The sequence below is a fragment of the Nycticebus coucang genome, chromosome 21 (genome assembly GCF_027406575.1).
Source record: "Nycticebus coucang isolate mNycCou1 chromosome 21, mNycCou1.pri, whole genome shotgun sequence".
NCBI lineage: Eukaryota > Metazoa > Chordata > Mammalia > Primates > Lorisidae > Nycticebus > Nycticebus coucang.
The window spans coordinates 33,661,262-33,805,440 of record NC_069800.1 but is presented as its reverse complement, the minus strand read 5'-3'; the positions used below and the strand labels follow the sequence as shown (position 1 = coordinate 33,805,440).

At 42.5% G+C, this 144,179-nt stretch overlaps 2 protein-coding genes, 1 long non-coding RNA gene and 1 other non-coding gene across 6 annotated transcripts; all 4 read left to right on the top strand.

Annotated features, from left to right (window-relative positions):
- The first annotated feature begins 16,618 nt into the window (after nucleotides 1-16,618).
- Nucleotides 16,619-16,725, top strand: LOC128574444 (U6 spliceosomal RNA). The gene has a single exon (XR_008376795.1). It is a non-coding gene; the product is annotated as a U6 spliceosomal RNA (small nuclear RNA).
- A 6,179-nt stretch (nucleotides 16,726-22,904) lies between these two features.
- On the top strand, nucleotides 22,905-28,117 carry LOC128574131 (uncharacterized). Its single transcript, XR_008376636.1, has 3 exons — nucleotides 22,905-22,986; nucleotides 25,994-26,177; nucleotides 27,955-28,117. It is a non-coding gene; the product is annotated as an uncharacterized LOC128574131 (long non-coding RNA).
- Nucleotides 28,118-75,420: 47,303 nt separating this feature from the next.
- Nucleotides 75,421-93,904, top strand: PRNP (prion protein). Of its 3 annotated transcripts, none has more exons than XM_053574815.1 (3): nucleotides 75,455-75,565; nucleotides 90,904-90,980; nucleotides 91,506-93,904. In XM_053574815.1, the coding sequence occupies exon 3, from the start codon at nucleotides 91,516-91,518 to the stop codon at nucleotides 92,275-92,277; it is 762 nt and encodes a 253-aa protein (XP_053430790.1). In that variant the 5' UTR covers nucleotides 75,455-75,565; nucleotides 90,904-90,980; nucleotides 91,506-91,515; the 3' UTR covers nucleotides 92,278-93,904. The 3 variants fall into 3 exon arrangements, with proteins under 3 accessions (XP_053430789.1, XP_053430790.1, XP_053430791.1); XM_053574816.1 differs by having other exon boundaries at nucleotides 75,489-75,565; nucleotides 90,789-90,980; XM_053574814.1 differs by lacking the exon at nucleotides 90,904-90,980 and having other exon boundaries at nucleotides 75,421-75,565.
- A 16,260-nt stretch (nucleotides 93,905-110,164) lies between these two features.
- Nucleotides 110,165-114,015, top strand: PRND (prion like protein doppel). The gene is made up of 2 exons (XM_053574817.1): nucleotides 110,165-110,203; nucleotides 112,418-114,015. Exon 2 carries the CDS (start codon nucleotides 112,429-112,431, stop codon nucleotides 112,966-112,968), a length of 540 nt encoding a protein of 179 aa, XP_053430792.1. The 5' UTR covers nucleotides 110,165-110,203; nucleotides 112,418-112,428; the 3' UTR covers nucleotides 112,969-114,015.
- The last annotated feature ends 30,164 nt before the right edge of the window (nucleotides 114,016-144,179 follow it).

Here is a 144,179-nt window from a genome sequence, read left to right as displayed (position 1 = left end):
TGTGCTCTCCAAGCACACAAGTCCAGGAAGTTCCATGTGTTCAGCTATCCAGAAGTTCTCCAAACCCTGTCCTTCAAGGTTTTATGGATGCTTCATTACGTAGGCATGATTGATTAAATCATTGGCCATTGGCGATCAACTCAATCTTCAAGCTCTCTACCCTTCCCCAAGGAGGGAAGTGGGGCTCTTAGTTCTAACCCCTTTATCATATGTTTGGTTCCCCTGGCCACAAACTCCCCACCCCAACCCCATGCTATGGTTATCTAGGGACTTTCTAAAAATCACATCATTACCAAAGGCCTTATTATGAATAACAAAAGACACATCTCATTCCCTTGTTCACTCTGAAGCTGTTCCAAAACTGCTTCAAGAACCAGGGATGAAAGGCAAAATATTTTAACAAAAGATACCTCTATGGTTCTAGTCACTTAGGGAATTGTGGGGGTTTTTAGGACCTGTGAGCCAGGAACTGTGAACAAAAACCAAAGCATATGTCTTGTAATATGACACCTTGAGACAAATGAAAACATAGAAAATCTCAACCAAAAATACAACCACATAGAAATTATAGAATTTACAAATACAATGATGAAAATTAAAATCTCACTGAATAGGTTCAATAGCAGAGGAGAAATGACAAGGGTAGAATCAATAAACATGAGGACAATCAATAGAATAAGTTCAATCTGAACAGTAAGATAAAATGAACTGGAAAAAAAAAAACAGAGCCTCAGATATCTGGGAGACAATAACAAAGTTTCAACATTCATACTGTCAACCTAAGAGGAAGAAGCTGAGGCAAAATTAATGTAAGTAGAGATTTTATTTGGGCCAACTTTATGGACTGCAACCCAGGAGAATAGATTCAAGTTGCCCTGAATCTATACTCCATTAATAGCGGTTAAAAGTAGATTTTTTAAAGGATAAGAGAAGGTAGTTCCTAAGTTGTTTATTAAGAATTTATATTAAAATAACATAACCTATTGATTGACTATACATTGTTCTTTGTATCACAAATTCCAGCAACATGAAGCTAATGGATGAGGCAGCTAGTCAGGAACAAAATGTCTTTAAACAATTCCCTCTTCCATGGGTGTGGTGCACGTGACTAAAGACCTATACTCAGGTCTCTCTGGGCCTGATACATTTTGCATACCTCACACAGCTTAAACTGTTCTGAGATTTTTATGTTTTTTTCAATTAACATTAAGGTACCAGAAAATAAAAAGAAAGAGCATGGAACTGAAACAGTATTCCAAGAATTTTTCCTGTAGGAGCCACCAAGTTGAGAGGGTCATGACCTTCTCTACCCACCATGGGTTGTGCTCATCCACTGATATCAGTGTATTCCAAAAAGGGGCATCATCTGGCAAAAATGCTAATTTGTTTGCTATCTTCAAGGCTCCCATCTGATGAGATATTGTGAACTTTGTTCACACCAACTTGTGCAAAAACAACAGAGATTCCTGTGCCAACAGTGAGTTAGCAGGTCCTCAGGACCAGTGCCAAGTCTTGTGGGTACTAGCAGAAAAGAATCCTACCAGAGAAGAAAAGAAACCTGCTACATAAACTCTTCAGGTATTTGCTTAGTCCATAAAACTCAAATAAGTTTGGACAGCTTATTTTTTTCTTATCAAGAAACTTGGAAAATGAACAGCTTATTTTGAATAAAGACCTGATCAAGGCTTAGTGACTATAGCTCAAGCGGCTAAGGCACCAGCCACATACACCAGAGCTGGTTGTAATTCAGCCTGGGCTTGCCAAACAACAATGGCAGCTACAATCAAAAAGTGGCTGGGTGTTATGGTGGGCACCTGTAGTCCCAGCTACTTGGGAGGCTGTGGCAAGAGAATCGCTTGAGCCCAGGAAGTGGAGGTTGCTGTGAGCTGTGATGCCACAGTACTCTACCCAGGGCAACAGCTTGAGGCTCTGTCTTAAAAAACAAACAAACAAACAAACAAACAAACCTGATTAAAGAGGTGGTAAGAAACAAACGACAATAACAAAAACAAATTCAAAGAAATAATGCTGAAAATTCCTAAATTTGGCAAAAGGCATAAAATTGCAGATTCAAGAAACGTAGCAAATTCCCAATAGGATAAATCTACCCCCAAAAATCTATACTAAGTTACATCATAATTTAATTTCTGAAAAGTAAGAGAAAGGAAAAGAATCTTAGACACAGCTGGAGAGAAACAACACATGGCCCATACATTGCTTCAACACCAATTGGTTCCAGACCACTTTGAACAAGAACAGGCTTTCCATCAGAAACCATGAGGTCCAGAAGAAAGTGGTTTAATTTTCAAGTGCTGAAAAAAAGACCTGTCAACCACAAATTTTATATAGATAGTAAAATTTTTCTTCAGGAATGAAAGGGCAATTCTCAGGCATAGGAAAATTACAGAACTTATTGCTAACGGGCCTACCCTTGAAGAATGGCTATGGAAGCCCTCAAAACAGAAAGAAAATGATAATAAAGGCTGAGAATTTCAGAAAAGAAAGAACAACAGAATGGGTAAAAGTAAGAGTATACTATCCTTCATGAGCTTTTATGAACATATCTATGGATGAAACAAGAATTACCTCTGATGTTTATATAGAGGTAATACTTAGGACAATTATAATTTTTAATTGTGGAATATAAAGGGATTAAAAGAAAGTAAAATTTCTATACTTTAGTGGAAATGATAAAACACACCAGTAGACAGTGATTAGTTATATAGAGTATGTATACAATAATAGCTAAAACAACCACTAAGAGACCTATGAAAAGTGATATATTAAAAAAATGATAAATAAATCAAAGTGGAGTGATAACAGAGTAATAAAAACACAAACTATCAAAGCTCAGGGAAGATGAAATAGATAACCTGAACAGCCTACCCTCCAAAAAAAACCCAGGTAAAGATAATTTCACTGGAGAGTTTTACCAAACATTTGGAGAAGAATTAACATCAATTGTACATAATAATTTCCAGAAAATAGAAGAAGACTGATTTTATGGGGCCACTAAGACTCTAATACCAAACAAAGAAGAAAGAAAACTAGAAGACCAATATCTCTCATTGGTCTAAAACACAAAATCCTCAATAAAATATTGGCAAATTGAATCCAACAAAGTATATAAAAGTGAATATACCCTGACAAAGTGGGATTTATTTGGGGCGTGCAAGACTGGTTTAATATTTAAAATCAATATTATCCATCATATCAACAGATTAGAGAAGAAAAATTATATAACTTTATTAATGGATACAGAAAAAGCATTGAACAAAATTCAACACCCATTCATGATAGAAAAAAAAAATCTGTCAAGTAGGAATAGAGGGGAAATTCCTCAACCTCACAAAGAGCATTGCAAAAAACATATTGCTTCATGATGAAAGAATGAATGGTTTGCCACTAAGACTGGAAACAAGACACACATGGTCATATACTCACCACTCTTATTCGCCATAGTATTGTGAATTCCAACCACTGAAGTAAGGCAAGATAAAAAAACAAAATGCATACAGATTGAAAAAAAAGAAATAAAATTGTCCTATATGCAGATAATATGATTGCTATGTATAAAATCCCAGGCAATTTACCAACAAACAAAAAGATATCCTAGAACTAATAAGTGAATTCACCAAGGTTGCAAACTGAAAGATAAATATGCAAATATTAATTGTTTTTCTATATGCTAACAATGAATAACTGGAAACCAAAAAAATTTTTAAGAATGTCAAACTGGGGTGGTGCCTGTGGCTCAAGGAGTAGGGTGCTGGCCCCATATGCCGTGGGTAGTTGGTTCAAGCCCAGCCCCGGCCAAAAACCGCAAAAAAAAAGAAAATGTCAAACTGGTGTAACAGTGCATGCCTTAGGCAAGAAGATTGCTTGAACTCAGGAGTTCAAGGCTGCAATGAGCTATGATTGCACCACTGCACTCCAGCCTGCGTAACAGAGCAAGATCCTGTCTCTTACATAAATAAATAAATAAACAAAGTAATATCATTTACCATTGCTTTTCTAAAAAAGGAATAGTTAGGTATAAATTTAATAAAACATGTACAGGATATATATGTGATGAAAATGGTAATATGCTAATGAAAAAAATCAAAGACCTAAATACTTGCAGAAACATACTATATTCATGGACTGGAAGACTCAATATAGTTAAGATGTAAATTCCCTCAATTGGGTATAGAGATCTAACACAGTTCTTATGAAAATCTTAGCAATGTTTTCTGTAGATATAGGCAAGCTTATCCCAGAATTTTTATGAAAAGGGAAAAGTCTTAAAAATAGGCAAAATAATTTTAGAAAGAAGATAAAATGGGAAGAATCATTCTTGTTAATACCAAGGCTCATTATCTAGCTGCAGTAATCAAGACAATGTGGTACTAGTAAAGAGACAGACTATATGGATCAAAGTAACAGAATAAAAAACCCAGATGTAGATCTATATAAATGTGCCCAATTAATTTTTAACAAAATAGCAAAAGCAACCCAATGGAGCAGGGATAGGCCTTTTAATATCTAGTGCTGGTAGACCTGATCATCCATTGGCAAAGAATGAACCTCACTTACACTTCACACCTTGTGTAAAAATTAATTCAAAATGGACTATGGAATTGAAAGTAAAAATAAAATTGGACCTCAACCTTAACCTCACAACTGATACAAAAGTTAATTGAAACTGGATCATGAACTTAAATGTAAAACATTAAAACATAAAACTTTGAGAAAAAATCAGGAGAAAATCTTTGGGACCTGGGACCAAGCAAACAGTTCTTGGACTTGACATCAAAACATGATCCATAAAAGAAAAAAAAAAAATGATAAATTAGACCTCATCAAAATTAAAAACTTCTGTGCAGAAAAGATAAAAAAGAGAGAAAAGTTCTTGTAAACTACATATGCAACAAAACATTAGTACTTTGAAAATATAAACAACTGTCAAAGCTCAACAGTAAAAACAAAAAAATAAAAATAGAAAATGGTCAAAAATATGAATATTTCACTGAATGTTGATGACAAGCAAGTACATGAAAAAATGTTTAACATCATTAGGCATTAAAGAAATGCAAATGCCTAAAGATGGCTAACTAAACCCAGCTTTCCACAGAGGCTCACATCCAGAAGGTGATTTAAAGGACAGAAGTTTAGCAAGTAACCTGGTGGATTAGAGCTGAGCCAAGAGAGAAGGTTGAAGAACGTGCATCAACCCTGCTGAGGCAAGCTGCAACCCCAAGGATACAAACAAAAGGTACAAAATCCGTTGCCAAGCAGATGGGAGTCCACTCCCCCAGAGAATGGCTTGCAGTACTCCATACAAACAAGTGAGCAGAGTTCAAAAGTCCTCCCATTATATCCCACAGGAGAGACCCTCTAAAAACTAGACCTACTTCTCCTACTAGGGTGCCATGGTGCTCTCCTGCCAAGGATAAAACTGTACATAGTCTCTACTTGTAATTCTGAACTCCCAGCATTCCCCTCCACTCTCACTCTGAGATCTGGAAGCCTGTCCCCTAGGAGTCTAGATTCTTGGGTATTTTCTCGAGAGGTGTGGACAAGGCATGGACTGCTGCTGCTCCATGCTGATTCTGCACCAGGAGAGTAAGGAGGGGATAGTCAGCTGAGAGGGAACAATACAAGAGCAGCAGTGCCCCAAGGCACAGAGCAGTAGCCAGAGCAGCAACAATAGGGCTCACCCCTGCATATTCTGGAGTCACACCCTATCTCTCTGGGTAATCAGAGGAGGCCAGGCATATTCTCTGGTGGCAGCCACTGGCGGAAAAGATCTGGGATGGAAACACAGGCCCCATGAGTAAAGGGTTTGCCTGAGGCGATACTGGCTTGGGTGGAGCGCAGGGGCAAGAATACGCAAGCTCAGAACCAGCAGATTCCCAGGATGGGGCTGACCCAGAGGATCGCTTTACTGAGCCTAAGATGCACCTCAGGGGATCATTAGCTGAGAAAAAGGAGGGCAGGCAGAGGCTGGAACTGACAGCTAACCATGCCACTCCAATACAAACTACAGCTGAGACCAGGCAGCAGCACAGACAGGGCCTGAGTCACAGGTTCTGTGAACTCAAATAGCATTTCCTCTGCAGGGCAATATAGCCAGGATAGAAACAAATTCTGCAAGGTTGTTCTATTCTGTCAGTAACATCAATCAGGGGCGGGGCTAGAACTGAGTGAACAGCCCCAACCTCCATTAAGCACCTGAGGTTGTCAGGCCTCACCACCACCTGCCGGATAGTGGCAGAGAGCAGCAGCCTGGCTGAAGAGACATAGATCTCCCTGTGATTCAGGCAGGTGCAAACCCCTGGAGTATCTGTTCATTGGAGGCAACTGGGTCACAGCCCTGTGGGGTTATCAGTAACTGGGTGTGACAGAGGTGCAAGGTGGAGAAGGAGGCATCAACCTTCCCAGATGAATCTATTTGCTGGGTGGGTCCTCCTGACCTCACAGAGCACCAGAGCGAGTCATATTTGAGTTGCCAGCAGACCCCTGCGATCTAGTTGCTAGAGACCTTTTGAACTCTCCCATCTGAGACAGGTGCTGACTGAGACAATTGATTTGGATCTCTTGAACTGGGCCAATCGCCTGAGGACTATCCAAGTGGTACCCTGGGTGTGTGGTTGTGGGAAGGTTTTATTTTCCTTTTCCAATTGCTGCCTGTGGGGGGTGGGGTGACTTAATTGCTGGTATTTCTCCACAGCTGAGACTTCAATCCAGAGTAACTGATTCACTAGGGTAGGACAGAGACCAGCTCAAAACAAGACAGAACCACTTTGCCCCACCACACCAAGCAGGTCCCCAGTTTCTCAGGCCTTAGCACTGCACAGGTCCTTGGCAAAGCTCCAGGGGAAAAGGTACAGACACCAGTCCCAGCTTTTGGGCAAAAGGCTGGTAATCACTACTCCTGGAGCCTCCAACCGAACTTCTCTTTATCTGCTCATCTAGTCAAAAGGTGTAAAATAATCATGGGGTAGAATCAGTGGAAAAACTCCCATAAAATGAATAAGTAGACCAACCCCCCCCCAAACAAGGAAAGATATGGCAGATGCAACTGAAGATCCCATTCATAAACAGATGGCCAAGATGTCAGAAATCGAATTCAGAATTTGGATTGCAAACAAGATTAATAGAATGGAGGAAAAGTTGGAATTAGAAATTCCACAAGCAATTCAAAAGTTGTCTCAAGACTTCAATGAATTTAAAGACAATCACCAAAGATTTTGACACATTGAGACAAGAATTTTGAAGCCCTCAAAGATCTGAAAAATACAGTTGAATCCTTCAGTAACAATGTGAAGCTAGCAGAAGAAAGGATTTCTGACATTGAAGACAAAGCTTTTGAATGCTCACAAACTCTCAAATAGGAAGAGAAATGAAGAGCAAAAATGGTATATTTTCTCAGAGAGCTCTGGGATAATTAGAAGAAAACTAATATTTGCCTCATAGGAATCCCTGAAAGCGATGAAGTGGCTTCGCAAGGCACAGAGGCCGTCTCCATGAAATTATGAAAGAGAATTTTCCAGACATGCCAAGAGATTCTCAAACTCAGATAGCAGAAAGTTTCAGAATCCCAGGACTACTCAACTCAAATAAGACATCCCTTTCACACATCATAATTAACTTCACTAAAGTTAATATGAAGGAGAAAATTCTGAAAGCAGCCAGATGTAAGAAAACCATAACCTACAAAGGGACGAATATTAGAATGACTACAGATCTCTCTACTGACCTGTCAAGCCAGAAGAGGGTGGTCATAGACTTTTAATCTCCTAAAACAAAATAACTTTCAACCAGGATCCTATATCCAGCTAAACTGAGTTTCATTTATGATGGAGAAATTAAATACTTTAAATACATTCACATGTTGAAGAAATTTGCCATAACTAAACCAGCTCTTCAGGATATTCTCTAACCTATCCTCCATAATGACCAGCACAATTCTCTACCACAAATGTAAACTCACTCAGAAACTTTTGATCAAACTCAACTTCCACAGTGGTGAAAGGATTAAAAATGTCCACTGGACTTTTGAAAAACTCGAAAACCAAAATTTTACCAGGCTTGTCAATATTCTCCATTAATGTGAATGGCTTAAGTTGTCCACTAAAGAGGCACAGGTTGGCTGATTGGATACAAAAACAAAGGCCAGATATATGCTGCATACAAGAATCTCATCTTACCTTAAAAGATAAATATAGACTCAGGGTAAAGGGATGGTCGTCCGTATTTCAGGCAAATGGAAATCAGAAAAAAGCAGGTGTTGCAATTCTATTAGCAGATACAATAGGCTTTAAACCAACAAAAGTAGAGGAAGGATAAGAATGGTCACTTCATATTTGTTAAGGGTAATACTCAATATGATTAGATTTCAATTATTAATATTTATACACCCAATTAGAATGTGCCTCAATCTATAAGAGAAACTCTAACAGACAGGAGCAACATGATTTCCTCTAGCTCCACGATAGTCAGAGATTTTAAGACTCATTTGGCAGTGTTGGATAGATCCTCCAATAAGAAGCTGAGCAAAGAAATTTTAGATTTAAACTTAACCAGTCAACATTTGGATTTAGCAGACATCTACAGAACATTTCATCCCAACAAAACTGAATAAACATTCTTCTCATCAGCCCACAGAACATACTCCAAAATCAATCACATCTTAGGTCACAAGTCTAACCTCAGTAAATTTAAAGGAATAGAAATTATTCCTTGCATCTTCTCAGACCTCCATGGAATAAAAGTTGAACTCACTAACAACAGGAATATGCATACTCATACAAAAACATGGAAGTTAAATAACCTTATGCTGAATGATAGCTAGGTCATAGACAAGATAAAAAAGGAAATTACCAAATTTTTGGAACAAAATGACAATGAAGACACAAATTATCAGAACCTCTGGGAGACTGCAAAGGCAGACCTAAGAGGGAAATTTATAGCACTGCAAGCCTTCCTCAAGAGAATGGAAACAGAGGAAATTAACAACTTAATGGGTCATCTCAAGCAATTGGAATAATCAACGTTCATAAATTGGTAGCCTTTATATATACCAACAATAATCAAATTGAAAAACAGTCAAGATGGGAGGAGAGCAAGATGGCGGCCGAGTAACAGCTTCCTTGCATCTGGGCACCATAAGTCCAGGGAGATAGGCCTCCAGGCATCTCTGGCTGGTGGGATCTGCCTATCATCACCCCTGTGAGGACACAGAGAGTCAGCAAGAGACTTCTGGACCCCAAGAGAAGGACTAAAACAGTGGAAAACCGGCAAGTGGTCGCGTGTGTTCAATCCGTCTAAACCCGCCAGCAACTGTAAGTTCAATAGCATCCAGACTGCAAACCGGAAAGGCCTTACCTGTGAACTGTTTTGGTGTCTTTGGACTTGGCACTCAGTTGAACTGCCTTGGGGAGAGCCTGAGTGGGAATGCAGAGAACTTTGGCCATTGTCTAGGGCCCCAGTCTGAGCCGCTGAGCCACACGGAGCTAATAGTGTTTGGCTGTGGGCCACAGGGAGCCACTGTGAGCAATCTGCCCCGGCAAGCTCCACCTTCAGGGTCGCAGAGCCAGAATCGGGTGGGAGCTGGTAACCCAGTGACCAAGTAGGGTAAGGGTGGGGTCTGAGCTGCCTTACAGCCGTAACCGTCAGGGGAAGAGTGAGACTGAGGTTTGGGCACACTGGGTAAGTGGATAGCCACTTCAGCAGTGATTCTAGCGACAAGCACTTTCCTGGGAAGGCTTCTACTCAGCAAGTTTATAAGTTCAAAGTGCCTTTTAAGTGGGCTGAACAGAGATTTAGGGTGTCTACCTGCTGGGGTTTGAGAAATCAGCAGCCTCCAGTCTTATCAGAACTGTGATTAACATCTCATACCCCAGAAGACCACGCGTTGCCCAGACAATATTCGATAACATATACATACTGCTTTGTTTTTGGTTGTTTTTTTGTTTATTTTGATGTCGTTGATGTTGTTTTGTTTTTTAATTTCAACCTTTTCCGTACAGATCTTTTTTCTTTCTCAATTTTGCTAGTTTAATTATAATTTCCCATTGCTGCCTTTTTTAATAACGAGAACTTCATTTTTGCTAGTGTTTCTACCACTATTATTTGGTTTTTCACCCAATTTTATCCCATAAAGCTTTCTGTTTGCTTGTTTTGGTTTGATTTATAGCATTTTTGTCTTTCCTCTCTACTTGGTGGAGGTGGGGTACTGTGTCTGATCAGGTTAGCAAAGAGCTGCTGCCCTAAAGGGACCCTCCAAACTGGGCACACACGGAAGGTGGTTTTTTTAAAGGTTGTGTCAAAGTACCCTACTGTACACCTATATTGCTCTGTCTCCCTCTTTCTGTGCCTTCTTCTTTTTGTCAATATTCCTTTTACCCACCCCCTCTCCTTTCTCTATTTTTTTTTCTTTTCACTCAGTCCTCCTTTCTTTCATCCCTTTCTTGCTCTTCAACCTTCCCATCCTTCTGGTCCTGTACCAAAAGGACTCATCTAACCCTTAGTCCATAGGCAAGAGAACTTAAAGAGCAAAAGGAAGTGAAAGGAAAATTAGGGCAAGGAAACAGATAAAAGAAATCACTCATGAGGAAGAATCAGCAGAAAACTCCAGGCAACATGAAGAACCCGTCCAGAACAACCCCGCCAAGGGAACATGAGGTAGCTACTGCAGAGGATTCTACCTATAAAGAAATGTTAGGAATGACAGAAAGGGAATTTAGAATACACATGATGAAAACAATGAAAGAAACGATGGAAACAATGACGGAAAATGCTAATAAAGTGGAAAATAACCAAAAGGAAATCCAAAAACAGAATCAAATAAGAGATGAACGATATGAAGAATATAAAAAGGATATAGCAGAGCTGAAGGAACTGAAACAGTCAATAGGGAACTTAAAGATGCAATGGAAAGTATCAGCAACAGGCTACACCATGCAGAAGAAAGAATTTCAGAGGTAGAAGACAAAGTTCTTGAGATAACTCACATAGTAAAAGAGGCAGAAAAGAAGAGAGAGAAAGCAGAACATTCACTGTCAGAATTATGGGACTTTATGAAGCATTCCAACATACGAGTTATAGGAATCCCAGAAGGGGAAGAAGAATGCCCCAGAGGAATGGAAGCCATACTAGAGAATATTATAAAACAAAATTTCCCGGGTGGCGCCTGTGGCTCAAGGAGTAGGGCACTGTCCCATATGCCGGAGGTGGCAGGTTCAAACCCAGCCCCAGCCAAAAACCACAAAAAAAAAAAGAAGAAAAGAAAAGAAAAGAAAATTTCCAAAATATCACCAAAGATTCTGACACACTGCTTTCAGAGGGATATCGGACCCCAGGTCACATCCACTCTAACCGAGCTTCTCCAAGACACATTGTGATGAACCTGTCCAAAGTCAAGACAAAAGAAAAGATTCTGCAAGCTGCCAGGAGTAAGCGCCAGTTGACCTACAGGGGCTAATCCATCAGAGTGACCGCAGACTTCTCTAAGGAAACTTTCCAAGCAAGAAGACAATGGTCATCTACCCTTAATCTACTTAAACAGAACAATTTCCAGCCCAGAATTCTGTACCCTGCTAAGCTAAGCTTCAAAATTGATGGAGAAATCAAATCATTTACGGATATACAAACATTGAGGAAACTCGCCACAACAAGATCAGCTCTACAGGAAATATTTCAACCTGTTCTGCACACTGACCACCACAATGGATCAGTAGCAAAGTAAGAACTCAGAAATTAAAGGACAGAACCTAACCTCCACACTGATGCAAAAGATAAAACTAAGCAATGGACTCTCACAAAATAAGATGAATAGAATACTACCACACTTATCAATTATCTCCATAAATGTTAATGGCTTGAATTCCCCACTGAAGAGACATAGATTGGCAGACAGGATTAAAAAACACAACACAAGCCATGCATTTGCTGTCTGCAAGAAACACACCTGGCTTCAAAAGACAAATTAAAGCTCCGAGTCAAGGGTTGGAAGACAATTTTTCAGGCAAATGGAATTCAGAAGAAAAGAGGAGTTGCAATCTTATTTTCAGATACATGTGGATTTAAAGCAACTAAAGTAAAAAAAGACAAAGATGGTCACTTTATATTGGTCAAGGGAAAAGTACAGCAAGAAGATGTTTCAATTCTAAGTATGTATGCACCCAATTTAAATGCTCCCAGATTCTTGAAACAGACCTTACTCAGTCTGAGCAATATGATATCTGATAATACCATCATAACAGGGGACTTTAACACTCCTCTTACAGAGCTGGACAGATCCTCTAAACAGAAAATTAAACAAAGATATAAGAGATTTAAATGAGACCCTAGAACAACTGTGCTTGATAGACGCATATAGAACACTCCATCCCAAAGATAAAGAATATACATTCTTCTCATCACCACATAGATCATTCTCCAAAATTGATCATACCCTGGGACACAAAACAAATATCAACAGAATCAAAAGAATTGAAATTTTACCTTGTATCTTCTCTGACCATAAGGCACTAAAGGTAGAACTCAACTCTAACAAAAACGCTCGACCCCACACAAAGACATGGAAATTAAACAATCTTCTGTTGAATAACAGATGGGTGCAGGAAGAAATAAAACAGGAAATCATTAACTTCCTTGAGCATAACAACAATGAAGACACAAGCTACCAAAACCTGTGGGATACTGCAAAAGCAGTTTTGAGAGGAAAATTCATCGCTTTAGATGCCTACATTCGAGAAACAGAAAGAGAGCACATCAACAATCTCGCAAGCCATCTTATGGAATTGGAAAAAGAAGAACAATCTAAGCCTAAACTCACTAGAAGAAAAGAAATATCCAAAATCAAATCAGAGATCAATGAAATTAAAAACAAAAGAATCATTCAGAAAATTAATGAAACAAGGAGTTGGTTTTTTGAAAAAATAAATAAAATAGATAAACCATTGGCCAGACTAACTAGAAATAGAAAAGTAAAATCTCTAGTAACCTCAATCAGAAATGATAAAGGGGAAATAACAACTGATCCCACAGACAGACAAGAGATCATCTCTGAATACTACCAGAAACTCTATGCCCAGAAATTTGACAATGTGAAGGAAATGGATCAATATTGGGAATCACACCCTCTCCCTAGACTCAGCCAGGAAGAAATAGAGCTCCTGAACAGACCAATTTCAAGCACTGAGATCAAAGAAACAATAAAAAATCTTCCAACCAAATAATGCCCTGGTCCAGATGGCTTCACTCCAGAATTCTATCAAACCTTCAAGGAAAAGCTTATTCCTTTACTGCAGAAAATATTCCAAAAAAATTGAGGAAGAAAGAATCCTCCCCAGCACATTCAATGAAGCAAATATCACCCTGATAGCAAAACCAGGAAAAGACCCAAACAAAAAGGAGAATTTCAGACCAATCTCACTCATGAATATAGATGCAAAAATTCTCAACAAAATCCTAGCCAATAGATTACAACTTATCATCAAAAAAGTCATTCATCATGATCACGTAGGCTTCATCCCAGGGATGCAAGGCTGGTTTAACATACGCAATTCCATAAACGTAATCCACCATATCAACAGAGGCAAAATAAAGATAACATGATCCTCTCAATAGATGCAGAAAAAGCATTGATAAAATCCAGCATCCTTTTCTAATTAGAACACTGAAGAGTATAGGCATACGTGGCACATTTCTAAAACTGATTGAAGCTATCTATGACAAACCCACAGCCAATATTTTACTGAATAGAGTAAAACTGAAAGCTTTTCCTCTTAGAACTGGAACCAGACAAGGTTGTCCTCTGTCACCTTTACTATTCGACATGGTGCTGGAAGTTCTAGCCAATACAATTAGGCAAGACAAGGAAATAAAGGGAATCCAAATGGGAGCAGAGGAGGTCAAACTCTCCCTCTTTGCTGATGACATGATCTTATACTTAGAGAACCCCAAAGACTCAACCACAAGACTCCTACAAGTCATCAAAAAATACAGTAATGTTTCAGGATATAAAATCAATTTCCACAAGTCAGTAGCCTTTGTATACACCAATAACAGTCAAGATGAGAAGCTAATTAAGGACACAACTCCCTTCACCATAGTTTCAAAGAAAATGAAATACCTAGGAATATACCTAACGAAGGAGGTGAAGGACCTCTATAAAGAAAACTATGAACTCCTCAGAAAGGAAATAGCAGAGGATATTAACAAATGGAAGAACATACCATGCTCATGGATGGGAAGAATCAACATTGTTAAAATGTCTATACTTCCCAAAGCAATCTACCTATTCAATGCCATTCCTATCAAAATACCAACATCGGACTTTCAAGATTTGGAGAAAATGATTCTGTGTTTTGTATGGAACCGGAAAAAACCCCGTATAGCTAAGGCAGTTCTTAGTAATAAAAATAAAGCTGGGGGCATCAGCATACCAGATTTTAGTCTGTACTACAAAGCCATAGTGCTCAAGACAGCATGGTACTGGCACAAAAACAGAGACATAGACAGTTGGAATCGAATTGAAAACCAAAAAATTAAACTAACATCTTACAACCACCTAATCTTCGATAAACCAAACAAGAACATACCTTGGGGGAAAGACTCCCTATTCAATAAATGGTGTTGGGAGAACTGGATGTTTACATGTAAAAGACTGAAACTGGACCCACACCTTTCCCCACTCACAAAAATTGATTCGAAATGGATAAAGGACTTAAATTTAAGGCATGAAACAATAAAAATCCTCCAAGAAAGCATAGGAAAAACACTGGAAGATATTGGCCTGGGGAAAGACTTCATGAAGAAGACTACTATGGCAATTGCAACAACAACAAAAATAAACAAATAGGGCTTCATTAAACTGAAAAGCTTCTGTACAGATAAGGAGACAATAACCAAAGCAAAGAGACAACCTACACAATGGGAAAGGATATTTGCATATTTTCAATCAGACAAAAGCTTGATAACTAGGATCTATAGAGAACTCAAATTAATCCACATGAAAAAAGCCAACAATCCCATATATCAATGGGCAAGAGAAATGAATAGAACCTTCTCTAAAGATGACAGACGAATGGCTAACAAAAACATGAAAAAATGTTCATCATCTCTTTATATTAGAGAAATGCAGATCAGAACAACCCTGAGATATCATCTAACCCCAGTGAGAATGGCCCACATCACAAAATCTCAAAAGTGCAGATGCTGGCGTGGATGTGGAGAGAAGGGAACACTTTTACACTGCTGGTGGGACTGCAAACTAGTACAGCCTTTCTGGAAGGAAGTATGGAGAAACCTCAAAGCACTCAAGCTAGACCTCCCATTTGATCCTGCAATCCCATTACTGGGCATCTACCCAGAAGGAAAAAAATCCTTTTATCATAAGGACACTTGTAGTAGACTGTTTATTGCAGCTCAATTTACAATCGCCAAAATGTGGAAACAGCCTAAATGCCCACCAACCCAGGAATGGATTAACAAGCTGTGGTATATGTATACCGTGGAATACTATTCAGCTATTAAAAAAAAATGGAGACTTCACATCCTTCGTATTAACCTGGATGGAAGTGGAAGACATTATTCTTAGTAAAGCATCACAAGAATGGAGAAGCATGAATCCTATGTACTCAATTTTGATATGAGGACAATTAATGTCAATTAAGGTTATGGGGGGGAGGAAAAGCAGAAAGAGTGACGGAGGGAGGGGGGTGGGGCCTTGGTGTGTGTCACACTTTATGGGGGCAAGATATGATTGCAAGAGGGACTTTACCTAACAATTGCAATCAGTGTAACCTGGCTTATTGTACCCTCAATGAATCCCCAACAATAAAAAAAAAAAAAACAGTCAAGGACTCTATTCTTTTCACAGTAGTGCCAAAGAAGATGAAATATTTGGGAGTTTATCTAAAAAAGGATGCGAAAGATCTCTATAAAGACAATTATGAAACTCTAAGAAAAGAAATAGCTGAAAGTGTTAACAAATGGAAAAACATACCGTGCTCATGGCTGGGAAGAACCAACATTGTTAAAACGTCCATACCCAAAGCAATATACAATTTTTATGCAATCTGTATTAAAGCTCCACTGTCATACTTGAAAGATCTCAAAAAAATAATACTTGGTTTTATATGGAATCAGAAAAAACTCAAATAGCCAAGACATTACTCAGAAATAAAAACAAGGCAGGAGGAATCATGCTACTAGACATCAGACAATAATATAAATTGATAGTGATCAAAACAGCATGGTACTGGCACAAAAACAGAGAGATAGGTGTATGGAACAGAATAGAGAACCAAGAGATGAATCCAGCTACTTACCATTATTTGATCTTTGACAAGTCAATTAAAAACATTCAGTGGGGAAAAGATTCCCTATTTAACAAATGGTGCTGGGTGAACTGGCTGGCAACCTGTAGAAGACTGAAACTGGACCCACACCTTTCACCATTAACTAAGATAGACTCTCACTGGATTAAAGATTTAAACTGAAGACATGAAACTATAAGAATACTAGAAGAAAGTGCAGGGGAAACTCCTGAAGAAATCGGCCTGGGCAAATATTTTGAGGAGAATCCCCTGGGCAATTGAAGCAGCATCAAAAATACACTACTGGGGTGCTCGCTTCGGCAGCACATATACTAAAATTGGAACGATACAGAGAAGATTAGCATGGCCCCTGCGCAAGGATGACACGCAAATTCGTGAAGCGTTCCATATTTAAAAAAAAAAAAAAATACACTACTGGGACCTGATAAAACTAAAAAGCTTCTGCACAGCCAAGAACATAGAAAGTAAAGCAAGCAGACAGCCCTCAGAATGGGAGAAGATACTTGCAGGTTATGTCTCCGACAAAGGTTTAATAACCAGAATCCACAGAGAACTCAAACGTATTAGCAAGAAAAGAATAAGTGATCCCATCTCAGGGTGGGCAAGGGACTTGAAGAGAAACTTCTCTGAAGAAGACACGCTCACAGCCTATAGACATATGAAAAAATGCTCATCATCCTTAATCATCAGAGAAATGCAAATCAAAACTACTTTGAGACATCATCTAACTGCAGTAAGATTAGCACATATCACAAAATCCCAAGGCCAGAGATGTTGGTGTGGATGTGGAGAAAAGGGAACACTGCTACACTGCTGGTGGGAATGCAAATTAATATATTCCTTTTGGAAAGATGTTTGGAGAACACTTAGAGGTCTAAAAATAGACCTGGCATTTGATCCTACAATTCCTCTACTTGATATATATATCCAGAAGACCAAAAATCACATTATAACAAAGATATTTGTACCAGAATGTTTATTGAAGCCCAATTCCTAATTGCTAAATCATGGAAGAAGCCCAAGTGCTCATCGATCCACGAATGGATTAATAAATTGTGGTATATGTACACCATGGAATATTATGCAGCCTTAAGAAAGATGGAGACTTTACCTCTTTTATGTTTACATGGCTGGAGCTGGAACATATTCTTCTTTGTAAAGTATCTCAAGAATGGAAGAAAAAGTATCCAATGTATTCAGCCCTAATATGAAACTAATTTATAGCTTTCATATGAAAGCTATAACCCAATTATAACCTAAGAATATGGGGAACAGGAAAGGGACGGGAGGGGAGGGAGGAGGATGGGCAGAGGTTAGGGTAATTGGTAGGACCACACCTATCGTGCACCTTACAAGGGTACATGTGAAACTTACTAAATGTAAAATATAAGTGTCTTAACACAATATCTAAGAAAATGCCAGGAAGGCTATGTTAACCAGTGTGATGAAAATATGTCAAATGGTATATAAAACCAGTGTATGGTGACCCATGATTGCATTAATGTACACAACTATGATTTAATAATAAATAAACAAATAATAAATAAATAAAAAAGAAATGCAAATACCTCTCAGAATGGCTAAAGTGAAAAAATAGTGATACAAAATGGTGGAATTGGGCTTACAAAATGACCAGCAATTACATTCAGAGGGGGAAAAACAACTATTTTCATGTAGAAACCTCCAAACAAAGGCTTGTAGCAGTTTTATTTGTACTATCTTCAAACTATACAAACATCCTTCAAAGGGTTAACAGTTAATGAAGCTTTGAGATATTCATACCACGGACTACTACCAAGCAATAAGTAGGAAGGCTATTGATACCTATAAGAACTTGGATGAACCCCAAGGAAGTTTTGCTGAATGAAGAAAGCCAGTTCCAAAGGAAACATACTGCATAGCTCCATTTATATAGCATTTGGGAAATAAAGTAATTATAGAGATGGAGAACAGATTAGTGGTTGCCAGGAGATTGAGATGGGGATTAGGGAGGTGGTATGGGTACATTTGAATATCTTGAGTGTGCATATGTGTAATAAAATTTCATAGAGATATACACATATGCACGCTCAAATGAGTGTATGTGTACCTGGCAAAGTCTGAATAAGTTCTGTGGTTTGCCCCAATGTCAATTTCCTCATTTTAATATTATACTAGAGGTATGCAAGCTGTTAACAGTGGAGAGGCTATGTAAAGAGATCATGAAAACTCCCTAAAATTTCTTCGAACCTTCTAGTGAATCTATAATTAATTCCAAATAAAAATAATTTTGAAACTTTTTAAACTTCTGGTCTACCTCTTGGACATAATGAATTGAAACAATTTTAATCAAAGTGAGAACATTTGGCAATGGGGGTGGGGGTGGGAGTCATCTTAGCTTCATATTTTTAAGAATCTTGGATCCTGGTGATCCAATGTATTACTTCAGTGGTTCTCAAAATGTAGTCTCAAAATGCGAGGATTTTTTATAATAAATATGCCAGCATCACCCAGGAACTTGATAGAAATGCAACTTCTCATTCCTCAACCCAGATTTATTAAGTCAGAAACTCAGCACTGGGGCCCCACAGTCCTGCTTTTAACAATTCCCTCAGCTGATATGCACTTGGATTTGAAAACCACCACTCTAAGTACTCAATAAATTCTGGTGATAACTGGTGACACACTTTGAATCACTTTTTCTAGCAGAGACTCCCCCTGGCAAAACCACAGCCCAGGCTTTCTAATTACTGCCCTTTTTCGCAAGCTACCTGTGATTCTCACCATATGTTCCCCATACTTAAGCTTTGAATAGGGGAGAATGATTGAAATTGCTCAAAAACTCCCATCCTAAGTCCTTGAGGCATGTGAGCTTCTACTAAAGGCATGATTTTTCTTAAAAGCCAAACTATAAAGGGATATATGTTGCCGTTAGACCTGGATTAATGTGTACTCTAACTTGGAGAAGAGTGCCTCTAACCTTCATCCTCTTCCCAGAAGTGCTGCTGTGAGAAGTGAAATTACACATAAATCAGTAGTGCCCTAAGCACATTACAGAAGAGGCCGCGAATGTAAGTTCCATTAAGTATAAATAATAACACTAATAACACCTCCCTGGCTCACCTCTATCTCTGGAGCTTGGGAGGATCAAAGCCATCTGATAGGTATAGCTTCAAAGGTGTCTCTGTCCCAGATCTAGGGACAGACACACTCCAACAGGCCTCTCTATCCTCAGTTCCCACATTTGCAACCGTTAGAAGCTCCAAAGCATCTGAGGTTGTTGTTAGAGCCTTCCTGCCTGTTAATACCTCTTTTATAAAATTAATGGCACTAAGTTCAAGAGTGATGTCAGCAAAGAAACCCCTTTTCCAGGGCAATGTGTCTCCCAGTTTGATTTCCTCCATCCCTAGAAGTGCCCCAGTGGAACCCTTTTATGAATTCAATTAACTGCCAACAAATTTTGCTTTGAATGTCTTTTACATACCAAGCCCTGAAAATAATCAGATGCTATGGGAGATGTGGATTGGGAATCACAGAGCTGTTGGTAAAGAGGAAAATAGCTAAAGTGAAAAAATAGTGAGCTTGGGATCTGGGGGTAGAAGGGCTTCATTATTCAATGACAGGGAGGAGGGGAGAGTCTGGGCCTGAGGGGTTACCCTGAGGAGCCAGACTGGCTCTGGAGTCACTGACCAAGGCAGGAACCAGGTGACTAAAGAAGTGTGATTCTCAGAGTCTAAAACTCTGAGGTCCAAAAAAAAAGAAGTGTGGTTCAAGGTTAGACTACCATGGGGGCGGGCTCTTAGAGAGTATTTTGCTGAGAGTATGGAAGCCTGGAGCCAGTGCTACTTAGCTTTATGCCATTTGGTCCAGCTGTTAGGATAGGGCTTGGGGCCCAAAAGGAGGGCAGGAAAAAAAGGCCCCTGCACTGTTGCAGGTGGGGAGGAAGCAAAAGGCTGGCCCCACGATGGACTGTGGCCCATGTTGGGGAGCTTTGAAAAACACTGACTCCCAGATCCTAGTCTGATGTAATTGGCCTTGGTGTGGATTTGGCACTGGGATATTTAAAAGTTCTCCAGGGGGCACCAAATGCAGCCAAGACTGAGAACTGTTGGCTGATAGGCAAGGATGCCCCCTCTATCTTCAGTGCATGCAGCTGTGATTATAATGCCCTAATTCCATTTTGTACATACAGCCAGACTTACTCCATTTTGCTAAGGGCTTTCAATACACTCCCTTTCAGCTCAGCTGATAGCTGCAGAGTTTAGCAAAAACTGCAAAATCCTGTGGAACTACAGCTCTCCCTTGTAAACACCCCCACCCCCACACTCCCCTTAACCTATAGATCTAACCTTGCAGGTGTTGGCTTTCGTGAAACTCGGCTTGTGTTAAGGACTCCTCCTCTCCTACCGAAAGCACCTTATAAAAAGTTTTTACCCTTTCCTCTGGGGGTCGAGAGACTTTGAACCTAAGTCTGCTCTTGACTCTTGACCGTGGCCAATAAAGGACCCCTGCTTAATTTGGACTCAGGGTGCTGGCGTTTCTCTATTCTCTATTATGTTGTTATTATTATAACATAACGAGGATTGGGCATTGACAGCCCAGCCCCGCTAAATCCTGACTTAGCAGCTACGTCGGGAGGAGGAGGAGAAGGAGGGAAAGATGGACCAGACCAGTGCCTGCAGCCGGGCCGGGCTGGAGATCATCTGACGCATCAGTGAGTGACCTGGGTACAGAGGTAGCCCGCAGAAGCGAAGCTGCTTAGAGCAGGGACTTATTTTCGCGTCATCCTTCAGACCCCTCAGTAGCTCACAGTTGACTTGAAAGGAGGACCTTTCCAAGGAGCTCCCAGGAGAGACGATGCTGCTGCTCCTCTGACCTCACGGTGCTGGCGGGGCTGGGAGGTTAAAGGGCACAGTCCCGCACCCCTAACGGCTACTAACGCAACTAGCGCAAATCCGCTGCTGGGGCCAGTGCCGATTGCGAATGGGGACTCTCTGGGGGGCAATGCTGAATTTACCTGAGCCCTAAGGTCCTGGAAAACAGAGGTTAGCTACAAACCCCCACCCCTACCCTTTTGTGTCCCTGGAAATGGCCTACTGCAACCCCCTCCTTCCCAATACTACTTATGGACAAGGCCAGACACGGACCCTCTCAACTCCCCTTCTTTGACTCATGAGTGATTAGCTGAGCAGCTTGTCCCCACTGATCATCAGAACTAAATGCTTGTTAACCAAACTCTTTCCCTGAATGTTGGCCCAACCTCTGCAGCCTGTCCTTAGAATAGGCTGAACTGGGGGAAAACCTTTTCCAACCTGCTGGGGGTCATGGCCCTTTCTTTGTTCACTTCCCCACTCCCACCTTTTTCCAGCCCTCTTTACTCCTCCCTATAAGAGAAAACATCTTGTTGCCTAAGCCTGGAGCGGGTCTCCACCATGGCCCCCCAGCCCAGCCCAGCCCAACCCTGCCCTGGCGGCAGTCCTTCCCCTCCCTCCAGTAATCCTTTGGAATGGAGTCTGTCCTTACCAATCGAGATTTGACAGGGAAGCGGAGAGAAAGAATCTGGAGGAGCTGTTTTGGATAAAGTTATCCTAACGATGACAGAGGGAGGGTTGAGGAGGTGGGACCTGGGGCCAGGGGAGGTGCAGAAGAAGGGGAGCAGGGTTCTGAGAGTGCGACCCAGCCGGCACCTCTGACCAGGGGGAGGGCAGGACTCAGTATGGAGCTGGTGAGGAGGTGAGATGCTTCCCTCCCTTCTCTGCTGCCACCTCCCTAGGCTGGGACCCTGATAATGGGGATAGTGGTCTGTCACCCACCTGTTCTCACTTCTTTCCATAAACCAGCTCCTTCCAGCATCTTCCCATCCTGGCCCAGGGGGGCTCCCCTGTGGAAGCCAGCATGCCCCAGGGCTGACCACCCTCCTCCCTGAGGTGTCCAGTACTGGTTTCATTTCTGCCATGTTTTGCGTCTCTCCTGCCTGTCTGGTTTCTCCCTCAGATACTTGGCCACTTCCCCCTCTTCTCTGTGCTTTGGTCATGCTCTTTTCTTTTCCTCCTCCACTAAACTTTCTCCCTGGGTCTCAATTATCACCTATATGCTGACGACCCTGGACTTAAATTTCCAGTGTGAGCAGTGCCCTGAGCTCTGAACACATCCCCTACATGCTTGCTAGTCACCTCCCCCTCAGGAAATATCACCTGGGAGTGGACCTGCACCCTGCCTTCTCAACCCTCCCCCCCCACCCAATCTCCCATTAACACCGAGCTGCTACCTCTGAAATCCCCTCCTTGACTGCCTCTTCTCCCAGCCACAGCCAAAACTCTGTCCAGACCATGGGCATCTCTCCCCAGACCTCTATGTGCCCCCTCAAGCTTCCCTTCCTGCCTTCTCCAAACCAGGCATTTCTTTGAGCCACTGTAATGATGTCCCTTCCCTGCCCAAAGCCTTCAATGGACAGCACTAAATATTTTGCAATGATAGATAACACTCCCATGGACAATTATTAAACACACGAGAGTGACAGCCTATTTTAGTCGTTGGTGTCCCGTTCAATCTCCTAATCTTCTGGAGTCTCCATCCCCCACAACTGCTGTGCGTATTATAGGAACCGCTAACAGTGTCTCAAACTGCCCTCCATGGAGGAGAGCTGTGGATGGCAGGCCTGCTCCCTCATCTGCAGGTAAGGACAGCAGGCAAGGGAAGGGGACAGCAGCAGTACAATGCTGGTCCACCTCCAGCAGTCCCAGCGGCACTGGGCAGAGACTAGATGTAGTCTAAGCCCACTTCTTCCTTAGCACCTGCATCTCCTGCTCCCTAACCTGTGTTTCCAAGAGTTCTCTCCACAGCAAGCCACTTGAACAAAAACTTTTGTCTCAGGCCCTGCAGATTCTAGGAAATCCAGTGTAAAACTCCTACCACAGGGAGGAAAATAAGTGTGGAATAAGGGATGAGAAGGAGAAATGAAATGCAATATGAAATGAAATGAAACAAGACAGCTTATATGGACAAGTGCACATCCCTAGGAATTAAGACAAATGAATCAACACTCTGCATCTTTGGTCCCTTCCAAAAATTTTTGAGTGAATGAATGGAAAAGGGGAAAGACTAGGATGAAAAAAGAGCAGAGGATTTCTCTTTTAGTGTCACGTGGAGGACATAATGTGTCCCACAGGCCAGGAGGGGTCTGCTGGTTTCCACTCCTCTAATGGAAACTCAGCCCCTTGAAAAAGAGGAGAAATGACCATCGGTTTCCTAAGCCTTCTTTGCCCTGCAACTGACCAGCCTGCCCCATGTTTTACAACATAATCCTTGGTTAATCACTAGCCAGGGCTCTGGGTAAAGCAGTTTTCCAAATCCTAACCCCCTGAGCTTATGGCATTTGAGACACATAAATATGTTGCTATAGCGACACAGCGACAGATTAATTGCCAAATCCTCCTGGAGAAAAGCTGCTTTAAGAAGGTGGAACTCTGGGGTATGGGAAAGATCCTCATCTCTTTCAGCCCCAAGTGGGGACCGGGGATCTGGGGGGGGTGAAATGGAGCAGCCACAGCCCCTATCTCAGGCTAACATTTTCTGGGATCCCAGGCTTCCTAAATCTGTCCTTCCTCTAGAAATGGAGTCTCTAACCCCACAGCTTGTCCCTGAAAGATACCTACCCTGTTTCCCCCAAAATAAGACATCCTCCGAAAATAAGACCTACTTACAGGAAAGATAAGACGTCCCCTGAAAATAAGACCTAGCGCATCTTTGGGAGCACACCTTAAAATAAGACACTGTCTTATTTGGGGGAAAACAGGGTATGTCCTCCTTGTATCCAAGACTTTACCAGTCTCTGAACAACCTTCATCTCCATGTAATTATGAGCCAGTCCTCCCAGCACCCCTCAACCATCACAAAGCTCTTCCTAGCTGGAAGATCCTCTGAAACAACTGGTTAACAGGGCTCTGCCTAACAAAAGTAACATTGTCAGACACATAATTTTTCAAAGGAAGAGAGGAGGGAATACTCTGGGATCAAATGCTATTGGTACAATCTAATCAGGGCACTCTAGATAGAACTGAGCCCAGACTTTTAAATAAACAAGATTGGAAAGTTATGTAATCTTCATTAATCAGCCTGTCCCTTCTAATCCAGAGCAGAGTTTTGCAATTTGAGGTGGGATCTTGGATTAACCGTGGTGACTCTCACTTCTCCCAGATGATTAGCTGAGATTGAAGGCGTGTTTAAGAAATCCAGAGAGGCTGGATGTGTTGTTCTGGAGGCAGTCCCTGGTGGCCTGTATCCTTGCTGTGCAAAGCATGGCCACAGACAAGTGATATCAGCATCAGCTTGTGAGCATGTTAGAACTAAAGATTATCTCGGGCAATACATGGTGGTGGTGTCCCCTGAAGTCCCAGCTACTCAGGAGGCTAAGGCACGAGGATAAGAAAAGGTGGAGACTTTACATCTTCTGCGTTTACCTGTGTGGAGTTGAAACACATTCTTGTTAGTAAAGTATCTCAAGAATGGGGAAAAAAAAGTATCCAATGCACTCAATACTAATATGAAACCAACATATAAAGAACTACAAACCAGCTCAGTGGCTAGCACGCTGGCCACTTCCCCTGGGGCTGGTGGGTTCGAACCTGGCCTGGGCCTGCCAAACAACGATAACGACTACAAAAAAAAAAAAATAGCTGGACGTTGTGGCAGGTGTCTGTAGTCCCAGCCACTTGGGAGGTTCAGGCAAGAGAATCGCGTAAGCCCAAGAGTTTGAGGTTGCTGTGAGCTGTGACACCACAGCACTCTACCCAGGGTGACATAATGAGACTCTGTCTCAAAAAAAAAAAAAACTACGAACCCACATGAAAGAAAAAACACACACATAATCTAGCAAGAGGGAGGGGAGAAGAGAGAGGGGAGGAAGGAAGGGGGAGGGTATTGGCGGGATCTCGCCTGGTGTGCACAGTGTGAGGCTGTTCAGTATGCCCCCTGGGTGAAGGGCTCAAATGGAACTTGAATTTTACCTTAGAAATCAAAACAATGTAACCTAAACATCTGAAGTCTCATATTAATCTGAAGTTCAAGAAAAAAAGAAAACAAAGAAGGGCTGCTAAGTAATGGGAGAAGTCCTTGCCACTGCTGTCTACCTTATGACCCCGATGGTGCCTGTACCAGATCTGACACTGAGTTAGCACCTCCTCTTTATCCAGGGTGATCAGAAGTCAGACACCTGCCCGTGTATTGGGGAAAAGTAATGGCAGTGCAATGAGATGATTGGTCACATTTGAGAGTGAGATCATCTTCTACAAAACCCAATCAAATTTGAGATTTTTCTTCAATTCACAATAGCAGGGTTAATAGAAGGAGATTTTTTTTTTTTTTGAGACAGAGTCTCACTATGTTGTCCTCCGTAGAGTGCTGTCATGTCACAGCTCACAGCAATCTCTAACTCTTGGGCTTAAATGATTCTCTTGCCTCAGCCTCCCAAGTAGCTGGGACTGAAGGCACCTGCCACAACTCCTGGTTATTTTGTTGTTCTTGTTGTTTAGCAGGCCCAGGCCAGGTTAAAACCCACCAACCCCAGTGCATGTGGCCAGCACTGTAATCACTGAGCTGTGGGTGCTGAGTCAGAAGCTATGGGCACTGCAGAACCATACTCAAGTGGATAATGTACTAAGCCCAATTCTCACTTTTCTCTCCAGATACACAGGACAACTGTTCTTTGGGGGAAGATGGCATATCTTGTAGAGTCACTGACGCCAGCACATGATTGAAAGAAAATATCATCAGCACTTAGCTTTCACCAAGGAAGTCTCCAGAAATGGTTCACAAGTAACATGAAATCCATACAGCAAAAGGCTGCAGGCCCTACTTCCTCAGACTTGAGTAAGTTGCTAAAAGATTTTGAGATTGGGGCAATGCCTGGGGCTCAAAGGAGTAGGGTGCCAGCCCCATATACTAGAGGTGTTCAAATCCAGCCCTGGCCAAAAAAAAAAAGCTGTAAAAGATTTTGAGATTCTATTTCACTTCCTTTCATATGAGTGTAATGGTACTGACCTTGGTGGATTTTGTATGAGTTTAAATGTAAAAGAGTACGTGCACACAGTGGGCACTCAGTAGATGCTACTGACCCCCTGCCTCTAGTCAGTTTGCCTTACTTACAGTTCACAGGATTAACACATTAACAGCTCAAATCCACACCATGAACAAATAACTTTTCTGATTCTTAGTGCTAGTGATGAGTTACAAAAAACACCAGTAATTTAACTAAGGTGACTACCCCACCAGGCCTCACCTTTCTCTTTCCCAAACTTCACATCCACCTTAGCCTTCTAGGAACCTTCTTCCTCCAAGAAGAATAGTGTAACTAAGCAGTTAAAAATAAAAATAAGTTAGAACTCTGGGCTCTAGGTCCAGCATCTGTCTGACAGTCACCTTCCCGAAGAGCTCCCACACAGGGAGAGACCCTGACATCTTGGCATCAGTAAGTCCACTTAGAATTTATAGTGTGTGGTAGCAGAAGAAAAATGCAAACTATGAATGGGAAATAATAAATAGAAACCTTTAAACTGGGACAGAAAGGGAGGAAAGAAAGCAATTATTAATAAGCATCTTAGAGCTCACATTCTAATGGGGAAGCCAATAATCAATATAGCAAAAAATAAATAAGCAAGGGTAAAGTGAAGGGTCTCTTAGGACAAGCAGGTTGTCTTGCCACCCATGGGCTCTGGGGGATCATCAGCACCTTCCTCAGCAGGCAGGAATCAATGGGCACTGAGCCCTTAGGAGTTGGCAGATGACAGTTTCCCATAGGAAAACACCTTGTGCAAAGAGGTAAAGGTGGTTTGTTTCATGTTTTGCTATCTCTGGATTAAAGAAAGTTAAACTTTATTGCAAGACTTCTTAGATAACTTTGTAAATCTCTAAGAGGGGAAGAGAGTGCATAGCCTTTCACAAATTCAGTTTCTCACTGAATTCTCCCTCTTATCTAGGTTGTTTTGGGGGAGAGTTTAGTATCTTTTCATTTCTCACAGGACTATAGCTTGGAATTAATAGCTAAATAGTAGTTAATTAGATGGTAAGGATAAAGTTGGGATGAAAGGAGGGCATGCGATAGAATAGCAATATATCAGAGGTGAAACCCAAAGGCTAGGATACTTCACATTAGGGTCAACCATAGGAGGAAAAGCAAATAATTTAAATAAAATCAAAGCTAATCTTTAAAAAATATATAAAGAAATAAATAAATGAGATACTCAAAGACAATATTAGGCAAGGCCTTACTAGATATGAAAGGCCTTGCCCACCCACCTCAACACTCTCTCCTTCCATCATACCCTCTACACACACACACCTCTAAACACAACTTTAATGGGAATCAGAGTGAAGGTCTCAGCAAGATGGACATACATGCAGTCAGAAGTATAGGTTAGAACTACTTCCATCACTTAGCATCTATGTATCCATGGGCAAGTCATTTAAGTTTCATAATTCTCCAAGGCTCTGATTTTTGTAGGTAAAGCAGGTGTGTTAATAGACAATTTATATCTGTAGGAATTAAATGCAATCATGCATATGAATTGCAATTACAGTGCCTGGCCCACAGCAAGTGCTTAATAAATGTTCATTGTCATCATCTTTATCTTTGTTATTGTGGTTGTAGGTTAAGTGATACCAGTCTGCCTTCTTAAACTAAGATCTTCGGAGACATGATTCAAGAGGAGCTCATATTAGTGACTGCTGTCACACCACACAGGCAAAAAACTAAGGGCTCATTCTTCCTTCCCTTATGATTGAATAAAATAAAATAAAATGTATGCCCATGCTCTGGGAACAAATTCAAGTGAATTTGGTTAGCAATAAATACCTGTTCTCCTTCTTGCCTATTTCTATAATGGAGCATGAAGTCACATGTGGCTTATACGATTGGTGACAGGGACACCTTCCGTTGTGCTCTGTCTATCAAGGAGGTGCCCTTTGGCAAGATATGAAGTGATGGTGCCCTCTCCCTTGGATCTGAGACCTGTGAGGGCCCAGCAGGATCCCTTTGCCTCCATGTGGGGTGGGGGCTGCTATTTTTCATGTTCTAGTTCTCTGCCTAGAAATTCAGGCCAGATGTGGGGCCCACTGACCTGCCACACTTTCCAGGCTGACATTGTGAGTACATACAGCTGACCCTACATGGTGCCTTACATGGATTGGAGCCCACAGGAAGCTGGGAGAGGAAATTGTTCATTTTCCCCAAGTCCCTCCTATAGATAGGGTAGAACATTACACTCCATGCTGGTAGCGGTGTGCTGATAAATGTTTAACAAACAGCTTTTCAGGGAACAAAGTCCTGATTTGTGGCAGTTGCCAATCTCTGGGGTATAAATTATTCTAGCAGTGGCCGATTTCAACATGACTTCAAATGGCTTCCAAAATTCCTGCAAATCTAAAAATCAGCTCTAGAGAGCCTGTGCTTCTGTCTCTACCACACCATTGCATGCACCCCTTCCTTTCCCTTTTCCGTGTGTCTGTGTGTGTGTGCACAAATAATTTTGATTCTTCTGAGACAGAGGCCTCAGGACATTTGAGTGGCTTTAGAAGTGGTTTGAGCACCTGCTTCTTTCCTCAACCTTGAGTCAACGGGGATCTTTCACTGACAGGAAGCACCCCACCCAACCCTCACTCATCTCTACATAGACTGGTGATGTCAACTTTGGTCTAACCCTTTGATGTTGGGCTTTTATGCTCTTGGGGGTAAAGAGTTACCTATGCATAAGAAATTTCAGATGCACTGGGCACAGTGGCTCATGCCCATAATCCTAGCACTCTGGGAGGCCAAGGCGGGCAGATTGCTTGAGCTCAGGAGTAGACCAGCCTGGGCAAAAGCAAGACCCTGTCCCTACTAAAAATAGAAAAACTAAGGCAAGACGATGTCTTGAACCCATGAGTTTGAGGTTGCTGTGAGCTACGATGACATCATGGCACTCTACCCAGGGCACCAGAGTGAGACTGTATCTTCAAAAAAAAAAAAAAGATAATTTCAGATATAAAAATTATCTCTTCTTCATCCTTCAGAGTTCAGGTTTGTGGCAAACAGAAAAGCTCTAAAACAGCATCTTTTCGCTTCTTATAGCTTCCAATGGTCACACTATCTTCCCATTGCACTGACTATTAATGACATCTGTACCTCCCTTAGAATTAAATTGGTGATGTTTCGCCCACTTTAAAGATGGAAAATAATAGTTTTAAAATGCCGGTGACTTTTGATGGTTGTGACAACTTGGATGACTGTTCAACAAATAGTCTCACACATATATTCTTTCCCATTGTGTGAGGAGCAGACTTCCCCACTGGCTGACTTTGGGCTTGGCCACGTGACTTGCATTTGCCAACGAAGCATGGGTAAATGTGACATTGTGGATAGGGAAGAGAAGAAGGTGGAGAAAGAAGAAGAGAAGCTAGGAGGTGTTAGAGAAAGTGATTCTTCTTTTTTTTTTGAGACAGAGTGTCACTATGTTGCCCTAGGTAGGGTGCTATGGCGTCACAGCTCACAGCAACCTCAAACTCTTGGGCATAAGCGATTCTCTTGCCTCAGCCTCCCACGTAGCTGGAACTACAGGCGCCCGCCACAACGCCCAGCTGTTTTGTTGTTGTTGTTTTCATTGTTGTTTAGCAGGCCTGGGCCAGGTTCAAATCCTCCAGCTCTAGTGTGTGTGACTGGCACTCAAACCACTGAGCTACAGGTGCTGAACCAGAGAAAGCAATTTTTTATTGAGGAATGCCAGCTAAGTAATAGAGAATATCAAGGGGATGAAAACATTTGAAAAATTGCCATTTTTAACTACCAAAGTAATGACCCATACAAGCTTGAACAGTCCATGAAATAGCCAGCCCAGACCCTCCAAAACTGTTCACATTTTTAACAAAGACCAAACCAACAAAGTGAAAGGAACTGGTCTAGAGCAACAGAGAGTAAGTAGATATGACAACTAAATCAAATACATGATCCTTTATTAGATTTTGAGCTAAAACACACACACACACACACACACACACCCCACCAGAAAAACAATGCTATAAAAGTCATTGTTGGAACAAACAGAGAAATTCAAATATGAAAGCATGTTAGATTTTGGTATCAATGTTAAATATTTTAGCTGTGATAACAGTAATACAGTTACACAGAAAAATGTTTTTTTTCTTAGGAGATACATGGTAAAATATTTAGGGGTAAAATATCATGGCATCTATAACTTATTTTTCAATTGGTTCATGAAAAGAAAGAAAATGCACACCTGTATCAAGGGGAGAATTATAAAGCAAATTGACAAATGTTGGTAATTAGTGATTCTAGGTGAAGGGTATTCACAGTCCTATTCTTTCCAATTTTCTATAGGTTTGAAATTTTTCATAATAAAAAGTCAGGGAAATAAAACATCCCAATTCTTAAAGAATATACCTTGTTATAATAATCAATGTTTGTTCTCGAAATTGGAAATGACCTAAAGTTTGGAGAAACTTGGCTAAGAAGGTCACGTGAACTCACAACGAGGTATCCCGATGTCAGTGGGCAGACATTGGGTTGATGGCCTTGAAGGTTGAGGGTGAGAAGTGAAGAAAGGGCTTAGGAAGAACACTTCCTGCTACAGCCACTGAGTGGGAGTTTCCAAAACATCCTTTTCGAAAACAAGTAACAGTTCATATGGTCTAGTGTTTGTTTCTGTGTTTGTACAACATGGGCCTCCTTTGTTAATTGTCCTCTCATTCATTCAACGTTTAACAAATATTTATTGAGCACCTACTCCAGGACAAGCATTGTGCCAGTAACAAGGGATGCAAGATGAGCAAATCCCAGCAATATCTCTGCCTTTGTGGAGCTCATAAGCTAGTGCAGGAACCAGGGTATTAATAAAAGTAAATGACTATATGTAAAATGATAGCCCCCAGGAAATGACACTTGTGCTGAGATCAGAGACATGGGTAGGTATTAACTAAGACAAGAGCAGAAGGAAAAAGTTTGATCATGGCTACGTTTAAATTCCATTATGTGGCTCAGCGCCTGTAGCACAGTGGCTACAGAGACTGCCACATACACCCAGGCTGGTGGGTTTGAACCAGCTAAACAACGACAATTGCAAAAAAACAATAGCCAGGTGTTGTAGCAAGTGCCTGTAGTCCCAGCTACTTTGGAGATTAAGGCAAGAGAATCGCTTAAGCCCAAGAGTTTGAGGTTACTGTGACCTATGACTCCATGGCACTCTACTGAGGTCGACGTAGTGAGGCTCTGTCTCTACATAAATAAATAAATTCCATTATGTGTTGACTATGGCTCAAAGTCTATTATTGCTTAGAGATTCTCAGTCCTAAAAAAATACCTAATTCAAACTTTCTGTGTTACGTATTAGAAAAAATGAGGCCCAGCTGTATAAAGTCTTTCAGCGTGCTTTCTTGAAGAAATGTCAGTTACTACGAAGATAAATATTAAGTTCTTTCTTTGATCAGTTTTCTGAAACAGCTCTATGGCCGAACAAAAACCAAGGAACTAGCTATAATCCCTCAAACTCCTCTCAACTCTGCTTGTCTCTAGGAAGAATGCATTAAATATCTGTCAGTGTCTACAGAGTGGGAATGTTCACAGTAGAGTGGCACAATCGCTCAAGTGACTAGACCCACACCTGCATGGAAACAAGGTTTTCCAAAAAGCCACAATTTCAGATAAACCAGACTGAAAGCAGGGAAGGAAATAAGAAATTAAAGGAAATATTTTTAAGCCTTAGGTGTTTAAAAGCTATTTGATCCCATCCAACAGTTATCTCTGTGTGTTCTGTCTCCTTTCTCTAACACTTAAATGTAATTTCGATGTCTGCCAGATTAAATTACCCACTTGGCTAATTTATGCCCTTAAGCTTATACGCCGTAATTATCCATAATAAATATAAGTACCAGGCTGTTTTGCTTAATGGTTATAAAGTTGTATGCCTTTTAATAATCCTCCTATGGGTGGAACATCAGTTTTTTCAGACAGCTGAAATTCTGCTCTGCAGAAAGTGTCAAATCAGATCAAAAGAGTCTTGTTTTTGTTCACCAGAACAACTTGAGCTTGAAAATGCGGGGTTGGAAAAAAAAAAAAACATAAAAAATAATGTTCTTTCAAGAAAAACTGGCAAACCAAAGAAATCCTACACAGATTTTACAAAAACAAGGCTAATCTTCTAGAACACTTTTTTCTTCTATGTGTGTAGTTTCAATGTGATAAAGAAAAAAAATTTTCCAGGTTTAGGTTTATATGAAACAGGCCCTCGTTTTATTTTGTGTGCTTAAATCTGCTTTTCCAGGAATATTTAGAGCTGGGGTTTAGCAGAAGATATAACCTGCTGTCCTTACACGCACATTTCATTCCTCATTTTACCTCTGTCCTCTCTGGGTAGTTGTTGCTTTGGTTGGATCCATGGTTGTGCCCTATTTTCAACTAAGTATTGTGTTCAGGAATCATTTCTGTGGATAGATGTCTGTACTGACTCCCATCCTTATTCTAGACTGAAATTCAGAGATTTTATTTTTTGGTTTTTTGTTTTGTTTTTCTAGAGTTCCATCCCATTAGCCTAACTCACAGCAATCTCAAATTGCTGGGCTCAAGCAATCCTCCTTTCTCAGCCTCCCGAGTAGCTGGGACTACAGATGCCCACCACCACACCCAGGCAATTTTTCTGTTTTTAGTAGAAACAGGCCTGGCTCTGTTGGTCTCCAACTCCTGAGTTCAAGTGATCCTCCTGCCTTAACCTCCCAGAATACTAGGATTACAGGCATCAGCCACCATGCCCAGCCCAGAGGTTTTGTTTTCTTCCTTACATGTATGGTGTCAAAAACAAAAGCATTATAAAATCTTGACTTAGTATGGAGAGATTTGATTCAAAAATTTATTGTGAAGGTAGGGAATGTGGCTACTTCAATAGGGAGAATTCTGACCAAAAGAGGTGCAAGCGTCTCAAGGGTTAGGAGGAGAAAAGGTTTTCCTTTTATGGAGAGGAGAAAACAAGGCTAACAAGTGGGATGGATGGGAAGGGTAACATGAGAAAGTAGATCAGAGAATGTTTCACCCACGTTCATCAGGAGGGGCTGCCAAGGAGGAGTTTGTGCTGGCTCAGACTGAGGTTGGGCCTAAGTTCAGGGCCTTGGGAGAAGGATAGTTTATTTAACAGGCATTTGTTTTGCTAGATGAGTGGGGACAAGTTGCTCAGCTTATCATTAATGAGGCAAAGAATTGGAATTTGGAGTCTGCGTCCGGACTCGTTCAGGTAAACAAGGAAGCATCTGAGAGTTTTGTCTAAGTCTTACGGGAAGTAGAAAGTCTTCGTGGTAAGTACCTCTTATTTCCCAGAACACGAGGTAGGGGGATTTCTTAGCCCTCACTGTTTTCCAGGAGGACGGAACCTGAGTAAATTTCTGTGTTGTCAATGGCCACACCAGACTTCAAGAGGCCTAAACATACAATGCGATGCTTTTCTGGTCTAAATACAAAAAAGAGCTTCTATGTTGGCAGAGAGAGTGAGCAGGAGTGTCTCCGCTGGGACATCACATTTTACTAGTGTCCTCTTCTGCCTCCTCTCTAGTTCTAGCGTTTGGAAGCAGGAATGAGGTGCCTGTGAACTGAGGACTCTGTAAAAAGCTGGATTCTTTCCGTTCTAGAGCCTACTTTCCATAACCTTGTTAGTTCATAACACAATGATCTCATTTAGAATTTCAACTATCTCTCATTAGTCACTGCTTTCAGAAAATAACAATTTGGCTGGAAATAAAAATAATGCAGGTCGGCTCAGTGCCCATAGCTCAGTGAGTAGGGCGCCAACCACATACACCAAGGCTGGTGGGTTTGAGCCCAGCCTGGGCCTGTTAAAGAACAATGACAACTGCAACCAAAAAATAGCCAGGCATTGTGGCAGGTGCCTGTAGTCCCAACTACTTGGGAGGCTGAGGCAAGAGAATCGCTTAAGCCCAAGAGTTTGAGGTTGTCTTGAGCTATGACACCACCGCACTCTACCAAGAGCGACATAATGAGACTATCTCAAAAAGAAAAAAAAATACAGGTTCATTTGGGAAAGAAATGCAGGTTAATTGAAAATATAGACATCATGGGAAGGGTGACATCAGCAAGATGGCAGAATAGGAAGCCCTGGACCCTCCTTCTCCCCGTGCACATACCAACTCAACAACAGTATACAGGCAAGTTCCTTTTTTGAGAAATCTAGCAATTAATTGAGAAGTTCCTGTGCCCTGAAACCAGCTACACTGAAGCCAGTAGGAAAATATGAGACACACTCTCACCATGATAAAGACAACCTACATGATAGAGGAAATATTTTCAAACCACACACATATATCTGGTAAGACTTTAATGTCTATAATACAGTTTACTCTTTTTTTTTTTTTATTAAATCATAACTGTATACAATGATATGATTATGGGGCATTATACACTCACTTCATAAACCATTTGACACATTTTTATCACAGTGGTTAACATAGCCTATCTGGCGTTATCTCAGTTACTGTGCCAAAACATTTACATTCTACATTTACCAAGTTTCGCAAATACCCCTGTAATATGCACCACAGGTGTGATCCCACCGATTCCCCTCCCTCTACCCACCCCCCCCTTTCCCACTTCCCCCTATTGTTAAGTTGTAGCTGGGTTATAGCTTTCATGTGAGAGCCCCAAATTAGTTTCATAGTAGGGCTGTGTACATTGGGTATTTTTTCTTCCATTCTTGGGATACTTTACTAAGAAGAATATGTTCCAGCTCCATCCATGTAAACATGAAAGAGGTAAAGTCTCCATCTTTCTTTAAGGCTGCATAGTATTCCATGGTATACATATACCACAATTTATTAATCCATTCGTGGATCGATGGGCACTTGGGCTTTTTCCATGACTTAGCTATTATGAATTGGGCTGCAATAAACATTCTGGTACAAATATCTTTGTTATGTTGTGATTTTTGGTCTTCTGGGTATATGCCCAGCAGAGGAATTACAGGATTGAATGGCAGATCTATTTTTAGATCTCTGAGTGTTCTCCATATATCTTTCCAAAAGGAATGTATTAATTTGCATTCCCACCAGCAGTGCAGAAGTGTTCCCTTTTCTCCGCATCCACGCCAACATCTCTGGTCTTGAGATTTTGTGATATAGGCTAGTCTCATTGGAGTTAGATGATATCTCAGAGTAGTTTTGATTTGCATTTCTCTGATGATTAAAGATGATGAGCATTTTTTCATATGTCTGAAGGCCGTGCGCCTGTCTTCTTCAGAGAAGTTTCTCTTCAAATCCCTTGCCCAGCCTGCGATGGGATCCCTTGTTTTTTTCTTGCTGATGCGTTTGAGTTCTCTGTGGATTCTGGTTATTAAACCTTTGTCAGAGTTATACCCTGCAAATATCTTCTCCCATTCTGAGGGCTGTCTGCTTGCTCTGCTTACTGTGTTCTTAGCTGTGCAGAAGCTTTTTAGTTTGATCAAGTCCCAGTAGTGTATTTTTGAAGCTGCTTCAATTGCCCGGGGGGTTCTCCTCATGAAATACTCACCCAGACCAATTTCTTCAAGGGTTTTCCCTGCATTCTCCTCTAGTATTTTTATAGTTTCATGTCTTAAGTTTAAATCTTTAATCCAATGAGAGTCAATCTTCGTTAATGGTGAAAGGTGTGGGTCCAATTTCAGTCTTCTGCAGATTGCCAGCCAGTTCACCCAGCACCATTTGTTAAATAGGGAATCTTTTCCCCACTGAATGTTTTTAATTGGCTTGTCAAAAATCAAATAGCGGTAAGTAGCTGGATTCATCTCTTGGTTCTCTATTCTATTCCAGATATCTACTTCTCTGTTTTTGTGCCAATACCATGCTGTTTTGATCACTATCGATTTGTAGTAAAGTCTGAGGTCTGGTAGTGTGATTCCTCCTGTTTTGTTTTTATTTCTGAGTAATGTCTTGGCTATTCGAGGTTTTTTCTGATTCCATATAAAATGAAGTAATGTTTTTTCAAGATCTTTAAAATATGACAGTGGAGCTTTAATAGGGAGTGCGTTGAAATTATATATTGCTTTGGGTAGTATGGACATTTTGATAATGTTCATTCTTCCTAGCCATGAGCATGGTATGTTTTTCCATTTGTTAACATTTTCAGCTATTTCTTTTCTTAGAGTTTCATAGTTCTCTTTATAGAGATCTTTCACGTCTTTTGTTAGGTAAATTCCCAAATATTTCATCTTCTTTGGCACTACTGTGAATGGGATAGAGTCCTTAACTGTTTTTTCAATTTGACTGTTGTTGGTGTATATAAAGGCTACCGATTTATGAATGTTGATTTTGTAACCTGAGACGCTGCTGTATTCCTTGATCACTTCTAGGAGTTTTGTAGTAGAGTCCCTAGTGTTTTCCAGATACACAATCATATCATCTGCGAAGAGCGAGAGTTTGATCTCTTCTGACCCTATATGGATACCCTTGATCGCCTTTTCTTCCCTAATTGCGGTGGCTAAAACTTCCATTACAATGTTGAAAAGCAATGGAGACAATGGGCAGCCTTGTCTGGTTCCTGATCTGAGTGGAAATGATTCCAATTTAACTCCATTCAATATGATATTGGCTGTGGGTTTGCTGTAGATAGCCTCTATCAGTTTAAGAAAAGTCCCTTCTAGACCAATTTTCTTGAGTGTTCTGATCATGAAGGGATGCTGGATATTATCAAAAGCTTTTTCTGCATCAATTGAGAGAATCATATGGTCTTTGTTTTTTAATTTGTTTATGTGCTGAATTACATTTATAGATTTACGTATATTGAACCAGCCTTGAGACCCTGGGATAAAACCAACTTGGTCATGATGTATAATTTGTTTGATGTGTTGCTGGATTCTGTTTGTTAGGATCTTGTTGAATATTTTTGCATTTATATTCATTAGTGATATTGGTCTATAATTTTCTTTTCTTGTTGGGTCTTTTCCTGGTTTGGGGATCAGGGTGATATTTGCTTCATAGAACGTGTTGGGTAGTCTTCCTTCTTTTTCTACATTTTGGAACAGGTTGAGTAATATAGGTACTAATTCCTCTTTAAAGGTTTGGTAGAATTCTGACGTGAAACCATCTGGTCCCGGGCTTTTCTTTTTTGGGAGGTTTTGTATAGTTGATGCTATTTCTGAACTTGATATGGGTCTGTTCAACATTTCCACTTGATTCTGGTTAAGTCTTGGAAGGTGGCGTGCTTCCAAGTATCGGTCTATTTCCTTCAGATTTTCATATTTCTGAGAATAAAGTTTCTTGTAATATTCATTAAGGATTTTTTGGATTTCTGATGAGTCTGTGGTTATTTCGTCTTTGTTGTTTCTGATTGATGATATTAGAGAGTTTACTCTTTTTTTCCTGATTAGGTTGGCCAGAGGTTTATCTATTTTATTGATCTTTTCAAAAAACCAGCTTTTTGATTTATTGATCTGTTGTATTATTCTTTTGTTTTCAATTTCATTTAATTATGCTCTAATTTTGGTTATTTCTTTTCTTCTACTGGGTTTGGGGTTGGAATGTTCTTACTTTTCCAGTTGCTTGAGATGACCCATTAAGTTGTTAACTTCCTCTCTTTCCGTTCTCTTGAGGAAGGCTTGCAGTGCTATAAATTTCCCTCTTAGAACTGCCTTTGCAGTGTCCCAGAGGTTCTGATAGTTTGTGTCTTCATTGTCATTTTGTTCCAAAAAATTGGTGATTTCTTTCTTAATCTCATCTCTGACCCAGCTATCATTCAGCATAAGGTTATTTAACTTCCATGTTTTTGTATGGGTATGCAGATTCCTGTTGTTACTCAATTCAAGTTTTATTCCATGATGGTCCGAGAAGATGCATGGAATAATTTCTATTCCTTTAAATTTACTGAGGTTAGACTTGTGACCTAAAATGTGATCAATTTTGGAGTAAGTTCCGTGGGCTGATGAGAAGTATGTGTATTCAGTTTTGTTGGGATGAAATGTTCTGTAGATGTCTGCTAAATCTAAATATTGGATGGTTAGGTTTAAATCTAAGATTTCTTTGCTCAGCTTCTTTCTGGAGGATCGATCCAACACTGCCAAGGGAGTGTTGAAATCTCCAACGATTATGGAACTGGAGGAAATCAAGTTACTCATGTCTGTTAGAGTTTCTCTTATAAATTGAGGTGCATTCTGGTTGGGTGCATAGATATTAATAATTGAGATCTCGTCATATTGAGTATTACCCTTAACAAATATGAAGTGACCATTCTTGTCCTTCCTTACTTTTGATGGTTTAAAGCCTACTGTATCTGCAAATAAAATTGCAACACCTGCTTTTTTCTGATTACCATTTGCCTGAAATATGGATGACCATCCTTTCACCCTGAGTCTGTATTTGTCTTTTAAGTTGAGATGTGACTCTTGTATGCAACAAATATCTGGCTTAAGTTTTTGTATCCAGTCAGCTAACCTATGCCTCTTTAGCGGACAGTTTAAGCCATTCACATTGATGGAGAGTAAGGATAAGTCTGGTGGAATTTTGGGTATCGAGTTTTTCAAAGGTCCAGTGGACATTTTTAATCCTTTCGCCAGTGTGGAAGTTGGAGTTTGATCCGAAGTTTCTGAGTGAGTTTACTTTTGTGGTATAGGATTGGGTTGGTCATTGTGGAGGATAGGTCTGAGAACATCCTGAAGAGCTGGTTTACTTATGGCAAATTTTTTCAACATATGAATGTCATTGAAGTATTTAATTTCTCCATCATAGATGAAACTCAGTTTAGCTGGATACAAGATCCTGGGTTGAAAGTTTTTTTGCTTTAGGAGATTAAAAGTTGATGACCAGCCTCTTCTTGCTTGAAAAGTTTCAGCAGAGAGATCTGCAGTTATTCTAATATTCTTACCTTTGTACGTTATAGTTTTCTTTCGCCGGGCTGCTTTGAGAATCTTCTCTTTCATGTTAACTTTAGTGAAGCTAATTATGATATGTCTGGGAGATGGCTTATTGGGGTTGAATCGTGCTGGGGTTCTGAAGCTGTCTGCTATCTGAATTTCAGATTCTCTAGGCATGTCTGGAAAATTTTCTTTCATAATTTCATGTAGAAGGGCCTCTGTGCCCTTGGCTGCCACTTCATCAGTCTCCGAAATTCCTATAACCCTTATGTTATTTTTTTTCGAATTATCTGAGAGCTCTCTGAGTGAGTGATCCGTTTTTGCTCTCCATTTCTCTTCCTCTTTGAGAGATTGGGAGCGTTCGAAGACTTTATCTTCAATGTCAGAAATCCTTTCTTCTGCTTGCTCCATTCTGTTACTGAGGGATTCTACTGTATTTTTCATATCTTTGAGGGCTGTAAGTTCTTGTTTCAGTGTGTCTAAGTCTTTGGTGGTTTTGTCTTAAATTCGTTAAATTCTTGAGACAGTTTTTGAATTTCTCCTCGAATTCCTAATTCCATTTTATTAATCTTGTCTGCAAACCAAATTCTGAATTTGACTTCTGACATCTCAGCCAGTTGTTTATGAATGGGATCTTCAATCACATCTGCCGTATCTTTTCTTGGGGGGGGTTGATCTATTCTGGTTATTCATGTTACCAGAGTTTTTCCGCTGATTCCGCCCCATGGTTTACTCCCTTTGGTTTTTCCCCTGGGGTTTTATCAAGGGCCCGTACAGTGTTGTGGCCTGAGAAACTGGGGCCCTGTCTGGTGTGGTGGAGCAAAGTGGTTCTGTCTTGTTTCAGCTGGTTTCTGTTCGATCCTATTGCAACTTCTACTCTGGCTTGAAGTCTCAGCTGTGTGGAAAAATCAGCAATTAAGTCACCCCGCCTGCCCACCTCTGGCCCCAGTTGGAAAAGGAGAATCAAACCTTCCTACAATCGCACACCCAGGGCACCACCTGAAAAGTCCTCAGTCTATTAGCCCAGTTCAAAAGGTCCGAATCAACTGTCTCAATCGGCACTTGTCTCAGGTGGAAGGGTTCAAGAGGTCTCTGGGAACTGGATCACAGGGGCCTGGTGACTCCTCTGAGACAGCTCACCCCAGTGCAGCGTGGAGTCAGGAGGAGCCACCCCGCAAACAGAGCAGTCTGGGAAGGTTGACGTCTCCTTCCCCACTTTGCCCCTCCGTCGGACCCAGTCACTGGTATCTCTGCAGATGGCTAACCCAGTTGCCTGCAGTGAACAGACACTCCAGGGGTTTGCACCTGCCTGAATCGCAAGGAAGTCTGCCAGGCCCCCGCAGACTGCCGCTATCTAGCAGGAGGAGATGGGGCCTGACATCTTTGAGTGTTTGATGCAGGTGATGGGAAGGAGGTGTTCACTCAGGCTTAGCCCCGTCCCTGATGGATGCTGCTAACAGAACAGAACAGAACAGAACAGAACAGACAACTTTGTGAGGTTCTGTCTCTGTTCCTGTCGTCGCCTACAGGAGACGGGCTGTTTTGAGTTCAAACGTCTTTGCTGCTGGAGAATTGCGTCTGAACACCTCTCTGGGTCGGCCCCGCCCTGGAGGCTTCTGGGTTTGTGAGCCGTGTCACCGGTGGCCTCCTCTGGTTGCCCAGGGAGACAGGGGGTGTGGCCTCAGAATATCCAGAAGTGAGCGTTCTGCCATTAAAGAAAAAACGGCTGTTGATCTACCTCCAGGGAACTGCTGCTCTGGTGTGGGCACTCAGGCGACCCTTTTCTCCTCTGTCCCGCGCCCCAGAGTCAGCACTGAGCAGCCGCAGTTTGTGCTGGGTCCACACCCCTTAAGAGATCCCCCAAGAATCAGAACTCTTGGGGGATGGGTCCCCAGACCCGGATTGGGAGTGGGGCGGGGGGAAGCTAGAGTTTCATTCAGTTTCACGCAATACTACGGTCCGGGGAGGGCTCCTGCACTGCACCGCAGGGAAGTGCCGCCAAGGCTTGATTTCCCCTCAGCAGAGTGCCCTCTCCTCGCTCACGTATCCCGGAGTCAGCGCTGACCTGACGCAGCTCAGGCACTGTGCACTCCCCTCGAGAAATCACCGAAGGAGCCGAACTCCGGGGGGATAGGCCCTCAGACCCCAAGTGAGAGTAGGGGTTCTCAGCTCTCAGCGGGGAGGCCAGAGTCTGATTCAGTCTTGGGCCCCCTATGCCCGGGGAGGGTTGGTGCACTGCACCGCAGGGAAGTGCCGCGAGGCGTGACTCCCCCTCAGCCCGGTGCCCTCTCCTCACTCGGTGCGCCTCAGAGTCAATGCTGACCAGTCGCAACTCGGGGACTGTCCACTCCCCTTGAGAAATCACCCAAGGATCCGAAGTTCTGGGGGACAGGCCTCCAGACCTCAGTGGGCGGGAGCGGAGCCCCGGGGATTCAGGGTTGCCGGCAAAGGATTCCCAAAGTTTTATTCAGCCCTATGTCCAGCAGGAGAACGCCACGGCACCCCAGTAGGGGAGGTAGGTCCAGTTTTTAGAAGGTCTCTCCCGTGGAGTGTAGTGGGAGGGGCTTTAATTTCTGCCTGCTTGTTCAATTGTGGGGCTCTTGAGCCGGTCTCATGGGGGAGGGGGACTCCCGTCCGCTTGGTGGTGGATTTTGTACCTTTTGTTTGCGTCCTTGTGATCACAACTTGCCTCAGCGGTGTTGATGTGCGTTCTTCAGCCTTCTCTCTTGGTGAGGCTCAAGTCCACCAGGATACTTACTAAATTCCTGTCCCTTAACTCTCCTTCTGGACGGGAGCCTTTGTTGAAAGCTGGCTTCAGTCCGCCATCTTGTCTCCCCCCTACAGTTTACTCTTAAACAACACAGCACAGCATCATATAATCAGAAGAAAGAAACCACTAGCTCCCAGGTTCTCCCTGGGGAGGGAAAGAATTGAACCATGTTGTCAACATTCCAAATATTTCAGGGCCTGCTAAGGAACTGACTTTGATCTCATCTGTTATAGTACACTCATAGGAACTAGCATGATCAAGATGGCCTGGGGGCCACTGGGAACAAAGATAGCATGAAGGTTTGAGAATCCATGGGATGAAGACAACAGAAGCTTCACATTTGAACTTCTCCAAGACTTGTATCTCTTCCTTTGGCTAATTTTAGCCAGTGATCTTTTCTGTAATAAACCATACCTATGAGTATAACAGCTTTCAGTGAGTCATAGGAGGCTCTCTAGTGAATTATCAAATCTAAGGGTGATTTTGGGGAGGCCTTCAAACTTATAGTTGGCATCAGAACAGAAAATAATTTTGTGTGGAAACTGTGTCTTTAAACTTTAGCCAACTCCAAGTAGTGGACTGTGCCAGGTTCTAGCCAGGACACACATGACCTTTCTCCTAAGCCTGCTGTTTTATGTTGCCCAAAGCCAACCCTATAAAAGGTGCTTGAAAGGTAGTCCAAGTATGGAAGTCCCTTGTGTGTCCCAACCACCCCTGCTTCTGTCATTCATCACTTGAGCTGGGGATGGGTGGGTGCCATCTGGGTTTCATCCACTTACCAAGAGAAAGGCCACAGACCCTACCCTCAATCTCATCCTCAATATTGTCCTGTACCACTTCCAGCACACATGCCTTGAAATCTCTAGCACAGGATTCTATCCTCTTACTGCTGAGGTTATTTTTCTTCACCTTTCTACTCCATTGGTATTTTTAGGAGATATCATAGATTTAGGGTGGTAAAGAGGGACTAGGAGGGATTATATCCTAGTCTTAACAAGAATAAATGGAATAGATCCCAAACGAGGTTTAACCTGGCTTAAAATGTAATATTTATTGGGGAAAGGAAGCCATTGAAAAGCCATGCATTTATTTTAGTCTTTTTCCCATTTAACTGTCCTCCCCATTGCTGCCTGCTATGGTTTAAGTGTGTCCCCCAAATTTTCATGTGTTGAAATCCTAATTCCTCAATGCAGCAGTGTTGGGAGATGGGGCCTAGTGGGAGGTATTTAGTTCATGAGGCTCCACCCTCATGAAGGCATTAATGCAGTTCTTGGGAGACTGGGCCAGTTCATGTGAGAGCAGATTATTATAAAGCAGGTCTACTTGCTTCGTATCCCTTCTTTTCACTGACATTGGCTTCCCCTTTCTCTTTTCCACCATGCTACAAAGCAGCAAGAAACTCATACCAGCTACAGCTGCCTGATCTTGGACTTCCCAGCCTCTACAACCATGATTAAATAAACCTCTTTCCTTTATAAATTACCTAGTCTCAGGTATTCTGTTATAATAACCTACTACTTCCATTGAAATATTAAGTAAGCCACACCCAATCCTGTTTCTTGCCTTTCTTTTTCTAAGTGTGTGCTCACCATAGAGACCAAAGTTACCAATAATAGAAAATATTGTGTCCATGACAACCAGAAAACCCAAAGCAGTAGCTGATTTTAGTCATCTGATTCTAACCTCATCCTTTATATTCTCTTTTCTTTGTGGGCTTTACTTAATCATTTATATAAAAGGCAGAGATGGGCAGCGCCTGTGGCTCAAGGAGTAGGGCGCCGGTCCCATATGCCGGAGGTGGCGGGTTCAAACCTAGCCCCGGCCAAAAAAAAAAAAAAACCCACACACACACAAAAAAAAAGGCAGAGATACTGCTACCCAGATAGACAGACAGGAAAATGTCCATCCATGCTGTCTGCTGGCAGAGGGAGCACAAGAATCTGTGTGGTAGATGCAATGTGAAGAGTTGAGAGTAACAGCTTCTACTAAAGCAGTGGTTCTCAACCTTCCTAATGCTGCAATGTATTTTCATTGTTACAAAGGGGTTGCAACCCACAGGTTGAGAACTGCTATACTAAAGATGTCAGGAAGGCTTCCTGGATTCCTCAGACTTCAGGAAGGAGAGTGAGTTTTGCAGGGAGGTCACACAAGTAACCATTCCAGGAAGAGCGGGGAAGTGCATGCCCCCTCATGCAAAGTGTGCAGAGGAGGAAGAAAGGGAAAGTATGTGTATGGAATGATGATGGACACCACTGGATTTGTTTAAGGAATTGGAGAAGATAAGAACAAACAGTAGCTTAGCATCACATTTTGGATATTTTTGAATGGTCAACTGGAGAGCATGGATTCATTTCAGAATCAATTTTTCTTTTAGTATCATATTTGGAATACATTGTCTCCTTGAGTGGCTGGCCTTCCTCTCCTGGATGGTACAGATTTTCTTTTTTTGTGCCACATCATTTAACACAGTGCCTTGCCTAGTGATAGCCCCAAAATAGTTGTTGATTTTTATTTAAAGTATTAAACAGGTAATGAGAGGTCATGACCACATAACTGCACAAGAGAAACCAGGTGCTACAGCAGGTCTTGTCGCCTTTTCACTATCCCTAACTCCCCTACAGCGAGCTTGGACTTCACGATTCACCTTTATAATCACTCCCTTTCATATGCCCTCAACTCTGTGACACTAAGTAGAAACATAAGACACCATGTTTGATCATTTCTGCTTGCCAGAATAAGTTTCACAAAGCCTCTGTGATGATATGCAGCTCTCTAGGGAGATGCTTTGAAGACAAAACAAGGTGGAGTACATAACCCCTCTTGTTTTTTGCCTGAGTAACCATACTCCTTAAAAATAAAAGAGCCTTTCTTACACATAAAATAACACCTGCCAAGGTTAGTGATTATGCCCCAGCAAACTATAACAGATGTCCTCTTACACCCAAACTCTGACATGATTGTGCACATACTGATGAATCTTTACCACCTGTATACAGTCAACTGAAACACTGTACAGCAGCAGCCTAAAGGACCACACCCAGGCTCTAGGCCTGGGCCTATCATCCTCAATAAGAGTTCTGAATAAAACTAACTTTAATTCTTCAAAAACTTGACTTTTTTTTCTTCAGTTGACAACTCTCTGCCCCTTGCTTAGCTGGCAAAATCCCAGCCATGGCTTAATTTAACTCTCACCTGTTGATTTACATGTCAGTATTTACATGAGGAGTACTAACGACTCACTATCCAGGAGGGTTTGACTTGAGGAACACGCACAGAAAGCTCTCTGCCTCATGGTAAATGATATTCATCCACTCAAGCACCTTTAAGAAAAACAAATAGAAGCTGAAGGTTGTGGGGCAGGCCTGTGCTCTCAGCCACTTGGGAGGCTGAGGTGGAAGCATTGCTTGAGCCAGTTCAAGACCAGCTTGAGCAACATAGTGATACTCTTGTCTCAAAAATAGAGAAAAAAAAAGAAAGAAAGGAAGGAAGGAAGAAAGAGAAAGGGAGAGAGGAAGGAAGGAAGGAAAGAAGGAAGAAAAGGAGGAAGGGAGGGGCTCATGCCTATAATCCTAACACTCTGGGAAGCTGAGGCAGGTGGATTACTTGACCTCAGGATTTAAAGAACAGCCTGAGCAAGAGCGAGACCCCCATCTCCACTAAAAAATAGAAAAACTAGCTGGGTATTGTGGCAGACACCTATAGTCCCAGCTACGCAGGAGGCTGAGGCAAGAAGATTGCTTGAGCCCAAGAGTTTCAGGTTGCTGTGAGCTATGATGCCACAGCACTCTACCCAGGATGACAGAGTGAGACTCTGTCTCAAAAAAAAAAAAAAGAAAGAAAGAAAGCTCTGATATTTAAAGAGCTTATAAATCATTATAGCCATCTGTACAAGAAAAAGCTGAACAAACTGAAGATAATTGATTCTTCTTGGGACCATCAGAAAACTGAGGTCACAGGGAAAACCACTATTCTGAACTCTGCATCCATAGAGCTAAAGCTCCTGAGGTTTGCTTGCCAGGAATAAAAGCTATTAGAATCAATAAACCTGAAATGGCACATAAGTTATGATTCTGGTGAATTGCAGGAGGCTGAGTACAGACTTGTAGGAGGGTAAGAAACTATCATGGGGGCCTGCAGTCACTGGGGGGGTGGTCTCCACACTTACATGGGCTGACATTCCAGGAACCCCTCAGGTTCCCATGAGGATGACTTGAGAAAGATCCCCTCCTGGTCAGGAAAGGAGAAGAGAGTGGTAGACATCTCTCAGTCCTAACAAAGGGTTAGGCCCCAGGTGGAAAGAAAGCCTGGCCCAAAGAGACACAAGAAATATGGTGAACTTCTTATCAGAAACTGTGTATGCAAGAAGAAAGCAGAACAAGACCTTTAGAGTATTGCAAGAAAGAAACTGCCAATCTAGAATTTGATTTTCAGAGAAATTATCCTTTAAAAATGAAAGAGAAATAAACATTTCTCAGACAAACAAAAACTGAGAGAATTCATTGCTGGCAAGAAATGTTTAAAAAAAAAAAGTCTTCAGGCAAAAAGAAATTGATTTAGGTCAGAAACCTGTATCTACATAAAGGAAAAAAGACTACCAGAGAAGGAATACATGAAGGTAAGGTAGAATGTATTTTTTCCTAATTGTTCTAAAAGAAAACTGTTTAAAATGATAATAGTATCAGTGTATTAATGTATTGTGTGCTCAGAAGAAAATGGCCAATAAACAAATGAAAAGATACTCAGCATCTTCAGCCACTAGGAAATTGTAAATATAAACCATAATGATATGGCACTTCACACCCACCAGGAGGACTGAAATAAATAACAGAAAGTAACAAGTGCTTGTGACAATGTAGATAAATCGGAGCCTTCATGAGTCGCTGAACCTAATATAAAATGGTGCAGTCACTTTGAAAAAGTCTGGCAGTTCCTCTAAATGTTAAATATGAAATTACCATATGACCCAGCAATTCCACTTTTAAGGTATCATATGATGACAGAAAAATGAAAACATATGAATGCTATCTCGAAAGTATCTAGTCACGTGCTATGAAAAATAGAGACATGCATGGTTAGATACTTTCCAGAAAGCCTTTGTATACCCATACAAAAACTTGTAGATGAATATTCATAACCACCTTATTCGCATTAGCCAAGAAGTGAAAACCTAAATGTCCACAAGTTGGACAAATAAGATATGAGGATCCATATAAGGGAATATTATTTAGCAACAGTAAAGAATGAAGCACTGATACATACCAGAACATGGATGAACCTTGAATACATTATGCCAAGTGAAAGTAGACAGTTACCAACCATTGGATGATTCGATTTACATTAAATGTCTAAAATAGACAAGTCCACAGAGACAGAAAGCAGGTTAGCGCATGCCTGGAGAAAGGACGGAGCAGAGATAATATGGACAAAAGGGTATAATATGATACTAATAGACCTAGTGGAGAAAATCAGCAAGTCCTGTCCAGATTCTTCCTGGCCTCCCTGTGCAGCATTCCTTCCTCCCTAGGAGGAGGCAGGACCTCTTCTGAGGTGGGGGTACCATGACCTACAATCTGATAAGGTAGATCAGAGAATTTCTTTATGGCCATCTCCAAGCTAGAAAGGTGGGGGAAGATTCCTGCCTTAGGGAGAAGAAGCAGCTAGTGAAAGGGAGGCAGGAGAAGATCAGAAAGAGACGGAGGTTCTGTTTTTTGAGTCCTGCTTTTGAGGCCTAAATTGCCTCAACATTATAACAAAAGACTGTAAGAAGGGCTATAGCCAGGAACTATGGATGAAAAAATATATAAATGTGTGTGTGTGTGTGTGTGTTTGGAGATATATATATATATATACCACAATGTAAATTACAAATAAAAATAATTAATAGATAGAGAAAAAAGATAAATACAGAAAAAAGAACACTTCCCAACTCATTATGAGGCCAGCATTACCCTAATATCAAAACCAGATAAAAAAGATTATAAGAAAATGAAACTACAGAACAATATCTCTTATGACCATAGACACAAAAATCCATAAAAAAATATTAGCAAATTAAGCCCAGATATATATAAAAATGATAATACTTCATGACCAAATGAGATTCATTCTAGTAATGCAAGACTGGTTCGGCATTTGTGAATCAATGTCATCCATCATATTAACTAACACTCTAAATAAAATATAAGATAAGGAAGACCTCAAGGTCATATCAATAGATTCAGAAGAAGCATTGAACAATACTTACCAGCATTTCATGATTAATAACTCTCAAAAAACAGAAGTAGGAGGGAACTTCTTTTTTTTTTTTTTTTTTTTTTTTGCAGTTTTTGGCCGGGGCTGGGTTTGAACCCGCCACCTCCAGCATATGGGACCAGTGCCCTACTCTGTTGAGCCACAGGCACCACCCTGGGAGGGAACTTCTTTATCTAGTAAAGATATATATGTAAAACACTTACAGCTAACATTATACTTAATTGTGAGAGACAGAACACTTTCTCCCTAAAATTGAGAAAAAGACCAAGTTGTCCTCTCTCACCATTCCTAATCAACATCATACTAGAAGTCCTAGCTAGTGCAATAACACAAGATAAAGAAATAAATAAATAAACCTGTCTTGAAGGTGACATAATTGTCTATGTTGAAAATCTCAAAGAAGGGCAGTGCCTGTGGCTCAGTGAGTAGGGTGCCGGTCCCATATGCCGGAGGTGGTGGGTTCAAACCCAGCCCCGGCCAAAAACCACAAAACAAAAAAAAAAAAAAAAAAAAAGAAAATCTCAAAGAAAATCCCAGATAATCCACAAAAATCTCCTGGAATTAATAAGTGAGTATAGCAAGGACTTGGGCTCAAGGGACAATATTCAGTTGCTTTCCTAATATATCAGATCAACAATTAATAATTGGAATATGAAATGTCAAAAAAAATACCACTTACAATAGCACCATAAAGGAAAGAAAGACTTAGGTATACTGCATAACTCTAACAAAATATGTACAAAATCCATATTCAAAAAATTTCAAAGCACTGATAAAGGAAAACTTAAGAGATCTGATAAATAGATATTTCATGTTCATAGACTGGAATACATAATATTGTTAAGATATTGGTTCTTCCCAAGTTAATGTACAGATTTAACAATATCCCAATCAAAATCCCAGGATGATAGTTACAAAAAATGTATAAGGATTCTGAAATGTATAAGGGAAGGCAAAGGATTTAGAAAGGTCAACTCAATACTGGAAAAAAACATTAAAAGACTCAATATTACCAGACTTCAGATTTACTTTAGTGCTACTTTAATCAAGACAGCATGATACTGGTGAAAGATTAGACACATTCATCAGTGGACTAGAACAGAAAGCTTAGACTCTCAGAAACATAGTCAACTGATTTTTTACAAAGGTGGAAAGGCAATACATAAAGAAAGTATAATCTTTTCAACAAAATGGTGTAGAAACAATTGGACATTCACACGTAAACAACTGGAACTGAAAGCACATGTATTGAGAATATTCAGTTCTAACTTAAAAGTGTGTATCTTGAGTAGTTTAGGGCACCTGATTTAGGAGATTAACTTTTGAATTACAAATGTTGTTTTGGGTTATGGATTATGTCAATTATTGTTTATTATAGGTCATGGGTTATGATGATTACTGTTGTTTAATTGACTTTGGACCTGCACCTTCCTCCCAGAGGGGGCTCTCAGAGCTCAATTGGGTGGGGGTGGTGCCCAGGATTTAAGCGATGTTTGACTGAATTTTGGACCTGCATCCTCAGCCAGTCATCGGCTCTCTGAGTTCGATTGGGTGGGTGTGCCCCATGCCTGAGTGACTCTTGACTAAACTTTAGACTTGTGCCTCCCACAGGGTGGCAGCCCCCTGAGCTTGATTAAGTGGGTGGTGCCTGGTATCTGAGAGACCTTGTCTGAGGTTTGGGCATATACTCTCCACACAGCAGTGACCCTTTGACCTCATTTGGGTGAATGGTGCCCAGCACATGAGTGTCTCTCCTGAACTCTGGGCCAGTGCTGTCAGCTGGGCAGTCCCTTGAGCTTGATTGGGTGGGCAGATCCAGTGCTGCCAAAAGGACTTTGACTAGATCCAGTGCTGCCAAAAGAATCAGAGCTGTCTACTGATTCTTGTTACCCTGGAGATACTATCTGAACCTACTGATTCACCACTTGTCTGCCTTTCTTAGTGTGGGGGTGGCACTGTAGCAGTGAGGAGTGGACTCAACAGGGACAACCTATGAATTCAACTAAAAAAGCATAATTAACATATTAAAAGAAAGAGAAAAAGAAGCTGAATTCATGGGGAGGAATCAGCAGAACTCTGACAACATGAAAAGTTAGAGCAGATCAATTCCCCTTGGGGATGTCAAAGAAAATACAACAGAAAGTTCCATCCACAGAGAAATTGCTAAAATGTCAGAAATAGAATTCAGAATATGGATGGCAAATAGGATAATTGGAATGGAGGAAAAGATGAAAACTGAGAACCAAAAAATACTTCAGAAGTTGTATTAAGAAATTAATGAATTCAAACACAAAGTCACCAAGGATATGGACATAATGAGGAAAGATATAACAGGCCTGAAGGAATTGAAAACGGTATTCGAGGAGCTTTGAAATGCAGTAGAGTCCCTCAGAAATAGAGTTTAACGGTATGGAGAAAAAAATTCAGATAAAGAAGATAAGACTTTTCAACTATCTCAAATATTCAAAGAGGCGGAAAAAAGGAGAACAAGAACAGAATATTCCCTAGAGAGTTATGGAATCATTCCAAGAAATCAAAGATACTAATTATAGGGATTCTTGAAAAAGAGGATGGTCTCAAAGGCACAAATTCTCTGCTCCAAGATATTATGGTGGAGAACTTCCCAAGTATCACAAGAGACACAGAAATTCAAATGGTAGATAGTTTCAGAACCCCAGCACAACTCAATCTAAACTAAGTCTCTCCTAGACACATTGTAATTAATTTTGCCAATATTAATATGAAGGAGAAAATTCTGCAACCAGCCAGGTGTAAGAAAAGTGTTACTTACAAAGGGAAAAGTATTAAGATGACTGCAGATCTTTCAGCTGAAACTTTCCAAGCCAGAAGAGAATGGTTATCGACCTTCAACCTTCTTAAACAAAACAATTTCCAGCCCAGGATCCTATATCCTACTAAATAGAGTTTCATTTGTGATGGAGAAATCAAATACTTCACTAACATCCACATGTTGAGGAAATTTGCCATGACTAGATCAGCTCCACAGGAAATACTCAGACCCATTCTTCATAATAATCCAACAGGATGGTATCCCACCAAAGTAAAGCTACCCAGAAATTTAAGAACAAAGCCTAGCTTCCACACTGGTGAAAGGGATGAAAATAAGCTCTGGAATTCTGAAAAACAATATGACTAAAATTCCACCATATCTATCAATTCTCTCAATTAATGTGAATGGTTTGAATTCTTTAAAGAGGCATAGGCTGGCTGACTGGATACAAAAACCCAGGCCAGATATCTGTTGTCTACAAGAAACTCACCTTACTTCAAAGGATAAGCAAAGACTCAGGGTCAAGGGATAGGCAATGGTTTTTCAGGCAAATGAAAAGCAGAAAAAGGCTGGTGTTGCAATCGTAAGTGCAGATACAATTGGATTCAAACCAAAAAATAAGGAAAGACAAAAATCGACACTACCTACTTGCCAAGGGAAATACACTATGAAGAGATTTCAATAATTAACATCCGTGCACCCTATCTGAATGCTCTTTGATATATAAATTGATTCTCACTGGATAAAAGATTTAAATTTAAGATACAAAACAATAAAAATTCTAGAAGATAGTGTGGGGAAAGATGTGAAGATACTGAAGATATTTGAAGATACTGGCCTGGGAAAAAACTTTATGAGAAAGACCCCCCCCCCCCAGCAATTGCAGCAATACCAAAAATAAATAATTGGGATTTGAAAAAGCTAAAAAGCTTTTGCATAGCTAAGGGTACCACAAACAAAACAGACAGCCTTCAGAATGGGAGAAGATTATGAATCTGACAAAGACCTGGTAACTAGAATCTACAGAGAACTCAAATCCCAAACAATGAAAAAAGTGGAAACAACCTGCTCTATAAGTGGGCAAGAGACTTGAACAGAAACCTCTCCAAGAATGACAGACAAATGGCCAACAAACACACAAAAATATGCTCATCATCTTTAATCATCAGAGGAATGCAAGTCAAAACCACTCTAAGATATCACCCAACCCCACCAAGATTAGCCCATATCACAAAGTCCCAAAACACCAGATACGGGTGTGGATGTGGAGAGAAGGGAACACTTCCATACTGCTGATGAGATTGCAAACTAATACAGCCTTTTTGGAGAGAAGTATTGAAAATCTGTGGAGAGATCTGTAAGACGACGACGGCGGCTGGCCTAAAAAGGCGGAGGGATGGGAAAAACCTAACCTGTAGAGATAGCTGCTCCCCAGAAACAGATGACGCGCTAACTGCTTGTACTACATTAGGCAGCCCCTTCCCTAAGCCCGGGAGCCCCCTCCTCAGCCGGTGAGACTCAGTACAGAGGCGTCCCTCCAGGAGGGTTTTAGACTCTGTAGGGAAGATGAGACAATTAGGCTTTCTCGCCTGAGGGCCACGAGGAGCCAGATTATTTTGAGTAAGGATGATTAGTCAGGCAGGTGTCCGTGCTTTCTTAAGTAATGATCATTAGGCATGATTCAGAGCCACTGTTGTTCTGGCCACTACTTAAGGCTTTCCACCCGGGGGGGGGGGGACGCTTCTGCGCTTGCTCACCTGTCCTCCGCAAGCTGCCTGCAGGGCGCCCCACGGGTCTGTCCGAATCCCGTGTGAACTTTCCTGCCCCAAACCCTGGCAGTACAGATTCCATTTCAGGAGAAAGAAGAAGAAGGAAGAGGAGAGCTTTCTTTTTTCCGAGCTGTATCATTTCTACAATAAAGTGCCCTTGATCCTTCCGTTGGTGTCCTCGTCCCTGCTGGTCAGCGGCCCTGCGACACCGACAAAATCTTCAAAGATCTAAAAGTAGACCTTCCATTTGATCCTGCAATCCCATTACTAGGCATCTACCCAGAAGAACAAAAATCATTTTATCACAAAGACATTTGCATTAGCATGTTTATTGCAGCTCAAGTCATAATTGCCAAGTCATGGAAGCAACCTAAGTGCCCATCAACCCATGAATGGATCAACAAACTGTGGTATATGTATGCATGGATGTATGCCATTAGAAACGATGGAGAATTTACAGCTTTTACATTTACCTGGATGGAAATACATCCTTCTTAGTAAAGTATTGCAAGAATAGAAAAATAAATATCCAATCTACTCTATACTAATATAAAATCAATATATAAACAATTTCATGCTCATATGAACAATAAAACACAAATATAGTCTAATACAGGGGTAGAGAGAGGTGGAGAGGAGAGGATGATTGGCAGAAGGAGGGAAAGCATGAGGCAGGATCTCACCTAATGTGAACATAGTGAGAGTGTATAACATGACCCCTGGAAGAGGGGCTCTTTTATAATTGGAACTTTACCTTGGAAGTGAGAACAATGTAACCTAAAAATTGTACCTTCATAATAATTTGAAATAAAAAAACGTTAAAAAAGTTTTAAAAGGTAAGTGTTAATTACTGTTGTTTAAGATAAGAGTTAGTACGGTTCTTACTTTTAACTTTTGTGCATAAGACTATGGTTTTTGGAAATGGAAGAACAGAACAGTCATAGAAAAGCTACTCTCACTGTTCTACAGAATGGCTGGCCTTCTGACAAATAAAATTTGGTGGACATATCCCCATCTCTGCATATTGGCTGACAGCAACAGCCAGCCAGAACCTCTTCTTCTGGTAACAAAACCCAGGCACAGATCTCACCTGGTACGCAAAAGTTAACTCAAAATGGATCACAGACCTAATGCAAGATGCAAAATTAACTTCTAGGAGAAAATCTATGTAATCTTGGGTTTGATGATAAGTTTTTAGATATAATACCAGAAGCACAATCTATACACTCTTGGTGGGAATATAGATTAACAGAGCCTTTTGAGGTAGAAAAGAAGGAAGTGTTTAAAAAAAAAAAAAAAAAACTATGTAATGTATAATACTCTTTAATCAAACAATCCCATTTCAAAAAGCATATTCTCACAGAAATATCAGCACAGGGCAAGACATTTCAGTGACTGGATGATCTCGTCTATTGCTGTTATCTAAAACTGTAGTGGTAAAACTAGACACCCCTAGACTTCTGTGGATTGCAAGACTCCATGGTGATGACCTGAATTTAGAGTTCAACTGGCATCAGGAGGGATGAAGCTAGGAATCAGGGAGGTGCAACAGGCCCTAAGTGACAGCTCAGCCTGATGAGGTCAAGACAAGAATTGTCCACCTGTGTACTGGAGGGAGAGAACTGTGGCTCTTGTCAATGTCATGCTGTACTGCAAAAGCCTCTCCAAATCAACCCTGGGTCGCCACACCCTGGGTAAGACACTCATCTCCTAAAACTAAAGGGTTGTACCCCCAAGACCCCAGCCTTACAGTGCTCCTGGAAGGCTGGCTGACAAAACCAAAAGAACAGAATAGAAGTCCAGTTGGCTCTACAGAGCTGGTGACAAGAAGAGAATGATGATTCTGACAGTTGGGAGATTGGAGCACAAGCTATCCAGAGGCAGTGACTGGGAAGCTCAGAGAAGACAGGTACCTCCAGGACGCTGGGAGGAGAAGCAGAGGTGCTTGGATTCTGGGGAAACAATGCTTTCAGTTTGCATTAGCATCTGTCTCAGCAGAGCTGTCCCCCGAATGTCTCTTCCCCTTGTGGGCTCCCCCACAAAGCTCCTGGATCCTTGCCCAAGGGCACTTGTGTTGGCCTGTCCCACCCTGAGTATCCAGACCCATGGTTGAGCCAAGCAGTGTTCCAGATACCCAAATGTAACATGCTATCAAGATTTTGGACGTCATCAAAAGCCCTCACTTATCTTACATCATTCACAGTCTGTTTCTTTATGGGGTGTGATTTTTTTCAGAATTCCATTTCCAAGATGACAGCAGCTCTTCTTTGGGTACTGACACGGAGGACAAACTTAAAATGAGGGGGAAGATGACAGAAGGTGGCTGGGGCAACATGCTCCAGCTGCTGGAATTGTCATTCTCATCTCACCTGCTCCTCAGAGCCACCTGGACCTCTAATGATTCTGTTCTTTTGGTTTCTACTGTAGAGGAGCACTACCAGGCTGGGGGCTTGGGAATGCAACCCTTTAGTTTTATAAGACGAATCTCTTCCTCAGGATGTGTGGTGCCCCGGGCTCTCCAGAGCACAGGACTTGGGGTATTCCTGAATATGAAGCAAGAACAATTAGACTAGAACTAGTGATGTAAGGATAATTGAAGAGCACTGTCCCAAGATGGAAAAAAAGAAATGTAAATACTTAGGTTCAAAGAAATCTCTTCATCACAGGAAACATTGGTGAAAAAAGAGCTCCATGCCTAGGGCATTCTGGCAGAATTCTGTTTACTTTACTGAAAAGAAAATTAAAGTTTTTATTAAAAAAATAAATAATATGTAAATATATTCTCAGAAAATACAGATTAACAAAAGGAAGAGAATAAAAATCATCTCTTGTATCTCCACCCAGAGAAAAACCCTGTTAATGTTTTCATGCATTTCTTTCATTCCTATTAATATACTTATTTTTTGTGTGTAATTGTGATTTATATGGTACATGCAAATTTAAATTTTCCATCCTTTTAAAACAAGTTTTAAAATTATAAAATTAACACACGTTAAAAATGATAGAAAAGTTGAAAAGTGGAGGGAAAATCTGAAGAAAATGTTACCCAGAATCCACAGTTAATTTTGGGTGCATTTCCTCCTGGCCTTCTGGTGTAGTTGTAATGACACTGTGCAATCTAACCTAATTCTTAAATACAATTACCATGGAACATTTCAGTCAGAGAATCCAGCTGGTAAATGATAAACAAGTTTATGGATGAAATAGAAGTTTCACCACAAGGTGATTTAATACTCTCTCCTGATTAATAAAACCCAGTTATTCAGATCATTCAGGATGAGTTCTAAAGATGCAAAAGCCCATAAGAAAAATGTAGAAACTCTTGTATTAGTCGCCAGGGTTTAAATAGCTTAGTCACTACATGCAACGCTGGCATGTAACACTACTTTGTTTTGAATTCCGAGAAGTAGTGAAGCTTGCGTGACAAGCACATTTTCCAGTTCTAGGAAAGCCAAGGAAACAGAAAAAGAGGAAGCAGAGCTCCAGGCCTCATTATTGTAAGAGATTCCACAGCATTCGATTAGCATGCAGACTCTGGGGTCCAGGCTGAATACGTTCTTTTGTACGCCAATGTGTCACGAGTGGGGGAAGAGAGGCAGGGTAAGAGAGTCCTGCTCAAAGGAATCTGTCACCTTAAATGCTCTCATTGTTAATGAGAAGAAATGTAAAAATTAACCAAGCACTCAACACAGTAACATAAAAGAGATAGAAGTGAGAATGTAATAAAAATAAAAGTAGCAACTGGTGACTAATAAAATGAAAAATCTGTGAACCAGTAAGTCTACCCAAGAGCTGGTTTTCAGGCTGTGGGTCGATTCACCAGAAACCAACTTACTGAGCATCAAATCCTCTCTCTGCCCTTGGAGCCGGGAAGCTTGTCACTCATGTCAGGAAGAAAATAGAAGCAAATGGAAGAGTTGTTCCAATGTTCCCATCCCATCTTCCAGCCTGCTCTCACCTTGGCCTGTCCTGTGCTCCCCTGTTACTTGGGATCCATTGTCCACAGTCCTGGCAAAAAGCAGCCTCCCTATCTGCACCCTCTGTCCCACCCCCTCTCAGTTACACAGGGACATCCCTTCCTCTCTGCATTACCACCATTCCCATCAGCATAAAATGTGCTGTTGAAAGATACCCTCTAGACCCCACGTCCCCTTCCCCAGCTGCTGCCCACTCCTCTGCTCTCTGCTCATCCACAGGAGACACCACAGCGCCATCTTCTCCCATCTGCCCATCTGCTCTTGAACCTATTGCAGTTGGGGTGGGTCTCACCGCTCCTCCTACAGGAAAGACCTCTCCCTCATTGATTATGTTTCAATTCTGCACAAGTGGAGAAACTTTATCCTTTTTTTTTTTTCATTGCTGTAGCCTTAGAACCAAGAATACTGATCAAAAAATATTTGTTGAATTAGCATGATCTAACAAATACAGAAAAAAGCAGAAATATATTCTTACCTGCCAAATATATTTTAAAAGAATGTGCTCTTTAAAACAAGGTTTTAACAAATAGATACTGTCATAGCTGGATCTGCTGTGACAAAATGCTATAGACTGGGGTGGCTCAAACAATCGACCTTCATTTTCTCACAATTCTGGCAGCTCCAAGGTCAGGGTGCCAATGTGGTCAGGTTGTGATGAGGGCCACCTTCTCTCTCTGTGCTTCTCCCTTGACCCTTCCTCAGTGTGTGCATAGGGAGAGAAAGCTACATGCTTTGTCTTCCTCTTCTTACAAGAGAACTTACCTCTTTAGGAGGGTCCTCATCTAAACCTAATTACCTCCCAAAGTCCTCACCCTCAAATACCATCACACTGGGGGTTATGGCTTCAACATACGAAGGGAGTAGAAGGTGAAGGGAGGGACATTCAGGCAATGGCAGATACATTTTCAAAAGACTAAATTTCTCATTTGGTGAATTGACCCTTCAGTAAATTAATTGGCCTCAGGTAAATTGGCTGCTTCCTGTTGATGGAGGTTGGAAATGTATAAGCAAATCTCAGAGCACTCTCATCAAGAAAAATAATTTTAAAAAGACAAATACATGAAGTTAGGTATAAGAAAGGGATAGAATTGTGGTAATTTGAAAATATAAAAAAGAGAGAAAGAAAGAACTTTCAGAAAGATGGCAGAAGGAATGCACACCTAATTCCCCTTCCTAAATCCCAAGAAACTGAACAAAGAAAACAAAAAGCAGAGGAGGAAACCATCAAAGAGAAACCAAGGAATGTTCCTAACCCTGCCACAGAGGTCACAGAGAATGTGTGCTATGCAGAGTGAGTAGGACATCTAGGGTGGAGGCCAATCTTCTGTCCCTTCCAAGGTGTGACAACACTTAGAAGGGAAGAGAGAAGATTCAAGGGTATATTCATCTGAAAGATGTCTATTAAATGTTCCCACTGCTTCTCAGCAGAGAGACGTGATTGACATGGAGAGCTTGTTTCAGAGAGCGAGGCTGGTGGTACAGATCCCCTCCTGCTTTCTTCTTTCTTTCTAAGAAATATGTTTTTGCACTTCAGTCCCCAATCCCTGGGCCTAGGACTGGTACTGTTTGTGGCCTGTTAGAAACCAGGTTGGATAGCAGGAGGTAAGTGGAAGTAAGCAAGTGAAGCTTCATCTGCATTTACAGCCATTCCCATCACTGTCACTGCCTGAGCTCCATCTCCTGACAGATCGGCAAGGCATTAGATTCCCACAGGAGCAAGAACCTTGTTGTAAAGGGTGCATGTGGGAGATCTAGGCTGCATGCTCCTTATGAGAATCTAATGCCTGATGATCTGAGGCGGGGATACTAGCACTGGGACCATCTAGTGGCAGAGAAACAAGCTTAGGGCACCCATTGATTCTGCATTACAGTGAGTTGTATAATTATTTCATTACATATTACAATGTAATAATAATAGAAACAAGGTGAATCATCCTAAAACCATCCCACTCCACCCCTGGCCCATGGAAATACTATCTTCCATGAAACTGATCCAGATTAGGGTCTGCTGTTCTTTCATACACCACTTATTAGAAAACTGTGGAGACTTCCCTAATCCCCATAATCTATCTTATTAGCAGGCAGTGCCTGTGGCTCAGTGGGTAGGGCTCCGGCCCCATATACCTAGGGTGGTGGGTTCAAACCTGGCCCCAGTCAAACTGCAACAACAACAAAAAATAGTTGGGCATTGTGGCAGGTGCCTATAGTCCTGGCTACTCAGGAGGCTGAGGCAAGAGAATTGCATAAGCCCAGGAATTGGAGGTTGCTGTGAGCTCTGACACCACAGCACTCTACCAAGGGCGATAAAGAAAAAAAAAATCTATCTTGTTACCAATGCTAGGTTTCGACTGACCATACAGGGGCTTCAGCCCCAACCTAACTAAAGTCCTGGGTTACTCTAGGAGGCTGAGGTGGGCAGATTGCCTGGAGCTCACAAGTTCGAGACCAGCCTGAGTCAGAGCGAGACCTTGTCTCTAAAAGTAACCAGACATTGCGGTGAGCACCTGTAGTCCCAGCTACTTGGGAGGCTGAGGCAAGAGAATCTTTTGAGCCCAAGAGTTTGAGGTTACTGTGAGCCATGACGCCAGGGTACTCTACCGAGGGTGATAAAGTGAGACTCTGTCTCAACAAACAAACAAAGTCCTGGGTTTAGAGCATTGCAGGAAAAAAAAAAAGATGTGATCAAGAATCCTCTATCCTGCTAAGATTCTGCTGGCACATAAAAGCAGCAGAATGCCATCTTTAAACATAGAAGAACTTAGAAATTCTACTACCCTCAATACATCCCAAAAATGTTTACTTAAGGATATAATAATGATGAATTAAATAACTCACAAAAAGGAACAAGCTGGCAGTTAAACAAAAAGTCTCTTGACATCTCTTCTTTCTCAGCAAACAATAAAATTGTAACCATTTCACAAAATGTCAAAATAAGAAGTAACCTATAATAATATTTTGGTGCCAAAGTCCAATGTTTTTTGTGGCAGCAAAAAATATGTAAGGTAGAAGGGACCAGGGGCATACAGGAAGCTTTGGTATGGATACCTTTGCTCATGTCATTATTTCTTATTTGTTGCTGAGGATGTCAATGTGTGCTCTTTCATTTCGAGGCTTGTTAAACTGAAAGAAATTGAAGATGTTATTCTAAATTATATAAACCACCATCAGTGGAGCTAAAATCAAGCTTCTATGTTCCACAATAATGAGGAGGGAGAGGACAAGGGGTGAAAGAAAGAAAAGGTAAACCACAGAGCAAAATGTGAAAAACAAAGGAAAGAGCTGGGGTGCTGGCTACAGCCCAGGGCCCCTCTGCTCGTGCCCATGTCAAAGTCAGGCTCAGTACCTTGTTGGCTCAGGGAAAAGCAAGTGTTCTCTGCCGAGCTCTGGCAAGTCGCAGACTGCAGAGATTTTGTGGGGAGATGGAGGAGTGGGTTTGCTCTGCACCCCGCACAGCCAATAACCCAGTGCAAATCCTTTCATGTTCAAAATCCCTCTTGGGCTCCCAGCCACCAGGCTTTACACTATCTTGATGTTACTTAGCAAAAGGAATGAAATATTAACCTGGAACAACAACATGAATGAACTGCAAAGACATTATGGTAAGTGAAAGAAGTAACAAACCAAAGGGTGAACTGTATGACTCCATTTATTAAAAAAGTCTAGCAAAGGCCCAATGCAGTGATAGAAAGCAGATCAGTAGTTGCCTGGGGCAGAGTAAAAGCAGGGGACCAAGTGCATGAGGCAACTTTTTAGAGTGAAGGTCTGTGCTATATCCTGATTGTGGTGGTGTTGATACTGTTATATACAATTACCAAAGTTCATCAAAACCCTACAATTAAAATGGGCAGATTTTATTTATTTATGTGTTTATTTTTAATTCTTAGACAGGTCCCTTAAGCTCAGGAGTTCGATATCAGCCTGAACAACAGTGACACTCCATCTCTACTAAAAATAGAAAAATTAGCCAAGTAATATAATGAGTGCCTGTAGTCCCAGCTACTCGGGAGGCTGAGGCATGACAATCACTTACGCCTATGAGTTAGAGGTTGCTGTGACCTGTGGCACCACAACACTCTAAGCTGGGCAACAGAGTGAGACTCTGTCTTTAAAGAAAAAAAAAAAGACATACCAATACCAAAAAAGAAATGCCAGCTCTGACAGCCACAGGAGTGAATTTGTTCTTTTCTCACACTAATTAGCCAAATCCCTACTCTGAAACCAGCTAAAGACAGCACAGAAAAAGAAACCTGCAACTCAGGCACTCTTAGGAATATTAAAACACATATCCAAGTTCAATATTAGCAAATATAATCTAGCAGTATTAAAATAAGAACACATTTGCTAATTGGCTTGCTATTTGGAAATTATTGTAATTCACATGCTAGTAAATTGGTAAACAACAAAACAGTATTGGATAAACTCCAATATCCATTCCTGAGTTTTTTAAATTTTTAGCAAAATGTTTCGAGATGGATATTTTTCGCAATATAATCCATAGCACCATGGTTAATTGTGCAACCCTAGAAGCAACCCTATTTAAAATAAGAACAAGCCAGGTGTTCATTTACACCACTTTTTCATCACTGCTCTGAAAGTCTTACTCAACCCAGTTAGAGAAGAGAATAAACATCAAACATAATGCACAGAGGCCCCCTTATCATAATTTGTGGATGTTAGCATTATATTCTTGGAATTTGAAAGGGTTAACTGAAAACATTTTTAGAAGCTAGAGAATTAAATAACTCAGTAAGGTGACAGGTTATGAAATTAACACAAAAAGCAAAAGCTTTTCTATAATCAAATGGAAACTACTTGAAAATCCAATGAAAGAAAATACCTCACAATAAGCAAGAAAAAAAAAGATAACTTATATGGATATTCTTTTTATTTTTTTGAGACAAGGTCTCCTACTGGTCCAGACTAGATGACTAGAGGACATTATGTGATCATAGCTCACCGCAACCTCAAATTCAGCCTCCCAAGTAGCTAGGGATATTTAGGAATACTACATAATCTGACTAATTTTTTTTTTACTTTTTTTATAGAGAAGGAGGTCTCACTATGCTGCCGAGGCTATTCTCAAATTTCTGGCCTCAAGCGATCTTCCCGCCTTGGTCTCCCAAAGTTCTAGGATTATGGGCATGAGTCACCACACCAAGTCATATGGACACCTTCTTAATAAGAAATGTGCATGATCCACAGAAAAGAAACCAGAAAAATCTGAGAAACATAAAAAAATTGAAAAAAGTAATAGTTTAATAATAACAATAATAGCCAACACTTCTTTTTGTAATTATGGTCCAGGGACTTGCTAAACTCTTTGAGGAGTGGTTCTCAAGTAATCTTCCCATTAACCCAGTGAAGCAGGCTGGGCACGGTGGCTCCCACCTGTAATGCCAGCACTCTGGGAGGCCAAGGTTGGTGGATTGCCTGAGCTCAGGAGTTGGAGATCAGCCTGAGCAAGAGCAAAACCACATCTCTATTAAAAATAGAAAAACTAGCAGGTGTAGTGGGACATACTTGTAGGCCTAGCTACTCAGGAGGCTGAGGCAAGAAGATTGCTCAAGCCCAAGAGTTTGAGGTTGCTGTGAGCTGTGATCCCATAGCACTCTACCCAGGGCAACTGAATAAGACTCTGTCTAAACAAACAAACAAAAAAACAAACCAATGAAGCAAGTGTTATTATTACCCGGCTCATCATGGGAAGACATAATATTGTAACAAAGGCAACTTCTAATACGAGCTGTCTTAATGAAGCCAAATCAAAATAGCAAAAGAATAATCCTCAGCTTCACTGTGCAAACTTGGTAAGGTGATTCACATCTTTGTGCCTATTTTTTCCCTCATAAAATGCAAATAATGAAAGTTTCCATAATAAAAGATTAAACTAGTTAACACATATAAAGTGTTTACAACAGCATCTGGAGTGTAATAGGTGTATGAATGTTAGCTCTATTATTATCATTTCCTACAAGAATAAATACATGAGAAAAGTTGAAAGAAAATCTGGTGACAGGAGTGGGAGAATAGCAATAGAGGTGGGCCAGCCTGCCAGATATTAACATATGCAGTAAAGCTATAATAACATTTATTTAAAAGAAAACTGCATCAAATTGGCAGACAGATAAATAGAATAAAAGAAAGTACAGAAATAAACTCAAGTACGTATGAAAATCTAGTACATTATTTTAAAGGTGGCATTTCAAAGCAATGCAGAAAATCTGTGTTATATGAGCAAAATCTGCAGGAACAATCTGTTAACCTTTCAGGGAAAGCAGGGGGAATGCTTGACTTTTTTCTTTTAATCAAAACTTATTTCATATGAAGAAAAGATTTAGATGTTTAAAAATGCAAACAGAAAGCATTGTTTTATGGGTACATTGTTTTTAATAAGTTACAAACAGGGAAAGCTTTCTTAAGCGTCTTTGTGACTTTGGAAGTCACAAAGAACATGAGAAATAAATGTGACTACCAATTAGTTTTAAGTTTCTACACTATAAGGGTGTGTGTGTCTTAAATGAAATCAAAAGAAAATATATGTGATATATATATAAGAGAGAACAAATTAATTTATAATTATACCAAAAGTTGATACAAATCAGTAATGGGAAAAACCATCTCATTGAAAAATTAGAGAAATATGTGAACAGACCAATTATTGTGCAAAAATATTCACTATGATTAATAGGAAAAGAAGTTCAACCTTCCAATAATGTAAGTTTGGATCACCAAATATAAGTTTTTGTGCATATCCAAATGCCAAACTTTAAAAGATTAATAGATAATAATTAATTTTGGCTAGAACGTGGAGAGCATGTGGTCCCAACCCAGTCAGGAGGAATACAAATGGGTGTGCTTTTCTGTTGGGAAATCTGGCAACAGCTACTGAAATTTTAGGTGTGCCCACTTGCGGGAATTTGTCCAACAGAAATCACTTGCTGAGGTAGGCAAGGATATGCATACAGGAAGCTGGTTGTATAGACACATAAAACCCCGGTGTTGGAAAGGGACCTGCAGGTGACTGATCCAAGCCTTGAGGTCCACCCAGTCCAGGGATGCCCAGAGCCACCCCTTGCTTGGGGTTCCCTAGATCTTCATGGTCAGTTACTATATACTCTGGGAACATGGAGGCTCTTTCAAACCACAAGCAGAGCATCCTCAGGAACTTGTGTAAGCATCAGACATCCACTCTCCTCTGAAGGAGACACCCAACAGTTCTTCCCTTGGGACACATAACACAGCGTTTTTTTAATTAAGTCTTTTGTACATAGATCATAAATACATTTATGCCATTTTCAATGTGTTGATTATTTGTACAAATTGGAGTGCGTACATCATACTAATCAACACAGCTTTCACCTCATTTACCCAATTATAGCATTAGAACATTTGTGTTCTACACATGATAGATCCAACTAACACAGCGTTTCTCAAACTTCAATGTGTGCACAGATCTTCAGGGGATCATGTTAAAATGCAAACACTGATTTGGTCTGGGATAGACCTGTAATTCTGCCTTTCTAACCAGCGCCCCTATGATGCTGATGCTGGTAGCTCATGGACCCCAGTCTGAGTAGCAAAGGGATGAGGCCCATCCTGCTTTGTACCTTAGTCTCACTATTTGCAGACATGGCTTCTCCACTGAACCTGCGGGCATCACTCCCTTGACTCTCATTTCCTAAAGACAGGCCCAAGGCTTTGCCCCTCCCCTAGCAAGGACCTCATATACCTTGATTTCACTGTTGTCACCATCCCGTCTCCCATAGCAGGTGTTGGCTGTGGCTGCTGCAGATTCCCCTCTGATTTGGAAACAGACACCAGACCTTATGTCCACCCTGCACTAGTCATCCTAGCTGCACCTCAGAGAGCTGAGTAGACCCCACCTCTGATGCCAGCACCTGTTGCTCTCTGTCCCCAGAACGGCACTTTCCCAGATGTCCACAGGGCGTGCCTCTCATTTCCTTTTGGTATCTATTCAAACAGGAAGAAAGCAGGGCTTGAGATGTAAATTTGGGTGTCATCAGCAAACAGATACTATTTAAAAATGGGAGACCAGATGTGATCACTTGAAGAGTGGAGACAGAAGCAAATAGGGAGCCTTGGCTGAAATCCAGGGGCACGTGCCCATGTACAGCAGAGAGGAGAAGGAGGAGGCAGCAGAGAGAGGGGTGCCAATGGAAGACCAGAGAAATAGAACGGGGCTCGTCACTCAGGAGAGAGCAGGGCTGAAGGACAAAGTGACTGGCGCTCCTGGGTAAATGCAGTGATTTGAACAAGCCTTAAAGCCCAAGCGGCAAGCTCAGGGGAATTGCAGGGGAGACAGCAGCAACAACAGTTGGAAACCATTACAGAAAGCAGAAGGATGGGAGGTCAGTAATGTAAATAAAAACACTGATCCCTGGAGTTGAACCCTGGATGAAAGAGCAGTGGGACAACCAGAAAGTCTATTTATACTGTTGAATCCCCAAAAGGCTGCTTGGTGACAAAGGGTCCCCCCTGGACAAGGAGATGAAGGAAAAGGCTCAATTAAGGAGGACTGGCCAAAACACAGTCTAAGAAGTGGTCAGATCCCCAGGTGTCCCCAGCTCTGCTCAGCCAGATCATGGCCTTCCCCTGACTCTACCCCACCCCCTGCAGAAGCCAGAGATTTAGCCCCTCAGTAGAGTGAACAGAGGGCCTGGTTAGGAAACACCAAACTCTATGGAAAGCAGGCTTGCCACACTAAAAGCAGGATTATGTGAACGAGAGTGCTCTGGAGGCTGAGGCAACCCTTCCCCAGCCTCATTCCTCATTCGGTTCCCGGAACCCCAGCCATCACCCCAACAGGAAATGGAGAGATTTCCAGTAACAGGGCCCAGAAGGCTGAGGCTGCCAAGTCCCACTTGTGCATTCAGAGCATCCCGCCAGCTGCGAAGGGCTCGCCCTTCAGCTTGAGCAAGGCAGCCAGACAGCTGAAGGAAACAAGCATTGTGCAGGATAAATCCAACAGACACAAAATAATCAACCAGGAGAAACTGAAACTAATTTTTTAAAATTGTTACTATCCTTAGAGAGATACAAGAAGAAATATTATCTGTGGAATGAAGCAATGGCACAATGCTTAACCAAACTCTGAGTTCATTTGGAGGACCCCTAGTTGATGTCCAACAGAGAACTGGTTGTTAATTGGGCTTTAACAAGAAGAAATTTCCCACACATTTTGGTGACCACAGGTGACGTATTCTGTGGTGAGTGTGAGTAGGAAATAGAAAAGCTGTTTGGGGTGGGTTTTTTTTTTTTTAATCTCTTACAATTCTATTTATATGGCAGAATAAAACAAGTCCCGGAAAACTTAACAGCATGAGTGATATTTGAATGTGCAGCTGGAAGTATACCAAAGATTTCTCCCACATAGACAAAGATCGGAGAATATTCAAAGCTGATAGAATGCTTTATTCAGTGATGAAAGGGTAGTGTGGGATCAGGTAGCACATGAACTCCAAACTGACTGGCATGCAACGGAAAACAATTGTTTTTCTTTCCTACATCTGCAAGTTGGCTGGGATTGGGCTAATGTTGGAGGAGTGAGTGGTTTGGAGGGTTTAGATCTGAACTGCAGGCTGGATCCAGGTACATTTCATCCTCTTTGAACCAAAAGCTATCTGAGGCAGGCTCTTTCCACAATGAAGACAGAAGAGCAAGAAGGCAATTACATTTTAAACCTCTGGGCATGTCACTTCCACTAATGTGCCACTGACCAGAGTAATTTAGACAGCCCAATGCCAATAGGTGGGGGAAGTGCATTCCCTCACTGCAGCTAAACCTTATACCTAAACAATAGCCTGAACTCTCTCAAGCATTATTTGGGGAAGAGCATGAACACGTGTAACTTCTGGACACTTTCTAGTAATATGTACTTTTCTCTTGGTTCTTTTATAATGAGATGGTCAGTCAGGTGTAGTCACAAGAGGAAATACAGGAGAGGCTCAGGAAAAGTCAAAGTTTCTTACGCTCACAGGTCCTACAACAGGCGTCATGGCATACCACAAAGGGCCAGACCTGAGCGAGGAGAGAACATGAGGTCAGAGCTTCCACTGGGGTTTGGAAGGAAAGGCAAGGCAGGGTCAGGGTGAACGTTTAAGGACTGGAATACTTTCTTTGGGCTTTGGGCTATAAGGGTTGTCTCTAGTTGTCTAGCACCTGGCCATGGTTAAGGCAGAGGAATATTATCTCCTGGTTGCAAAGGCCAGATGGGATTGATTAGTTTCCCCATCAAAGGCACGTTCCAGGCTGAGTCTTTAGCTATCTCTAAGATTGGCTAGCCCAGAGAAGGACAGTATCTCCCAAGCAGGAAAAGGTTTTTGTTTTTTTGTTTGTTTCTTTGTTTCATTTTGGTTTTTTTGAGAGTCTCACTCTTCTGCCCAGGCTAGAGCACCAAGGCATCAGCCTAACTCACAGCAACCTCAAACTCTTGAGCTCAAGCAATTCTCTTGCCTCAGCCTCGCAAGGAGCTGGAACTTCAGGTGCCCGCCTCCATGCCTGGCTAATTTCTCTATTTTTTGTAGAGACGGGGTCCCACTCTTGCTCAGGCTGCTCTCAAACTCCTGAGCTCAAGAGATCCTCCCACCTCGACCTCCCAGAATGCTGAGGCTACAGGTGTGAGCCACCACACCTGCCCTAGAAAGGTCATGTAAGATGTCAAAACATCATAATATACAGAAAATTTGAAAATATTTACAACAGTAAAAATTATTCAACCAGTACCCAGTACTGGTTGGTGTGGCAGGTGTGACTAAAGAACTGAAATTTTGTTAGTTTCAATAGCACATGTGTCTTATAGCTGCTGTGTGAAAGATACAGCTGTGAACACTCCAGTTAAAGCTGATATTTTGATCTGAGGATTCCTTTTACAAAATCAGTTCCAAAAATGTAATTTTCTACATTTATGTGTTTGCTCTATCATGAATTTTAGGAATTATTTTTGTGATGTTCTTGTTCTATATAAAGCTTAGAAGTGGCCATGAGGACCATGTGGGCCAAGTTAACTCAACATGTGGACAAAAACTCCTTCTGTGACCCCAACCTCCTTGACAGTGTGCATCCCTAGGACAAGAAAAGCTAGAAGCTGAGGACAAATTAAAATAAATCAATTCAAAGTGAACCCCTCTTTTGATGATCAACATCAGATAGGCACACAGATTTTCCTGTTTTGAATAATCTTGCATTATTGTTACATACACTAACATTCCACAAATATTAAGCATTTGCCTCTCTAATGGGAAGGAGTATAACAATTTTGACAAAAAGTGGCACACACATAAGAATGCTTCTGTTCAATTTTTCTGAGCACCAAAAATCCAAGAAAGTTGAAAAATGCCAATAAAACATGAAATTCTTTTTCTTTCCAATTTCTTAATGTCTATCCATTTGAGAAAAATTAAAAAAAAAGATGGCACAGGAAAAAAAAGTACTGCCCTACAGAATTGCTGCAACTGACATAGCTTCTTATAAATAATGCATTGAAAGAGAAAACACTGCCTCTGTGAAGTATATTACACAATTAGGGAGGGGAATTTCAAAGACAATGAAGATAATTTCTCATAGATATTTGACCAGAAAAACATTTTCAGCTTTCTACACTTTTTTTGTTGTTGTTGAGATAGTCTCCCTACGTCACCCTAGGGAGAGTGCCACATGGCGTCACAGCTCACAGCAACCTCAAACTCTTGGGGTTAACCGAGTCTCTTACCTCAGCCTCCTAGTAGATGGGACTACAGGCACCCGCTATGATGCCCGGCTATTTTTTTGTTGCTGCAGTTGTCACTGTTGTTTTAACAGGCCCAGGCCAGTTTCGAACCCGCCAGGCTCAGTGTATGTGGCCGGCGCCCTATCCACTGAGCTACAGGCACCACCTATACTTTCTATCATAATTCCATATATTTCTCTGGCTCATTATAAAGGAGAAATACCTTTAGAATATTCTAGACTGAATACAACAGCATGCACAAAGGTAACCAGAAACACAGGGTACTCAATAATAGGAGTAGCTGGGTTCCTTATCCAAATAAGAAAGAGAAAAGAGAACAAGAAACCAACAGCCAGTTACTTAAAAGACTGCTAGGAAATGCTTCCTTCTCACTTCGTCTCTTGAGGTTCTTTGCAAGAGCCAGAATTTCACAATTAATTTTGCAGCAATCAAAAAGCTTTAATCATTCATTAAAACAAATACCACTTTCATTTATCAAATTGGCAATGATTAGGAAAAAAATGATAATACTCTACCGGGAGATTCAGAGCATTTTTTTGTGTGTGTGCGTATAAATTGGACAATCATTTTGGCTTCATGTTTAAAAATGTGCCCATCCTTTCTGGATACTCTATGCCTAGCAGTTTATTAAGCTGCAGGGATGTTCTTCCTCACCTCGAAAATGGAATAGTATACAGCCATTAAAATGATGTTACAGAATGTATTGTGATATGGGAGACTAGTTCAAAAATTATGATTATATTTGGCTAAGGAGAAATTGTATGTGCACATAAAAATAACATGAAAGGGGTAGAATTATAAATAGTTTAAAATTCTTTATTTTTCTCTATGTTTTCTAATGTGCCTATTGAACATGTATCACTTTTGCAAGGAAAAAAGTCAGTAATCATTAAAAAAAAGGGGAAAGGGAGGGAGCAATTGTTTTAAATGCTGGCACATGATGCCGAGAACGTCAGAATCAAAATGGATTCACCTGTGTTAAAAACACTAACAATTAGAGCCAGGCAATGCTATGAAAAGAGGTTTCTCATACACAAATGCCTGGTATCACAAAAGTATCACAAAAGACTACAAAAACTATAACCTTGCATAAAGGCCAATTGCAACCTTATATACACAAAAATACCTCTGCAAAGACATCTGCTTAGGAACTCCCTGTCTAACCTTGAACTGATGCCACCCTTGTAGTCAAGGATAATTTCCTCAAAACAATTACATAATCCTCCTCATTTTTCCTTTAAAAACCTTTGCCTTTCATTACCTCCCTGAACATGCTTATAGTTTACTATAGCACTCATATTCCCACTCCAAGCCTATAATCCTGGATAAAACATTATCTTCTTTTAGAAAGATTCCCTCTGTTATTTCGGTTGACAAGACCTGGCTGTCCCCTGTTTGGTAGATGTCATCTATTGTTTCATTTTAACAAACTGCCTTTGTTTAACAAACCCACAGGCCAGGCTGAGTGGGTTTCTTTTCCTTGCCATCAGTGCTGTCTGATATTCTAACTCAAATTTTGTATCATTCGAAGGTACTGACCAAAGAATAAACCCATCCATTAATTTGTGGTATTCTAGTACCACCCACTCCACCACCAAAGGCTTTAAGACTTTCAGAAATAAATTCAAATTTTCAACATCCAGAATGTTTGAGACCATCTGTCTTAGCCCATTTATGCTACTATAAAAGAATACCACAGACTGGGTAATTTAGAAAGAACAGAAATTTATTTCTCATGGTTCTGGAGGCTGGGAAGTCCAAGATCAAGGCATCAATATGTCTGGTGTCTGGTGAGGGCTGTTCTCTGCTTCCAAGATGGTACCTTGATGCTACATCGTGGAGGGGAAGACACTGTGTCTTCAAATGGCAGAAGGCAGAAGGGAAAGAAGACCAAATGCTGCTGTGTGAAGCCTCTTTTTTAAGGACTTGAATTCTATTCCTGAAAGAGGTGCCTAATAACCTAAAACCTCTTAAAGGCAGCACCTCTTAATACTATTATGTTGGCCATTAAGTTTCAACACCTGAATTTTGGAGGGACACATTTGAACCACAGCATCATCTCATGTTATTTGTGCATTAGGATTAAATATTTCAGACTATTTCTAAGAAGGCAGCAGTTTGCATTTGAGTTGTGAGCAACACGTACGACACTCCACTCTTATGTGGAAGATGTGATCCAAACAGGTCTGGAGGTCTGAATGTGATTGGCACAAATGAGGGCGTCAGACTCTTTCCAACCCATCTGAGATTCCAGGTTCCTCCAACCCGGTGTTCACTGTACCCTCTTCAGTCTCAAGGTGCTTCTCCCTGGCAGAAAACTCAGAAGCAAAATATGAACAAACATGGAAGCCAAAGTTTTCAGAGTAATTTTTCAGATGGTTTCAAGTGGCAGCATTCCCAATCCTGGTTTGTCTCATTTTCTTGATTCAATATGAGAAAGAAAGAAAAGGAAGGAAGGAAGAGAGGGAGGAAGGGACAGAGGGACGGCGCCTGTGGCTCAGTGAGTAGGGCACTGGCCCAATTTATCAAGGGTGGCGGGTTCAAGCCCGGCCCCAGCCAAACTGCAACAAAAAATAGTCGGTTGTTGTGGCAGGCTCCTGTAGTCCCAGCTCCTCGGGAGGCTGAGGCAAGAGAATTGCCTAAGCCTAAGAGCTGAAAGGTTGCTGTGAGTGCCACAGCACTCTATCAGGTGACAAAGTGAGAGTCTGTCTCTAAAAAGAAAAGAAAGAACTGCCCATGAGCTCTGACGTGACCTCCAACCACTTTTACTTTCATATTATTGATTTTGACATTCAATTTCACTTCCACTATATTCTATTAACTTATTCTGATGTCACATATTTCAAATCTTTTGGGTATCTTCCATTGTTGTCCCAGTCAAGCAATTATGACTTACATAAAGCCAGCACAGCTCTCTGTCCAATCTTGGCATAAAGTCTCATTCAAAGAAATAAAGGTCCATCAGAAAATTAAAACAATTAAAATTGGGTGTGCCTCTCAAGAAAATGCCACAGGACAAGAAAACAAAGCTTCTGAAAACAAGATCCAGCATATAAGTTGATGCAGAGTTAGAATTTTCGTGTATGACAAACCGACTGTAAGTATTGTACACACCAAAGGTTTTGAGCAAAAAAGCAAAGTGGTCAGGGCAGCAGGCCTAGAAGCTGACCCTGGCTGGCAACACTCAAAGCAAAAAGACGAAGATCCAGCTGAGGAAAAAGGCCCAGATGGCAGCTGTCCTGGTAAAGAACAGCCCAGCACTGGACGGAGGCAAGGGCCGGGAGATGTGCTGTGGTGGGAGTTGCAGGGAGGCTGCGTGGAGATAGGCCCTGCAAATCAAGCGTCTGAGAATGTGAACTTGCAGAATACATTCTGCAGTCTAAAAAGTGGTCCAATCTACAAAATGATTATTTACAAAGTTATTACATCTTTGACAGATTTTCACACTCTTACTCCAAAAAAATCTTAAATTTTGCCAGGCCCTCCCATCTCCAAGGGCCACAGTCACCACTGCTGAGATTCTAGAAGCTTCAGGATATCTCAGGGACACTCCACACACTCTTCTCAGCTGCCCTCGCCTCTGCTCCCTTCAGGGTAAAACTCCTCAAAAGCAGCATCTCCCTCGCCTTCCATTCCCACTTCAATTCACTTCTGACTCCTCTCTGCATCCAGAACCCTCTTTAGTTTCCCTCCTGTCTCACTAGCTGCCCCTTCTCTTTCTCAAATTCAAAGTGTAGTCATTGGCTCAAAAGCATTGGCACCACCCAGAACCTTGTCAGAGACCCCATCTCAGACCTACTGCACCTCTAGGATAGGGCCCAGAAATCTGTGTTGTATCCCGACCCACAGGTGCTGTGCAGTGAAGATTGAGAACAACTAGTCTATCACTGTCAGTGATCCTCAGGATTAAGTCCTAATTCCTTTCTTTTCTTTAGCTATATTTTCTCTCTTGGTGGCATCATCTAAGGCCATGACTTTGAAAATCATCTATATGCTGAAAACTTTTAAACTTACATCTTCAATAGCCATCCAGAGGCTACACAGATATCATATATTCGACGTGTCCAAATAGAAGGAATTCCTGAGGTGCTCTCCAAAATTTCATTGCTCTCCATTTTTTATCATTTAAGAAAACAGCTCCACCATCACTGGTTGCTCATTAAAAAACCTAAGAGTTATCCATGATTCCCCTTTCCCTGGACTCCTTACCTCATTGGCAGTAGCAATGAGTGGGTCCACCTCTATATTCTGTCTTGAGTCCGTCCTCTGCCACCACTGTAGATCAAGCCACCATTTTCTCTCCCCTGGACCACTGCAAAAGCCACAGCCCAGGCCCCGATTTATGCCTTGCACACCAGCCAGAGCAGTGGTTCTCAACCTTCCTAATGCAACAGCCCTTTAATACAGTTCCTGTGGGTCGCAACCCGCAGGTTGAGAACTGCTGAGACAGCGCAATCATTTGAGAAGGCCATGTCATTCCCTTACTTAATCTACTTAATCTTCAGGGACTTTTCTATCACATTTAGTTAAAATCCCAAACCCATCATGGGCTATTAGGCTATTAGAGACTATAATTCTCTAATTCGCACTGGGTGCTCAAAATAAGTCATTTGTTGAATGAAATAATTCTCCTTTCATGAATAAGATAAATTTAGAACATGACTTTGTTAGCTTCTTATTCACTGAGGAGGATCTACATAGTGTTGACAAATAATTTTGAGCCAGGACACAGATGTGAAGGGAGATGTCCAAAGAATTACTGGATGGTGAAATTCAGTGGGGGCTATTGGGCTATCAGGTGAAACCCCAGAGGACAAATCCTAAACCCCACTCTCCACCCAGTCCAGTACATGACCTTCACTGTTTATAGTGGGTTATGGGTGGTTGTGGTGATAGGTGAGGCAACTGGAGTACGGTTGGGGTGCCACTTGCAGAAGCCACGTCCTATGACCTGCCCACCTCAGGTGCTGTCCCTGAGGTCAATGAAAAGACCTAAGAATCTACAGGCCAAGCTCCCAACCCCATTGTGGCATTTTTTTTTAATGGCTGCAGATTCTTTGATACTGCTCTCTTTGAGGAGTGGGGTCCATGTCCCCTTCCCTTGAATCTGAGTGTTCAAGAGTATACAGTGGAAGTGATGCTATGTGACTTCTGAGGCTGGGTGGCAATGCAACTTCCTCCTTTGCTGAAACTCTCATGCTTGGAGCCCTGGGCCATCATGTAAGAAGTCCCTCTAAGCTGAGAGGAAGCCACAGACAAACACCCACGTCAGCACACCTGAGGTTCAAGTCCTCCCAGCCCAGGTGCCACTCATACCAGTGAACCTGCCCTCAGATCATTCCAACTCTCAGCTATCTAGGCACCTGCAGACTTACTCACGCCCCAAACATCAGGGGGCAGAGTCAAACCCCTACCGTGCCTGCCCAACTCCCAGGTCTACACAATCCATCTCCACAATAAAATAAATGGTGGTTGTTTTCAACTAGTAAGCTCTGGGCAACTTGCAACATAATAAAGAGAATAGGGAGACATAGGCGATCCCCGTTTGTTCCTTAATCCCCGCCCCGCTCCACCCCCATTCCCCCAAAAATGCCGTCTGCCTTTTTGAGCCTTTCTGAGCCTTTTTTTAGCTGGGGACAGAGCAGTAGCCCAGCACACACAATTCTTTTGAGGAAAAACTGGGAGTACAGAGTCTTCTCTGCCAAGAGGGTAGCCAGCCCCTTACTGGGCTGATCTGGCCACCCACTTCCGGCCCCAACCTGGCTCAGTCCTCTCAGCCGTGCACCAAACTCTAGAAACCAAAGAGATGTTTTGCTGCCCGATTTTACCTCCCAACGAGCCATCTCTGAGGAAAGGAGGGGACGTTCGGAAAGCGCTGTCAACCTAAGCATTATGTAAGGCTGACAGGAGGCAAATCAGCATCGCTGGCTGGTGCTGTTTTCCAACTGGACGCAGGCCAGCCCTCCCCGCCTTACTGAACAAGCTGCATGCAAAGGCCACGCTTTCCGACCCTCTCCCTGCCCTTCCCCGCGGACCTTTCCAGTCTGGCCTGCATCCAGGCAAACACTGCACCCCGGGCTCTGTGGCCCCCAGCTCTGAAAGATACGCCCTCCTGGCTCCTCCCTCGCTCACAGCTTGTCCGCCTCCACTTGGGTGATCCGTCCTGAGATTTAACCCAAATCCTGTTTCCAATCGGATCGTCAGCATCCTCAACCTTTTCCTTTACATACTGCATAAGCCTTTCAGAGCCCACACCGAGAACAATATATGTCTCGTTTCCCCTGAGATAGTCCTGGTTTATGCCCCTTAAACTCTGAAAAGGGCCCGGTTTGGGTAAAATTTACACGGTCGCCCTAACTCTACTTCCTGTCCTCCCAGCGCTACATCCCTGGCCCTCCTTTAAACGAAACAAGCCCCTACCTAACGTCTCAGCAGAGATTCTGAGCGAAAACACAACTGCTTCGTACCCGGTGCCTCATTTGTTAGTATCACAGTCCACATCATCTCTTTTGCGTAAAATAAGGAGCACAGAGTGAAGAAGTGAAGGACTAGGTGATTGTCAATGCCCTTTCTGAGCCTCCAATTCATAATTATTTGGCTCATTCCAGGGTGACCAATTTTTTTCCCCTTTAGAAATTTCTGGTTATCGAAGTTCCGGAAACTGCTTTCTCATTCCCTAACCTGTCACTTTTCTTGAGTTCTCCATTATGTAACGGGGATCTGAGGCTTTGGGCCGAATATTCCAATTAAAAAGATTTTTATAGTCAATGAGCAACGTCAGGGAGCGATGACACTCGTAGGAGGTATCAACTGATGGCGGTGTTTAAGCGAATCTCAACTTGTTTTTCCAGTGACTCATTCCCAGCGCTGCGCCCTTTAACTTAAACCTCGGCCGGCTGCTGGCCGGGCGCGCCCGGGAGGGGGCGAGGCTGCGCGTAATTGGTCCGCGCGCCAACCTCCGCCCGCCAGCGCCGCCACTCCCCGCCCCGCGCCCGGTCGCTCCTGGGTGGCGCGCGTGGCCTGCCCTCGGCACCAGTCGCTGACAGCCGCGGCGCCGCGAGCCGCTTCTCCTGTGCCGGCGACCGAGGCAGGTAAACACAGCGAGGGACGTGGGTTGGGACAGGAGTCTGGAGAACCGGGGTGCGGCGGGGATAAGCTAAGTCCCAGGGAGAACCGGGGGTGTGGAGGCTGAGGGGGCGCGCGGCCGGGCGAGGCAGGGAGCTTGGCCGTAAGGAAGGGCTGGGGCTTCCCCGCGGGCTCATGGCGCTGCTCTGGCCTACCGTGTGTGCTGGTGTCTTTCGGATGACGCTGCTTGGCTTGGATTTTCGGATTATGAAAGCCCGCATTTATTCGGAGTGGGGGTTGGGGGAAGCTGGTGCAGCCCCTCCGAGGGACGTCGGTGGTGGTGAGGTGTCTAATCGCCCCCCACCCAGCGTGGGTGCGAGAAGGGGAAGTCGAGCGTCCCCACGGACCGCAGGTCTGGGAAAGTAGGGGCGACAGCCGGCGGCTGGACTCAAGGAGGGCCGCCGACGAGCTTGGCTTGGAGCGCTCAGCCAGGAGAGCAGAGAAGGAAATCCTGGGGGTCACAGGACTCCGGCTCCCCACCAGTTGGCTGCCCCTCGGAGCCGGCGTACAGAAGCCAAGGTCAGGGGCCGGGACGACCCTTGGCAAAGTCCAGCGCCTCCTGATGCCCGAGGGTGCGTTGGGGTTTGAAGAGGCAGGCGACAGCCTCGGGGTCCGGGTCGCAGCGGGAGAGGAGTTCTGAGACCCCAGAGGGCTTTCAGCCGCAGGCGCCGAGCTGCTCCCGGGAGGCGGCCCCGCCCTGTGTCCGCGCCGCGGTGGCGGTCCCGGGGGAGGCTGCCGGGCCCCTTGCTCAACCCGCAGGGGGCGCGGAGGGAGCCAGCGGGCGTGGGCGGGTCCTCCGGCCTCGCGGGGTGGAGTCTCGGGGATGCAGGCGGTCCGTGCGGCAGCCCTGGCGGTTGTACCCGGGAATGGGACCAGGGTGTGACCGCCGACCCTCAGCTTCCCTTTGCACACGCTTTCCTGCCCCAGTGGAGGGACAGAATCTGGTCATCAGGGCCCTCGGGAAACCAGCCTCTCCACCTGTACTGCAGGCGCCGTCACGGTTCATTATTAAACAATAGAGATAAATCCATTTTTACTGTCCCTTTTTTTTCTTTTCTCTTTGTAATACCTGTTAGAAATATCTTTCGCCTCGTAATTCCACCACCGCAAAGCCAGCCTTCTGTTTTTGTTTCCTTACCTCCAGATGCAAGCACAGTGCAAGGCAACTTCACGGCCGTAATCAAGATTCATTGCTGCGCTATTGTCTTGTCCTTACGATTTAATAAGCAGGTCCCCACATGGAGAAACTGGAGATGTTTTCCTTTTCATTACGAAAAACTCTGGGTAGAACAGGATTAAAGATTTTACAAATCTTATTATCAGAAAAATAGGAACAGATTGCAAGAGGGACTTTACCTAACAATTGCAATCAGTGTAACTGGCTTATTGTACCCTCAATGAATCCCCAACAATAAAAAAAAATAAATAAATAAATAAATAAAATAAAAATAGAAAAAAAAAGAAAAATAGGAACAAAAATTTGAATAAAAATGTGAGATCTCTGGGAAGAATAACAGCTCTCTTAGATTTGAAGAAGAAAAAAGAACCCATGAAAGGAAACAGTTTTACCTACACAAATACTGAGACGCTCTTACAATGAACAAGAGCTAACATGAAAAGAAAAGAAAGCAGAGAGCTAGGGTGTGATTAGTGCTAATGTATTATTTGTACCTGACACAAGTTTTTCATACTAGTGAAAGGAAATCATTAATAGATAAATGGCAAAATGATGACTCATTTACAGAATAAAATGTAAATTATTTTGGTTATCATTTTATGTCTATTAACAAAAACAACATACTAACAGCAACCCCTATTGGAAGGTTGCCCAAGACTTGGCATATTTAGGTTTCCAGGGAGGTGGTACTTTGGATTAATAAAGATGGTTCTGCAGTCAATTTCCTAACCCACCTTTTGTCCACTCATAAAATGGAGGAAATGATACCTACTTCCAGGATTTGTTGCAAAGATTAACTTTAACCACCTATGTAAAACTGGCCTTTGGTGTGTATGCTTTATCTTTTTTCATATTTCCCTCCCCACTCGGGACATTTTCAAGTAGTATAAACCTTTTCTAAAGCAATCTGGCAATGCATCTAGAAGTTGGAAATTGTGACCCAGAAACCCCACTCCTCTGGGAATTTACCTGCAATAGATGAAACAAATACCAAAAAAAAAAAGCCAATTGCAGGCACATATTCCAAACAGAATAATCTAAAATGAGAACCAACGGGGAAACAACCCAAATGTATAACAGCAGGGTAGTAGCTAAAAATCACGACACATTAACTGAATGGGACATTGCATAACCATCAAAAATCATGATTTTGGAGCCTGTGATAACACCGGGGAAAGTGCAGGTTACTGAACTGTGTGTACTTACCCAAACATAGATGCATATGTGAAAAATCTGAAAGGAAAAATCTGGAAAATGAAAGCTTTACTAGAAATTATAAGTGGTCTTACTTTTCTTTTTGTGGATGTATTGCCTTCACTAAATAATGGAATTTTTAAAATAGTTCACAGGTTTCCATTTTTAAAATGAAATGGACCCACAATTCTCTGTGTGTAGGAGAAAGAAGAAGGCGAGATCATGTTTGCTTCTTAGAATAGAATATTTTTAGTTGACCTTGTTTCCTTTTTCAAATATTGTTCTATTTTTTTCCTTGAGTAGATTTATGAGTGATTCGGTGATTTGTTGATTAGGTTTTTCTTTTTAAAAATCAGTTCGTAGATTCGTCAATTTAGTTTCTTCTTTTTTTGATGTTTTGAAGGATTCCTGAATATGTGTCAAAACTGAACATTTTCAGCCATGCTGAAGCATTCTGTCTTCCTGGAGGCACAAATCCAACTTAACTGAGCTGCAACAGATTGCATGTACCCTGCAGAACCCCTGTGGTCTTGTGATGGTTAAAAGCCACCAACTGTCACAGAAAATGAGGGTCAGGAAAGGCTGTGATCACAAAGATGGGTCTATCTGGGTAATTCACACCCAATTGCATAGGCAGCAGCTTAATTTTACAGAGAAAGGACAACAGCTTTCTCTAGAATCATGCCAAATTATCTAAGGGAGCAACTATCCTAAAAATAAAATAATAAAACCACAACAATACATAAAAGATGTTTCTGCACATCAACACTGAACATGCCTCTTAATCAACTGACAAAACCGAGGTGAAAGGTTCTCTAAACTGTAGTTTCAATTTACCTGTTCTCCCTTTTCAGATCTTATTTCTTCCACGGCTACTATATCAGATGTGAACTGCTACATATTAAACATTCAAAACATGTCTAGATCTAACCAATGAGGGCTACAGCATTACACGCGTAAAACAACCCTGAAGTGAAGAGGACGTGCAGCAGTCCTCCCCACCAGGAAAACTTTTTCTTAATTTTTTAAACAGTCCTTTTCCTCCTTGTGTGGTCTACTCATTGCACTTACAGTATTGTGTGGTTACTTCAAGGAGGGGATACCCTTTTATGAAAAGCACTGTAAAGGTTAAGGATCATTCTCTTAAGCACCTAACTCCAAAGCCTGGCAACATACAAATGCCAGTTCCCTGGGAAGCATTTATTGCTTTCCAAATCCCATCACTAGGCACTCCTGGGCTGGCCTGGGATAGATTCCAGCAGTGGTGATGTTTTAAAGTTCAGTGGATAATTTTGATGATGGACCATGTTAGGGACCCTCTGCCCTGTTCAACCCAGGGCTGGGCTTCAGGGTGCCAATAGAAAACTACGACCGAAAGTGTGTCAAACTCTTTATAAAACCAATGTATGGTGCCCCATTATCGCATTAATGTACACAGCTATGATTTAATATTAATAAAAAAAGAGAAAAAAACTACAACCTCAAAATTGTTTGCAAAATTTTATATAGCTTATATTAAATTCTTTAAGGGGCAATGACATCAAAAGATTAAAATGTGACAAGTGAGTTTACTTAACTCAAGAAAGACAAGGGACAGTGTGAGGTGAGGGTGGGGGAAATGTTTGATCCTGGCCACTTGCCAACACACTTGCCTTAAGCTGCAAAGTGTTCTGAGTATTCCACCACCTTAATGGGCAGAAAGGCTTTGGTTGCTATATTTGGATCTCAGCTCCATCGCCTTGAGCTGTTAAATCTTGGTAGAAGTTCTTACCAGCTCTGATGCTCATTTATTTATTCTATAAATGGGAATAAAATGAATGAGGTAACTTATGGATCTTGTGTCTTCTCTCTGGTTCCATTGCTCTGACATTCTGCTCTTGCACCAATGCCACGTGATCTTACTTTGCCAGCTTTGTGTCCTAACGCTTGGCAGGCCAAGCAGGAATATCTTCTCGTTCAAACTTTCTTTAGTCCTCTTAATTTTGAATTTCATAATGTTCTTTAAAATCCCCTTTGAAGAGTTTTTTTTCCATTTTATTTATTTTTTAATGGACAGATAAAATTTTATATTTATTTATTGTGTACAACGTGATGTTTTAAGGTATGTATTCATTGTAGAATGATTAAATTTAGCCTGTTAACATATGTATTACCTCATATAGATATTTTTGTGGTGAGAACACTTAACATCTCTCTCTTAGCACTTTTCAAGAATACAATGTGTCATCATTAGCTATAGTCACCATGCTGTATAACACATCTCATGATCATTTTCCTCCCATTTAACTGTAATTATAAATCCTTTCGCTAACATCTCCCAACACCCACCCCAACTGCCTCAGCCTATTCTCCTCTTTATTTCTATGAGATCAACTTTTTTAGATTCCACATTTGCATCATGTGGTATTTGTCTTTTTATGCCTGTGTGACACTTAGGTTGATACTGTATCTTAGCTATTGTGAATAGGGCTGCAATAAACACAGGGGTGTAGGTATCTTTGTAACATACTGATTTCCTTTCCTCTGGATATCTACCCAGTAGTGGGATTGCTGGATCACAGGGTAGTTATCTTCATACTGTTTTCCATGATGGCTATACTAATTTACATTCCCACCAACAATATGCAAAGGTTCCCTATTCTCCACATCCTTATCAACACTTGTTATCTTTTGTCCTTTTGATATCTTGGATGATTAGTGATGTTGAGCATTTTTTCATATACCTGCTGGCAATCCATATATCTTCTGTTGAGAATAGTTTATTTAGGTTTTTTGCCCATTTTTAAAATTTGTTTTCTTGCTATTGAGTTTTTTATCTATTTTGGATATTAACTCCTTATCAGATGGATAGTTTGCAAATATTTTCTCCCATTCTGTAGGTTGTTTCTTCACTTTGTTGATTGTTTCATTTGCTGTGCAAAAGGATTTTAGTTTTATGTAATCTCATTTGTCTATTTTTTGCTATTGTTGCCTATGCCTTTGAGGTCAAATCCAAAAGATCATTGCTCAGAACAATATCATGGAGCTTTTCCCCTGTGTTTTCTTCTAGTATAATCATGGTTTCAAGACTTATATTAAATCTTTAATGCATACTGAATTTATTTATTTATTTATTTATTTTTATTTTTTGTGGAGACAGAGTCTCACTTTACCGCCCTCGGTAGAGTGCCATGACGTCACAGGACTCACAGAAACCTCCAGGTCTTGGGCTTAAGCGATTTTCTTGTCTCAGCCTCCTGAGCAGCTGGGACTACAGGCACCTGCCACAATGCCCGGCTACTTTTTTTTTGTTGTTGCAGTTTGGCCGGGGCCAGGTTTGAACCTGCCACCCTTGGTATATGGGGCTGGCGCCCTACTCACTGAGCCACAGGTGCTGCCCTGAATTTATTTTTGTATACTGGGTGAGATAGAGTCCAATTTCATTCTTTTGCATGTGGATATCCAGTTTTCCTTACAGAATTTTTTGAAGAGACTTTTTTTTCCTGTTGTGTGTTCTTGGCACTTTATTTTCGAGTTGTTTACTCTGTTGCATTGTCATTGGTCTGTGTGTCTGTTTTTATTCCAGTGCCATGCTGTTTTGGTTACTATATCTTTGTAGTATATTTTGAAACCAGGAAGTATAATGTCACCACCTTTGTTCTTTTTGCTCAAGATGGCTTTGGCTATTCGGGGTTTCTTGTGGTTCTATACATATTTTAAGATTGTATTTTCTATTTCTGTGAAGAATAACTTCAGTATTTTCTTTCTTTCTTTTTTTTTTTTTTTTTTGGAGACAGACTCTCATTTTGTTGTTTTGGGTAGAGTGTATGGCATGATGGCTCACAGCAACCTCAAACTCTTGGCCTCAAGCGATCCTCTTGCCTCAACCTCCTGAGTAGCTGGAACTATAGGTGCCCACCATAAAGCCTGGCTATTTTTTTTTTTTTGAGAGGGGGTCTTGCTCTTGTTTAGGCTGGTCTTGAACTCCTGAGCTCAAGCAATCCACCTGCCTTAGCCTCCCAGAGTGCTAGGATTACAGGAGTGAGTCACTAAGCCCAGCCCAACTTTGGTATTTTTTTTATTACATCATAGCTTAATTACATCATACATTAATGCATTTTATGGGGTACAATGTGCTGGTTTTATATACAATTTGAAATGCTTTCATCAAACTGGTTAACATAGCCTTCACTGCACTTTCTTAATTATTGTGTGAAGACATCTATACTCTACACTTAGTAGATTTGACATGTACCCTTGTACAATGCAACATAGGTGTGGTCCCACCAATTACCCTCCCTCCACTCATCCTCTCTCCTCCCCTCCCCCTTCTCTTTCCCCTTCATCTTGGGCTGTAGTTGGGTTATAGCTTTCATATGGGAGTTTGGGTGCTTATATATTGGTTTCATAGTAGAGCTGAATACATTGGATACTTTTTCTTCCATTCTTGAGATACTTTGCTAAGAAGAATATGTTCCAGCTCCATCCTTGTAAACATAAAAAAGGTAAAGTTTCCATCTTTTTTAAGTCTGCATAATATTCCATGGTGTACATATACCACAATTTATTAATCCATTCATGGATTAATAAATCCATGGGCACTTGGGCTTCTTCCATGACTTAGCAATTATGAATTGAGCTGAAATAAACATTCTGGTTCAAATAATTCCTCTACTAGGTATATAACCAAAAATCACTTTATAACCAACTTTGGTATTTTGATAAGGGATTGCATTGAATCTGTAGTTTGCTTTGAGTAGTATGGCCATTTTAACAATATCAATTTTTTCAATCCCTGAACAAGGGATATCTTACCATTTATTTGTATCTTCAATTTCTTTCATCAGTGTTTTTATAGTTTTCAATTAAAAATCTTTCATCTTTTTACTAATTTTTTTGTCGCTATTGTAAATAGGATTGTTTTCTTGACTTATTTTTCATATAGTTTGCTACTAGTCTAGAGAAATATGACTGATTTTTATATATTAATTTTTTTTTTTGTGACAGAGTCTCACTTTGTCACCCTCGGTAGGGTGCCATGGCATCACAGCTCACAGCAACCTCCAACTCCTGGGCTTAGGCAATTCTCTTGCCTCAGCCTCCCGAGTAGCTGGGATTACAGGTGCCTGCTACAACGCCCGGCTATTTTTTGTTGCAGTTTGGCAGTGGCTGGGTTTGAACCCGCCACCCTCTGTATATGGCATTGGTGCCCTACCCACTGAGCCACAGGCACTGCCCTATATATTAATTTTCTAGACTGCAATTTTACTGAATTTGTTTATTCTAACTCTTTTTGGGAGGCATCCTTGGGATTTTTTTATACATAAGATCATGTCATCTACAAACAGGGACAATTTAACTTCTTTCTCTTGCTTAATTCCTCTGGCTAGGACTTCCAGCATATAATAAGTAGAAGTGATGTGAGGGGACATTTTTTTGTCTTGTTCCTGAACTTAGAGGAAAACTGTCTAGCTTTTTCATCATCGAGTATGATGTCAGCTGTGGATTTTTCATAAATGGCTTTTCTTATCTTGAGGTGCATTCCTGCTATTCCTAGTTTGTTGAATGTTATTATCATAAATGGTGTTGAATTTTGTCAAATGCTTTTACTACATCTATTGAGATCATGTGACTTTTTTATCTTTCTTTCTCTTAATGTGATATATCACATTTTTTTTTTTTTTTTTTTTTTTTTTTTGTTTTTGTTTTTGTTTTTGTTTTTGTTTTCTTTTATTGTTGGGGATTCATTGAGGGTACAATAAGCCAGGTTACACTGATTGCATTTGTTAGGTAAAGTCCCTCTTGCAATCATGTCTTGCTCCCAAAAGGTGTGGCACACACCAAGCGCCTTCCCTCCTTCCCTCTCTCTGCTCTTCCTTTCTCTGGGTGAGAGTTTTACTGTGGTGTAAGTGTGGGTTGACTGAGTAGTAAATGGCCAAACAAGTCTTAGAGAGGTGAAGTCTCTCTGAGTTATTTTCATGATAAAGTATTCACAGGAACTGAGAAAAAAATAGGTCACGAATCTACAGATGAGCAAGGCATTTCAAGTCCTGGGTAGTTAAGCCACATTCCTGATACCTTCGGCCCTGGAGCTTATGCGGGGATAGAGAGCAGCCTGTGGTGTGGCACCTGGGTTCCCATCCCCGGCTGCCTTCTCATTCTTTTCTGTTGCATGAGTGAGACTTTAATACCGCATCTCATGACTCTTCATTTTGATAATGTAGCATTGGTTGGGGGAGAGGGGTTGTTTGTTTTGTTCTAGTTTTGGGAGAGACTGGGTAGACTGACGTGGCATCATAGCTCACAGCGACCTCAAAGTCTTTGGCTTGATCAATCATATTGCCTCAACCCCCCGAGGAGCTGGGACTACAGACGCCTGCCACTAGGCCCAGATATTTTTTTAGTAGAGGTGGGGGTCTCGATCTTGCTCAGACTGGTCTCGAACTCCTGAGCTCAACCAATCCACCCTCCTTGGCCTCCCAGAGTACTGGAATTACAGGTGTGAGCCACTGTGCCCTGCTATAGCATTGTTAATATGCAAATCTTGCTGAGATTTCATCCAATGTTTACATTTTTCTCTGTATATATTATGTCAAGGTTTTCTATATCTTGAAGCACGACTTTTAAGTCATGCCAGTTGCGTTTTCTCCAGAAGAACACATTCCTGGTTTTAAAATGAAACTCAGTGAGGAAATGAGATTCATGTAGAAGTCCACTGCCTTGTAGCCACTTTTAATAGGACACACATGCTGCATTAAGTGAGGGGACACTCCATGAGGCTAATTTGATTTACTGCTCATCCATTTCCTAAAGCACATGGTGACAGGCAGAAGATGTGGGCTTTAGGAGGGATGTGTAAAGTCTTCTTAGGAGCCAAAGGCTGTTTAGTTTTCATGGCTCAGTTTGTAGGAGCTGCCTAGCAGATCCCCAGGCAAAGCTCAGCTGCACGGGGCAGGCCTAAAACTTGGACATGTGGAGATCAGAGATCATGCTGGGATAAGCCATACTTGATGATTGAATTCCCCATAGACCACCCTGCCACTTCGTACTTGCCAGCAAGTTTTGTCATCTGTGTCCCCACAGGGACTATCTTGGTCACGGACAGGCTGGTGAGCATAGGAGGTAGCCTGGGTCCTCTGAGACTGTGAATACTCCAGAACTTCTGGAAAGGGGCAAAGATCCTGGACATAGAGCATGCAGAATCTAGGGAGCAGAGGATGCCTACTGAGGATCCAGACACCTAATTGTCCAACACAGTCACCCCCTAGAACCAGCTGTCATTTTCAATTCTATTTTGGTGCTAGGGTGGGGGGAAGGGGTGGCTTTGAAAACAAGGTGGATTTTTTTTTTTAGTCTTCCCTGGTAAGCCGGGTGGGCCCTGTTTTACAGCAAAGAGAAAGGCTAATAATAAATAAATCCTCTCACTCTATGTGTGTGTTAAAATATGGATAAGATTTACCATGTTAACCCTTTATAATGTGCAATTCAGTGGCATTAAGTCTATCCAGAAATTGTGCAACCATCACCACTGTTTCCAGAACTTTTTCAACATGCAGATTTGGAACTCTGTATCCATTAAAAGTAAGTCCTCCCACCCCTGGTAACCTCTGTTCTGTTCTTTGTCTCTGTGAATCTGACCATCCTAGGCACCTTGTATGGTGGAAACACAGCGTTTGTCCTTTTCTGTCTTGCTTACTTCACTTAGCCTACTTTTCCAAAGTTTATCCACACTGTAGCATGTGTCAGAATTTTGTTCTTTCCTAAGGCTGAATGGCGTTCCATTGCATATATGTACCACATTTTGTCCATCCAAATGTGATGGACATTTGGGCTATTTGCACCTTTTGGCTATGACTACTGCAATGAACACGGGGGTACAGTGTCTGATTAAGTCACTACTGTCACTTCTTCTGAGCATATACCGAGGAGTGGACTTGCTGGATCATATGGTTCCACATTTAACTTCTTAGAGTCTGGCCAAACTGTTTTCCACAGTGGCTGTGGCACTCCACATTCCCACTGGCAATTGCACAGGGTTCCAGTTGCTGAATGTTCTTGCCCACACTGGCTATTTCCCATTTATTTGTAGCAGCCACCCCAAGGACTCTGACGTTGAGCATCGCTTCATGTGCTTATTGCCATTTGTATATGTTCTTTAGAGAAATGTCTATTCCAGTCCTTTGACCATTTTTGAATTGGGGTGTTTGTTTTTTGACATTTTTTAATTTGTACATGTTGAACCATCCTTAACCCCCAGTGATAAATATAACTTGATCATGGTGTCTGACATTTTACTTCAGTGCTGCCTTCGGTTTGCTTGTGTTTTGTTAAGGATACTTGCATCTATGTTCATCAGTGATATCGGCCTATAGGTTTTATTTTCTTGTAGTGTTTTGTAATGTATCAAGGTAAAGCTGGCCTCAGAAAATGAATTTAGCTATATTTTTTCCTCTTCAATTTTTTGGAAAACTTTGAAAACAACTGGTATTATTTTAAATGTCTGGTGGATTTTGGCTATGAAGTCATCAGGTCCTGGGCTTTTCAGTGATAGGAGGCTTTTTATTGCCAATTGAATCTCCTTACTCCTTATTTTCCTCTTAGATTTTCTATTTCATCATAATTCGATCCTAATAGGTTGTATGTGTCTGGGAATTTTCTTTAAGGTTATCCAACGAGTTGGCAGGTGATTGTTTATATTACTCTTTTATGATCCTTAAGATCCTTTGTATTTCCTTGGTATCAGTTGCAATGTGTCCTTTTTCATTTCTGATTTTGAGTTTTCTCCCTTTTTTCTATCTATTTCATTTATTTCTGCTCTGATATTTATTATTTCCTTCCTTCTATTAACTTTGGGCTTAGTTCTTGTTTTTCTGGTTTCTAAGATGCAATGCTGGGTTGTTTATTTGAAATCTTTCTTCTTTTTTGATATACATGTTTATTACTATAAACTTCCCTCTTAGGACTGCTTTTGCTGAATCCCATAGGTTTTGGTATGCGATATATTTCCGTTTTTATTTGTCCCAGGAAGTTGTTTTGGTTTTTGCTTGTTTTTTTTTTTTTTTGTTGTTGTTTGTTTGTTTTGTTTTGTTTTTGAAATGTAGTCTCAGGCTGTTGCCCAGGCCAGAGTGCCCTGGTGTCTGTCAGCCTAGCTCACAGCAACCTCAAACTCCTGGGTTCAAGCAATACTCCTGCCTCAGATTCTTGAGTAGCTGGGACAACATGCATGTGCCACCATGCCCAGCTAATTTTTCCATTTGCTCAGGCTGGTTTAGAACTCCTGACCTCAACCAGTCCTCTTGAGTTGGCCTCTCAGAATGCTAGGATTGCAAGTGTGAGCCACTGTGCCCAGGTGTGTCCCAGAAATTTTTAAATTTTAATTTACCCATTTATTATTCAGGAACATGTAGTTTAATTTCCATTAGTTTTTGAATTTTCTGAAGTTCCATAATTGATTTCTAGTTTTATACCATTATGATCACAGAAGACCTTTAAGTTCCCTTTAAGTTGTGACTGAAATTTTATTGACTTTATGTATTATTTGTTGGTGAATTGGTATTCTTTGATATTGGTTTTCCTGACCAAAAATGTTATGTGTCTTCTTTTTCCAATCTGCTTTTATAACTCAGTAAAATTTGATAGCTTTCCTCATATAAATCCTATAGATATTTTGAATTTTTAATGCTATGTGAATGGAATGCTTTTCCCCACTAAATCTAACTTATTACAACTGATTTAGAGACTCAGTGGTTTTTAAAGTTTATTTCAAAAACTGCCACCCTAAAGAGCTCACCAATTTCATCTAAGACATTTTTGGATGATGTTCCTGGATTTTCCAGATAGAATATTATATCTAGATGAACTTCCAGAACAATCTAAAATAATAGCAGCAATAAGTTGTATTGCTGCCTCGTTTACCGGTTTTAACGGGAATGCCTTTCCTCTTAAACTTATGATGGAGTGGGGGCTTTGTTCTTGATGATGGAAAGAGACTATCTTTGTAGTTCTGCAGAAACTTTTAAAACAGCATAAAATTTTTAAAAATCAGAAATGGATATTGATTTTAATTGAAAACTTAACCACGCAGAAAATATTTTTCCTCTTTATCCTACTAAAAGATTTTTCTGATTTTGAGCTATTCTTATATTCCTAAAATAATCCATATTGGTCACTATGTATTTCACTAAGCTGTTAAAATAGGTTGGGAGGCCAAGGCATGAGAATCGCTTAAGGAACACAGGAGTTCAGGACACACCAAACCTCAGCTCTGGAGGAGCCCACACTCCAATGGAAACGATGAACAATAAGCATACAATAAATAACGTAATATATCAAGTAGCCCTAACCTCTCCAAAGAAAAGTGAGGCAGGGCAAGGAAAAAGGAAGGAGGGCAGGGTGCTGTTTTAAGTAGAGCAGTGTGAAAAGTCCCTTGAGATGACATTTGAGCACATGTGGACAGTGTAGGTAGCTGGAGAAGAGCCTTTGAGGCCCAGCAAACAGCAAGTGCAAGGGCCCAGAGACACGGTCACACTTGCCAAGTTTGTGGCACAGCAGAGACCCAGGCCAGGTCACTGAGGCCCAGCCAGCATGTCCAGGACTTGGAGTTTTATCCATAGGACAAAGGAGTGCCACTTCGGGATAAGGAGGTGGCATGATGTGATCTGCATATTAAAAGGACAATACACAAAGGAGGGAAGCAGGGAGGCTGGTTGGAAGGCTGTGCCAGGTGACAAGTGATGGTCATATCTGAAAATGTGGGGCTGAGGGGCTTAAGATGTATTTTCAAGGTAGAGCTGCTAAGATGGATGGATCTTAACTGATGGATCCAATATACATTGCAAGTAAGAAAATTCAAGAATAACTCCATGGCGTTTTCTGGGCTGGACTCAATGGGATTGAAGAAGTTGTTGACACAAAAAACCTTTAAATGGGGAGTTGCTAACTAAGGAGCAGTCCCCTAATTTGTTTCCCTACGGTGCGTGAGTGGCAGGGAGGCCAAGAGCTGGGCTCCACAGGATCATGGGATCACTGGACAAGTCAGGGGAGCAGACCTGCAAAGACTAGGGGCCAGGGAATGTGGGAGCAAGAATGGAGCCAGTCCTCATATCCCTGCCCTTCAAATCCTCACCCAAAAGAGCCTCCAAAATCCTATTTGGCATGATCTGAGTACAGGCAGTCCCCAGATATTTGTATTTGAATATAACACATACCTATGGCTGGGCTCCTGTGGCTCAAGCGGCTAAAGCGCCAGCCACATACACCTGAGCTGGCGGGTTTGAATCTAGCTCAGACACCAAACAACAATGACTGCTGCAACCAAAAAAAAAAAAAAAAAATAGCCAGGCGTTGTGGCGGGCACCTGTATTCCCAGCTACTTGGGAGGTGGAAGCAAGAGAATCACTAGAGCCCATGAGTTGGAAGTTACTGTGAGCTGTGATGCCACAGCACCCTACCCAGGGCAACAGCTTGAGCCTCTTGTCTCAAAAAAAAATAATAAAATGAAATAACACACACCTATGAACAGGAGATATTACAGGTAACAGGTAAATGTACCTATTCCAACTTATGTACAAATTTAGCTTAAGAACAAACCTACAAAACCTATTTCATTTGTAAACCCAGGGACTGCCTGTACTTTAACTCGGCTTGTAACTTTCAGATATGTTCTGATTTGCTTATGACCACCAAGATAATGCTTCTGACCTCAATAATGTTAGTGGAAGCATAAACAGGCTGCTAACTCAGTTCCTTGTTTAGTAATCCTTTCTATGATATTATCCAATTTAGTTGTTAGCTCTGTAGGATGTGAAAAATAATTTTCTAATTTTTAAAAAATACAGATAATGCCAGTCCTGGGAACAAGACAGACTTCACTGTTACAGCATATGCCATCTTGGGTTTTATACAATGATATTTTGGAACATATGATTTGACATAGGGTACTGTGTATACTGTTTTGGGGGGGGTTTGAGACAGAGTCTCACTTTGTCACCCTCGGTAGAGTGCTGTGGCATCATAGCTCACAGCAACCTCAAACTCTTGGGCTCAAGTGATGCTCTTGCCTCAGCCTCTCCAGTAGATGGGACTACAAGTACCAGCCACAACACTCAGCTATTTTTAGAGATGGGCTCTTGCTCTTGCTCAGGCTGGTCTCCAACTCCTGAGCTCAGACCCACCTTGGCTTCCCAGCGTGCTAGGATTACAGGCATGAGCCACCATGCCCGGCCTAAATACTATTTAATAATTGTTCTACTGTGTTTTTGATCTCTGCCCTTAGAACTGAGTGCCCAGGGTGAGGTCATTAATCCGAAAGGAGATTTTTAATATGAATGTACATGTTGGGAAAGAGGATACATTGTCATCCACACTATTTGGGTTGTCTGTCATCTAAACTATGCTAGCCTTTTTATATAAGAAGTGATTCTTTTGCATCAAAAATTGGAAGAAATTCTATATGAAATTATCACGTTGTATCCCATAAATGCATTAATGTATACATGATCTATGATACATGATTTAATAAAAAAATAAAATAAACCAGAATATTTTTAAAAAAAAAAATTGGAAGAAAATAAATCACTCATAAAACATTAAATGTTGAACTGAAACTTAATTCAGCGAGCAAGTAACCACATATCTTGTGTCTCGCATGTTTCCAGTTTCTAGTAGAATTGTATTGAGAATTCCCTTGAGGAAATTCTTTCTGGTATTTGTATGCTCATGGGATATTAATTCCTTCACTTAACAAATATCCATTGTGTCCTGCTGTGTGCCAGACACTGCCCTAGCCCCTGCAGGTATAACCACAAACAAGAGATATTTATTTCCTGCTATTCCTGCAGAGGAAAGAAGATGTTGAGCCAGCTATTTGCAGAGTGTTTAAATTACTGTACTGCCACACCCACCTGGCATTCATCCTAACTAGAAGTTAGACTCACACAAGACCTCCCTCCATAGGCTGCACTTGGCCTCAGGGTCCTCACAGTGGTCCACAGCTACCAGGATTCAGAGATTTATCTTCAGCCCCAGCCTTGGTAAGTGACTGCTCAGGTGCAAGGGAATGAGATCTATGTTGGTGGGTAAAGGTTCTCTTTAGTGTAGAAGCCCACAGGAGTTGATATCCCCTATAATAGCTTGATGGACACAACTTCAAGGGTCTTCATGAGGTCATACAAGAATCTCTGCTTTAAAGAAGCTCAAAGCTATGGCAAACCTACCAGTAGCTTATGGTTCTCCCAGTCTGGATCCAGCTTACCAATCGGAGGTTGTTTTTGCCATAACAATGTTGCCAGCATTCCACCTTTATCAGATTTCCAGGAAACAGAGCTAGACATTATTAACTTACAGCCAAATATGTTCTCAGAGAAGAAGAAAGGGTTGTTTTCACCCTTTATTTACAATTGCTTTGTCCTCAGTGCTGCACAGCAGAAGCACATGACAGGGGGTGGGTCTTCACTGAGGAGCTAAGGGCATCGCTCTGCGTGCATTTATCACACAGCAAACATCAAGTGGTTTCAACGTAAAGACAGGGCACTGACCCTCTTCTCTTCATTTTGCAGGTCAGTGACAATGGCGCGACTTGGCTGCTGGATGCTGGTTCTCTTTGTGGCCACATGGAGTGACATTGGCCTCTGCAAGAAGCGACCGAAGCCTGGAGGCTGGAACACTGGGGGGAGCCGATACCCAGGGCAAGGCAGCCCTGGAGGCAACCGCTACCCACCCCAGGGTGGTGGCGGTTGGGGCCAGCCTCATGGTGGTGGCTGGGGACAGCCCCACGGTGGCGGCTGGGGACAGCCCCATGGTGGCGGCTGGGGACAGCCTCATGGTGGTGGTGGCTGGGGTCAAGGAGGCACCCACAGTCAATGGAACAAGCCCAGTAAGCCCAAAACTAGCATGAAGCACATGGCAGGTGCAGCCGCGGCTGGGGCAGTGGTAGGTGGCCTTGGCGGCTACATGCTGGGGAGTGCTATGAGCAGGCCCCTCATCCACTTCGGCAATGACTATGAGGACCGTTACTATCGTGAAAACATGAACCGTTACCCTAGCCAAGTGTACTACAGGCCAGTGGATCAGTATAGCAACCAGAACAACTTTGTGCATGACTGCGTCAACATCACCATCAAGCAGCACACAGTCACCACGACCACCAAAGGGGAAAACTTCACCGAGACGGATGTGAAGATAATGGAGCGCATGGTTGAGCAGATGTGTGTCACCCAGTACCAGAGGGAGTACCAGGCTGCATACCAGAGAGGCTCGAGCGTGGTCCTCTTCTCTTCCCCACCCGTGATCCTCCTCATCTCCTTCCTCATCTTCCTGATTGTGGGATGAGGAAGGTCTTCCTGTCTTCACCATCTTCATCTTTTTTCCCAGGTTGAGGGAGGGGGTATCCACCTGCAGCCTTTTTAGTGGTGGTGTCTCATTCTTGCTTCTTTGTCCCCCTTAGACTAACAAATCCCCTTGGCACTGACGAGCACTGGAAAATGTTGAGAGGACCCAGGATGCTCTTTATTCCAGCCCCCTTTTGATCGAGTCCTTTGTGGGCCATTGCTAATTCTGGGCCAATAAGAATATAACAGCAAATAACCATTGGTTAATCTAGGCTTATTTTTTGTCTGGTGCACCAGGTTGGGGATAAAATAAATCTCGAAACACTCTTCAAATACCTTTGCCTGAATACCTCAACTCTGGCTCTTTTAGTGATTAGAGCTCAGTACACTAATGCTCCATCTTAGCAGTGATTTCACAGCAGTTTAGAAAAATTATCTCATCCATTTTAAGAAAACTGGACAGCATTTCTGCCAAATTTAGAAAGAGGTCGCATAATACTCATTTAAAAGAAACAGAACTAGAACAACTTAACTCTCAGGCGCAGGCTTAGCCCTCTGGAGCACGTGCTCTGTGTCTGCAGAGAACTACAGTGATGTTTCGACTTTTGTAGTACTTGGGAGTTGTTGCATCAAGGCCACATATACTGGTGCAACTCTAGCCCTCTGGCCAGAGAACACATTCATAGGGACTGAGTAACATGACATGTGAATAGCTGAAACATACATGACAGGCTTCCGGGACCGAAAAAGCCAACCTTTGGGAGTGGTGCGCTTGAAGGAACCCTCTCTTTCTAGAGGTACCTCCACATGGCATTCCTTTCTTTAGTAGCATAAACTATAGATAATTAAGGCAGCAAAAATATTACATCACCTTCTAGACACTGAAGGCAAATCCCCTTTGCTCATTTGCCTGGAAGCCAGAGTGATTTAAACGTGTGGGTGAAACCAGGAGGTTTTAACATAGCAGAAAGCTGCAGTTGTAAGATCACAGTCATCATAGAGGATTGTGTAATGATTGGTGTACAGAGAAAGGAAGTGCTTACCTTTCTGCATCATTGTCAAAAACCAGAGCAAGTCAAGTCCTTAGTTTCTGTAATTGGCTTTTGAATCAAAGGATAGGGAGACAATCTAAAAAATATCTTGGGTTGGAGTGATAGAATTAGGATGTGTTCGAAGTGGAAAATCTGTTAATGTTTTTTAAGTAAGGTAAAATTATTCCCTGAATTGTTTAACGCCGTCACCCAGCAGATACATATTTCGATTCTGTGATGTCATTGGCTTGCACTGTGCGGGTATTCTATGTAAAAAATATATGTATAAAATATATATTGCACATGACAAACTTATGAGTTTTGTTTAGAACAGTTAACATCTTAAAAATCTAATGCATTAACTGTTTTTGTAAGGTACTAAATAATGTGGGAAAAACCCTTTTGCGTGATCCTTAGGCTTACAGTGTGCACTGAATAGTTTTATATAAGAATCCAAATGGTCACATTAACTGGTCTTTGAAGTATGCATGTACTTTATATTTTCTATATTTGTAACTTTGCATGTTCTTGTTTTGTTGTATAAAGAATTTATAAATGTTTAATGTCGACTGAAATTAAACAGAAGCCGAGATGAGCACCATCTGTGGCATTTGTGTCTGTACTCCCTGTGCTCACCTGCATTGGCAGGAGCATTTGGGGATTGACCTGAACCACGTGGCACTTTCAGTCCTCACATGACGGATGGTCCATGTGCCCACTCCTGGCCCTGCCTTATCCTTCCCAGTTACTAGCAGCTTGTGTCTGCTCCCATTTTATTTTTCTCACAAGTTCAGGGGTCCTTAAACTATGGCCCACGGGCCACATGAGGCAGTGTGAGTGTGAGTGTATTTGCTCTCGTTTTGTTTTTTTACTTCAAAATAAGATATGTCCAGTATGCATAGGAATTTGTTTATAGTTTGTTTGTTTGTTTTAACTATAGTCCGGCCCTCCAACAGTCTGAGGGACAGTGAACTGGCCCCCTGTTTAAAAAGTTTGAGGACCCCTGGAAGTGCTCTTAGCACTGAGTCAACAGCAATGGCACTATTGCAGCAGGAGGAACACTTGGGAAGCTTTTTTCTGTTTTGGATTTAGAAATAGCTTTTTTTTTTTTTCTTTTTTTTTTTTGACACAGAGTCTCACTATGTCACCCTAGGTAGAGTGCTGTGGCGTCACAGCTCACAGCAACCTCAAACTCCTGGGCTTAAGTGATTCTCTTGCCTCAGCCTCCCAAGTAGCTAGGACTACAGGTTCCTACCACAATGCCTGTCTATTTCTGGTTGCAGTTGTTGTTTAGCAAGGCCAGGCCATGCTTGAACCTGCTGGCCCCAGTGTATGTGGCTGGCGCCCTAGCTGCTTGAGCTATGGGGGTGCTGAGCAAGATATTATCGGGGTCCCACCCCAAGAGCAGCATTCACTGAAAGCCGTGGAAACTGGCAATGATCAACTGAAGAAATATGAAGTTAGGAGTAACAGTAAAGAAAGACAAGAGACATAGAGTAGAAATAAAAATGGGAGCTCAGGGGTCCATTGCCCGTCATGGGATTCCGGCAATGGCCCAGAGTGTTTGCTCCACTCTGAAGGGTGGCCTTCAATAATCTGAAATCTGAACCTTGTACTGGGAGACCCTCCTGCTTGAGGTCACACACACTGATTTATAGGGAGGTCTCCGCTAGTTCTCTGTGGAGTAAAACACCACCAGTGTTAATCTCTGAGGGATTGGTGGGAGGGAGGCATTTTCCTCCCATCACCACCACAGAGGATTTTCCTCTGCTATAAGGGATATAAGCTTTTCTGCCCATATTTCAGAGCTCGAGAAACTCCCTTTGTCTCTGACCCAGGCAAATACAAATCTTCACAATGACTCTCTGCTTTGCCTGTTTAATGGGCAGGAAATGCCCTAGAAGATGTATCTTCTCTAGGACATTGTCATAACCCCTTGTATGACCATTATTCTCCTCAGAGTGCTCATAGACCCAGCAGGGTGTTTGTAAGCTGCATCCCCAACAAGGTAGAATTTCAGAAAAGGCAAGGAGCTTGCTAGCAATGGTTAGCTTAAATGTAAATAAGCTGACTATTCTTTGTTCTGGCTCAGCTTACTTTTTAGTTTTCCTCTTTTTCTGGGGGTCCTTTCCTTTATCAAGAATGGGGTCTTCAGTCCCCATTCTTCCAGCAAGAAATAGCTTTTCTTGATTAAAATGAAATTTAGCTTTAAAGTACAACTGCCCCTTGAACAAGAGGGTTGGTGCCCCCTGCAGTGTAGTCAGAAATCTGTATAACTTTTGACTCCCCAAAATGATGACTAGTATACTGATAGCCCACGGGTGATGGGAAGCCTTAGCAATGACATACACAGCTGATGACACATATTTTGCAAGTTACATTTATTATATGCTGTATTCTTCCCACAAAGTGAGCTACAGAAAACAAACTGTTACTAAGAAAATCCATGAGGGTCAGGCATGGTGACTCACACCTATAATCCCAGCACTCTAGGAGGCCGAGGCAGGTGGATAGCTTGAGCTCACAGGTTCAGGAACAGCCTGAGCAAAAAGCAAGACCCACTCTCTAGTAAAAATAGAAAAACTGAGGCAAGAGGATCGCTTGAGCCCAAGAGTTAGAGGTTGCTGTGAGCCATGATGCCACTGCACCCTACTGAGGGCAACAGCTCAACGGAGTGGAGTGCCAGCCCCATATGCCGGAGGTGGCGGGTTCAAACCCAGCCCTGGCCAAAAACTGAAAAAAAAAAAAAAAAGTATATATATATACATATATATGGAAGAAAAGGGGAAAAAATATATTTACTGTTCATTAAGTGGAAGTGGGTTGTCACGTAGGGCTTCATCTATGTCTTCACACTGAACCGGCTGAAGAGGAAGAGGAGAGGTTGGTCTTGCAGTATCAGGTGGCAGAGACAGATGAAAATCCTCATAGAAGTGGACCCACACAGTTCAAACCCATGTCCTTGGGTCAACTGTACCTACTTTATGCCCCAGGCTCTAAAATACTCTCAGGTCTATGAGCCCCAGGGTCAAATACTTCTGGTCCAAAAGACCACTTTCATTTGTCATAATCTTCTGGCTCATTCTGTATGTGTTTCCTATCTTCCTGGACTGGTGGGAGGCACCAGCACCTGATGCTTTTGGTCATCCTTATGGAAGTTTTCTTCTGCAACTAATTTGCAGGAAAGTAATCACAAGAGGTGTCAGTGGTTAAAATCCCAATATTAATATTTCAGCCAATGTCTGTGTCATAAATGAAGAATAAGTCTCATTCCAGTACAGCCGCAGAAACCATATGAAATTGAAAGATTTATTGTACTCACCAGCCCCAGACAGGGACACATGATAGGCCATGCAGGGGCTGCTTTGGAGGAACTCAACAGACGGGGAGAGGGGACCTCACTGGCATGTTTGGATGTCACCAGGTCACACAGGACGGCAAGAAAGGAACCAGACTTATCACACTGGTGCACCTGGTCACCTGGGCTGAGTACTCAGCCTATTCATGAGATGCTGAAGCTTCAAGAAAATTTAACAGCTTTTTAAAGTTTATAATACAATGTCAATATCCTGCAGTGAATGGAGGATCAACTTTGTCTTAAAGATTTCAGGGAAACACCATCATCCATAAAACTACTAAAATGGAATCACATATATTCAAATTCTCAAAAGAACTCATTTATAAATGGACCTCAAAGTTGATCTTTTACATAAAAATTTCTAGAGCTACTTTTACTCTACCTTTTTGCCACTTTCCTAATTTTTTAAAAAGAAACTTTTCGTTATTCACCAATCATAATTTCTCAAAAATAGCCCACTGAAAAGACTTAAATCATTCAAAGCGTGGGTAGGATCAGAGTGAAGAGTGAAAAGCAGTGGTTCTCCAGGGAGGTGAGGGGAGATTCTTTAAAGCACACAGTGAGGAGAAGCCTCCTTCAAAACCAAGGCCTATGGGGAAAGGCCCTGCCTCTCACCCATCAAGCCTGTGGCTGATTCCCACAGCTGCTGCCTCTGGCTCCTGCATTTCCAATGCTTTGGGCCAGCTGGGGCAGGGAGTTAGGCCTCAGAGGCCTGTCACTCTCTCAAGCTAGTAACCCTGAGGCACTGGCTTCTCCACAGAGTCCTCAGACCCAGCACTGGGCCCTGTCCTCATCGTGTGCTTACGACTTCTGTGATAGGTGCCCACTGGATTTGTGCAGGGCACTAGATTCAGGGGACTCTTCTGCCTCCAAGAGGCACTTGGAGAGAGCATTAGCAAACCTAAAAAAACCTCAGACTGAAATGCTACCCCACCGCAGCCAGCCCCACCGCAGCTCACTGTCCCAGATATGCCCCCTTGCACTATTTTGGTGGTAAGCTTCAGCCAGGGCCCGAAGGTTGTTTACAGATGATGCCCCCCAAATAGAACCATGGTCCCCTGGAACCTAGAAAACAGGCCACCTCCTCTGGAGCCCCCAGACTGGAAGCCACCAGGGTTCTTGCAACTGAGAACTCTTTCTTCTCTAACTGCCCCGGCAAATCTGTCCCTTTCCTCCCTCCTTCTCTTTAAAAGAAAAGTCATCATAAACTTTTATGATGGGAAAAGCTATCAGTTTTCAGCAAACCCATTCCTTAGCTCCCTTTCGTAGCTCGTTTTCTTCAGAAAGCCTTACAAAACCCCATTTTCAATGCTTTTCTTGCTGATTATACCATCTATGTCAGTTTACTGGGGCTTCCGTAACCAAGTACCACAGACTGGGTGGCTTAAACAATAGAAATTTCTTTCTTTCTTTTTTTAATTTATTTATTTTTATTGTTAAGTCATAGCTGTGTACATTAGTGCAATCAAGGGGTACAATGTGCGGGTTTCATATACAATCTGATCTAAGATGCACCGTAGATGAGGCCCCACCCATTACCCTCCCTCCATCAATTCCTCCCCCTGTCCCTTCCCCTTCCTTGGCCCTTTCCCCATAGTCTTGTGCTATAGTTGGGTTATAGCCTTCATGTGAAAGCTATAATTTAGCTTCATAGTAGAGCTGAGTACATTGGATACTTTTTCTTCCATTCCTGAGATACTTTGCTAAGAAGAATATGTTCCAGCTCAATCCATGTAAACATGAAAGAGGTAAAGTCTCCATCTTTCTTTAAGGCTGCATAATATTCCATTTATTTCTGAACACTTCTGGAAGCTGGAAGTGCCATATCAAGGTTTTGGCAGGTGTGGTTTCTTTGGAGGCCTCTCTCCTGGGCGTGCAGATGGCACCTTCTCACTGCCTCCTCAAGGACTGTGTTGACTGCCCTAATCTTCTTGTAAGGATCCCAGTCATGTTGGATTAGGGTCCACCTAGTGATTTCATTTTACCTTATTCTATTAAAGACCCTGTCTCCAAATATAGTCACATTCTAAGGTATGGAGGTGGGGGGCGGGTGGAATTAGAACATCTGAATTTTGTGGGTATACAATTCAGCCCATACAACCATCTTTCTAAAAATGTCACAGTTGTGTGTTCATGTCACTTTCTACATGGCTCAAAGGCATTCCTAGGACTGTGAGGACCTTGTGGGAATCCTCCACCCACACACTACCCAGGATTCTCACAATGAAAATACCATCATCTGGGTCACTCTGAGCCCTTGCACAGACTGGGTCACTGCCTGCCACTCATGTTAGCATGGCCAGCGTTGCCTACCACAGAGTGCTCATTGCAGAGCAAACAGAAGTGCTTACAGTCTCGACACAGCTCCTAAAACTCAATCACCACACCCACAAAGGGAAGAGTTTCATGATCAACCCCATTATGTTGCATGTGCTTTGTACCCAGGAAGATCCAGAACTCTGAGCCAGATAAAGTTCCTCCCACACACACATACACTGCAAACACACCTGCCTTAGAGTGAGGCTGATTAGGAGTTAATTAACAGAAAGTATGAGTGTTGTCTGTAATTCAGTGGGTGCTACAGTAGGTTGGCAAGGTCCCCTTCCTTCATGCTGCCAAATTCCAAATGCTGAGTGTGCCCACCACCCTCCTTATGGCAGCTACCCATCACGGAATGTGTCCACTCAGGTTCCTCAGGCCGAGGCTCACCTTCCCAGGGCCCCAACTCCCATGTGCAGGGACAACCCTTCAGACAGGATCTCTCCAGGTGGGGAATTTGCAGCCTCAAGGCCACGTGTGGCCCTCAAGATCCCGAAGTGCACCCCTCAACCTAATCCCTTTATTAAGGGGGGTTTGGGCCAGGTGCAGGGGTTCATGCCTGTAATCTTAGTACTCTGGGAGGCCAAGAGGGTGGATTGCTTGAGCTCAGAAGTTTGAGACAAGCCTGAGCAAGAATGAGACCCCATCTGTACTAAAGATAGAAAAAGAAAAACAAGCTGGTGTGGTGGCAGGTGCCTGTAGTCCTAGCGACTGTAGAGACTGAGGCAAGAGGATTGCTCAAACCCAGGAGTCTGAGGTTACCATGAGCTATGATGCCACAACACTCTACCCAGGGTGACAGAGTGAAATTCTGTCACACACACATACACACACACACAAAGGATTTGTTATGTAAAATCTGGATTTAGCCCAAAGATTATACTCAAGGATCCAGAGGCCACATGTGACCCCAAGGCTACAGTTTTCCTACCCATGAATGCCATGTTTTCCTTCTCTGGCTGCCCCTGAATCTCCTTTTATCCCAGCCCTCCAAGGAGGCCATTTCTTACCAGACTCCTTTCTCTACTCCACATGGACCAAACAGACTGGCCCAGAAGGAGCGTTTCCAACATTAGCCATTGAGCAGGGCTAATGTTTCATCAAGGAACAGCTCTGGATCTTCTGGATCCAGAAGTTTCATTTATATGAAAGATCCAGAATAGGCAATCTATGGAGACAGGAAGTAGAATAGGCAGCTGCCAGAGGGTGGCGGGAGGAGGAGGAATGGGAAGTTGATGGGTACAGAGTTTCTCTCTGGTGTGATAAGAATGTGCTGGAATTACATAACAGCCATCAGTGAACCATTCTGTGACCATACTAACTATCCCTGAATGTGCACTTTGAAATGGTGAATCTCATACTATGGGAATTATCTCAATGAAGGGTTTTGTTGTTGTTGTTGTTGTTTTAGGCAGAGAATTATCTACCTAAGAATAAAGGTGATGAGTGGGGAGGGGAGTTTTAAGCAGTAGATTGAGATAAAAACATTTCTGGCCACTTGTTTTTCTCACAGGTATTCCAGAAAATAATCTGTACAGAAGCTTATATAGCCTCTGGTCTAGTGTGTTTATAAACATGTGATCCAAAGCCTTTTCTGGCCAGAAAATCAAGGCTAAATCGATGAAAGCTGAAAGACAGAATACAACATTCTTTTTTTTTTTTTTTGTAGAGACAGAGTCTCACTTTATGGCCCTCGGTAGAGTGCCGTGGCCTCACACAGCTCACAGCAACCTCCAACTCCTGGGCTTAAGCGATTCTCTTGCCTCAGCCTCCCGAGTAGCTGGGACTACAGGCGCCCGCCACAACGCCCGGCTATTTTTTTTTTGGTTGCAGTTTGGCCGGGGCCGGGTTTGAACCCGCCACCCTCGGTATATGGGGCTGGCGCCCTATGGACTGAGCCACAGGCGCTGCCCGAATACAACATTCTTGAACATTAAAAAAGCAAGACAAGTGAAAAGGAGCACAGTGGTGTTTAATCACAGAGGGGCTGAGTTTAAATGTGGCCTGCCCCTGCTGGGCTATGGAATACTTTGGAAGGCCTGCTGGTATTAAAAGCTGATAAGATCATGACATGAAAATAAGTCCCCTTGGCCATATGTGGGAGAAATGTGACCTCTTTTCTGTAGTGTTAAATACGAAAACATCCTCAAGGAAAAGCTCTGGATCTTTGATGAATGAAAGGCTCAGGGCCCTGGGAAGGTGACTTTTGTGAAGCGTCTAATGATTTCTTTTCTACTAGGATATAAATTACCTCTTATATAAAAGGTATTTTAGCATCTTTCATCCGCCTGATGGAAACTTTATCTTTTCCCCAAAGATGGTATTTCTCCTGACTTCTTAATCTGCCCACTGTTCCTTCTCCACCTCACAGGAAAGTTATGCCAATGAGAAAGGACCCACCCTTGTCATATGCTGAGCTGTCTTGGCAAGGCTGGGCAGTGTGAATGCCGGGCCTTGTGAAAGGGAGGCCCACGTTTGAGCCCCACCTTCCCTACTGACCCAGTTGTAGCCCTGAGCCCCGCCTTACTCACTGTGACCTGCTTGCCTTGTCTGTGGCCTTGCTGGGTCCTGTGCCAACCAGATGTCCCTTCTGAGTCTCGTGTGTGATGTTTTTCCCTTCACTTCATGGGCTGGCCCGTGTTTGTGCCTGGTCCTCTTTCCCTATGCATCATCTCGCACCTGCGAGGCATTTTGACTTGGCGTCAGGAGAGCAGAGATGATGGAAGAGAGGCGTCAGCTCATGCCCCATTGGAAAACCAGAAATGTTTCCATGTAGCAGCTAAAGAGAAGGGGAAGGAGGATGGAGTCAACCCTTTAAACCAAGGACATCTGAGGTGGAGATGGGTGTGGCTATGACGGTATGTCTGTGCTGCAAGGATCATTGCCCAGCAGCGTGACCACTATCCAAGGCAGGAGAGGAGGATGCATTGTCAGTCCCTCCTCCCGAACACAAACCTGAACTTGATGGAAAAACTCACAGGGCAGAGACCACTGTGAAAGAAATCCATGAGAGCACCACCTCTCATGTCAGCTGCCCTCCACCTCTCCCCTGCTCCCCACACTCCTCTCTGCAGCAAGCCAGTTCTCCACAGTCTTCACCTGTGTGAAGACACTGCTCCCCCCAGACCATCTTCACTGCTCTCCCAAAAACTAGTCTCATCAATCACACCTGTCAAGAAGTCTTGAGGTCTCCTGCAGGCACCCTCAGGAGCTCATATTCCTGTTCTCATGCTGTCCCTTCCCCCTAGAGGGTTTTCCCCATTCCTAATCTCCAACTGGCAAACTCCTATGCATTCATCAAGGCCAAACTGCAATGTCTATCCCTGCCAGGGAACCATTTCATTCACCAAATCACTGAAGCCTGTGAATCCTGCTCAATCTAAATGTTTTTAAATGCATGAAATAAAATGCATGGGCTATAGTCATGAAAATATTTTAATGTTCATTATTTTAAATGTCTAAAATCTCACTAAGATTCACTTCTGAGTCTAATGACAACTATAATCTCACAATGATAAATGTAAAGGATATTTTGAGATTTTCCACACCTGGAATGGGATTGGCCAGCGCGTCCTGGCTTGCCCCATGCTTTCCCACAGTAGCACGGAAAATCCTATGTCCAGGAAACTACCTCAATCGCTGGCAAAACAGGACGGTTGGTCACCTTGCCTATAGTGTGGCATGAAGATATCTGTGATTGTAGTGGTTTTATAGCCAAAAGTAGTGTTTTATAGCCAAAAGTAGGGCTAATGCTACTGTGGTTTGCTGCCTGCGATCTTCAAGAAGGAAAAGCTCTATTTCAAGAAGAAGCTAGTAAAAATAAAGATGTGATTGTTTTTGCCCATCCTAGTTCATGTATTTTCCAAATTCTATCTATGGACAACCCCATTCCAGCTTGAGAATCCCTGCAACTAGTGAGACAAAGTTAAGCCTACTTTCCTCTAAACTTTATTAAAAAAAAAAAAAAAAAGTAAATTTATTTCAGGTTAATGTGAGGGCACAACCAGGTCAAAATACTTGATACTCTCCATAACTGAATTTTGTTAGGGAGAGTCCCTCTTGTGATTATGTCTAACACACCAAAAGGTGTGCCAAACCCCGTACCCATTAAGTGAGAGCACACCAATCTCCCCAACTTGTTATCCCTCCTCCCAACTTGAATTAAAATGAGTTTTTTCTCCTGTGTGGGCATGCATCAGATAATCTACTGGCTTCATATTAGTATTGAGTACTTTGGATAATTGCTTTTCCATTCTTGTGATGCTTTACTAAGAAGAATGTGTTTCAAAACACATTCCTTTTGTATTACAAAAGATGTGAAGTCACCATCTTTTTATGGCTGAATAGTATTCTATGGTGTGTGTATATCACAATTTGTTAATCCATTCCTGAGTTGACTTCCTACAGTCTTGGCAATTGTAAACTGAGCTGCAATAAACTTTTCTCTTGGCTCTACAATAATTTGCCAAACTGTCGTCATTGTTGAACTAACATAACACAACTTCTCCACTGAGCACCTTTCTTACAGTGTTGTGGAGGAATTCAAAGAAATCACCTCTATAGGAGAGTCTTCATGTAAGGTGGTGCAACAAAAACCCCTGACATGGTTGAATGTGAATCACTTGAATACTTTTGGAAAATTGGTTGGCAGTTTCTATGAAAGCTAAACAGACACCTGTCCTACCACTCAGCCTTTCCACTCCCTGAGTATTTGCTCAATGGTAATGGAAGCTCACGTTCATCACGGGACATGCACAGGAATTTTCACAGAAACTGTATTCACAATAGCCCCAAAGAGGGACCAACCCAAATATCCATCCAGAGGTGAATAGGTAAGTAAACTATGGTCTACTTATCCGGCCATCCACCATACAAGAATAAAAATTCAAAATAACATCTCCAGGCAACAATATGGATGAATCTCACAAATGTAATGTTGAACCAAAGAAGCCAGCCACAAACACACACATAGTGCACGATTTCATTTGTATAAAAGATAGGTGAAACCAACCCAGGCGCTAAGAATTAAGATGGTGGCTACCACCAAGGGGATGGGCAGGAGGGTTGGGAATATTCTGCTGGTTTCCTAAGAGTGGTAAGTTTGTAAAAATTCACTGCACTTTGTGCTTACGGCATATGTACTTTTCTTTTTTGTTATTCTTCAATAAAACCATCTAAAATGTTGGGTCCTCGTTTCCATCTCTTGCCAGATCTAGTCACTGCAGTCACCACTACCAAAATGTGACCTTTTCCTGGACTTTTGACTCCAGTTGGCTCTGCAGCTTGACCCTCCTCTCCCCCAAAATGTGTCCTATCTGGATACGCTTTGATCTTTCTCCTGGCCCAGGGCTCCCCAGGACTTGGCCCCCAGCACAAACTTCTTCAGCCTATGCCAGGTGCCTTTCCAACCATCAAAGCATCATTAGTATTGCTGGCAGGGGGCCAATAATTAACGTGAACACACACCTGTGTATTCAAAGAAGCTTTTAAAGGGGTAGGGCGCCAGTCCCATATGCCGGAGGTGGCGGGTTCAGGCCCAGCCCCCGCCAAAAACCAAATAAATAAATAAATAAATAAATAAACTTAAAAAAAAAAAGAAAAACAAACTTGGCTTCTACAATTTATACTATTTCAGAGGAAAGATTTTTGTATTGAATTCTGCTCAATTTCAACCACAGTCATTGTAACAACGGTGGGTGCACTGGGCATGACACCCCTTACACAGATGTGAACATTGCTTCTCAGATGAGCTTACATCTCCTCCAAAGATGCCCAATAAATACACCACGTATTGAGTGAGGTGAAGGGTGCCTTTTGTGAGCAAGCAGAGGCCAAAATCCTTCTATAACTTACAGTGATAACCAAAGTCACACAAGGCAGACAGCACCAAGCTGGGGATTAGAACCCAGGTCTCTGGCCCCTATCCCCTCTCTTTGCAGCATCCTGAGGCCTTGAGAATGGAAGCCACCCTAGGTAACCAACATGTCACTGCTCTGACACAAAAGCTGGCCACCTCAGCTGTTGCAGGTAACATCATCCTAGGAGAGGCCTTTTTCCCTTTGGACATCTTGCATATTTAGGGAGAAATCAAATTTTCAGGTTAACTATGCTTTTAAAAGCATCAAACAGAGAAAGAAGAGTGGTGAGTAGGCAGAATGAGAAACTTTAAAACCTGATAAAGGTGGGGGTTTCTGCCCTTTTCTGGGCCACTCTTTTCTAGACAGCTCCATGTTGGGGAGCCTGACACAGCCACACACAAACCCTTTCCCCTCCTCCTCTCTCTTCTAAGACAAAGACACAAAGGATCTGGCCAGCCCACCCCCTGAGAGGTTCTCTAAAAGATCCTAACTTTCTAGGCAAGCTGTGGAATTTGCCCACCCCCTACAGCCCCATATAAAAGGGGTCTCTAATTGCCCTAATGGGTGCAGACACAGTCTTTGCACTGCCCAGGAGGGTTGCTGCCCCTTTTTAATAAAGCTGACCTAAACCTCTCTGGTCCTGCTGTGGCCTGTCTCTGGGCCACTGTTTACCCCTTTCAGAGAGAGGGAGAGAGAGAAAGAGGAGAGAAGAAAGCAGACTCTGTGACTCTGCTATCTTCCCACTCACAAACATCCTGCTCCTCACAAACTGGGTGATGCCTGCACGAGCAGAGGAACTGCCCTTCCAAAAAGACCACTGTCCCTCCTCATCTCCATCTTCTTACTCCTCCCTGCAATCCCACACAACCCTCCCCACTCCTTGCCCTCAGATAACCCCCCCTTAGCTGCTCAGGGAGAGGCATAGAAGTGCAGTGGAAATGACCCTCAGGTTAGCACGGTATTGCCTCTCCAAACTGAAGTCACTCTGTGGACTCACATTTCACGTCTAAACAACTGCACGCCACAGAAATTCTAACTACCACCATGGCAAGTCTTTACCATGCTGCCCGGATTTTGGTTTTAACTGTGAAATTGTCACATTTATCTCTGTTAAATTTTCTCTTGCTACTTTTGTATTTTCCAACCTGCTGTATTGAGCCTGCCCCGTGGCACAGGTCACTGATAAAGAAGTGGCAGAGGGGCCCTAGAGGCACCTGGCTTCTAGGCACTGCGCTAGGTGCAGGGCAAGCACAGGTGTGTGAGACGCAGTTCTTCCGCTTCTGTGCGCTCAGCAGAACTTGGGAGCAGGAAACCAGGAGGGTGCCGGAAGGAGCTGTGTGCTGAGCACTACGGAAAGTACATGGGAGATCCTGACGGCTTGGGAGGAAGATGGGCAAACCATGGAGGAGGACGACATTGAAGATCGGTAGCCATAATCAAAATTCTAAGAATATGAAAGATGAATGTAGGCATATGCTATGACCTAGCAAGTCTATTCCTAAGAGTATATATCCAACAGAAATATGGCCACCAAAATGAATGCACAAGAATGATCATGGCAATACTATTCTTAAGAGTCCAAACTGGAAACCACCCAAATGTCCACCTACAGGGGAATGGAGTATAGAATAGTCTCTCAATGCAGTGAACAATCTGCAACACACACAATGTTGGTGAATTTCACAGATGTAATTTGAGCAAAAGACAGAAAAGACTATTCTACCAGTATGAAGTGCAGAAACAGGCAAAATTCATCTATGATGCCTGAGTCAGGACAGTGGTCAGTATGAGGGGGATGGTGACCTGAAGGGGCCAAAAAGGAGGCTTTGAGGGTGCCGCAATGCTCAGTGTCTTAATCTGAGCGTAGGTTACATGGGCAAATTCAGCTGATCATAATACATGATGCTGTGTGCTTAGTATATGTGAGCTTTCTAAGTGAATGTTAGGTTTCAATAAAAACAAAATTGAGGCCACGCACAGTGGCTCGCACATGTAATCCTAGCACTCTGGGGGTCTGAGGCAGGAGGATCACTTGAGCTCAGAAGTTCGAGACCAGCCTGAGCAAGAGGGAGACCCTATCTCTGCTAAAAACAGAAAAAAATAGCCAGGTGTTGTGCTGGGCACCTGTAGTCCTAGCTACTCAGGGATTGAGGCAAGAGGATCACCTGAGCCTAAGAGTTTGAGGTTGCTGTGAGTTATCACGATGCCATGGCACTCTATCCAGGGTGACAGAGTGAGACTCTGGTTCAAACATTTATTACAGATCAAAACAAAATTGAGTATGTCTGTTGTCTTAGTCTGCTTGGGCTGCTATAACAACCAAGGACTGAGTGGCTTATAAACACCTCACATTTACTTCTCACGGTTCTGGAGGCTGGCAAGATTAAGGCACCAGTGGATTTGGTATCTGGTGGAGACCTGCTTTCAGGTTCACAGATGACCCTCTTTCTCTGTGACCTCACATGGCAAAAGAGACAATGGAGTTCTCTCAGGCTTCTTTTATAAAGGCACTAATCCCATTTATGGGAGCTCTGCCCTTAGGACCTAAACACCTTCCAAAGGCCCACCTCTAATACCATTACCTCAGGAGATAGGATTTGACCAAATGAATTGTTAAGGGACACAAATATTCAAGCCATAGCATCTGTTTAGATACCTACACCACTATTTAATAAGTATTATTTTCAAAATCAGATTTCAATTTTTTCTCTTCCATTAGGCCATGAGCTCCTTCAGCAATGGGACCTGGCTTAATCTGTCTTGCGCATTCCCTTCTTTGGCTCAAATATGGTAAGAAATCTTCCTACACAGTAACCTCTCTGGGTATAGTTCATTTGGCATAGCAGGTTGTGTCCTAAAGATCACTGTACAGGCCAGTCCCCAAGCTACAACATCTGACTATGCACATCTTGCACATATGAACAGAGGCTATTACAGTAAGTCCCTGAGTTGCAATCATTCTACTGATGCAACTCACACTTATAAACAAAGTCTATCATAGGTAATAAGAAAATGTACCTGTTCTAACTTACATACAAATTCAGCTTAAGAATAAACCTACAGAACCTATCTCGTTTGTAACCCAGAGACTTACTGTACTTATTTCTGAATCCGCCTGAACTGGTCCAAGATCTAATCAAAACTAGACATTGATAAAATAATGACCTGTGCATGCATTCTAGAATTCTGCCTTTCCCTATTGCTTTTTTAGAAATCTGTATAATTTTCTATTGTTCATACATTGTACCGGGGAAGCCAGGTGCAAAGCAGGATTGGGGCAGTCCTGTATTCTCTGCATCTGAGTAACAGATTTCTGGCCTCCTTGCAGTTTTCAGAACCCTCCCTTCCCCAGCACACTCACAGTCTTCCATAAGCCTCTGTTCCTTTGAGAACAGCCTTTTGTTCACTGACAAGAGGAATCTGCAGCCTCATCAGCTCTAAACCAACCTCCCACCACCCTCTGGGCAAAACCCTACCCAGAAAGGGAATAGGAAGAAGAGGAATGAGGGGGCTGGAGATGACTGTGTCTGGTGGGAACAGGCCAGAGAGACAGTACACAGAGTCCAGAATGGGGCAATGGGCCCCGCCGGGCTGGGTGACCTTGGGCCTATCTGGGCCTGTGACCTCAGTGCAAAGGAACTAGACTACAGGATGCTGAATCTTTTCCAGCTCTGAGCATCTAAATGTTGAATAAACTTCTTCTGACACTTGTATGTGGGTAAGGAAGTATTAGGAGATTTTATTTCTTTTCTTGTAAGACAAAGTCTCACTTTATTGCCCTCAGTAGAATGCCATGGCATCATAGCTCACAGAAACCTCAAACTCTTGGGCTCAAGCGATTCTCTTGCCTCAGCCTCCCAAGTAGCTGGGACTACAGGCACCTGCCACAATGCCTGGCTATTTTTCTTCTTAGAGACAGGTCTCGCTCTGGCTCAGGTTGGTCTTGAACCTGTGAGCTCAGGCAATCCACCAGCCTCTGCCTCCCAGAGGAGATTTTTTTTTCTTCTTCTCTTATGCACTTTGCATATAGTAGACTACGAAGCTAAGATTACATTACTAATATGTTTGTGTTGTGTGTGTGCTCACAAGCACAAAAAAATCCGTTGTTCTAAAAGGGAAATTTAAAAGGTCTTTGTTTAAAGGGAGGATGAAATCAGTTTTTAAAAATAAAGTCAAAGGCAAAAGAAAGGCCCATCTGGAAGCCCCAAATCCATCTAGACAAGAGCTTAGCAGCTCTGTACAGGACGGTGTGAGCTGCAGGGTTCCCATCTCAGGACCACAAGTCCTTGTTAGCTCTCTGGCGCCATCTTCCGGTCAGTTCAGAAGCATTCGTTTAATTTGGTTTGCAAATGAGCTCCGAAGCGATTCCGTGGTGAACTCTGATGCGATCACATTCAGGGTAAAGATCGCATTGTACTTAAAAGGCAAATCTTGCCCCATCCTCACCTCCAGAATTAACTTTTGATTTTGTCTTGCCATAATGATTGTAACGGGGACACCTGAACAGTCCTTCTGCATTAGATCCAGAATGGTATGCCAATAATCGTGAGCCTCATGCCGTGTAAAGCCCAGGAATGGTTCTGCACTCCTCCCCACCGCACCTGGACCCCATGTAGAGGACAAGGCACTCAGAGGAACCCACCTTCAGCTCCCACCATCTGTAAACCCGGTTGGTAACATCTTCATTTTTCTCTGTTCCCTGAGTTTGCACAGATCTGGAACTCATTGGGCTTTGGATTAATTAAGTCCTTCAGGCACTACCACGTGTTCCCAAGCAGCCCAAAGTTCTGGGAAGTCCTCTCACGTACCTTTCCACCCACCTGCTTCATCACTGCCCAATGGAAGCGGACCCCTCCCTCCCTGTGGGTCCCGCCTTGGGAACAGTGGTCCGGGCCAACTCTCACCCTCTTTCCAAGCTGACCCCTCCCAGAGGCTGCCCTCCAGACCCCCTTTGCTGTCTGAGGCTGCTCTTTACATGCAGGACAGTTTGAATATCCAGCAACACTTGTTGGCACCCCCTCTGGTGTAGATATTGATGGGAACACGTTTTCCTTCTGACACTTTTTATTCTAAAAGTCACCTTATTTCAAGTCTAAAAGTCTTTCTAAACTTTATCAAGGTCTTCACTTGGTTGTTAGTAAAATTTACATATTAGTAAATAGTGATGAGAAGGTCCACCCTTCTCAGGATGAAGGAGTGACCAGGAACCCCTGATTGGCCCTGCCATATTTGGTGTGTGCAGGAATGCCACCCCCCCACCCCCGCAGCTCCTATATAGCTGGGCAGACCCGGCTGCTGAGAGGGTGTGCTGGAGGACCAAGCAGCGCCAGGCTTCGAGGCCACTCCCAGAGAGAGCCCAAGGTATGTGGGGAGGCATTTCTGCCGTCAGAGTTGCTGGTTTCTAATCAAGTCCCTGCCCCAGACGGAAAATCATGCAATGATTTCTTCACTCCCACATTCTGGGATGGGTCCCAGGTCGGGGAAGATTTGTGATAATGTTCAGTCATCCTTGGTCTTGCATGTGTCTATGTTGGTGCTGCAATAAAATGCTACTTTAGGGGTGGCTGGTTGGGATTTTGTTTTGCTTTTAAACCCTTGCCTGTGAAAATGAATTCCTTTCTCTTAAAGGCTGTGCTTCTTATTTTTAATTTGACCCACCTGTAATGATGTATTATGTTATTATTCTCATTTAAGATTAACTTAAATAACCCGAGAGGTATGAGTTAATGATATAGGACGTGGCCCCTTATTTAGGAGACTAATGAATGTTTGCTTCGTGCTTGGATCTCTTTGGAGAAAACCAATGAGGGGTGAGATGCTGGTGACCTGGGTGCTTGTCCCACCCTGGGACAGAGCCACAGCAATACCCACAAGCAAGGAAAAGTCAGTGAGGCCTCTTTGCAGGCTTCCAGATGTGACTGCATGTTCGCTTGAGCTGTATTTTGCCGTCATTGCTTTAAACGTAGAAGTCAGTGTTGCATCAGAGTTGATGATTTTAACAGAGGAACATTAATCCCTTTTAGGGATGTGACAGGATGGTGGTGGAGGACACGTTAGGGACTAAATACTCTAACTCCCACCTCTTCCATCTCCTGCACTCCATACGCTCACAGTAAATGTTCACCCAGCTGGATACCCAGCTCTGCTGTCTGAGTTCCTTGGTAGCCCTGATGCACACAGACAAAGGCCCAGGTGCCGGAACACCCTCCCTGACTGTTGGCCTTGGGATTTCCCCAACAGCTATTGTAGTTTCAGGAGCCCTCCTGCCCTCCCTTTCACCTCATTGTGTGTAAAATTCCTTGAGTGCCCTGCTCTTTGCTCTTTGCTCAGCTTAGGGGCCATCCCTCTAGTGAGTCAAAAGCATGAAATAAGAACACCATCCTGAAACCCAGAGGGACAGTGGGGCACGAGTGGTGGACACAAGGAACACAGCGTCAGTCAGAGCTGAATTCAAATCCATCAGCTCTGGCTGTGCAGCCTTGGGCAAATTACTTAACTTCTCTGAATCCTAGACAACATTTATAAAATGGGGATAATGATGTGCCTACCCCTTGTGAGAATTAGAGAATGTCAGAAATGGGCTTTTTTTTAATAGAGTCTTTGTTGCCCTAGGCTAGAGTGCTATGGTGTCATAGCTCACAGCAACCTCAGACCCCTAGGCTCAAGTGATCCTTTTGCTTCAGCCTCCCAAGTAGCTAGGCCTACAGGTATCCACCACAATGCCTGGCTAGTTGTTCTATTTTTAGTAGAGACAGGATCTCACTCTTGCTCAGACCGGTCTCAAACTCCTGAGATCAAGCAACACCTGCCTCGGCCACCCAGAGTGCTAGGGTCACGGGCCACCGTGCCTGGCCCAGAGATGGGCTTAACACAGCGTAGCAAGTGTACAATAGGAAGCTAGTAGGCACACTGTCCCCCAAGGATGGGGGGAGAGATGGGAAAAGATGCCTGCAGCACATCTGGACCCCTTGCACAGGGGTCACTACATTTCTGTGTTTCTCTCTCCTCCCCACCCTCCTCTGCTCTCTCTCATTCCTGTCAAGTCCTTTAGAATCAGCAGCCAGTGTAGCAGAATGTGCCCACGACAGTGCCAGTTTAGCGTGACACAGAATAAAAAAGGAAGACGGAAAATACAGTCTGGGCCCGAGCATTGGATTCCTACTCTTCCACTGTTATTTCCCTCCCAGGGTCCTCTTTGTTTGAAAAGGGAGCACCAAAGAAAACTTGTGTGCATTAAGTCATTACTCGTGTATTTTCCCAGGCATAGTCAAAGGCTTTATAATTGCCAGTTGCAACTTCTTATCTGTCTGGGAACACCAGGATCAGGGCCCTGGCTGAAAGTAATCCCAGGCCTCAGCAGGGGGGAAAAAAAGAAAGGAAGGAAGGAAGAAAACAACTTTGGTGTTTGAGTTAACCCTGCACAGCCCAAGCGTGGGAAAACACTTGTGCTTTTGAGAAAATATAAATAGCACAAGGGTGCAATTCCTTGGATTATAATCTCCTGGGGGGAGGGCTGCTGCAGGAGAGCCGGGGAAGCCCAGAGGCGAAGCTAACCCCTGGCCACTTCTCCCGCAGATTCTGACGCAATGAGGAAGCACCTGGGCGGATGGTGGCTGGTCATTTTTTGCATGCTGCTCTTCAGCCACCTCGCCATGGTCAAGGCACGGGGCATAAAGCACAGGTTCAAGTGGAACCGAAAGGCCTTGCCGAGCACCTCGCAGATCACCGAGGCCCACATCGCCGCCCCCGAGAACCGCCCAGGAGCCTTCATCAAGCAAGGCCGGAAGCTGGATATCGACTTCGGGGCCGAGGGCAACAGGTACTATGAGGCCAACTACTGGCAGTTCCCTGATGGGATCCAGTACGACGGCTGCTCCGACGCCAACGTCACCAAGGAGATGTTTATCGCCAGCTGCATCAATGCCACCCAGGCGGCCAACCAGGCGGAGTTTTCCCGGGACAAACAGGACAAGCTTCACCAGCGGATCCTCTGGCGGCTGATCCGGGAGCTCTGCTCCATCAAGCACTGCGATTTCTGGTTGGAACGCGGCGCAGGACTGCGGGCCACCGTGGACCAGCCCCTGATGCTCTGCACGCTGCTGCTGCTTTGGCTGCTGGTGAAATAAGCTCGCGGGGCAGCTGCAGCCGCAGAGCCGAGTGGGCCGGCGAGCCCTGGAGAGAGCTGCCTAGCTCATCCCCCTCCAGCCCCGAACCACACGTGTGCTGAAGGTACCAGGGACGTGATTCGTGCCCCGATATTCACCCCGTGTTTGTTTGTACTTGATAAATGTGAACGTGTTTGTCAACCCCCCTGCAGGCTCTACCAGCTTCTCCATCCCCGTATTCTCCGCTCCTAGTCGAGTGCCTGGCACACCGTAGTAGAATGAATGTTAGCTGCATCAGTAACAGAGCGCATCAAGGACTGTGCCAAGCACTTCATGACACTTCCTAACAACTTAGAGGTAGGTGTTCGTCCTCTTTTACAGATGAGAAAACAGGCTCAGAGAGGCACACTTGCTCACCCAGAGTCACAAAGCTTGAAAGTGGTAGAGCTGGGATTCAAGCCTCTCTTGTCTAACCCCACGTTTTCTGTTCTGTCCAGTCCCAGAGCTGTGTCATGATCACTTTTTGGCTCTAAAGGACCCAAATCCAGACATATAGCTGATATGACACTGTGGCAGCTCCACTTCTAGAAATAAACGGAAAGACCTGAGCCTATGGCTGTGTACTTTGAAACCTAGTTACAGAGGTTAGTTTAATCCTTCTAATTAAACTAAAATAAAGAAATTAACATAGAAATAAAGCTAGACACAGGCTCAGAAATCACACTGTACAGAACTATTGCCAAGTTGATTCCCAGCGCAGACCCAATGTACACCAGGATGTGTCTGTAGCATGAAGATTTTTTTTTTCCCACAAGAAGGGTAAGTGTTTGCTGTTCCCATTCCTGAAATATTCCATGTATTTAAGAAAAAAAATTTGATGACGTTTTCTTCTAATATTCCCCTCATCCTGTGTGCATATTTTATATACACCCATAAAAGCATATTTAAATACACACTTTTTAGATAGGTGATGTACCCAGGTTCTACCATAATTGAACAGCTCTTTTAACATCACTTTGGCAAGAGGCCATCATTTCTGTAAACCATTGTCACTACAAAAATGAAGGTTAAAAAGAAACTGCGTCTTCAAGGAAATCCAGCAAAGAATTCATTCAGGCCATAAGCAAGAGTTACCACCTTGTTCATTAAAAAACACGTAGAACAAAACATGGATATACTTTAAAATAAAAAAAAATGAGTCTAATGGTCTCAGATGCCCCCACAGTTGCTCTGGGAGTACTCTCAGAAACCCCCACAGGTTCTTGAACCATACTTGGAGAAAAAGAGCTGCTGAATATTATCAATTCTCCTTTAAAGAGAGTTTGTAGGGGGGATTGTGTACTAACGGACAACTTATCAGAAGTATTTCAGAACATGAGTGTTGATAATGGGACCTCTTGTGCTGGGTCCCCAAGGCTATCAGTGTTCTTCTCAAGGTTACATTTAGACCGTGGAGGAAATGCCCTCCCAGCAGCTGGGCTGTGTTTCACACAGGCGAGGGCTCACCTCTTGCTTCCACAGTTAATTAATTCTCTATTAATTCAGAGAGTAGGAAAAAAGAATAGAACATGAGGAGGCTATTTCTTGAATTCTAATTTTTAATTCACAATAATAATAACAACAGTGGCAAGAAAGAAACAAAAAGTACTCAGAGGCTGATGTTGAAATTTCAATTCCTGGCTCTCCTAAGTCTAATTACAAGGGCACACACAGCCGCGTAACCAAAATGACTTCATCTCTGATGTGAAAACAACACTTAGGCCATGATGTAGTTCATTTTCCATAATTGCTATCTTTTCTCATTTTGTTAATAGTCCCAGAAACCAGATTTAAGTGGGGCGTGAAGCGAATTTGTATATAGTGATTCAAATGCAAACTCTGTTTCTGGAGCTTTGCATTGAAACTGTATGTGCCTGAGCATCCTTCTCATGTTTACAAATTGTGATAGAGTAAAGTCTTCATGAGTCTGGTTTTTCACTCCAGCAAAGGGTCATGCGGTGACTACTATGTGCAAAAACTTGTGAGGAGCTTCTGAATCATTCCTGATATAGTCATTTTACAATGTGAATGATTTCCCCAAGGCTTCCAAGTTTGATCTTTACTTTCTTTTTCTTGTTTTTTCTTTTCTTTCTTCTTCTTTTTTTTTTTTTTTCTGACACAGAGTAATACTCTGTTGCCCTGGGTAGAGTTCCCTGGGGTCATACCTCACAGCAACCTCAAATTCCTGGGTGCAAGCGATCCTCCTGCCTCAGCCTCCCAAGTAGCTGGAACTACATACAGCTGTGACAATGCCCAGTTAATTTTTCCCTTTTTAGTGGAGAAATTTGAAGAGGTTCTCAATCTTGTTCAGGGTGGTCTCAAACTCCTGAGCTCAGGGGATCCTTCTCAGCTTCTCAGAGTGCTAGGATTATTGGCATGAGTCACGGCACCTGGCCCCAAATTTTGACTTTTTAAAATATAAGTTTACTGGAAAAGTGACATTAAAATTACAACAGTGGCCAGGTGCTGTAGCTCACAACAATTCCAGCACTTTGAAAGGCTGAGGCGGGAGGATTACTTGAGGCCAGGAGTTTGAGACCAGCCTGGGCAACACAGCAAGATTTGCCTCTACTAGAAAAAAAATTAATAAATTAAAAATTAATTTCTAAGCATGATGGTACATAACTGTAGTCTCAGCTACTAAAAAGGATGAATAGAGAGGATCACCTGAGCCCAGGAGTTTGAGGCTGCAGTGAGCTATGATCAGGTCTCTGCGTTCCAACCCGGACCACAGTACAAGAGCTTATCTCTTTAAAAATAAATAAATAAATAAATTACAGCAGAAATTCCAAACAAAAAATTGCTACAATCCCAGCATCTGAGTAAGTTTCCCCTGTAACCTCCTAGTGGTTATTCATTTGCATACACAGATACACGTATTTGCAATAATAATGCATGTGAGCTTTTATATTCTAAATTTTACTTAACTTCATTCAATGCTTTTCCCCCCATTTTCTTTTCTGTGTTTGTTTGTTTGCCTCCCCTTATCTTTCCCAACCCCACCGTTTCCTTCCAGCCTGAGATACAGCCTCCACACCTTTACTGTGCTCAGATAGATGTGAGGGGTTTTTGTTTGACTACCCCTTTTTAAATACTATAATCATACATGTAATATTTATTCCTCTGCTATTTGCCTCCCTAACTTAACACTGCATCATGAAACTCTCCAGTCAACAGCTAGCTAGTCAGCTAACTTGTCCTTTTAGATTTCTGTGTAATAGTCCATGTGCAGGTATATCATGGTTGATTTAATCATTTCCTTCTTGATGGACTTTCAGATTGTTTCAGGTTTTTTGCCACTACAAACAATAAACATCCTTGTACATACAACATTGCAGTCTGGTGCTTTTGTTTCTGTGGAATAACTTCATACATGCTGGAGCAAAGCCTGCGTAACATAAATTTACACAGCAGGGCACAGCGGCTCATGCCTGTAACCCTAGCACTCTGGGAGGCTGAGGCAGGCAGATAGCTTAAGCTCAGGAGTGGGAGATCAGCCTGAACAAGAGTGAGACCAGTCTCTACTAAAAATAGAAAAATATCTTGGCATTGTGGCATGCACTTGTAGTCCCAGCTACTTGGGAGGCCAAGGCAGGAAAATTGCTTGAGTCCAGGAGTTTGACGTTGCTGTGAGCTAGGCTAACGCCATGGCACTCTAGCCTGGGCAAGAGTGAGACACTGTTGAAAAATAAATAAAAGTGACCAGAGAATCACTCAAACCCAGGATTTTGAGGTTGCTGTGAGGTATGACACCTCGGCACTCTACCCCCCACCAAAAAAATTTTTCTTTGGCTCGGAGCCTATAGCACAGTGGTTATGGCACCAGCCGCATACATATACACAGAGGGTGGCAGGTTCGAACCCGGCCTGGGCTAGCTAAACGACAATGACAACTGCAACAAAAAAATAGCCAGGTATTGTGGTGAGCGCCTGTAGTCCTAGCTACTTGGGAAGCTGAGGCAAGAGACTCAATTAAGCCCAAGAGTTTGAGGTTGCTGTGAGCTGGGACACCACAGCACTCTACCAAGAGCAACTCTAGCCTGAGCAACAGAGTGAGACTCTGTCTCAAAAAAAAAATTTTTTACCAGACCTGACCTAACCCTGTTCCCACCGAGCTGGAGCAATCCCACCCCACCAGCAGCTTATGACATTAATTGGGAAGAGTTCCTGTCATTTATGTATGAAAAGCCACCTTTTCTTTTCTAGAATATTGCTGAAAGCACCTAACGCTTTCTAAGTGACTTCGACCATCAGGATCACTCAAAATCTTAAAACTGTTAGCAATTCTTATTCTCAATATGATCTTCGGCCTAAAACATCTGGAAGAGAAGCCTGGAAAACAGACAGGGAGAGTGCAGGCTTCCCACCCTGAGAGTGGTGTGTTTGCACAGGAACCAGGGCACGCATGGAGTGAGGTTTGCTCCTGGACATTTAATTAATTTTGGGGAAAATTGCACATGCTGGCTTCCATGTTGCAGTGAGCTTACCCTCTAAATTCCAGAGCTCAAAAGGAGCCGGCATGGAACACACCATTAGCACCGCCCAAGCTGCGTGTCCCCTCTGAGCTCGGGCAGACAGGCAACATGTTCCTGGAGCCCCTCATGCCCCACCTTTCTTAGAATATGCCTAATGACACTTCAAAACTCCACCCTCCCAGCCTAACAGGGTGGGTCCCTGGTGGTGGTCCTCAGCTTGTCTTGAGCTCCTCAGGCTCTTTGCCTCAAGCTTTTTGATAACAAGTGACTGGTGTGGGGTGGTGGAGCCCTGAGGTGAGGTCACGTCCCTCACCTGCATTCACCACTTTTTCTCCTTGTCTCTCTATGGCTGGAGTCTGCCACGGTAGCTTCTGAAACCATTCAGCTGAGCACCTGGCTTCCCTGGGGGAAGCGAAAGGGCCAAAGGCTCACGCTCCTGGGAATGCATGCCCTGTAAAATGGGGATACATCTGACATTCCCTACAAAATGGAAATAGAGTACTATGCCTTTGAGATATCTCTAAGCCCATTCTGCACCATCTCAAATATACTCCAGAAAAAAAAACGCACTCAGTGGTTTCTCTAGGAGAATGGAGCGTTTGCCTGGGCCCGAGGGGTTTTAGGGTTCCTCAGCACAGGAACACATGCTCTCCCAGGAAAGGACGGAGATACCACCCCTAGAGCACTGCGGGCCTCCCTCACACAATGACTCCAAGAGGAGGGTGGAAGAGACTGTGAGAGACCCCAGCCTGGAATAAACCACCCTGCTTTTAAAGGGACTTCCCTGGTCAGCACAAAGCTGACCCTCCCTACAAAATGAGTTCCTCCTCCAGTAATCAAATGTGACTGCCTCCCCCTCCCCCCATGCCTTCCCTCATCCACCCTCCCAGCCCCACCTGCCCTTGGGATGCCCAGATCTTATTTTAAAGCAAACTTTGGTGAGAAAACAGTAGCTTCTTAAATAATACAGATTGTTTTAACTCCAACAAGCTTGGCCACAAGCCAAAGGGCCAGAGAGGAACTGGAGGAAGCTAAACGGGCTGGTGGAAGCCAGAGGAACTAACACAGCTGGCCTCCCTGGATGGGGGAGGGGCCATGAGAAGAAACACAGGAGTAGAGAAGGCCCTCTGTGGTGTCCCAAGGAGAATTCCACCCTCAGGCTCATCAGCGTTGACGCCAGCATCCAGCAGGGAAGGGGTCATACTTCACCCTTTGACCCTGCCTTCCTGTTACTCTACTTCAATGATACTCATAATAGTGTTGAGAAAGTAAAATCTGTTCCCAGATGCTACCAGGGGCTCCAGGCTCAAAAATGACATTCAGCACCAAGGAGAGGGATTTTCAACCCATGGTCTGGTCCACATAGGGTCCTAGCTAGGTGAAAGCCATGTCTGTTGGGCTGTGCCAGGATCTAAACCCATAATTAAGGTTTATAATTTTTTTAACTGGCTGTTGTGCTCCAGGGCGACTTAGAAATCCAGAATAAAATGGAAGAGCTTATGATACCTCCTTGTGTCAAACTCCATCATCACCCCCAGCACCCCTGGGGAGGAGAAATATAGAAGGAACAGGAGACAAAGGGTTGGTTGGTTTTCCTTACCTTTGGGTCCACTAGGCATAGCCAAAGATTGGATGCTCCTACACCTACCTAAAGTTAATGGGATTTGGGGGGCTTACGGATTCAAGAGCATACTCCAAGAGGTTCCTTCTGGAATTTCAGACTTGACGTGGTCTGCAAATCTGCTCACACTCAGCTGGGAAGATGCTGACTTGTGCAGATAGATGTTTTCAGAAACCCAGCTGAGCCAGCAGGCAGACCCAGTCCTCCAGAGACAACATCTCTGCCTTGGCAGATGGCTTTTACTTAGGATTACAGATAAATTTCCCTCTGGACACAATCCCAACTCCTAACTCATTTTCAATAGTTGAGCTAATGTCCTTCTTTGCCTTATCTTGGGCATTTTGTTATTCCCTATCCCCCACCACAGTATGACCTGACCTTGTAAAACAGTGAGTTCACACCCCCAGGGACAATGGGTAATTTTGGTTGTTGGGGGAAGAAGGGTGTTGGTAATATTTAGCGGATAGAGCCCAGAGATGCTGCTAAACATCCCATAATGCACAGGATGTACTCCCAAACAAAGAAATGTCTAGCTCAAATGTCAGTAGTGCCAAGACTAAGAAACTCTGTTGTAGAGTATGACTCACTTTCCATTTTACGAATAGCTTCTCTGTCCATTGTAATTCTGAAAAGACAGACTTTGCAAGTCTGCAAATAATATTTAAAAGAATATTTAACTTAATATCATTACCAAAAGCAATGTTTGACTTGAAGTATCAAGTAATAACTTCCAGAATTCTTAAAACCACAAAATCAACTTTGAATGATAGCAGTTAGAACATATGCCCTTTAATTTCCCGTGAACCTGCTCTACCAGTCAAATCTGTTAACATAGAAAGCTAATTAAGGCTGTGCTGGCTGTGTAGAAGTAGCTAAGTAAACAGTTTTCTCTGCTCTTATCTGCAGACTATGATAAAAATTAAATGATATGGAAAGCACCTTCATTTTCTCTCTCTCTTTTTACAATAATCTGTCAAAAATGTCTTTCACAAACAGTAGAACATATATATGGGGTGTGTGATACAAAATTAAGGAATCAGTTATTTTTTCCACAAAAATTTTTGTTGTAAAATATCAATGTACCATATAGAGATTTCTCCTAAAAGGGAACCAGTTTTTTTTAATCATTCTAAGTAAAGAAATTTTTCAGTACTTCACTAACCATTCATCTCTACATTCACTTTCTATATATTTTCTCATGGTCAACAAAGTGATTCATGTGATTTTTAAGTTATCCCAGCATGGCACAGAAGCTTTTGACTGTAATCCTAGCACTTTGGGAAGCCAAGGATCACTTGAGTCCAGGAGTTTGAGACCACCCTGGGCAATATAGTGACACCCCATTTCTGTTTTTAAAAACTGAAAAATTAGTCAGGTGTGGTGATGGGCCCTGTAGTCTCAGCTACTAGGGAGGCCGAGGTGGGAGGATCACCTGAGCCCAGGAATTTGAGGCTACGGTGAGCTATGTTTTCATCACTGAACTTTGGGCTGGCTACAGAGTGAGATGCTGGCTCAAAAAAAAAATAATTATCCCACCAATCTCACCATTTAAAGAGAAAAGTCTCTGTAATAACTGAAAACCATGAAGTTATCTTCGTTTCACCACTGGCTATGCTTTTCAGAAGTTCTAATTCTTCCTTGACACATAGCAATAGATTTTAATCTTACTGATTATGGATTAGAAATTTCATCCTTTTTTACAAACAAAATGTAATCTGTTTCATGTTCACCCCAGATGCCATCAGATTTACTCTTGTCATGAATTTGTGTCACAAAATACATTTCTTCTGGAGGAGCCTTCTTCCATGAGCCTTCCTCATTCAGAGCTCTGAAACACCTCTGTGCTGCTCATCTCAGCCACTGACATCATTTTCTTCAAGCTCACCTGGATTACTTAGTGGATGACTCTAATAACTATTAGCAAAACAACCTGGGAAGGTAATTTTAGCAACTCCTCTCTACTGGGTGTAGGGACCTTATTTTCAGTGTTGAATGAGAAGATAATAAAAGCTGAATGTAATAATCATTTCTCAAGGTTTTCATCCAGGTACAATTCTTCTTGATCTCTGCTCCAATTTTATGATCATTTTCATCAATAAAAATATACATCTTTCCCAGGAGTTGAACTTGCTGTTCATCAAGATGGTTGACATCTATCTCAGACAGCATCACAAGACATTCTGAACTGTCCTAGAAGACAGGCCTGGGCTGAGGGTGGCATCAGCAGTGAGCATTGGTGTATCTCAATAACTTTATAAATAAAAGGCTCTCCCTTAAGTATATATTCAAGACCTAAAGAGTTGGCTTGAGCCATCCTCGTGTCCCTTGCCCAGTTGGATTCTTCTCTTACTCTTCATTTCTATTGAATTAGAAAATTTGAATTCACTTACTGGATTGTTTGGAAGGGCAGCAAGCTCTGCCAGATAGCTTGAGTAACTGTATCAAATCTGAACCAGGAATTATAGAACCATCTTTCAGTGCTGTCAGATTTGAGTCAACAAGTCTGTCACATGCAGAAGTAAGAACATTGAATATTTTAAGCTGGGAGATAAAGACAATTGGGTTTCTAATCCTCTCTGATGCCTCATTTCTAGAAAGTACTTCTTTGTATTCTATTGGAACATTTGTATCTTTTAACGTGCATTTTTTTAACTTTTCAGTTTTTTCCCAAGAGATGGGGCTCACTACATTGCCCAGGCTGGAATGCAGTGACTATTCACAGGTGTGATGATAGCACACTACAGCCTCGAACTGCTTGTCTAAAGCAATTCTCCCAAGTAGCTATGACTACAGGCACATATCACTGTGCCTGGCCTTGAACATGCATTTAAATGTGTCATAGATGAATGGCCAACAAACATATTTTAAAAATGCTCATTGTCCCTAATAATCAGAGAAATACAAATCAAAACAACCCTGAAATTTCACTTAACCCCAGTGAGAATAGCCCACATCACAAAGTCCCAAAGCTATAGATGCTAGCCCAGATGTGGAGAGAAGGGAACACTTTTACACTGCTAGTGGAACTTCAAACTAATATAGCCTCTTTGGGAAAAAGTATGGAGAATTCTCAAAGAACTAAAAATAGACCTTCCATTTGATCCCACAGTCCCATTACTAGGCATCTACCCAGAAGAAGAAAAAAAAAAATTTATCATAAGGACATTTGCACTAGATTGTTTATCACAGCTCAATTTGCAATGGCCAAGATGTGAAAACAACCCAGGAATGGATTAACGAACTATGGTATATGTATACCATGGAATACTATCCAACCATATAAAAGATAGAGACTTTACATCTTTTGTATTAACCTGGACAGAGTTGAAGAACATTCTCTTTGGCGGCGCCTGTGGCTCAAGGAGTAGGGCGCTGGTCCCATATGCTGGAGGTGGTGGGTTCAAACCCAGCCCCGGCCAAAAAAAAAAAAAAAAAAAGAACATTCTCTTTGGTAAAGTATCACAAGAATGGAAAATCCAATGCACTCAATACCAACATGAAGCCAGTTGAGGAACTAACACATACCCACACAAGAGAAAAACTCAGTTCAAGTTGTGTGGGGAGAACAGGGAGGGGGATTGATGTGCTCCCATCTAATGGGCACGATGTAAGGGTACAACCACAAGACCTTACCTAACAGACACAAACACTGTAACCTAATCATCTATACCCTCATATTAATCTGAATTTTTCTTTTTTTTTTTTTTGAGACAGAGTCTCACTATCTCACCTTGGTAGAGTGCTCTGACATCACAGCTCGCAGCAACCTCAAACTCTAGGGCTCAAACGATTCTCTTGCCTCAGCCTCCCAAGTAGCTGAGACTACAGGTGCCCACCACAATGCCCGGCTATTTTTTGTTACAATTGTCATTGTTGTTTTAGCAGGCCTGGGCCAGGTTTGAACCTGCCACCCTTGGTGTATGTGGCTGGTGCCATAATCACGGTGCTACGTGTGCCAAGCCCTGGAACTTTTTTTAAAAAGTGTCATAGATTTCCTTTCTGATAAATGAAAAGATTTATCTATTGTTGGGAAAGAGATAAATCCTCCATGTTTAAACATTTGCACCAAAGTGCAGATTTCTTAAGGAATTTTGTTATGGAATCTACAGGAATTAACATTATGTTATTTTGGCCCTAAAGTCATAACTTCAAGATTGTGAATGTGTTGCTGACATACACATGGAGTGTGGCTGAGAAGCATATACGCTTTATTACATGGTCGGTATCACAAAGAAACATTTCTATCTCATTTCAAAATTGTATGTGAGCACTTTTCTTCTTGATACAAGTGTGATTCCTTGACTCAGGGAGCCAAGACATGGGCTTACTGAGGGGTCTTTTACACCCCACTGGTCACACAGCTAAGATCAGAGCGGGTAAATGTGCACACCAAACGCAAAGCAGCAATCTGTACATTTTAAAGAAATAATGTAGAATTAGGGAAGATGGCAGCTGAGTACCAGCTTCCTTGCATCTGGGCACCGTGAGTCTGGGGAAATAGGACTCCAGGCATCTCTGGCTGGTGGTATCTGCCTATCATCACCCCTGTGAGGATACAGGGAGTCAGCAAGAGACTTCTGGACCCCAAGAGGAGGACTAAAACAGTGGAAAACCGGCAAGTGGTTGCGTGTGTTCAATCGGTCTAAACCCGCCCGCAACTGTAAGTTCAGTAGCAGCGAGACTGCAAACCAGAAAGGCCTTACCTGTGAACTGTTTTGGTGTCTTTGGACTTGGCACTCAGTTGAACTGCCCTGGGGAGAGCCTGAGCGGGAGTGCAGAGAACTTTGGCCGTTGTCTAGGGCCCCAGTCTGAGCCGCTGAGCCAGACGGAGCTAATAGTGCTTGGCTGTGGGTCACAGGGAGCCATTGTGAGCGATCTGCCTGGCAAGCTCTGCCCTCAGGGTCACAGAGATAGAATTGGATGGGTGCTGGTAACCCAGCGACCAAGTAGCCTAAGGGTGGGGTCTGAGCTGTCTTGCAGCCCTAACCCTCAGGGGCAGAGTGAGACCGGTTTTGGCACACTGGGTTAAGTGGATAGCCACTTCAGCAGTGATTCCAGCGACAAGCACTTTCCTGGGAAAGCTCCTGATCAGCAAGTTTACAAGTTCAAAGTGCCTTTTAAGTGGGCCGAAGAGAGATTTAGGGTGTCTACCAGCTGGGGTTTGAGAAATCAGCAGCCTCCAGTCGTATCAGAACTGTGATTAACATCTCATACCCCAGAAGACCACATGTTGCCCAAATAATATTCAATAACATATACATACTGCTTTGTTTTTGGTTGTGGTTTTTTTTTGGTTTGGTTGTTTTTTTTGTTTATTTTGATGTTGTTCATGTTGTTTTGTTTTTTAATTTCAACCTTTTCCATACAGATCCTTTTTCTTTCTCAATTTTTCTAGTTTAATTATAATTTCCCATTGCTGCCTTTTTCAATAACTAGAAATTCATTTTTGCTAGTGTTTCTACCCCTATTATTTGGTTTTTCACCCAATTTTATCCCGTAAAGTTTTCTGTTTGCTTGTTTTGGTTTGATTTATAGCATTTTTGTCTTTCCTCTCTACTTGGTGGAGGTGGGGTACTGTGTCTGATCAGGTTAGCAAAGAGCTGCTGACTTCAAGGGAACCACCCAACTGGGCACCCCCAGAAGGTGGGTTTTTTTTTTAAGGTTGTGTTAAAGTACCCTATTGTACACCTATATTGCTCTGTCTCCCTCTTTATGTGCCTCTCTTCTTTTTGTCAATATTCCTTTTACCCACCCCCTCTCCTTTCTCTATTTTTCTTTTTTTTTCTTATCACTCAGTCCTCCTTTCTTTTATCCCTTTTTTACTCTTCAACCTTCTCACCCTTCTGGTCCTGTAACCCTTAGTCCACAGACACAAGAACTTAAAGAGCAAGAGGAAGTGAAAGGAAAATTAGGGCAAGGAAACAGATAAAAGAAATCACTCATGAGAAAGAATCAGCAGAAAACTCCAGGCAACATGAAGAACCAGTCTAGAACAACCCTTCCAGGGGACCATGAGGTAGCTATTGCAGATGATTCCACCTATAAAGAAATGTTAGGAACGACAGAAAGGGAATTTAGAATACACATGTTGAAAACAATGAAAGAAATGATGGGAACAATGAAGGAAACTGCTAATAAAGTGGAAAATAACCAAAAGGAAATCCAAAAACCGAATCAAATAAGAGATGAACAATATGAAGAATATAAAAAGGATATAGCAGAGCTGAAGGAACTGAAACAGTCAATTAGGGAACTTAAAGATGCAATGGAAAGTATCAGCAACAGGTTAGACCATGCAGAAGAAAGAATTTCAGGGGTAGAAGACAAAGTTCTTGAGATAACTCAGATAGTAAAAGAGGCAGAAAAGAAGAGAGAGAAAGCAGAACGTTCACTGTCAGAATGATGGGACTTTATGATGCGTTCCAACATATGCGTTATAGGAATCCCAGAAGGGGAAGAAGAACGCCCCAGAGGAATGGAAGCCATACTAGAGAATATTATAAAAGAAAATTTCCCAAATATCACCAAAGATTCTGACACACTGCTTTCAGAGGGCTATCGTACCCCAGGTCGCCTCAACTCTAACCGAGCTTCTCCAAGACACATTGAATGAATCTGTCCAAAGTCAAGACAAAAGAAAAGATTCTGCAAGCTGCCAGGAGTATGCGCCAGTTGATCTACAGGGGCAAATCCATCAGAGTGACCGCAGACTTCTCTAATGAAACTTTCCAAGCAAGAACACAATGGTCATCTACCTTTAATCTACTTAAACAGAACAATTTCCAGCCCAGAATTCTGTACCCTGCTAACCTAAGCTTCAAAATTGATGGAGAAATCAAATCATTTATGGATATACAAACATTGAGGAAATTCGCCATAACAAGACCAGCTCTACAGGAAATACTTCAACCTGTTCTGCACACTGACCACCACAATGGATCAGCAGCAAAGTAAGATCTGAGAAATTAAAGGACAGAACCTAACCTCCACACTGATGCAAAAGATAAAACTAAGCAATGGACTCTCACAAAATAAGATGAATAGAATACTACCACACTTATCAATTATCTCAATAAATGTTAATGGCTTGAATTCCCCACTGAAGAGACATAGATTGGCTGACTGGATTAAAAAACACAAGCCATCCATTTGCTGTCTGCAAGAAACACACCTGGCTTCAAAAGACAAATTAAAGCTCCGAGTCAAGGGTTGGAAGACAATTTTTTAGGCAAATGGAATTCAGAAGAAAAGAGGAGTTGTGATCTTATTTTCAGATACATGTGGATTTAAAGCAACTAAAGTCAAAAAAGACAAAGAAGGTCACTTTATATTGGTCAAGGGAAAAATACAACAAGATGTTTCAATTCTAAATATTTATGCACCCAATTTAAACGCTCCCAGATTCTTGAAACAGACCTTACTCAGTCTGAGCAATATGATATCTAATAATACCATCATAACAGGGGACCTTAACACTCCTCTTACAGAGCTGGACAGATCCTCTAAACAGAAATTAAACAAAGATATAAGAGATTTCGATGAGACCCTAGAACAACTGTGCTTGATAGACGCATATAGAACACTCCATCCCAAAGATAAAAAATATACATTCTTCTCATCGCCCCATGGAACATTCTCCAAAATTGATCATATACTGGGACACAAAACAAATATCAACAGAATCAAAAGAATTGAAATTTTACCTTGTATCTTCTCAGACCATAAGGCACTAAAGGTGGAACTCAACTCTAACAAAAACGCTCGACCCCACACAAAGGCATGGAAATTAAACAATCTTCTGTTGAATAACAGATGGGTGCAGGAAGAAATAAAACAGGAAATCATTAACTTCCTTGAGCATAACAACAATGAAGACACAAGCTACCAAAACCTGTGGGATACTGCAAAAGCAGTTTTGAGAGGAAAATTCATCGCTTTAGATGCCTACATTCGAAAAACAGAAAGAGAGCACATCAACAATCTCACAGGAGATCTTATGGAATTGGAAAAAGAAGAACAATCTAAGCCTAAACTCACTAGAAGAAAAGAAATATCCAAAATCAAATCAGAGATCAATGAAATTGAAAACAAAAGAATCATTCAGAAAATTAATGAAACAGGAGTTGGTTTTTTGAAAAAATAAATACAATAGATAAACTATTGGCCAGACTAACGAGGAATAGAAAAGTAAAATCTCTAGTAACCTCAATCAGAAATGATAAAGGGGAAATAACAACTGATCCCACAGACAGACAAGAGATCATCTCTGAATACTACCAGAAACTCTATGCCCAGAAATGTGACAATGTGAAGGAAATGGATCAATATTTGGAATCACACCCTCTCCCTAGACTCAGCCAGGAAGAAATAGAGCTCCTGAACAGACCAATTTCAAGCACTGAGTTCAAACAAACAATAAAAAATCTTCCAACCAAAAAATGTTCTGGTCCAGATGGCTTCACTCCAGAAATCTATCAAACCTTCAAGGAAGAGCTTATTTCTGTACTGCAGAAATTATTCCAAAAAATTGAGGAAGAATTAATCTTCCCCAACACATTCTATGAAGCAAACATCAACCTGATACCAAAACCAGGAAAAGACCCAAACAAAAAGGAGAATTTCAGACCAATCTCACTCATGAATATCAATGCAAAAATTCTCAACAAAATCCTAGCCAATAGATTACAGCTTATCATCAAAAAAGTCATTCATCATGATCAAGTAGGCTTCATCCCAGGGATGCAAGGCTGGTTTAACATATGCAAGTCCATAAACGTTATCCACCATATTAACAGAGGCAAAAATAAAGATCACATGGTCCTCTCAATAAATGTAGAAAAAGCATTGATAAAATCCAGCATCCTTTTCTAATTAGAACACTGAAGAGTATAGGCATAGGTGGCACATTTCTAAAACTGATTGAAGCTATCTATGACAAACCCACAGCCAATATTTTACTGAATGGAGTAAAACTGAAAGCTTTTCCTCTTAGAACTGGAACCAGACAAGGTTGTCCTCTGTCACCTTTACTATTCAACATAGTGCTGGAAGTTCTAGCTAATACAATTAGGCAAGACAAGGAAATAAAGGGAATCCAAATGGGAGCAGAGGAGGTCAAACTCTCCCTCTTTGCTGACGACATGATCTTATACTTAGAGAACCCCAAAGACTCAACCACAAGACTCCTAGAAGTCATCAAAAAATACAGTAATGTTTCAGGATATAAAATCAATGTCCACAAGTCAGTAGCCTTTGTATACACCAATAACAGTCAAGACGAGAAGCTAATTAAGGACACAACTCCCTTCATCATAGTTTCAAAGAAAATGAAATACCTAGGAATATACCTAATGAAGGAGGTGAAGGACCTCTATAAAGAAAATTATGAAATCCTCAGAAAGGAAATAGCAGAGGATATTAACAAATGGAAGAACATACCATGCTCATGGATGGGAAGAATCAACATTGTTAAAATGTCTATACTTCCCAAAGCAGTCTACCTATTCAATGCCATTCCTATCAAAATACCAACATCGTACTTTCAAGATTTGGAAAAAATGATTCTGCGTTTTGTATGGAACCCGATAAAAACCCCATATAGCTAAGGCATTTCTTAGTAATAAAAATAAAGCTGGGGGCATCAGCATATCAGATTTTAGTCTGTACTACAAAGCCATAGTGCTCAAGACAGCATGGTACTGGCACAAAAACAGAGACATAGACACTTGGAATCAAATTGAAAACCAAGAAATGAAACTAACATCTTACAACCACCTAATCTTCCATAAACCAAACAAGAACATACCTTGGGGGAAAGACTCCCTATTCAATAAATGGTGTTGGGAGAACTGGATGTCTACATGTAAAAGACTGAAACTGGACCCACACCTTTCCCCACTCACAAAAATTGATTCAAAATGGATAAAGGACTTAAATTTAAGGCATGAAACAATAAAAATCCTCCAAGAAAGCATAGGAAAAACACTGGAAGATATTGGCCTGGGGAAAGACTTCATGAAGAAGACTGCCATGGCAATTGCAACAACAACAAAAATAAACAAATGGGACTTCATTAAACTGAAAAGCTTCTGTACAGCTAAGGAGACAATAACCAAAGCAAAGAGACAACCTACACAATGGGAAAGGATATTTGCATATTTTCAATCAGACAAAAGCTTGATAACTAGGATCTATAGAAAATTCAAATTAATCCCCATGAAAAAAGCCAACAATCCCATATATCAATGGGCAAGAGACATGAATAGAACCTTCTCTAAAGATGACAGACAAATGGCTAACAAACACATGAAAAAGTGTTCATCATCTCTATAGATTAGAGAAATGCAAATCAAAACAACCCTGAGATATCATCTAACCCCAGTGAGAATGGCCCAGATCACAGAATCTCAAAACTGCAGATGCTGGCGTGGATGTGGAGAGAAGGGAACACTGCTGGTGGGACTGCAAACTAGTACAACCTTTCTGGAAGGAAGTATGGAGAAACCTCAAAGCACTCAAGCTAGACCTCCCATTTGATCCTGCAATCCCATTACTGGGCATCTACCCAGAAGGAAAAAAATCCTTTTATCATAAGGACACTTGTAGTAGACTGTTTATTGCAGCTCAATTTACAATCGCCAAAATGTGGAAACAGCCTAAATGCCCACCAACCTAGGAATGGATTAACAAGCTGTGGTATATGTATACCGTGGAATACTATTCAGCTATTAAAAAAAAATGGAGACTTCACATCCTTCGTATTAACCTGGATGGAAGTGGAAGACATTATTCTTAGTAAAGCATCACAAGAATGGAGAAGCATGAATCCTATGTACTCAATTTTGATATGAGGACAATTAATGACAATTAAGGTTTTGGGGGGGAGGAAAAGCAGAAAGAGGGACGGAGGAAGGGTTTGGGGCCTTGGTGTGTGTCACACTTTATGGGGGCAAGACATGATTGCAAGAGGGACTTTACCTAACAATTGCAATCAGTGTAACCTGGCTTATTGTACCCTCAATGAATCCCCAACAATAAAAAAAAAAAAAGAAAGAATGTAGACATATGGTGGGAGATGCTCTAGGATATTTTGGGCTTTAAACAGCACTATATAAATCACCAACAAGAACAATTAATCTCTATTTCAGCCCAGGGTCTTTGCCAGACTTCCAGACACTGCTGGAGTTAAGCAGGGAACCTCCTCAGACCAGCTGCAAGTAAGCCACCCCCTTGCTCAGTCACCAAGGCCTTCTGCACTATTTGCAGTTTGCACTTTACTCTAGTTGATAAAGTTGTTTTCCAAAGGGGTATGGGTTAACAATTCTGATCCATGCATACTGGTATAGAAAGTTGATTGAATGGACAATGGATAGTAGGAGCCAGACAGTTAGGATGGGAATTTACAGGTAATCAAGGGTGAGCTAGAATGATCCATGTGGCAATGAAGCTGAGTTGGAGCCCTCAGTGTGAACTCACCTCTAGCTTAATATAGAATAAAGAAAGTTACATATGGAAATGTTTATACATATGATTGCATACACTGGTTAATATACACACATATAATTCCTTGCTCTGACAGAAACACTACCCCAATAGCCACAAGCACACCCACACCCAGATTTTTGTTTCTAATAACACTCTCCAGTAAAAGCCACCAGGCCTCCTTGGAGAAATGGCCAATTCTATGAGTGGGACAGAAATATTCATGATGAGCCTGGAGCATTTTGTAGTGCAAAAAAATAAGGAAGTGCTTAAAAAACAAACAAAAAATTTTAAAGACACACAGGAGCCAACTGAAAGAACTCCCAGTGGCCAAAACTGGAACAATTCAAGCAAGAAAATTAAGTATTGCTGTGTTAAGACCCAAAGTATAAAATTTATACCCGTGAGTTCACACTAAAATAAATAAATGATTGAATTAATTTATAAATGGAAAAGAGACAAATCCTCTGGGCAGAGAAATTGCAAGTAATTTATATGGCTACTCTGCCTTCAGGGAATGGAACATAACCCCCCACCGGCTAAGTGTGAGTAAGCATAGCAGCTTCCTTCCAAAGAGAACAGTATGAAATGGGAGGCAAAGGGAGTTTTGCAGTGGAGAGATTTGACAAACACAACCTCAGCCAGATGACCAAGGGCAACAGCAACAGCAACAAATCATGTCGACAATCTGTACTTGTGATGTGAGGGAAATAACTCTTCACCTCTATCGTCTTCCTCCCCAAAACGCATAACCCTGGTCTAACCATGAGAAAAACAGACCAATGGACATTCTAAAAATATCTGATAAGCATTCTTCAAAACTACCAAGGTCATCAAAAACAAGGAAAGTCTGAGAAACCATCACAGCCATGAGGAGCCTAAGAAGACTTGAAGACTAGATAACGTATGACTGTCGTTTATTAATTGTAACAAATGTGCCTGCTAACTGTAAGATGTTAATAAAAGGGAACACTGGGTAGGGGTATATGGGAAGGCGCTGTACTATCTTCTCAATTTTTCTGTAAATTTCAAACTGTTCTAAGCAAAAACACCTTTTAAAAAATACAGTTGCAAGAGAGGAGAAAGTATTTGCAATGTATAACAGACAACAAATTCCTACAGGGACTGGATAAAAGAACTTCCAGAGTCAATGAGGAAGAGATAATGGCCCAATGTAAAAACTTAACAAAGCTTGTGAAAAGGCAGTGAATAGAATAAAAGCAAGTGTTCAATAAACATAAGAAAAAATCGTTAATCTCACCAATACTCAGAGACATGGACATTACATCAAAATATCAATAAGGTTGTTTTCTCCCATCAGCTTAAAAGGCTATATTGTCCAGTATTAGCGAGGGTGTAAGGAAACAATGAAAGTATATTCATGGGCGGCACCCATAGCTCAGTGGGTAGTACTTTGGCCACATATACCAAGGCTGGCGGGTTCAAAGCCAGCCCAGGCCAGCTAAAATCGAGAATGACAACCACAACAAAAAAATAGTCGGGCATCGTGGTGGGCACCTGTAGTCCCAGCTACTTGGAAGGCTGAGGCAAGAGAATCACTTAAACCCAGAAGTTTGAGGTTGCTGTGAGCTGTGATATCACAGCAACTCTACGGAGGACAACATAGTGAGACTCTGTCTCAAAAAAAAAAAAAAAAAAAACCCAGAAAGAAAGAAACAAAAATAAAATGCTTTTGAGATTAAATATAAGTTAACAAGGGTGAATTTTTAAGAAAACTCAGAGAAAAAAGAAAGGCATGATCCTTTGGACATACTGTAAAGGAAAATATGATTCAAGAGTGATGAGTCGATATCTAAATGACTCCCCCATACATGGGAAGGAGCCCAGTATTATTCATCAGCAGCGAAATGCCAATTAAAACTACGCCAAGATATGACTGCATCCCAGAGCAAGTGGCACAAACATGGAGAAGGACACAGAGCCACCAGAACTCCCCTGCACTCTGCGTGGGTTTGGCATAAGCCCTGGGGAAAGCTCCTGGGCTTTATGTACTGCACTTGTTTTAAGACCCAGTAATTCCAATTCTCAGTCAATACCCAACAGAAGAGAGGGCTTACAGCTACCAAAAGATATGTACAAAACTATTCATAGTCACTATCCACAACAGCCACAAACTAGAAGCAACCGAGATGTCCATGGATAGACGAATAGCTAAATAGTGGTACAGCCACTCTGTGGAGTTCTATACAGCAACCAGAAAGAAGGGACTGTCGCCACACATGAGAAGAATGACTCTCACAGACTTGTTGCTGAGCAAAAAACAAGAAAGTCTAGCCGGGCGTTGTGGCTGGCACCTGTGGTCCCAGCTACTCCTACTCAGGAGGCTGAGGCAAGGGAATCGCCTAAGCCCAGGAGTTGGAGGTTGCTGTGAGCTGTAATGCCACAGCATTCTAGCCAGGGCGACAAAGTGAGACTTTGTCTCTACAAAAAAAAAAAAAAACAAAGTCACATGAAAAAGGATATATTGTGGGATTCCATCTCTATCAGTTTCAAGGACAGGCACCCCTAAGCTAAGGGGAGGAAATTACAAAGGTGGTTTCCTTGGGCGAAGAAGTCAGCGTGAAATTGCCTGGGAGGAGACTGGACAGCCCGATGGAGGATGAGGATTGGAGGACAAGGTGACCTGTGCCTGCGTTTGGGTGGTGGCTATTCAGACACAGACGTGCGTGAAAGTTTACCGGCCACATTAAAGAACTGTGCCCTTTCCTGTCTATCTGCTCTACATCAGTAAACACATAAGTTAAAAAAAGGAAATAGATGAATCTTTGAAAATGGGAGGATTACTATAAAATGAGAGTTACTGGCTATACCTGCTGCATGGTGCGGAGATCATAATTGAAAAGGAAACATCACAACAGGGAGATGAGAAAGAAAATGTGGTCAACTGTACAACGGGCAGGGAAGGAAATGGAAAAATGGATGAAGTTTGAAAACATTATGATAAGTGAAAAAAATGACATGCAAGGCACATACTGATGATTCCATTTATAAGAAATGCCCAGAATATGTAAAGCCACAGAGATAGAAAGTAGCTTAGTGGCTTCTAATCCATTTCCTAAGGGGAAGTGAGGAAGGCTGAGGGGCTCGGGCTTTCTTCCTGGGGTGATGAGAATCATCTGAAACTAAACAGTGGTGATGCTTGTGCAACTGTGGACATACTGAAAACCACTGAATTGTACATGTTAAAAGGGCAAATTTTCACAAGAGAAAAACATCCAATTCAAGTTGTGGGGAGGAGACTGGGAGAAAAGGAAGGGGGATTGAGGAGCTCCCACCGAATGGGCACAATGTAAGGGTATATGGCACAGTTCCTGGGTTCAGGACACAACTACAACAGGGACTTTACCTAACAGATGAAAAATTATAACCTAATCATTCGTACATACCCTCATATTAATAGGAAATTTTAAAAAGCAGGGGACAAATTTTATAGTATGTTAATTATACCTGCAAAGGAAAAAGTCAACAAAAAACAAAACCGTATGCAAGGAGATCCAAAATCCTAGGACGATCCAGGAAGCAAAGCACACTCCCATCACCAGGGCTGGCTTCCGGGCACGTGCTCCATGCAGGGGTCAGAAGGCCTTGCCTGCGCTTGGTTTCATGCTCTGTTGCCACTACCTTGAAATTCATAATGATTTTTTAACCCAGGCCTGCATCTTTACTTTGCACTAGGCCCCTCAAATTAAGTGGCTGGTCCTGTCTGTCAGGAAGACGTCAACCTTGACAAGCTGAAGCTGGTGCCAAAAGCTCAGAACAACACAAAGGCTCTTCCTGGTTTTGTCCTGGAAGTTGTGGCTGTCAGGGGCAGCAGGAGGACACACAGGGAAAGAGTAAGACCTCATTTCCTTGCTCTGTCTCAGGAACAAAGACTAAGAGCCAAGGTCGCTGTTCTTGGTGCTGGCTGTGCGGGTCCTGGTCCCTGTGCTGCCCCAGAGGGTACATCTGGGATCTGCTGGGGAGAGGGGAGAGGGCTCCATGGGGGCGAGAAGGAGCTCAGCTGCAGAAAGAAGGTGGAGAGTCACCCCCAAACACACAGCTCCCCTCGAAGTGTGTCTCTGCCTCTGTCAGGGTGCGATAGAGGGGATTCCTGCAGCAAGGGGCTGGGGACAATTGGATAAGCCCATCCCTCCAACTCCAAATTCTATGAGAACGGAAATATGGAGGGGCCAGTACTGAGGCATTGATTGATTCCTTCTAGTGAGTTTCAAGGTAGCACTTAAACTTTAAGGCAGGATGTGGGTCTAAGAAGGCCCCAGCTGGTTCTTCTGAAATTAGTTTCTCCTTGTTGGGTGCTAATGTTGACACTGATGAGAGTGAGGCCGGGGGGCCCAGAAGAAGGGGTGGCCTTCAGGGAGCAGAGCTGGAAGAAACCCTGGAGACAGCACTGCTTCTCGAGGGCAAGCACAGGGTCTCTGGTGAAGTTCCTGCCTTGTCCACATGGGACCTTACGGAGCAGACATGTAGAAGGCAGCCTTTGGCTCTAGGTCTTAATTAAATTATAACATCACTCTTGTACTCTCATTTGTCCATCCTTCTATGCACTTGAGTCTTTTAATGATCCTGTGATAATTTTAATAAAAAGTTTAAAATGGAAAATGAAGACACATACAAATTAAAATATTTAACAACTACAGATGCTGATTATTACTTTCAAAGTTTCGAAACTATTCACGCTCAGTGGCTCACACTTGTAATCTTAGCACCCTGGGAGGCCAAAGTGGGTGGATAGCTTGAGTTCGGGAGTTTGAGATCAGCCTGAGCAAGACTGAGACCCATCTCTATTTTAAAAATTAGCCAGGCATTGTGGCACACGCCTGTAATCCCAGCTACCAGGGAGTTGAGGCCAGAGGATCCCTTGAGCCTAGGAGTTTGAGATTGCTGTGAGGAATGACATCATGGCACTCTAGCCTAGGGCGACATAGTGAGACTCTGACTCAAAATAATAATAATAATAATCACTGGCATTTATTGAGTGCTTACTATACACCAGCCCCTGTGCTGAGAGTCAACATGTAGCTTGCTTAACCCTCACAACAATCCTACCATCAGTCGGGCCCTAGTAAAATTATCCCCATTTTACAGAAGGGGAGACTGAATACTCCGTGACCTGCTCTTAACTACCACACCTTGTTGCCTCCTTTTAATAAATTTTAGTATTTTATCATTTCCATCAAGAAGGTTGAAAGATCAATTCTTACAGCCAAAGTCCTCACCTGAAGGTCCTGGTCCCTGTGCAGGGTGGGGAGGAATAGCTGAGTCCACCTGCCTCTACATCTTCCCCCATCTCCGCCCAAAACAAGACCACATGGGAATGGCATTCCTGGTCCCAGGTGCCCATCAGAAAGTTTGGAAATCCTGCAACTGTGTTTTCTGCTTACTTGTCACGTAACCAGTCCTGCTACTTTCTTAGTCCCTTGGTTTTCCTCCCTAATTGTCACATTCTCTTGGGGCAGAGACCACTGAGAGGACCTTCTCTCATTTAGTCACTGCCAGCTTCCATGAGCCCTGGGCCAGGCTTGGCTTGGGAGTGGCGTGGGCTGTCGGTACTGAGAAGGGCTCGCCTGCTGCAGCTGTGGGCGCATTAGGGCTGGAGGGTCAGTATCTTCCTCAGAGGCTAACTGGACCTGAGGGGCTGTGGCTGCTGGGAACCCACCTGGACCCCCACTAGTCAGGAGCCTGGGAGAAGCAGCTCATTTGGACATGCATCCAACATTGATTCTCCCCCTGCCCACTGAAAGAAACGGACAGAAAGAGCTGAGCAAGCCCCCAAATCCTGCAGACTTCAGGGATGGGCTGTCAGTAACCTAGGTAGAGACCCACGGGAAAGATTGTTAGGTCAATCAAAAGATGTACAACAATGTCCTGTTCTGCTCATCATGGCCAAAGACTGGAAACAAAGTCAAGTCCATCCAGAGCAGACCAAGTGCATAATCCAAGGTAAATACACACAGTGGAACTCTGCCCGAGGAGAAGGAATGAACAGCAGCTTCACACACTAGCACAGATGAACCCACACACACGCAGAGCCAAAGAAACCAGGCGCCAGAGTGCATTCTGTGCGGTTTCTGCAGTGACTTGAATAGGGTCCCTCCAGAGTTCACATCCACCCAGAACCTCAAAGTGTCACTGAATTTGGAAATAGGGTCTTTACGGATGTAATTAAGTTAAGATGAGGTCACTCTTCATTAGGCTGACTCCTAGGAGAAGACCCTCGGAGACACGGGGAAGAAGGACATGTGACTAAGAGGCAGACACTGGACTGATCCAGTTACAAGACCAGGAACTCCACAGGAAATAGCAAGAGACCAGGAAGGATCCTTCAGAGGGAGCGTGGCCCTGCTGACGCCTCAATTTTAGACTTGCAGATTCCAGAATTGTGAAAGAATACATTCATGTTTTAATAGTAATTTGATACAACAGCCCTAGGAAATGAATATAATTTCATTAAACGAAATTCAAGAGTAAGTAAAGATAATCAGGAGTACTAGAAGTTCAGGTCCTGGTAGGGGTGCCACTTGCTGAGACAGAGAAGTGAAGAAGCTTTCAGGGTGTTTTAAGTACACCCTGACCCAGGTGGTAGTTATCTGGACATAGACATATGGAAAATTTCACTGAATTGTATATTGAAAATGTGTACTTTACTGCATGGAAGTGCTATTTGCAATAAAAATTTTAAAAGCAGGCTGTTCTGCTCAGACTACAAACTACTTTGACCTCTGGTTTTTGTTTCTTTTTAAATGACGACCAACTTTATTTTTTAAGGGAACAAAAGATTTGGATGGACATTTCAGGAAATGAGATATTCATACGGCAATAAGCATATGAAAAAGTTGTCAACTACCACAGCTAATGCAAATTATATCCACAATAAGATTGTTTTAGAGATGCAGTCTTGCTATGTTGCCCAGGGTAGACTTGACCTCCTGAGTTCAAGTGATCCTTCTACCTTGGACTTATGAGTAGCTGGAACTATGAGCATATGCCATGGTGCTTGACTCAACAAGAACGTTTTAAAATTAAAAAAAAAAAAAAACATACTAGTTTGTGGTCCCACCAACACTGGACAAGTAACCTTTCTCTTTGCACCCATGCTGGCACTTGTTGTTTTGGGATATTTTGATAAGAGCCGGTCTCACTGGAGTTGGGTGATATCTCATGGTTTTGGTTTGCATTTCCTTGATAATTAGAGATGTTGAGCATTTTTTCATGTGTTTTTTGGCCATTAGACTATCTTCATTTGAAAAATTTATGTTGGCTGGGTGTGGTCGCCCGTGCCTATAATCCTCACACTCTGGGAAGCAGAGGTGGATAGATTGCTTGAGCTCATGAGTTTGAGACTATCCTGAGCAAAAGTAAAACCTGGTCTCTCCTAAAAATAGAAAAACCTGAGGCAAGAAGATCGCTTGAACTCAACAGTTGGAGGCTGCTGTGAGCTATGACACCAGGGCCACAACTTGAGACTTGGTCTCAAAAAAAATTACGTTCATGTTTTTAGCCTGCTTTTAAATATAGTCATTTGATATTTTCCTGCTGATTTGCTTGAGTAGATACTAGTTATCAGCCCTTTATTGGATGTAGAGCGTGCCAATATTTTCTCCCTTTCTATAGGTTGTGTGTTTACTTTATTGATTGTGCCCTAATCTGTACAAACTTTTCAATTTAATCAGTTCCCATTTGTTTATGTTGTTGTTACGATTACTTTCAGAATCTTTTTTTTTATTTCAGATTAATATGAGAGTACAAGCAACTAAGTTACAATGTTTGCATTTGTTAGGTGTGTCCTGCACCCAAGAGAAATACCCATCAAGCGGGAGTGCACCAATCCCTTCCTCCTTCCCTTTCCCCACCACTCCTTCGCCCTCCTCCTAACTTGACTTAAATGGAGTTTTTCTCTATGTGGGCATGTATTAGATCATTTACTGGCTTTATATTAGTACTGAGTACATTGGATACTTGCTTTTCCATTCTTGTGATATTTTACTCAGAGGAATATGTTTGAACTCCATCCAGGTTAATACAAAAAAAAAAGTAAGTCTCCGTCTTTTTTATGGCTGAATGGTATTCCATGGTATACATATACCACAGTTTATTAATCCATTCATGGTGATGGACATTTAGGTTGTTTCCACATCTTGGTGACTATAAATTAATCTGGGATAAACAATCTAGTGCAAGTGTTCTTATGGCAAAAGGATTTTTTTTTCTTCTGGGGTAGATGCCCAGTAATGGGATTACAGAATCTAATGGAAGGTCAAATTTGAGTTCTTTGAGGATTCTCCATCCTCCTTTCCAAAGAGGCTGTATTAGTTTGCAATCCCACCACATCCAGGCCAGCACCTGCAACTTTGGTAGTTTGTTCTTTGTTCAGCCTTGGAGAAAATCTCCATGATGTTCTACTTACTCTTGTCACTCAAAATGACCATCCATTGCCCTTTATAAATACAATTAAAAAACCAAAGATCTCTCGCCAGCCCTTATGCAAGGTTGGATTCCCCCAGAAGCAAAGTGGAGACAGGATCTGAATGCAAGTTACATGGGGGCACATCTAGCAGGGGAAAGGCAGACGGGAAGTGTGTAAAGGAGCACTTTGCTGCCATGGGGACCCTCTGTGAGACCGTGAACACACCTCAGAATCTGCAGGAGTAAAGGTGGCTCTGGAGTTTTGACCTGGGTCCGAGGACAGCACAGAAAGGACTCAGATAGAAAAAATTAGAGCCTCCACAGGGCTCCCAGGCTGGGCTGAGGGCAGATAGGCCAGGGATCTTAGTCTCTAGACTAGTGATTTTCAACCAGTGTGCCGTGAGAGGATCTTAGGTGCGCCAAGAAAATCTTTAAAGATCAATAATTAAATTATTTTCAAAACAAGTTCAAAACACAGTAAGTATATTCTCTTTTTTAAATTCTTTTTTGTTGATCAACATAATTTAAGTGTGCCAGGAACTTTACAGGTTCAAGTGTGCTGTGAGATAAAAAAGGTTGAACACTGGTCTAGGCAGACGTAGAAGGAAAACCAAGATCTAGCTGGTCTTGAGCTCTGCCCTCTTATTTTGGGGAATAAAGAATCAGGGATCCAAATACACCAAGAAATTCAAGTTCATAAACTTGCCTCCCGTTTTTAGCACATAGAGTCCCTCTCTATACTTAAGGGAATCTTATCCCCCAAGGCACAACTGCCAACAGGCATCTTTTCCTGAGAACAGCTTCAGCAAAAACAGCAGGTGAAGATGAAGGCTGGCCTAAGGAAACAGGCCTCAGCCTCTCCAGGGCCCCATTGTTCTCAGCTGGTCTCAGAGCTGTGGGGCCTGTTGTGGGCCAGATGAAGGAAGCTTTGTCTCTAGGTTTTGTCTTCTCTTCCTGCCTGTGGGAAGAATGGGACCTGGTAGCAAAGGAAATCAAAGGAACAAAGAGAGAGGAAAATCACAGGCCTCCAAAGGCTAAGTTACAGCTGGCCCCAGAGCTCATTGTATTAGAGTGGGATTGTATTAGAGTGGGGGGAAGCTGTGTGAGAACAGGCTATTGCCTAGAAATACGTCTAAAAGCCACCTGTTACCACCAAACCAGAATTTGCCTTTCCTGGTCTCAAAGGGGACTTAAAACTTTGGGTTCAAAAGACTAGACTTTTTTCATATGCATTTAAAACTCTCACTAAAAAACAAATGTTACATCAGGGGAACCATGTGTATTTACATTTTGGGCCAAGAAAGAGCAAAGCTGAGTTTGCAAGATGGGGTTGGGAATGGTAGACTTTCCCGAAAGGTTTATCCCATGAGCCTGCACAGGAGAGGTGCTCAGGTATCCGGTATCCAATCTGTTGTGCCACAGTGCTGGGGAGCAGGGCTCAGAGATGAAAGCCTTTCAAAGACAAATTCCACACCATTTTCCTGGGGTCCCCTGGGGTATGGCCAAGACAGAGATTGCACCAAACCCCAGAATACTTCCCTCCTCACCCCAGCTATGTGAGACTTTGAGCAAGTTGCGTATTATTGTGCCATCTCTGTTTCCTCATCTGTGAAATAAGGATTTGCTCATGCAGTTGCTGTGACAATGCCATGTGCCAACTGCAGTGCCCAGAACACAGGTAGTGCTCCACAAATAAGCAGCAGCCCTGCTGCTGTGACCTCTACACTCACTGTCAAACACCATCCATCCATGCCCACTCACCATCCACCTTCTTCTCCCTCCTCTGAATATCCGGGGAAGGTTTTGTTGGGGGAAAGGAATTGACAGCTGATGGTAGTTTTTCATCCTACTCCAAAGCAGAAGTCTTGATGTCCTATGACATCTCTCTAAAATGCATTATTGATCCAGTTCTCAGCACCTCCACTCTCTGCCCTTATCTTTCATTTGGACCTTTGCAGCAGCCTCCTAACTGATGGTCCTGCTTCCGTTCAAAAGGAATAGAGGTGAACTATTAACAGTCTAAAATCTGACTCTCTCATCTTCTCTTCTTAAAACCTTTGAAAGCTTCCAATTGTACCTAAATAGAACCCAAGCTCCTTACATTGACCTCAAAAGCCCTGTGCCTCTTTCCAACTTCATCTAGAGCCCACTTTCCCTGAAGAATTCTGTTTCAGCCACCTAGGTCCTCTATCAGCACCAGAAACCCAACAAGTTCTTTCTAGACACAGGACCTTTGCTTCAATTCCTTTCCCTTCACCTTCCACTCTTCTTCCCCTCACCTTGAGCTCTTCTCAATCTTCAGATCTCGGCCTAAATGTAGCTCTCCACCAGGTCTTCCCAGGAAATCCTGTCTCAAATAGGTTCTCTCTGCCGCTGCATCAGTCTCAGCTTCTCATTCCCTTTCATTAGTCAGCTACTGCCGCATAACAAAACAGCTCAAAACTCCATGACAAAACAATAATCATTCACTGTCAACTCACAACTGCAGTTGGCTGGACACCTGTGCTCCTCATGGGAAGGCTGTGGGTGAGGTGGGGAGGGGTTGCATTCCCTTCACCTAGACCAGTACCTGGTGTGTAACAGATGTTCAACTAGTCCCTTATTACACACAGAATGGACTTCTGGACTGGAAGTCCATGTTTTACTTCTTGTTGGCAATTGTCCTGAACAACCAGCATAACAGTAGTTGACGTTTCAGAAATGGATTTTCTTGAATATTGCCCAGACATAAACTTTGTTTAATAATGGAGTATTTTATTAATTAGGTGCACTTCATACCTACTTGTCAGCAAATGTTTTAGACTTGGTCCTAGGAACTACAGGGCGTTGCACCGCTCCGAGACCACCAGGGGGCACCCTAACCTCGCCCGTCCTGCTGGGCGGCGGTCACCACGCCAGCCTGCTGCGGGGTGCGCTTTCCATTCTCATGCACCCTCCGGCCCACCCAGGCCAGATGGGCCTGTCTTCTTTGGCCACAAGTCTCTCCCCGGGATCCGAGTGGGGCTAGGAACCTGAAGCCTTCCCAGGGCCACGTAGACAGAAATTGTCAGCAGGGGGAGTGGCTCCCGTCCTCTGCCCCTACAGATACCCCTTCCGCAGGTGCGGTTCTTAAAACCCTGCCTTAATGACTTCCGGGGAACTCTGTCAGGAGAGTCCGCCTCAACTTCACGCATACACCTGCGTGCTCCGAATATTCCAGAGGTTACGCACAACGACGTCTGGCTTCCCCTGCACTTCCTCGCCTGACCGTGGGCGTGGTGGGGGGCGGGGCAGATGCGAAGAGAGGAAGTTCTGACATTCCCATTCCCTGGAGCCCCGGGGACCAGGCCTGGCATCCTCCCCCGGGTAACCTGCGGCTTAAATTCCCTTCTACCGAGGGCAGAGCAGCCCGGGAGAGTGCAGCATTAGAAGTCAGAGGCCCCAGGCCAAGGCAGGTGGAAAAGGCCATTCATTCCTTCACTCCACCCAAGAATGGTGTCTTGAATGTAGGGAAGACCGAAGTGGACGGAGACAGAGTCTTGTTTTCTGGGAGCTTCTGCTGTAGAGGGGGAAAGACAACAAACAACAAGATGATGTCTTACAGAGCTAAGTGACATCAATGGAACAGGCAATATGTTAAAAGGGGGTCGGGGGAAGGCTATACAGTAGCCCCCATTATTCACTTTCTGTGGTTTCAATTACCTGTAGTCAGCTGCTGTTTCAAAAATATTAAATGTAAAATTCCAGAAGTAAACAATTCATAAGTTTTAAATGATGTGCTATTCAGAGTAGGGTGGTGAAATCTTGCACTAACACTCCTTGTCTTGCCTGGGACGTGAAACGTCCCCTTGCCCAGCAGATCCACGCTGCCTCTACTACCCAGCCATCAGTCGCTCGGTGGCCCTGTTACCGTATCAACTATCTCCGTATCACAGTGCTGGTGTTTAAGTCATCCTTATTTCACTTAATGTCTCCAAAGCACAAAAGTGGTGAAGCTGGCAATTGAGACATGCCAAAGAGAAGCTGAAAAGGTGAAAGTTCTTGACTTAATAAGAAAAAAAAAAAAAAAAAACACATGCTGAGATTGCTGAGATCTATGATAAGAAGGAATCTCCTATCCATGAAGGTGTGAGGAAAGAAAAGAAATTTGTGCTAGTTTTGCTGTCACACTTCAAACTGCAAAGTTATAGTCACAGTACATGATAAGTACTTAGTTAAGATGGAAAAGGCTTTAAATTTGAACAGACATCTGTTCCCTTTGATGACAATCAAGATCAGTACTACCCATGGTTTCAGGCATCCACTGGGGGTCTTGGAATGTATGCTCCATGGATAAAGGGGAACTACCAAATTTTGGGTTTTTTTTTTTTTTTTTTGGACTACCAAATTTTGATTGGGGTGTTTCTACACAAATGTATACATTTGTTAAAACTCTTCACACTGTATGTAAATTTTATCTCAGTAAAAATCTTTTCTATATAATGAAAATAGTAACTGGGAAAGAGGATATTAGCTAGGTTGGTCAGGAAGGCCTCTTTGGAAGAAGGACCTTTGAGCTAATATCTGAAAAGTGAGAATGAACTAGGAGTTGGCCATGCTGAGATCTGGCGTCTCTTCCTGCCAAGATGCTGCAGGAAAAGAAAACCATGCACTCAAAGACTACAGGCTGAGACTCTGGGAACAGGAGGGCAGGTATGTGAGAGTAGCCAGGGGCTGGTGGTGAGAGACTTGGCGACTATGTCGTAGTTCTAAGTTCATTCTAAGTTCAATGGAAGGTATCGGGGGACCAGATAGAGAAAAGTTAGAGGTCCACAACCTGAATAACCCTGAGGCCACATCCAGGCAGAATCCAAGGAAGAGGGAGGAAGAATCAACCAAATTGAGCAGCTGCCTAGACATAGTGATGGCAGTGGCCCTGGAGGCAGGTGGGCAGCAGGGCTCCAAGTTGTCCAGGAAGACACTATAGCCACAGGTAGGAAACACATAAGGAATGGGAAGGGTCTAGAAAAGTCAGGAAGAGCCTGGCTTACTGGAAGGGCCCCAAGGCCTGGGGTGTTCAGCAAGTGGACACCAATGCATATCCCCCAAAATGAGCCTCAGGAACACAGCTGAGAAATGAGCTGGAAGAAAAGGGACAAGGCCATGTGCCATCAACAGCAAGGGCACTACCAGGAAACTGGCTGAGCTCTGCAAATAACCCTGCCTACGATGGG

What these genes read in the sequence shown, in the direction of transcription:
- PRNP (XM_053574814.1), top strand. Translation starts at nt 91,516, where the DNA reads ATGGCGCGACTTGGCTGCTGGATGCTGGTTCTCTTTGTGGCCACATGG.
- PRND (XM_053574817.1), top strand. Translation starts at nt 112,429, where the DNA reads ATGAGGAAGCACCTGGGCGGATGGTGGCTGGTCATTTTTTGCATGCTG.